At 47.3% G+C, this 121,896-nt stretch overlaps 3 protein-coding genes and 1 long non-coding RNA gene across 4 annotated transcripts; 2 read left to right on the forward strand and 2 right to left on the reverse strand.

The window, feature by feature from the left end:
* Window positions 1-25,164: 25,164 nt before the first annotated feature.
* NT5M (5',3'-nucleotidase, mitochondrial) lies at window positions 25,165-42,190 on the reverse strand. The gene is made up of 5 exons (XM_029054757.2): window positions 41,915-42,190; window positions 36,754-36,854; window positions 30,503-30,563; window positions 28,910-29,024; window positions 25,165-28,382 (listed from the first exon to the last, which is right to left on the reverse strand). The coding sequence occupies exons 1-5, from the start codon at window positions 42,137-42,139 to the stop codon at window positions 28,213-28,215; spliced, it is 672 nt and encodes a 223-aa protein (XP_028910590.1). The 5' UTR covers window positions 42,140-42,190; the 3' UTR covers window positions 25,165-28,212.
* A 6,226-nt stretch (window positions 42,191-48,416) lies between these two features.
* LOC114807918 lies at window positions 48,417-55,150 on the reverse strand. The gene is made up of 2 exons (XR_003755922.1): window positions 54,993-55,150; window positions 48,417-50,083 (listed from the first exon to the last, which is right to left on the reverse strand). It is a non-coding gene; the product is annotated as an uncharacterized LOC114807918 (long non-coding RNA).
* A 180-nt stretch (window positions 55,151-55,330) lies between these two features.
* Window positions 55,331-84,296, forward strand: COPS3 (COP9 signalosome subunit 3). The gene is made up of 12 exons (XM_029058201.2): window positions 55,331-55,478; window positions 63,288-63,417; window positions 65,196-65,308; window positions 65,403-65,452; window positions 67,194-67,286; window positions 68,375-68,554; window positions 74,250-74,390; window positions 77,871-78,044; window positions 78,622-78,708; window positions 81,215-81,328; window positions 83,280-83,360; window positions 83,940-84,296. The coding sequence occupies exons 1-12, from the start codon at window positions 55,424-55,426 to the stop codon at window positions 83,991-83,993; spliced, it is 1,272 nt and encodes a 423-aa protein (XP_028914034.1). The 5' UTR covers window positions 55,331-55,423; the 3' UTR covers window positions 83,994-84,296.
* An 8,004-nt stretch (window positions 84,297-92,300) lies between these two features.
* FLCN (folliculin) lies at window positions 92,301-118,548 on the forward strand. Its single transcript, XM_001510716.5, has 13 exons — window positions 92,301-92,530; window positions 99,222-99,338; window positions 99,449-99,722; window positions 102,695-102,841; window positions 105,280-105,501; window positions 106,729-106,889; window positions 108,461-108,552; window positions 110,498-110,688; window positions 112,769-112,882; window positions 113,449-113,572; window positions 114,985-115,116; window positions 115,213-115,318; window positions 117,067-118,548. Exons 3-13 carry the CDS (start codon window positions 99,474-99,476, stop codon window positions 117,266-117,268), a joined length of 1,740 nt encoding a protein of 579 aa, XP_001510766.1. The 5' UTR covers window positions 92,301-92,530; window positions 99,222-99,338; window positions 99,449-99,473; the 3' UTR covers window positions 117,269-118,548.
* Window positions 118,549-121,896: the final 3,348 nt, after the last annotated feature.

The raw sequence follows: 121,896 nt of genomic DNA on the forward strand, positions 1-121,896 counted from the left end.
GTGCCTTCTGATGTGCATCCTCTGAACTGTAAGCTTTCTGTTAAGGTACTTGTTAAGAACTTATTCTTTGCAAGGCCCTGTACTAAATTCAGTGGTAGAAACAAGATGATCAGGTTGGACACAGTCCCCTTCCCCTATGGGGTTTACAGTCTAAGTCAGAGGGAGGAAGATTTAAACCCCATTTTACAGATGAGATAACAGGCACCGAGAAATTAAGCGACTCGTCCTGGGTTACGCTGATAGAGTCAGGATTAGAATCCAGGTCCTTTGATTCCCAGGCCCATGCTCTCTCTTTTAAGTCGCACATCTTCTGTCTTGGCAGGGATGGTGTCTGCTGATTCTACTGTAGTGTACTCTCCCAAGCATTTAGCACAGAGCTCTGCACACAGTAAGCACTCAATAAATACCACTGACTGATTGATTGTGTTTTCCCAATTGCTCCTGAGGGCATGGTCTTGAGATGAAGAGAGAAGAGAAGAGGTAGGGAATTACAACAGAGGTAAAAATGGAGATGAAGAGATGAAGAGGAACCAGGAGGGAGAACCGACATCTCCTCCACTGCTACCGACATCCCCCACCATCACCCCCTCGCCATCCTCCTCTCTCCATCCTCCTCTCCCCCATCTCCCAACCCCTGGTGGTTCTAGCTGCTCAATCAGACCCCTTTGCCCACCCTAATCCTAATAAAGATAAAGTTGGTGACGTTGGAGAGAGGGGCCTAGGGGAGTGAAGAGGGCAAAAACTGGATTCCAAAAGTTTGAGAAGAAAATTGGGGAGAAGTGGAGACAGTGGATGTATGCCATCTACTTGAGGAGTTTCGACAGGAATGAGAAGAGGGAAGTGGGGCGATAGCTGAATGGATCAGTGTGGACCAGAGGGGTTTTTTTTAGGACAGGGGAGGAACGGACAGGTCTGAAGGCAGACAAGAAAGTGCGGTCAGAGAGTCAGTTAATAATGTTGGTATTTGTTAAGCGCTTACTATGTGCAGAGCACTGTTCTAAGCGCTGGGGTAGACAAAGGGGAGTATAATTGTGGGGGAGGGAAGAAACGTGAGCAAAAGTGTTATTCGAAGGTGAGAAGGGATGGGGTCAGAGGCACAGGTGGAGGGGTTGAAATTTTGAAAGCAGACAAGAGGTCTCCTTTAGAAAGGAGGTCGAGAAGGATGAGAGTGTGGGTGTGGCTGTGGAAGACCGTCAGGGAGGAGAAGGGGAGAGACCCGCCGCCACTTCAACACTCTCATCCACTTTGGCTGCCTCTCAATAGGAGATCTCCTGCCTGCTTTCAAAATGGAGATTTAGAAGGGAGAGGGGAGCGACCTCGGGGAATTCACGTCTAACGGTTTCCATTTTGTCAATAAATTGTCAACGAGGTCACGTTGGATGAGAGAAGGCGGAGGGAGGGGGCCCTCCAGGAAGAAGAGGCCCGTTTCCCCATTTGCCGGGAAAGCGGGGAAGTGAGTGGCTTGTCCCGGGTCACTGAAGCATTCCAGGTCAGGATGAGATCGGAGAACCGGGCTGCCAGACTCCCAGGAGCAGCTGTCAGCTGTATGGATTAGCAGCGTCTGGGGATTCATTCCTTCACAGGTCACTGCCCGGAAACCAGTCACATTAGCAAAAGGACTGAGTTGCCTGCACACCCGAGAATGCACCTTTAAAAGTTTGTTGAGGTGGTTTTCTCCCATAAAAAGGGAACATCTAGGTTGTTGCCTTGGTAACCGAGATCCGGGCCAACGGGCAGCCCGTAACTTTGTGATGCGGGAGACATTTATTATAGTGTTTAGCACATGGGCTGTCAGTGCGCTCTGCCAGCGGGGGCTCTTAAGAGGCTGTGGTTCATAAGCGTGGGGTGTGACTCCAAGGGCTTGCCGCTTATTACTTGAGGAATTGGGGCCTAGGCTATGTATGGATAAATGGGAGCCAAGACCCACTAACACCCCTTCCCACCCCCACGCCTCCCGCAGTTCTTTTGGCAGGGTGGGGGCTCTGTTTTTCCTCCCCCTGTATGTAGGGAGAAGGGTGGTGGACCGTCACCCCTATTCAGGGGCACTGTCTCTACTATCTGGCTGCTGAAGAGCCAGAGAGGGGAGGGGCCGACATTAATAAACAAAGTATTAATATCAGTCATTCGTATTTATTGAGCATTTACGGTGTGCAGAGCACTGTACTAAGCGCTCGGGAGAGTATAATACAACAATAGAACAGACACATCCCCTGCCCACCACGAGTCTGTCTCCCAGTCTAGATTGTAAGCTCGTGGCGAGGAGGGAATGCATCTAACAAGTCTGTTGTATTACACTCTCCCAAGTGCTTAGTAGAGTGCTTTACACATGATAAGGGCTCAGCGAAAACCACTGAGGATGATGAGCAAAGATCACCCCCCCAACAGTTATTGGGGTGGGCACCTCCTATGGGTTGAGCCGGGTCCCCCACTTCTCTAATAATAATAATAATAATATTCATTCATTCAATAGAATTTATTGAGCGCTTATGATGTGCCGAGCACTGTACTAAGCACTTGGAATGTACAAATCGGTAGCAGATAGAGACAGTCCCTGCCCTTCGACGGGCTTACAGTCTAATCGGGGGAGACGGACAGACAAGAACAATGGCAATAAATAGAATCGAGGGGAAGAACATCTCGTTAAAACAATAGCAAATAAATAGAAACAGGGTGATGTACATCTCATTAACAAAATAAATAGGGTAATGAAGATACATACAGTTGAGTGGACAAGTACAGTGCTGAGGAGATGGGACGGGAGGGGGGAGGAGCAGAGGGAAAGTGGGGAGAAGAGGGTTTAGCTGCGGAGAGGTGAAGGGGGGGTAGAGGGAGCAGAGGGAAAAGGGGAGCTCAGTCTGGGAAGGCCTCTTGGAGGAGGTGAGCTTTAAGTAGGGTTTTGAAGAGGGGAAGAGAATGAGTTTGGCGGAGGTGAGGAGGGAGGGCGCTCCAGGACCGCAGGAGGACATGGCCCCGGGGTCATCGGTGGGATAGGCGAGAACGGGGGACGGTGAGGAGGTGGGCGGCAGAGGAGCGGAGTTTGCGGGGTGGGCAGTGGAAAGAGATAAGGGAGGAGAGGTAGGAAGGAGCAAGGTGATGGAGAGTCTTGAAGCCTAGAGTGAGAAGTTTAATAATTATGGTATTTTTAAAGTTCTTACTATGCACTGGATACAAGCAAATCAGGTTGGACAGTCCCTTGTCCCACGTGGGGGTCATGGTCTCAATCCCCATTTTACAGATGAGATAACTGAGGCACAGAGAAGTGAAGTGACTTACCCAAGGTCACAGAGCAGACAAATGGCAGAGCCGACATTAGAACCCATGGCCTTCTGACTCCCAGGCCCATAATAATAATAATAATGTTGGTATTTGTTAAGCGCTTACTATGTGCAGAGCACTGTTCTAAGCGCTGGGGGAGACACAGGGGAATCAGGTTGTCCCACATGGGGCTCACAGTCCGTACTCTATCCACTACACCACACTGCCTCTCGTGCTCTGCCCCTAGACCCCTACAGTGACTTAAGAAAACCTCTCTAGAGCAAAGAACAAGCCCATCTGGAGGGAGAGGGGATATTGTTAGGATTTCTTTATACAGAGATCTTTTAAGCGGGGATTAAATTACCCGCGTTGGAAAAGCTCTGCTACCTGGAGCTTTTTATTTACCAAGGAATGCAGGTTTTTATGGAATATCCTTTCACCATCTCTCTAGATTTAAACAACACTTAATTATTTGGAAAGTGCTTTACGATCTTTCGCTAAATACTCATGTTAGGCTCTCTCCCCTTTCTTTTGCTCCTTTACGAGTTCCATTTATGTTAAGTATGAGCTCAGTGGGCCCATTTAATACAGGACCCAGTTAAAGCTTCCTGCATTTATGGGAGCCCTGTTTTAAATGGGGCCACCCTTTAGGCTAATTGCCTATTAACTCCACCTCATTATTTCTGCTGCAACTGCTGCTGTTGCTGTGAGCTGGTTTCCCCTGGGTCTGGCTGGCTCTTCTTGACCGACCTCTAATGCTGCCTGTTCATTCTGGATCCTCTGCCCTGCCTTTTGCTCAAGTTCTCCCAGGTCCTTGGTCAATCCTGCCCCGGCTGGTTTGCACAACCGAGTTGGGCTTCTCGGCCCGGCGGGTTGAATGTCGAGCAAAGAGGAGGAGTTAGGTCCTTCAGAGGAGAGCGGTCGGCCTCCACGGAAGGCGGGAGGGGTCGGAGGAGACTGAAAGGATTCAGTCCTGAACTCTGAGAGCGTGGTAAGGAGAGGGTCCCCGGAACAGACGGGATGAATCCGGTTTCTATCTGATCTGCCCTGCTCAGCACTGGTACATGTCACACCATTCAACTGTCCCCGGGGGGGATGTGCTGGCAGCCTGCAGGGTCCCCAGACTCTTGGCCAGACGGCCTAGTTGGCCGAGTGGCAAGAAGAGGATCTGATTTCACTTCCAGCGGCCTTGGAGTCTGGAGGTAAATAATAATGATGATGATGGTATCTGCTAAGCGCTTACTATGCGCCGGGCACTGTTCTAAGCATTGGGGTAGATACAGTAATAATAATGTTGGTATTTGTTAAGCGCTATGTGCAGAGCACTGATGTAAGCGCTGGGGGTGATCAGGTTGTCCCACGTGAGGCTCACAGTTAATCCCCATTTTACAGATGAGGGAATTGAGGCACAGAGAAGTAAAGTGACTTGCCCATAGTCACACAGCTGACAAGTGGCAGAGCAGGGATTCAAACCCATGACCTCTGACTCCCGAGCCCGGGCTCTTTCCACTGAGCCACTCTGCTTCCAAGGTAATCAGATTGTCCCATGTGGCGCTCACCGTCTTAATGACCATTTTACAGATGAGGTCACTGAGGAACAGAGAAGTGAAGTGTCTTGCCTAAAGTCACACAGCTGATAAGTGGCAGAGCTGGGATTAGAATCCACGACCTCTGACCCAAGCCCGGGCTCTTGCCTCTAGGCCATACTTAATTAATAATAATTGTGGTATTTGTTAAGCGTTTACTGTGTGACAGGCACTGAACTAAGTGCTGGGGTGGATACAAGCAAATCGGATTGGACGCAGTCACTGTCCCAGGTAGAGCTCACAGTCTCAATCTCCATTTTACAGATGAGGAAACTGAGGCCCAGAGAAGTGAAGTGACTTGCCCAAGGTCACACAGCAGACAAATGGCAGATCAGGATTAGAACCCAGGTCCTTCTGTCTCCCAGGCCTGTGTTCTTACCCACTAGGCCATGTTTATGACCTACATGATGTCCTACCCACTTAGTGCCCATCATAGAGCACCATGATGCCGTCACATGACATTTTGAGGAGCTCCACCCTGAACCCCTTAATCTGGAGCATTTCTCCATGGCCGCCTCCCCCCCCCCCACTAAACTTGCTCCAGAGCCTTTGCATTCTCCTCCTCCGTTCTCTCTGACCTCAGGTCCCGCCTCTTTAGCCAAGGAATTTATCATCAGGAGGAAGGTGGAGGGAAACTGGGTGCTGAAAATTAAAATACCAGGTATAAAGGCATCCGGTGCCATGTCTGTCTTGGGCAACTGGCCAACTTTGTTGAAGGCTGGAAATCAAGCAGAATGACAGTAATAACAATAATCATTGAGGTATTTGTTAAGGACTTACTACATGCCAAACAATGTGGTGAAGACAAGATTATATAGGCCTTCCCGGACTAACCCCCCTTTTCTTCTGCTCCCCCTCCCCTCCCCATCATCCCCACTCGCTCCCTCTCCTCTACCCCCCTCCCTGCTCCACAGCTCTTATGTGTAAATATGTACATATTTATAATTCTATTCCTTTTATTAATGATGTGTATAGATCTAGAATTCTATTTATTTTTATTAGTGCTATTGATGCCTGTTTACTTGTTTTGACGTCTGCCTCCCCGCTTCTAGACTGTGAACCCGTTGTGGGCAGAGATTGTCTCTATTTGTTGCTCAATTGTACTTTCCAAGCGCTTAGTACAGTGCTCGGCACACAGTAAGTGCTCAATAAGTACAATTGAATGAATGAATAAGGTGGGACATAGTCCCTTGCCCAAATGGGGCTCAGTCTAAGGGGGAGGCAGGATGGGTACTGAAGTCCCGTTTTTACTGATGAGGAAACCGGGGCACAGAGAAGTTAAGTGAGTTGCCCAGCCCAAGGTCACCCAGCAAGGAAGTGCCACAGCTGGGATTATAACCCAGGACTCTCGGCTCCCAAATCTGTAATCATTCCACTAGGCTATGCTGCAGAATAAGGGCATAAAAATGACAAGCCCCCCCCCCCCCCCGCCCCATAACTTTTTTCTCCACCCTCTCTCCCCAGGGAAGTAACTGTGGGGTCAAATGAATGACGACAGACGGCTTTCCTAATCGCCCTGGGTGAGCCGGTAAGTGGCAGTTTCCCAACTGCGGTTAGCAGATATTCCCCCTGAGTCCGCAGCCTGCAACACTTGCCATTCCCTAGACCAAGTTCCAGCCCCTTTCGGGGAAGAAACGAGCAACTCTTGAGAAGCATTCTGGTCAGGTGGAGAGATCACAAGCCTGAGAGTCAGGGCACCTGAGTTCTTATCCCTGCTCCATCGGTTGCCTGCTTCGTGAGCTTAGACAAGTCACAACCTCTGTGCCTCGGTTCCCTCATCTGTAAAAATGGGGATTAAGACTGTGAACCCCGTGTGGGATAGAATCCGTGTCCAACCTGATTAGCTAATATCTAACCCGGAGCTTAGTACACTATCAGGCACATAGGAAGTGCTAAGCAAATGCCATTAAAAACAAACAAAAACCTCCCTGGTGCTCTAGGGACCCACTGGGGGCTGTTGTTGATTGGAAGCTGGGGGAGGATGTGGTCGGGGGTACGGCCATACTGGCCAACAAAGCGAGTGTGAATCAACACTGGGGAAACAATGTGTCTTACAAAGGGCATCCCGAGGATGAGAAGACCGAGAGGTCTTTGCCTTTCAATCTGTCCTTGCTCTGCCTGCTTTTTCAAAGGAGATTCTATCAGCAAGTCAGGCAAAAATAAAATCGGGAGTTGGTGAGAGGGAAAGCGCGCGCGCGAGAGAGAAAGAGATCTGTGTCTTAGTTCTCACTCTGCCATTGACTCGCTTTGTAACTTCAGATAGGTTTTCTCACCGGCCTTCAGCACCCCCATCTGTAAAATGGGGTGGGCAAGGGGAGGGAATCAGGCTACCTCCTCTAGGGTGCCATTCCTCTAATGGTACAGTGCCCTGCCTTGGTTTTCAGCTGACCTGTCCCCTTCCCACTACTGATCTGGTACTTCTTGTCCCATCTGCCTACTTTCAGCACCTCTCTTCGCCAGACCTGCCTCCGAGCCCCATGGCTCAGACTTGGTAACCGACTTTACCCCAAGTTGGAATGGGAAACACAGGGTCTGTGGACAGAGTACCCCAGAAGAGAGCTCTAGTTTTAAGTCACTTCTGGCCAATTCTGTGGACTTCTACAATATTGGTAGCTGACAGCAAATGACATCCTCAAGACGTCATTCGAAGCAGTGGGCTAGTGGAAAGAGCACGAGCCTAGGAGTCAGGGAACCTGGGTTCTAATCCCGGCTCTGTCACTTGACTGTTGGGTGACCTTGGGCAAGACACTTGATTACTCTGTACCTCAGTTACCTCACCTGTAAAATGATAAAGACTGTGAGCCCTACATAGCACGGGGACTCTGCCCATACTGATTATCTTATATCTACCTCAGCGCTCAGCACAGTGTCTAGCACATAGTAAGCCCTTAAAAATACCATAAAAAAGATACACTAAGGGATGGGATCAGCTGTATTGCCAGCGGGATGTCACATTTGTCTCTGGGTCCAGTTTTTTGAAGTATCATCGCAGTCTCCCCTAAGTAATAATAATAATAATAATGGAATTTGTCGAGCGCTTACTATGTGCCAAGCACTGTTCTAAGTACTGGAATATAGTAATATATGTATTAAGCACTTACTGTGTGCAGAGCACTGTAGTAAGCCCTGGGGAAGAGTATACAAACAGGAATTAGAATGGACCCTGTCCCTCAAGGGGGTTCACAATCTATGAATAAAGGTGGGTGAGAGGAATGGAGACAAACGTACATCTCGAGCGCAGTGAAACAGGACCTTGGGTCCATCAGAATCTGCACAAAAGTGGTGGTGACCCACCCCCAGCTGGGCTCTCTCAGTTCTCTGGTGCCCCCCGCATCCTTACGACCCCCATGGGCATGAGGGGAAGATGAAGAATTGTGGAAAATGTCAGGGAGATAAAGGATTTCTGGCTGTCTCTGCCAGGCCGCTCTGAAGCTGAGGAAAGCATTGCCTCCAGGTGAAGACGGAGCCCTGGGAGATGACAAATCCAAGAGAGAACTCTGGCAGGGAGTAGGATGCAGAGGACACAGCGGGTTCTGGCACGGAGCTCTCGGAGGAACACTTCTCAAACTTTTCTGTCGGGCATCAACAGCTCTTGAAAAATACAGCTGTAAATATGCAATCGAGAGCCATCTGAGGGTGAATCGGCTGAATGTGCACAACGTGAGCTCAGAGAGTCAGGAAATGGGGAGCTGGAGAAGAGCGCTTGCTGGATAATCCCTGCCTGGAGATTCTGGAAAGAACTGGAGGAGACTTCCTGTCTGCTTCCTCATTTCCTGCCTCTCATCCCCACCGGACTGGATCGTTCAAACTGCCAGGCGTGCCTATTGTCTTCCCCACCGTAAGCATCAGCCTTGTCTTATGCCGTCGAGTAGTCTCCGACCCATGGCAACTTCAAGGACATCTCTCCCAGAACGCTCCACCTCCATCTGCCATCGTTCTGGTAGTGGATCCATAGAGTTCGCTTAGTAAAAATCCAGAAGTGGTTTACCATTGCCCCCTTCCGCGCAGTAAACTTGAGTCTCCGCCTTCGACTCTCTCCCTTGCCGCTGCTGCCCAACAGAGGTGGGTTTTGACTTACAGCAGATGGCCTTCCACTCGCTAGCCACTGGCCACGCTAGGAATGGAATGGATATACCTCTGCCTCTCTTCCTCCCGTAGCTGAGACTGATAGAGAACTGGAAACTCTCCAGGTGCCATCCTGAGAGGGGACCAGTCTTGTATTAGGAGGGAACGGAAAGGGGACTGGACACATTCATTTTTCTTGAATTTTGCTACCCACAGGAAGGATGAAGCGGGCTAGTCTCCCCATCTCCCTCAAGTCCAAGCCTGGCCGTGCCCCTTGCAACGCTGGGAGTAATAATTATGGCGTTTGTTAAGCGCTTACTATGTACCAAGCACTGTATTAAGCACCGGGGGTAGATACAAGATAATCAGGTTCCAGTAAATAAGATTGAATGAATGAATTGAATGAACAAACATGGGGCTCACGGTCTAAATGGGAGGGAGAACAGGTATTGAATCGCCATTTGGCAGATGACAGAACTGAGGCAAAGAACAGTTAAGTACTTACCCAAGGTCACATAGCAGATAAATGGTGGAGCTGGAATTAGAACTCAGGGCTTCAGACTCCCAGGCCTCTGCTCTTTCCACTAGGCCATGCTACTTCTTCTAAGAGCTTAGTACAGTGCTCGCAGTAAATACCACTGATTGCTTGATTGACTGTGCCTGGGTTGGCAGGGAGGGAGAGAGAAGAGGAGAAGAGACGAGAGTTGCTGACAGGATCAGAGCACCGACAGAGCAAGAATAGAGCACGGGCCTGGGAATCAGAAGGTCATGGGTTCTAATCCTGGCTCTGCTACTTGTCTGCTGTGTGACCTTGGGCAAGACACTTTACTTCTCTGTGCCTCAGCTCCCTCATCTGTAAAATGGGGATTGAGACTATGAGTCCTATGTAGGACAGGAACTGGATCAACTCGATTTTCTTGTATCAACCCTCTTAGTACAGTGCCTGGCACATAGTGAGTGCTTAACAAATGCCATTATTATTATTACTATTAAAGAGGCTCCAGGCCTCCATCTCCAAAGAATTCTGGGAACATCAGGTCGGAACTAGACAAATCGTTGACCTGCCATCCTCAGAGGTGGTGGGATGGGAACAGGAGGACAGAGGGAGGATCCATCTACACCTTCAGACTGGAGATGGCCCAGAACTCAGCCACGTCTTCTGGAGTCTCCCCAAACCAGATCCAGCCATTCCGTACCTGCGTTCCTAATTAGAGAAGCAGCGTGGCTCAGTGGAAAGATCCCGGGCTTGGGACTCAGGGGTCATGGGTTCGAATCCCGCTCTGCCACTTGTCAGCTGGGTGACTTTGGGCAAGTCACTTTACTTCTCTGGGCCTCAGTTACCTCATCTGTAAAATGGGGATGAAGACTTTGAGCCCCACGTGGGACAGCTTGATCACCTTGTAGCCCCCCAGCGCTTTGAACAGTGCTTTGCACACAGTAAGCGCTTAACAAATACCACCATTATTATTATTAATCAGAACTCTGAGAGAAGTGTCTGGTGCCCCAAGCAAACGGTCTGTCAAATGTCTCAAGCACACCCCAGTGACCATCAGCTCCGGCCTTTGACCCTCTCTGTCTCGTGGTCAGACTACCCCCATTTTTCAGATCTGTCCCCCAAGGACTGAGGGGGGCCTGTGAACCAGCCATGTCTTTCTTTTGTTTCTCCATCGCTGTCTCTCACCACAGAGATCACCACTGAGGGTCTTCCCGTCTCCAGCGCTGAGGCTCAGCGGCACTCGGAACGCCCATTGCTGTGACGGCCCACATTCTGACTCAAAATGACTCATTCTTCACTAAATCCACTGTGTTTCCCTAGCAGTTCTTCTCAAAGGATGTCAGAGCTCTTCATGGGCGTTCTGCCATTTGTCCTTTCTGGCCTTTTTAAAGCCCAGGGAAAATTCACCTCCTCCGGGATTCTTCATTGACAAAGCAAGAGTTGGTCCCATGTAACGTTAACCTCAAATGTGTTACAAAAAACCATAAAAAACAAATACTTCCCACATCTATTGCCCCCAAAGTAAAAGAAATCAGCAGCCTGTTCCGCTTGGTAGGGGAAAGTTAAAGCTTGCCCTGCTGGCCGGATCTGTGGTAATCCTACCGAGGGCTTCAGGGCACAGGAAGCAGCATCCCTCCTAGAGCTCAAATGTTTCTGTCAACTGAGAGAAGCAGCATGGCCTTGTGGAAAGAGAAAGAGGCCTGGGAGTCACAGGACCTGGTTTCTAATCCTGGCTCTGCCAATTCCTTGCTGTGTGCTTTGGACAAGTCATTTAACTTCCCTGGGCCTCAGTTCTCCTGTTCTACTTACTTGACTGTAAGCTCCACGTGGGACAGGAACTGTGTCCAACCTAATTCATTTGAACCTTCCCCAAGACTAAGAGCAGTGCTGGACACACTGCTTAACAAATACCATAAAAAAAAAGGTGGGGATCAGATTTGATGGACTATGATAATAATAATAATAATCTGTCCGTCTCCCCCGATTAGACTGTAAGCCCGTCAAACGGCAGGGACTGTCTCTATCTGTTGCCGACTTGTTCATTCCAAGCGCTTAGTACAGTGCTCTGCACATAGTAAGCGCTCAATAAGTACTATTGAATGAATGAATAATAATAATGTTGGTATTTGTTAAGCGCTTACTATGTGCCGAGCACTGTTCTAAGCGCTGGGGTAGATACAGGGTAATCAGGTTGTCCCACGTGAGGCTCACAGTTAATCCCCATTTTACAGTTGAGGTAACTGAGGCACAGAGAAGTGAAGTGACTCGCTCACAGTCACACAGCTGACAAGTGGCAGAGCCGGGAGTCGAACTCATGACCTCTGACTCCGAAGCGCAGGCTCTTTTCCACTGAGCCGTGCTGCTTCCCCTATGATGGTCTAGGACAGTCAGGCCTGACGAGGGGCTTGGGGTTTGGTGACTAAACCAACAGGAACAGCGTTTGACTTTGCCAGAGTTTCAGAGCCAAATGTCACTGGCCTCTAGACTCTAAGCTCATATGGGCAGGGACCATGTCTGGTAATTCTGTTGTACTCTCCCAACCGCTTAGTATAGTCTCTGCATAAAACTATGAGCCCTATCTGGGATCGCGACTGTGTCCACCCCGATAATCTTGTATCTACCCCAGAGCTTAAAACAGTGCCTGTCACATAGTAAGCACTTATAAAATACCTTATTATTATTATCATCCTTATTATTATAGTAAGCGTTCAATAACTACCATTGATTGATCGATTGATTGCCTCTCCTGTTGGCCCAGTGCGTCCTCAGCATGGTCAGAGCCAAGGCTGGATTAGTGCTTTGGGGAACCTGCGGAGTATAAGAGAAACATCGTGGCTTAGCGGATATAGCAGGGCCCTGGGAGTCAGAAGGACCTGTGTTCTAATCTTGACTGTGCCTCTTGTCTGTTGGGTGACCTTGGGGAAGTCACTTAACTTTTCTGTGCCTCATTTACCTCATCTCTCAAATGGGAGATTAAGACTGTGAGTCCTGTATGGGATATAGACTGGAACCTACCTGATTTAACTTGTATCTACCCCACTGCTCAGTACAGTGCCTGGCACCTAGTAAGTACTTAACAAATACCATAAAAGAAAATCGGGGAGAAGGGTGACTTGTCGATATGACACCACCATCACCTCCCGCTCCGCCGGCCACTCCGCAGAGGCTCTGGTGCCAACCCAGGACAGTCCAGCTGGGTTGGGGCCCCCGCTTCTTGGGGCAGTGACAGAACAGCAGCAGCGAAGCAGCAGCAGAAGAGAAGCAGCGTGGCTCAGTGGAAAGAGCACAGGCTTTGGAGTCAGGGCTCATGAGTTCGAATCCCAGCTCTGCCACTTGTCGGCTGTGTGACTGTGGGCAAGTCACTTAACTTCTCTGTGCCTCAGTTCCCTCATCTGTAAAATGGGGATTAAGACTGTGAGCCCCACGTGGGACAACCTGATTCCCCTATGTCTACCCCAGCGCTTAGAACAGTGCTTGGCACATAGTAAGCGCTTAACAAATACCAACATTATTATTATTATTAACAGGAGAATGAGGCATGGGCTAAATGGCTTATCGGGGCCGAAGGGCAGTGGATATTCATTCATTCATTCATTCATTTGTATTTATTAAGCACTAACTAATAATAATAATCATAATAATTCTAGTATTTGTTAAGCACTTCTTATGTGCCAGGCACTGTACTAAGCGCTGGGGTAGATACAAGCAAATTGAGTTGGATAAAGTCCCTGTCCCACTTGGGGCTCACCGTCTCAATCCCCATTTTACAGATGAGGTAACTGAGGCCCAGAGAAGTAAAGTGACTTGCCCAAGGTCACAGAGCAGACAAGGGGCAGAGCCGGGATTAGAACCCACGACCTTCTTACTCCCGGGCCCGGGCTCTATCCACTATGCCATGCTGCTTCTATACTAAGGGCTTGGGAAAGTATAATACAACAGTAAACAGTGACATTCCCCTTGCCCCCGTGGATTCAATGCCCCTGATCCATGACCCAAAGGGAAGGGAGGTCAGGACACGTGGCCCTCTTGCCTCCCCCCAAATTCTGCCTTCGTCAAGACTCTGCACCCTCAGGGAGAGTGAAGCTGTTGCAAAGGGAGAAAGAAGTCAGCAGGAGGTAGAGGGTCTGAGGAGACTGAAGCAGAAAGCTGGGTGGGTCTGGCATCTGGGCAATAGGTTGGAGTGTGAGGAAAAAAATCCAAGTCCAAGGCTGCCTTTCCCGGAGAACCGATTAATTTTTCTTATGGTCCTGTGGCGTCTTCTAGTGGCCACTTCAGTGAACCGAGCCATTGGAGGGTGGAGGACGAGTGGATTTCCTTAATCCTTTCCCTCTATAATAATGCTAATAATAATGTTGGTATTTGTTAAGCGCTTACTATGTGCAGAGCACTGTTCTAACCGCTGAGGTAGATACAGGATAATCAGGTTGTCCCACGTGAGGCTCACAGTTAATCCCCATTTTACAGATGAGGTAACGGAGGCACAGAAAAGTTAAGGACTTGCCCACAGTCACACAGTTGACAAGTGGCAGAGCCGGGATTCGAACCCATGACCTCTGAGCCCGGACTCTTTCCATTGAGCCACACTGCTTCTCTATCTGCACCAACGTGTGTCTCTTTGTACCCAGTCAGGAATATCTTAGGCATCCCTAGAGGAAGAGCAGCAGGTGAGAATCTGGGATTTGCTTCCAAATGTTTTCATCCTCTCTACAAGAGGAATTGCTGGGGGCTCCTAGCTGGGGTTTATAAGGAGGAATGGGGTGGGAGTGAGAAAGAGGGGCAGGAAGGGAAGGGGGGAAAGGTGGAGAAATAAAGGGAAAGTAGGAAAGTGGTGGAGGTGAAAAGGGAAAGGAAAGAGGGAGGGGAAGTGTGGAGGAGAAGAGAAATAGAGGCATAAGAGGGAAGGGGGAGAGAAAAAGGGAGAGAAGAGGATGGGGGAGGAGAAGGGACTGTTGCAGCTGTCCATTCATTCATTCAATCGTATTTATTGAGTGCCTGCTGTGTGCAGAGCACTGTACTAAGCACTTAGAAAGTGCAATACAGCAATAAAGAGAGACCATCTCTGCCCACAGTGGGCTTATCATCTAGAGGGAGGAGACAGACATCAAAACAAGTAAACGTATCAATATAAATAAATAGAATTACAGATATATATAGTATTAATAATAATGGTATTTGTTAAGCACTTACTATTTGCCAAGCACTGTTGTAAGCACTGGGGTAGATACAAGGTATTCAGGTTGTCCTACATGGGCTCACAGGCTTAATCCCCATTTTACAGATGAGATAGGCAAAGAGAAGTGAAGTGACTTGCCCGAAGTCACACAGCTGACAAGTAGCAGAGCCAGGATTAGAACCCACGACATCTGGCTCCCAAGCCGGTGCTCTTTCCTCGGATCCATGCTTTTTCTCTACTAAGCCACAGATATACATAAGTGCTGTGGGATGGGGGTGGAGAGAGAGAGCAAAGGGAATGAGTCGAGGTGACACAGAAGGGAGGGAGAGCTGAGGAAAAGGGGGCTTAGTCTTGGAGGAGGTGCATCTCCAGTAGGGTTTTGAAGTGGGGGGAAAGAGTGATTGTTCGGCGGATTTGAGGAGGGAGGGCATTCCAGGCCAGAAGTAGGATGTGGGCCAGTGGTCGGCAGCGAGACAGGAGAGATCGAGGCACAGTGAGAAGGTTAGCACCAGAGGAGCGGAGCGTGCGGGCTGGGACGTAGAAAGAGAGAAGGGAGGTGAGGTAAGAGGGGGCAAGGTGATGGAGAGCTTTGAAGCCAAGAGTGAGGAGTTTTTGCTTCATGTGAAGGTTGACAGGCAACCACTGGAGGTTTTTGAGGAGGGCGGTGATATGGCCCAGAACGTTTCTGTAGAAAGATAGTCCGGGCAGCAGAGTGAAGTTCGGACTGAAGTGGGGAGATGCAGGAGGTTGGGAGGTCAGAGAGGAGGCTGATGCAGTAATCCAGTCGGGATAGGATGGGGGATGGTACTAAAGTGATAGCAGTTTGGATCTTGGCGATGTCGTGAAGGTGAGACAGGCAGGATTTGGTGACGGATTGGATATGTGGGGTGAATGAGAGAGAGGAGTCAAGGATGACACCGAGTTTGCGGGCTTGTGAGACGGAAAGGATGGTTGTGCAGTCTACAGTGATGGGAAAGTTCGGGAGAGGACAGGGCTTGGGAGGGAAAATAAGGAGGTCAGTCTTGGACATGTTGAGTTTGAGGTGGCGGGAGGACATCCAGGTGGAGATGTCCTGAAGGCAGGAGGAGATGTGAGCCTGGAGGGAGGGAAAGAGATATAGATTTGGGTGTCATCTGCCGCTGACCCCTGTCAGGGGCCACTACCTAGGCCCTGACAGCGGAAGTCCTTCCCTGACATTCGGCAGGTGGGCTTTGCCGGTACCAACCAGCAGGAAGCAGGTGGAGGAGGCCACTGGGCCACGAGGCTTCCGTTAGTGTGGTTGCCACTGGTGGACGTGGTCCCGATGGATCCTGGCACAACAGTGGCCATATAGTAGTGGCTACGCTTAGTACGGTGCCTTGCACACAGTAAGCCTGCGATAAATACCTCAGTAAATATGATGGATTGATTGATTGTGTTCAAAACCTCCTCCCACCAGCCACAGAAACCACCACAGTGGCTTCTGAGAGGAAAGTAGAAGAGAAAGCTGAACAGTAGCCATTTGGAACCTTCCTCAATTCCTCTACTTCTTTGTCCACACTGCCTCATCCTCCTACTTACCCAGGCTGAAAGCGCGAGCCTTAATCCTTGGGTGGTAGGAATCCAAAATGGTGACCTTCCCATCTCAAGGGCTATAGGGCAGCATTTGTTTCCGGGGAGCTCTGGTGGGAGGGAGGAGGGACTTGAATTGTTTTTCTGGGTTTGCTGGAAGATGATGGGGTCTGACACACCAGAAGCTTCCAAGGTAAAAATCTGAGTTGCTCTCCAAGGAGGCTGAGGTCCAGATACTCTCAGCTCAGGCGGCTACGCCGGGGAAGGTGTGAAGCAGCGTGGCCTAGTGGATAGAGCACAGGCCTGGGAGTCAGAAGGACCTGGGTTCTAATCCCAACTCTGCCACTTGTCTGCTGTGACCTTGGGCAAGTCAATTCTTTTTTCTGTGCCTCAATTACCTCATCTGTAAAATGGGGATTTAGACTGTGAGCCCCATGTGGGACCGGGACTATGTTCAACCTGATCAGCTAGCATTTATCCCAGCGTTTAGTATAGTGTGGGACACACAGTAAGCGCTCAATGAATACTATTTAAAAAAAAAGAAGACACCCAAGCACCAAGGTTGCCTGGTTGTGCCACATCTCCTTGGGAGGGACCTTAGATCAGTTCAGTCCTTGGGCACTTCCTTAAGATGGAAGCAAACTGTAGTTCCACCCTTGCTCTCCCTGCTCTAGACTTTCACCAGTCAACTCATACTTCCTCCTTGGAAGTTGGGAAGGGCCCCAGGAGCACAATCAAGGAAGCGGGGAGGGGAGTCAAGCAGGGAGCTGAGTGACCACACAAAACCAAGAGGCTCCCTTACCAAGCACCCCGCCTTCCTCCCGGTCCCCCCAACCAACAGCAGATCTTGCTTACATTTTGGACAGGGAACGTGTCTACTTATTCTCCTGTATTATAATAATAATAATTTTGGTATTTGTTAAGTGCTTATTATGTGCCAGGCGCTGTACTAAGCGCTGGGATGGATACAAGCAAATCAGCATGGGCACCGTTCCTGGTCCACATGGGGCTCACGGTCTTAATTCACATTTTACAGATGAGGTGACTGAGGCCCAGACAAGTGAAGCGACTTGCCCAAGGTCACACAGCGGACAAGTGGTGGAGCCGGGATTAGAACCCAGGTCCTACTGATTCCCAGGCCCGAGCTCTATCTACTAGGCCATGCTGCTCTCCCAAGTGCTTAGAAAAATGCTCTACACATAATAAGGGCTCAATAAATACCACTGATTGATTGACTGAGAGCTCTGTCAGTCCTGCCGATTGCCCTCTAAACAAAAACCCGAGTTCTTGTTTCACAGCAGAGATGGGGCAGATGAAAGAAAAGGAGAAGAGCCCAGAAGCCTGAACAGTGGGGGAAATTACTGATTTATAATGTGTGCGAGTGTGAAAACTTGATTCATTTGAATGCTTACTACAGTCAAAAGTGCTGTTAACAGTGATAAATAGGAAGAATCTCAGGAAAAAAGAGCAATCCAAAAGGCAGGATGCTGAGACTGAGAAATGGAGTCGAGGGAAAAGCCCTATCGACTACAACCATCGCTTCAGAAGGGTCGTCAGGGATGGACAGGAGACGTAATGGGGACGTGAGTCGAGCATCTCAGCGGGAACTCGGGGGTCCCGACTGGCTCCCTAGGGGGTACAGCCGGCCCTGGGTCCCCTAAAAGGAAAGTTGTGTGTAAGAGTACGTAGCTTGGGCGTCAGCCTCGACCTCTGCCATGCGATGGGACAGGGAGATGAGTCACCCAAGAAACCGCTGGCCTGATCCCCAGAGTTTTATGATAACGCTGCCTCTGACAGGGCCTCCCAGCCCCTCTTCTTTGGGAGGAGCCACTTAGACCAAGGTACAGAGGAAGGAGAGAAGAAAAACAGAAAGAAGAGGAAGAAGAGGAGGAAGAGAAAGGAAACTGCATGTTCCTTGCCAGAAGCTCTCGGCTTCTCTGACTGGAATTCAGTCGACTACTTTGGTTTTGGGGTTTGCTTGTCTTTTGATTTTTATTTAAATGGTATCTGTTAAGTGCTTACTATGTGTCAAGTCCTGTCCTAGGCGGTGGGGTAGATGCAAGATAATCAGATAGCATATGGTTCCCCATTTTACAGATGAGGTAATAAAACAATAATAATTGTGCTATTTGTTAAATGCTTATTATGTACCAGGCACTGTACTAAGCACTGGGGTGGATACAAGCAAATCGGGTTGGACACAGTCCCCGTTCCACATGGGGCTCACAATCTCAAACCTCATTTTAGAGATGAGGTAACTGAAGCAAAGAAAAATTAAGTGACTTGCCCGCGGTCATGCAGCAGACAAGCAGCAAGGCTGGGATTAGAACCCAGGTCCTCTGCCTCCCAGGCCCGGGTTCTTTCCCCTAGGCCATGCTGTTTCTCCAATCACTGCAGCTGGGCTGTGCGCACTCCGAGAGGGGAAAGAGGAAGGTGAGAAGAGATGGGGAAGGGGAAAGCAGACTGCAGCTGGTGTCCTCTCTTTCGGCCCACAGTTCTGACTCCCTTGGCTTAGTTCAAAATTAAATGCTGCACAAAGTCCCTTCAATCTGTGTTTTTAAAAAAAAGGCCGCACCGGACTCCCACTGGCACTCATCTCTTTAGGCAGAATCTTGGATCTGGCTCAAAGCGTCAGGATACTAGTTCTCTGGGGTGAGGTAGAACACCATCGCAGGTACTTTTCCAAACTCACTCGGCTGTAAACATCCCTATTCGTCCGCAAAACCGACACTGGTCCCATCCACGTTCCCCACTGTCACCTTGCGCTCCGAGCCTTCCCCTGCATCTTCTAAGACCTGCCGTCTGCCCCGTCAAACCTCACTGCCCCGGACTGCCTGATGCCAGCGAATGCCCGGGGCTGAGCTGGTGGGTCTCTAGGAGGTGGTGATGGAAGGCGGGCAGCATGTCTGTTAACTCTCTCAAGCTCTTCGTAAAGTGCTCTGCACATAGTAAGCACTCAAAAAATACCATTGACATTGATTGATTGAAGGGATTCGTTTTTCTATTCCCTGGGTTGCCCTCACTGCAGCGAATAACACTAGGATGGAGGTTCATCGAGCTAGGCAGAGTAGCTCTGGAGGGTTTTCGGGTCTTGGGTCAGGAAGCAGCATGGGGTTGGGCATGTTGCTTAACTTTGCGGCGCCTCAGTCATCGTGGAGTGGCTAGACCACCGACCTGGGAGTCGGAAGGTCACGGGTTCTAATTTTAGCACCACTATTTGTCTGCTGTGGGACCTCGGGCAAGTCACTTTACTTCTCTGTGCCTCAGTTCCCTCATCTGTAAAATGGGGATTGAGACTGCGAGCCCCATGTGGGACAGGGACTGTGTCCAACCCGCGTTTAGATTGTGAGCCCGTCGGGCAGGGATTGTCTCTATCTGTTGCCGAGTTGTCCATTCCAAGCGCTCAGTACAGTGCCCTGCACATAGTAAGCGCTCAATAAATACGACTGAATGATTTGCCTGTAGCCATCCCAGCCCTTAGAACAGTGCCTGGCACGTAGTAAACACTTAACAAATTCGATCATTTATTATTATTTGTAAAATGGCGATTAAAATGGAGACTGTGTCCAACCTGATTTTCTACCCCGGTGCTGAGTACAGTGAGCTCATTAGGGGCAGGGAATGTGTCTGTTTTATGGTAAGCGCTCAATAAATGATTGATTGATGGATTGATTACAAGACCTGGCACGCAATAAGTGCATAACAAATACCATTAAAAAACATAAAAAAGGAAGAGCCTGGGGGCTGGATCTGGATTCCAGGCAGATCGCACCCCACCTCCCACAGAGGCCACAGCTGGAGATCCTCAGCCTTCTCAGGCTCCCCGGTTTCTCAACTTGACATCCGCTGAGGGCTCTCACCGGAGCCTAGCTCTGGAGTCTGCAGCCTGCTACCAAGAGCTCTAATTTAGCATGTGTCAGAACCAGCCGGCGGGGAAGAGAAGGGGCCCGGACGTGACCTGAGAGCGCAGTGAGGCAATTGAAGCAAAGGCTGAAAATGATTCAAGGACACCGCACCGCCTGATTAGGGAATTCACTTTCGATTCATCTTTACTTTTTTTTTTCTTTTTTCCAGCAGCTGTGCTGGCCACGCTCGCTCTCCTTCCCCGCCCCGCTCCTTGCTCCAGCTTTGATTTGAGTTGGGTGGTGCTGCCCCTTCCTGGCAGTTTTTTAGGAGAAGGATTTGGCAGTTGTGTGGTTGAACAATCCCACCTGGGGCAAAGGGAGCCTTTTATTCATTCATTTGTATTTACTGAGTGCTTACTGTGTGCAGGGCACTACACTAAGCTCTTGGGAGAGTACAAGCTCTCATAATATCCCGACTGGATTATTGCATCAGCCTCCTCTCTGATTTCCCATCCTCTTGTCTCTCCCCACTCCAGTCTATATTTCATTCCGCTACCCGGATCATCCTTCTACAGAAACGCTCTGGGCACGTCACTCCCCTCCTCAAAAACCTCCAGCGGTTGCCTATCAACCTTCACATGAAACAAAAACTCCTCACTCTTGGCTTCCAAGCTCTCCATCCTCTAGCTCCCTCCTCCCTCACCTCCCTTCTTTCCTTCACCAGCCCAGGCCGTACATTCTGCTCCTCTGCCACTCACCTCCTCACTGGGCCTCGTTTTTGCCCGTCCCGCCGTCGACCCCTGGCCCACGTCCTACATCTGGCCCGGAATGCCCTCCCTCCTCACATCCGCCGAACTACCTCTCGTCCCCTCTTCAAAGCCCTACTGAGAGCTCACCTCCTCCAGGAGGCCTTCCCAGACTGAGTCCTCCCTTTCCCTCTGCCCCTCCTCCCCTCCCCCTTCCCCCTACTCCCGCCCTCTGCTCTACCCCATCCTCTCCCCACAGCACTTGTGCATATTTGTATATATTATTTATTACTCTATTTCATTAATGATGTGTATATATCTATGATTCTATTTATCTTGATGGTATTGATGCCTGGCAACTTGTTTTGTTGCCTGTTACCCCCTTTCAGACTGTGAGCCTGTTGGGCAGGGATTGTCTCTATCTGTTGCCGAATTGTACATTCCAAGCGCTTAGTACAGTGCTCTGCAAATTGTAAGCGCTCAATAAATATGAATGGATGGATGAATGAATGAATGAATATAAACATAAACTGACACATTCCCTGCCCACAACAAGCTTACTGCTTACACTTCCAGAAGCTCAGTGATCCAGCGAGGCTACTGCTCTTTACGGGTTTAGATCCTATCACCATTTCGCCTGAGAATTTTCTTCTCAATGTGAACAGCTGATGAAGGGTGTGTGTATATGTGTGCACTTTCATTTTAGTTAAAAATACCAGCCTGGGAATGGCGAAGGATAAAACTTTCTAGGTGCAGGACTAGTCATGGCAGAGACTCCTTACCTTCTCCCTCTCTGTTCCCAGGGGCCTCTGCCATCGGCCGAAGTCGACATCAGAGGGGCTTCTGAGCCTCAGCAGAGCAGAGGTAGAGGGTGGGTTAGGTGAAATGAATCAATCAATGGAACTTATTGAGCGCTTACTGTGTGGAGAGCACTGTGATGATTGCACCAAGAGACTGATTTACTATCAGTTTATTAGTAATAATTATAAAAATATGTTAAATGCTTACTATGTGCCAGACTGTACTAAGCACTGGGGTAGAGACAAGATAATCACCTCTGTATTGTCCTCTCCCATGTACTTAGTAGAGTGCTCTGCTCATCGTAAGTGCTCAATAAATACCATTAATGATCAGTTTGGGCGTAGTCCCTGACCCACGTGGGACTGACCCACCCAACCTAGTGAGGCAAGAGAACAGGTATTGAATTCACAATTTTACAGATGAGAAAATGGAGGCCCAGAGAAGTTAAGTGACTTGCCTAAGGTCATACAGCAGCTCATTTTACAGATGAGAAAATGGAGGCCCAGAGAAGTTAAGTGACTCGCCTAATGTCATACAGCAGGCAAGTAGTAGAGCTGGGATTAGAGCCCAGATACTCTGACTTCCAGGCCCATGATCTTTCCACTAGGCCAAGCTGCTTTCCACTTTGTCACGTCACCTTAGGTCTCCTGCACAAGTCATTAGGCCAGGCATTTGGGCTAAGAGAGCCAAGCTGCTCAGGGCCCCCTCTAACCACGTGCAGCACCTGAGCTGTTTTCTCCTCTATGCCCATGCCAGCCTCTCGGGGGAGTGAAGTGGTGATCCACGAAAAGGGAGGGGTGGAGGCTGAGAGACAGGCATGGGCGAGGGAAAGCGCAGCAAAGGGGAAGAAATGGAATGGGCCGTTCCCATGGGGTGAAACAGACAGCAGTCAAGTTGGGCTGACTCGCTGCTCTTGATTTTCCTCCAAAGGCCTAATCCATTCTCCTGGAAAGGTAAGAACTGTGCTCCAGCAGACCGGATTGCCACAGGGACCGGTAACAGAAAACTTATACCGGGGTAACTCGAACCGTGACCAGCTGAGTTTGGCATCAGGGTCCAGGGAGATTGGCTCAGCTGGGTGGGAAGAAGGGAGGGGGTCACGAGCAGTCCCGCCCAAGTCGACGCCTCTCCCTTTGGGCCACCCCAAATCCCCAAACGCTAGCCACATCGCAAGGTCCACGTAATGCACAAATGAGTTTATTGTTAACTTTTTCTGGATATTATACTCAGATCCATGCACACATTCATAAATAACAACGGCAGAGCCTTCACCACAAGAGACATGATCATCTCTTCTCCCCCTTTTTCAATACAGCGTGGTGACAGTCTTCCCACCCGCTCCATTCGAGGGAGAAGGTAAATAACCTCTCTTTGGTTAACCAGGTCAGTGCTGTAAGGCAGAGCAGGGCACTACAGTATCCATCCTAGGGATCTCCATCCTGGCAGGGTTCTGGGGCGACCTTTGAAGGCATCCCAGACAAAAAAACCCCAGCCCCACATTTCTTCACATTTTGGGGAGCAGGTAATTAGTGGAAACTAGAGCCCACAAAGTGCTTAGTAATGCCCGTAATGTGTCTCTTGTAAACCAAAGCTTCTGTCCAACTCCAACTGGATGGAGTTTAGTGAATCCAGGAAAGCTCCTTTTGTCCATCCTGACTAGGACCCCGAAATTGACCGGGAATGAACAGTCAGCCCCCATTCCCCTCTCTCTTGATGATTTCACTGCCGACATCAAGGGCAGGCCTGGTGGTGGGTAATCCTCCCATACAGCTGATACCCCCGCCAAGAGCCCAAAGCCTCGGCCTAGAATCCGGGATCCAGGCTAGGGTGGGATATCTCAGGGATGACTGTCCGACTCATCTCTGTTGTCTTCCAGAGGATCCTGCGGGCTGGGCCACCCACAAGGGGACTTGTCTTTCGGGAAGGAATTTCTGCCCTGGTCGGCCACCTGGCCATCGGCAGAGGAGGAACAACCAGCAGTCCCAGACTGAGCCATAAGCCCCAACCAAAGCACACCTAAATCTTCCCCCCTAAATCGGCCCCCTTGGTGTGACAGGAATAAACACCATTAAGCCTCACCCCAGCCAGCATTTAGCAATCAGTACTAAAGTAGGGCCGGAGGACACTGTTGTAAAATGCTATCAATCGGCTCGTTCAAGTCCCCTTCCCCCTTTCCTTTTACCAGTGCTCACTTTCTCTCCTGATGCCAAGGCCTCTGCTCGGTGGTGAGGCCTCCTCTGGGCGGCAAAAGGAAAACCAGGTCCAGGAGCTAGGGGAAACCAAGAGCAGAGTTCCCTCTGCTCGTTCTGCTCTCACCCAGGTTTTCTTGTGTGTTTGAAGCAGCCCAAGATCAAGATTAGGTCTGCCCCAGGCAGGAAAAGCCTGTCTAGCAGATCTACGGCAAATCCAGGCCACCACCCATCCCCTGGGCCTGAAAAGGGCAAAATTGGACCTGGCGTCATCAGTAATTCCAAATTCACTCTGCCCTCCCCAATATTTCACTCATTACAACTGCCATCGGCAGGCCCACCAGTCTCTCTCCACTCGAACGTCTGAAACAGCGAGGCCTAGGGGATAGAGCGCAGACCTGGGAGTCAGAGGACCTGGATTCTAATGCTGGCCCAGCCACTTGGGCAAACCACTTAGCTTCTCTATCCCTTAGTTTCATCATCTTCGAAATGGTGCTAAAATACTTGGGTGTCCCTCCTTCTTAGACTGTGAGCCCCTCGTGGACAGGGACTGTGTCCGATCTGCTCATATTGTACCTACCCCAGGGCTTAGTACAGTGGTTGGCACAAGTAAGCATTTAACAAGTATCGCAATTATTATAGTTGATCTCACAGAACCGTTCTGACTGCAAATTCCTGAATCGATGCTTTTCATTCAGTGGTTTTGAAAGTTCTCTCCTTTTGCTTTTTTTTGTTATAAATGACAGAAAAACCTGGGTCTTTTAGAGATACAAGAGTGGCTTCTTCTCCGAGAGAACGGATGCTCAGGGGAGTCGGAGGATAACGGTGGCACCCCAAGGGCAGCAGAAGTGGCATGGCTTAGTGGCTAGAGCATAGGCCTGGGAATCGAAAGGTCCTGGGTTCCAATCCTGACTCCTCCCCATCTGCTGCTTGACCTTGGGGAAGTCATTTACCTTCTCTGTGCCTTCGTTACCTCATCTGTAAAATGGGGATTAAGACTGTGAGTCCCATGTGGCTCAGGGACTATCTAACCTGATTTAACTTGTATCTACCCCAGTGTTTAGAACAGTGCTTGGCACATAGTAAGTGCTTAACAAGTACTGTAATTATTATTATTATTATTAGCAGAAGGGGGAGGGTTGGTTCTGGAGCCGAGAAGCAAAAGGCCAGCACCTGATAGAGTGTCCTGGCTTTTCTTCCGTCCTTTCAGATCAGGAGAGTAAGGTGGAGACAGGCAGCCTTGAACCATCCCCACTCCTGACAGGCTCTGTTCTAAGCCAGGAAGCTCTCCTTATTCGCCTTTCTCAGGGGTGAAACAGGTGTCCTCGCCTTCATCATGGGCTACTGCCTTTTTTTAGTGTAATTCCTTTTGAATGTTGAACATAGCCTATTACCTGTTCTGGTTGCCTTTTCCCAAAGAGCCTGTCCTCCCCGACTTTAGACCGTGAGCCCCTTGCAGGTCATCATGATCATCAACAGTGTTTATTGAGCACCTACTGTATTCAGAGCATTGCACTAATGCCTGAGAGAGTACAGAAGAATTAAAACACACCATCGCTGCCGTTGCAGGGCTCAGAGGCTAGTGGAGGAGACGGATAAATTCAGGATCCTGTCTTCATTAATGTTCCCGTGTCCCTCCAAGGGCAATGTTTGATAGATGTGTTTAAGGAGTCCAACCCAGCAGCCAGCAGTGGGTGGACACAGGTCAGAGAGTCCAGCAGGCCACTGAGGCCAGGTAATTGAGGGAAGTGCTCTGGAAGATGTTTTCATGCTCAGGACTGAGTGACATTACTGGGGAGGATGAGGTTAAGGGTAGAGGGGCTCGTCTCCCCCATTGGGAAGGTGAGGGCCACCCCAGAGGCCATTCTGGGGTGGCCCGCATATGCTCACCCTGACCCGGAGCATAAACCTCCCCACAGATGGCTCTGAGACCCTGTTAGCTTTTCCAGAGGCTTCCCTCCACTGTTTCGCCCAAGGTGGATGATATCCAGAATAAAGCTTGGGACCCTTTAAACTCTGGATGAATGATTTGGTCCCGAGACCGCCCAAGGCCCAGAAAGGAGTCAGTCCCCTCTGACAGTTCACCCCACCCAGGCCTTGGGCTCTTCCATCTCCAGAGTCCTCTCTGTCGATGTCCTTGGGCCACGGGGCTCCCGAACACACTGCTACGACCCAGAGGTTTCCCTTGCCTTTTCCCCGCCTGTCCTTTCCCTGGAAGGATGGGGCAAGTGGGATGGGAAGCCTCGCAACCAGTTATCACCATAGTCCTGGGGGACACCAGAGCTGTTAGCAGTGCCACAGTGGTGACTCTGGGTTTGAGGGAAGAGAGAGAGGGAGAGGGGAGAGGTCACTTTGGCTCGCTCTGGGGCCAAAGGTTTTTAGAAAGGCATCCTCTCACCCTTCTGTTGCCAGCAGAAGGGCTTTGGAGAGAACCACCCCCAGGTAGGGAGGATGGGAGAAAAGGGGAGAGGAAACCAACTTGACACTTCTGAATCTCAGAGAAGTTTTGGTGAGAGGAGCAGCTTGGTTCTTAAACTCATTCAAGTAACAATCCATTCAGCAGCCACCCCCCTGACGAGGGTAGGAGTGAAACCACAAACGATCCTTCCTGTCTTTCACAAGAGCCTCTGGGGATTCCTCAGGGCGGTACGGCTTTTCCCAAACTTTGGTTGAGTAAGGAGTGTGGCTTCCTGGCTTTTTGAGGCCGGAGCTGACCCTGGGGCTTTGAACAGGATTCTGAGAAGGGATATCAGATGGGGTTGCCAGGGTGGGCTGGGGGAGGGAGCTGGGAGAACTGGAGGCACTTGTGTAGGAGGAGCAGCTGGGCAAAGAAAGGAGTCTTGTCCTCGGGCCTGGGCTCCAGGGAGTGAGGGCAAAGGTCAGGCCACTTGGCCTGGTTAGGGAGTTAGGCCCTAGAATTTACCTGTCCAAGGGCTGGGATTGAGAGCGGAAGGGCTCCTTGTAGCTGCCTCCCTCTGGAGCGTGGGATTCAAGGACATTCCAAAAGGGGATCATTCGGTACAGGAAAAGAGGGAGCCAGGAGCTTGGCCACCCTCTAGCTCAGCCATCTGAAAGGCTTCCTGGAGGCCCAGTGCTCTACTAATACAAAGCAGGTGCTTAGTAAATACTGTTGAGGAGAACTCCAGGATGGTGGAAAGCTCATCCTCTGAGGTCAATGGAACCGGTGTAGGGAACAGAGGGACAGGCGGACAAGGAGGACTGCACAGGGACAACTAAACCCTCACTGGATACTTTGATGAGTCCGGGGCTGACTTGGGCCTTGCAGGGTCCCTAAGAGCCACGCCAGACCACCCTCGGGAAATCGAAGGGCCCAGGTTGAGAGAGCCTCGCAAGCAGTTATCACCATGCTCCTGGGGGGACACCAGAGCTGTTAGTGGTGCCTCAGTGGTGACTCGGGGTTTGAGGGAAGAGAGAGAGGGAGAGGGGAGAGAAGAGGTCACTTACGAGTGAGGGAATGATGAACCTGGATGGACAGGAAGCCCTAGGCTTATTGGGACTTGAGTGGTTTAGCTCCTGCTGGGCCGGCTCAAGGCCCTCTGTACCCCTCCTATGCCATGGGGCCCCCTGCCACTTTCACCTTTCCAACTTTTGGTTGCCACGGTGGAGGGATGGAAGGGAAAGCAGGAAATTCTTGGGGTACTAAGGCTGGAGATCCTCCCGGGGCTCCCAGTGGGGACGTATCTTTTGGAGAAACCCCGAGGAGGGGACGTAGCTTGCTGCCCTAGCACCCCTGATCTGGGGAGGTATCACCATGCCGGCGTCGGGGGCGGTCCCAAAGTCCCCTGAACTTCTGACTGGTCTCCAGCCCCAGTACTTACCAGTCAAAATCTCAAGGAGAATGAGGAAATGGGAATCCCCAGAAAGGGCTGGCAGGTGCTTTCAGTCTTTTTCAGTCCAAGAGGCAGCCAACATTGACATTTCCCAACACCCACCCTGTGAGCAAACCCTGCCCCGGGGGGAGAGGATGAGGCTGCCCTGAGCCCCTGCTACCCCCGACGGGCCGTGGTGGACAGTGCCCAGTGGAGAAGCGAGACAGTGGGGCACAAACTGGATGTTTCAGTGGGACAACAGGTTCACGAGGGGTTGCGATCAATGTGCAGACGAATGGTCCATAACAGGTAAAGGACGGGCGCGATTAGAGATGCTAGGTGGTTCATCACCAACCACGGGACGGCTGTCAAGGAAGGCCCGCCTCCCAAGGTCCCTCCGAGCATCCCGTTGCCGCCGTAGGAGCCGGAATCCTCGGCTGGGCTACGGGTCGGATCCAGTGATAGCGTTGAGTATGTTCTGATGAGGAGATGACGTGCTTGAAGAGGACTGATCCAAGCAGCAGACGCAAAGGAGGGGGTGGTAGCCGGCTACTTACTGAGTATGAGTTCCTTTTCCTCCTAAGGTCCGGGAGAGGCAGAACAGGAGGAGGCAGAAGCGGAGAGGCAGAACGGGGGCACCGCCTCCTCCGTCCGGGGCCACCGGCTGCTGCCCGGTTAGAGAGAATGAGGGAGGGCCCAGCCCCACGAGGCCCGCTTGCTGTCCAGGATGGCCTTCCAGTTGTCTGTCCACGAGCGGAGCCTGCGGACCGGGGGCTGCGGCTGCAGGTGCTTGTTGTGACAGGCGGTGAAGAGAATGTGCTCCCAGATGGGGTTCGGCTCGGCTCCTGGGAGAGGAAGAAAGCAGCCCGGCTTTGGACGGGGTCCCGGGGTTGGGTTTGGGTCTGACGGGGTGGTCCCCGGAAGGCTTTTCTTCCAGGAAGAGTGAGCAGATCTTTCTCCACTCCCCTCAATCACTCAAACCTGGCTCCCCAAACTTCCTGGCCGTTCGCCGGCAGGCTCTCGGGCCCAGAAGGGAATGGCAGAGAGCCACCAACTTCCGGTCCTTGTGACCCCCCCAGTGAGCACTTCTTAAAAGAGTCTCTACATTTTTATTTTGCCTCAGCTCAGGTCCCGCAAGCAGTGAAGTAGGGACACCTCTGATGCGGTCGGCTGGAAGGATATCTGGGATATTGAGCAGGATGGGCGCTGAGGTCTCCTGAAATGCCCAGTCAGATTCAGAGAAAATGGACCAAATGAACATGGTACGGGCCACGCCCACTCGGCTCTCCACGTCAAGCCCTGCCCTCCCCAACCCGGCCACCTCCCGTGCCTCTCTCTCTCTCTCTCTCTCTCTCTAACCGATGCCCTTCACCTGTAATATCTGGCCGATCGTCTATGAGTAGGTCAGCGGAGATCACCGTCTTATCCTGGGTTAGCACGATCTGCTCCAGAAATTCATGGCCAAAATGCTTCTCCACCCAGGCATACTGGAAAATGAGACGGGAGAGAAGAGAGGTGAGCTGGAGAGAGGCTGGGGATGCGATGGGTCAGTCTGAGGGCTGTGCGATTGGCGGAAACGTGGGGGGGGGGGGGGGGGGGGGGGGATGGGGGAGCACCCAAGGAAGCCCAGCTGCTCTACCGACTGCACACCTGGAGTCAGTGGTGCCAGGAGTCCTTGGCCGCGGGAGGGGTTGGGAAACCAGCTTCTCCTGACCCTGGCTCCAACTTCCAAGCCTTAATCCCACCTCTGTCACTTAACTTTTCTGTGCCCCAGTTAACTCGTTTGTAAAATGGGGATTAAGACTGTGAGCCCATTTGGGACATGGACCGTGTCCAACCTGATAATCTTGTATCTACCCCAGTGCTTAGTACAGTGTCTAGCACATAGTAAGCACTTAGTAAATCACACACACACACACAAAGAAAACAAAACAAAAACTTTCTTGCGGTTCCCCAAAAACTAGGGTCAGAGGGAAGCTATCCCAGAGACAGCTGGGCCCCTTGTGAGGGTGACAGAGGCCACAGGAGCAGAAGGGAGGATTAGTACCGATTTCCAAAACCGGCTGGGCGGGATCTCCCAAGATATCAGACCACATTCCTTCAGTAAACACGGAGCACGACGGAAGTGAGCCATCAGCCAGGATATGGTGCTCTTTGGTCTTCCTATGAAAGCCTGGCAAGACCTTCCTGCTGACTGCACCTTCCTTGCCGTGACGCCACCTGACTGCAGATCTCCTTTCGGTCTCCCCTGACTAGAGCACAACACAATCGCGCCGGTATGGAGCGCGGACAGGGCACGCTAACATCTGCGGAGTGCTATGCCATGGCAGCGGAACGACGACTCGAAAGTTGCCTTCGCTGATTAAACAGCTGCCGGGACTTGCCCTAGGGGTGGCTGCATCCCGGGGGTGGGGGAAGGGGGGGTGTCGCACCAGCTGTCTGCCCGGGATACGTGCACATCCCTCGCTGTATGGAAAGCTGAAGTCAGGAGGATAAGCTTTAACCGGAAAGACGTGCGGTCGGAGAAGGGAGCTAATGTATGATACAGGGTGGAGGTAGAAAAATGCACTGGCCAGGAGCAAAGCTTAGACCCTTGAGAAGGGTATCAGGCCTCAAGGACCCACCCCTTAGCCTCTCCCTGCGCTACTTACACTGGCCCCCGCCCAAAGTCTTGCCATGTCTACCTGAGGCTCTCTAAGGATGATGCAGAAATTATGGCTATGCTAGGCTCAACTCTCCTGATTTCTCCAATTTTTTGGGGGGGGGGGGGGAGGAAGGGGGACCAGTGCCTGACATTCCCCAGCACGGTTCCCAGAGTCCCAGGTGGCTCCCATTCACCCCGTTTGGCACAATGTCAGGTACGAATCCCTCCAGTCACTACGGAGCCATGGACCCGATGCAGCCCAGCCCACAAGCCTCAAGCCCCTAGATCCAGTTTCCCCTAGGGTAAGCGTCCCACTTTTACCTTCTCGTACGGGCAGTACTGATACTTTTTGATGGGGCTTGTGCAGATGAACACATCTGTGCTGCGGAAGGGAGAGAAGAAAAGACGTTAATGAGTAATCCTAAGGTCCATGGCGAAGCTCTCCGCTGGACACTTGCTTTCGCCTCGGCCCGGCTTGGACGCGAACCCAAGATACGGAGTAGTATCTTACAGTAGTAATAATATTAATGGTATTTAGTAAGCGCTGAGGTAAATACGCTCCTCAGCGTGATAATAATAATAATGATGGTATTTGTTAAGTGCTTACTATGTGCAAAGCACTGTTCTAAGCGCTGGGGGGATACAAGATGATCAGGTTGTCCCACGTGGGGCGGGCAGTCTTAATCCCTATTTTACAGAGTAGGGAACTGAGGCACGGAGAAGTGAAGTGACTTGTCCAGAGTCACACAGCTGACAAGTGGTGGAGTGGGGATTAGAACCCTCGACCCCTGACTCCCAAGCCCGGGCTCTTTCCACCGAGCCACGCTGCTGTGTCTGCTATAATAATAATGTTGGTATTTGTTACGTGCTTACTATGTGCAGAGCACCGTTCTAAGTGCTGGGGTAGATACAGGGTCATCAGGTTGTCCCACGTGAGGCTTCCAGTCTTCATCCCCATTTTCCAGATGAGGTCACTGAGGCACAGAGAAGTGAAGTGACTTGCCCAGAGTCACCCAGCTGATGAGTGGCGGAGCGGGGATTCGAACCCATGACCTCTGATTCCCAAGCCCGGGCTCTTTCCACTGAGCCACGCTGCTGCGTCTGATATAATAATCATAACAATAATGTTGGTATTTGTTAAGCGCTTACTATGGGCAGAGCACTGTTCTAAGCACTGGGGTAGATACAGGGTAATCAGGTTGTCCCACGTGAGGCTCCCAGTCTTCATCCCCATTTTCCAGATGAGGTCACTGAGGCCCAGAGAAGTGAGTGAAGTGACTTGCCCACAGTCACCCAGCTGACAAGTGGCAGAGCGGGGATTCGAACCCATGACCTCTGACTCCCAAGCCCAGGCTCTTTCCACTGAGCCATGGTGCTTCACGATCTCTCTGCTATGGTCAGAGAGAGCCCCCAGGTCCTCTCTGTGTCCTTTTAGAGCGAGTGGGATTTGACATTTAGCTTCACTCACCCCCTGAATTTGGACCGCAAATCTTATTAAAAATGAATTTCCATTTTACCTTCTCCGGTGGTACAACAGCGCCACCGTGTGGCCCCAGGCGAACATTACACACATCCGCCCCACGTTCGAGTCCTACCATCTTTTTCTATATTTGCCCTGCATGAGAAGCAGTGGGGCTCAGTGGCAAGAGCCCGGGCTTGGGAGTCACAGGTCATGGGTTCGAATCCCCGCTCTGCCTCTTTTGTGACTGTGGGCAAGTCACTTCACTTCTCTGGGCCTCAGTGACCTCATCTGGAAAATGGAGATGAAGACTGGGAGCCTCATGTGGGACAACCTGATGACCCTGTATCTACCCCAGCGCTTAGAACAGTGCTCTGCACATAGTAAGCGCTTAACAAATACCAACATTACTATTATTAACATTACCTTCATCCGCAACCAAGGACCCATTTACAGGGTGACTGCATCCCTCAGGCAGACCCAGGCCACTTGTTCTTCTTTTCCATCTGTCTCGGAAAAGTTCACCCTATTGTATGTGCAGAAATTCATTCATTCAATAGTATTTATTGAGCGCTTACTATGTGCAGAGCACTGTACTAAGCGCTTGGAATGGACAAATCGGTAACAGAGATAGTCCCTGCCCTTTGACGGGCTTACAGTCTAGTTGGGGGAGATAATAATGATAATAATAATGATGGTATTTGTTAAGCACTTACCATGTGCCAGGAAATGTTCTAAGCGATGGGGGAGATACAAGGTAATCAGCCTGTCCCACGCGGGGCTCACAGTCTTAATCCCCATTTTGCACAAATCGCTTCATTATTATTATCATTATTAGAAGCAAGGAGATCCAGTGAGGAGGCTGATGCAGTAGTTGAAATGGGACATGACAGCTTAGTAGCAGTTTAGATGGAGAGGAAGGAGTGGATTCCAGAGATATTGAGATAGGACTAGCAGGAGGGAGAGAGATGTTTAAACACCTTAAAACCAATGGTCAGGAATTTCACCTTAAAACCAATGGTCAGGAATTTCTGTTTTATGTGGAGAGGAATGGGTAGCTAATTTGAGTGTTTTGAAGAGTGGAGAGAGGTGTGCAGAAAGACATTTCAGAAAAACGATGCAGGCGGCGGAGACTAGGGTGTGGACTGGACAGGCTAGAGGCAGGGAGGTCAGTGAGGAGGCTGGGGCAGTAGTCAAGCCCATATAGGTCAAGTTCCTGGACCCTCCTGGTGGTCGTTGGGATGGAGAGGAAGGGAAGCAGCCTGGAAACGTGGAGGAAGAAACAACGGATTAAGCGACAGGCCAAATATGGGACGTGAAAGTGAGGGAAGAGTGGAGGATAATGCTACGGTTGTGGCAGAAACAGGAAGGATGGTGGTGGTGTCAACCGTGCTGGGAAGGTTAAGCGAAAAAGGATTTGGGAAGGAAGATGAGGAATTCACTTCTGGACATGTCGAGCCGCAGAGTAACCCCAGGGTTGAAACCTGCAAATCATTTCCTGCTCTCAGATCTCTCTTCCTCCTCTCTCTCCCCCCCGCTCCAGTCTATTCTTCACTCCACTGCCCGGCTCATCTTCCTGCAGAAACGCTGTGGACATGTCACTCCCCTTCTTAAAAACCTCCAGTGGTTGCCTGTCGACCTCCGAGCAAAACAAAAATTCTCACTCTAGGCTTCAAGGCTCTCCATCACCTCGCCCCCTCCTACCTCTCCTCCCTTCTCTCTTTCCACTGCCCACCCCGCAAGCTCCGCTCCTCTGCCGCCCACCTCCTCACCGTCCCTCGTCCTTGCCTATCCCGCCGTTGACCCCCCAGGCCACGCCCTCCCACGGTCCCGGAACGCCCTCCAAACTAATTCTCTTCCCCTCTTCAAAACCCTACTTAAAGCTCACCTCCTCCAAGAGGCCTTCCCAGGTTGAGCTCCCCTTCTCCCTCTACTCCCTCCACCCCCTCCTTCACCTCTGCAGCTAAACCCTCTTTCCCCCCCATTTCTCTCTGCTCCTCCCCCTCTCCCTTCCCCTCCCCTCAGCACTGTACTCATCCGCTCAACTGTATATATCTTCATTACCCTATTTATTTTGTTAATGAGATGTACATCGCCTTGATTCTATTTATTTGCTATTGTTTTAATGAGATGTTCATTTCCTCGATTCTATTTATTGCTATTGTTCTTGTCTGTCCGTCTCCCCCGACTAGACTGTAAGCCCGTCAAAGGGCAGGGACTATCTCTATCTGTTACCGATTTGTCCATTCCAAGCGCTTAGTACAGTGCTCTGCACATAGTAAGCGCTCAATAAATACTATTGAATGAATGAATACAAGGTAATCAGCCTGTCCCACGCGGGGCTCACAGTCTTAATCCCCATTTTGCACATGAGGGAACTGAGGCACAGAGAAGTGAAGTGACTTGCCCAAAGTCACACAGCTGCTAAGTGGGATTATAACCCACATCCTCTGACTCTCGAACCCGAGCTCTTTCCACTAAACCACGCCCTTCTCGCCTCTTCTAGCCTCTCCCCTCTCCAGTCCACACTTCACTCTGGTGCCCAGATCATTTCTCTTAAAAGATAAAATAAAATAAAAAATAAAATATTTCTCTGCACTTGTCCCCATTCCTCAAAGCCTCCACCAAACAGCAACACCAGGTCAAACAGAAACTCCTCCCCATCAACTTTAAGGCCCTCAATCATCTCTCTCCCTCCCCCCCGCCATCCTTCCTCTTCTTCTACTATAGCCCGGCCCTCACACTCTGCTCCTCTAATACCAACCTACTCATGCTGCTTCGCTCTCATCTCTCTAGTCCACTGACCCCTTGCTCGTGCACACCCTCCCCCTTCATCTCTTCACCTCCCCATTTTCAAAGCCCAAGTAAAAATCACACCTCCTCCATGAAGCCTTCCCTGACTAGTGCCTCACTTCCCCACCCCATTTTTCCCTCCCATCTGCATCACCTATGCACCTGAATCCCTTTAAGTACTTATCCCCCTCCTACAACATTTATGTACACAGCTTCAACCCCAAGCACATATGTACCTAGCTATAAAATTATATATTGTCCATTATTTATTTATAGTAATGCCTGCCTCTCCCTATAGACTGAAAGATCCTGTGGGCAGGGAATCCGTTTGCCAACTCTGTTGCCGTGTGCTCTCCCAAGCGCTAAGTACAGTGTTCTGCACATAGTAAGCACTCAATAAATACTACTGATGATGAACCTTATCAGAGAAGAAGCGTGGCCAGAGAAGCAGCGTGGCTCAGTGGAAAGAGCTCGGACTTGGGAGCTGTGTGACTGTGGGCAAGTCACTTCACTTCTCTGTGCCTCAGTGACCTCATCTGTAAAATGGGGATGAAGACTGTGAGCCTCATGTGGGACAACCTGATGACCCTGTATCTACCCCGGCGCTTAGAACAGTGCTCTGCACATAGTAAGCGCTTAACAAATACCAACATTATTATTTTCCTGCTCAGTCTGGGGACCACCCCTGGAATGGGACTTACTCCACCCAGTCAGGCTGAATTTCCATGAAGTGCGAATGCAGCGTTTGGATCAGGAGGTAAAGCCTCTTATCATCCAGGCCTGGATGGTTTCAGAAGTGAAAGCTTCTACTCCGCACCAGGGGTTCCCGCTACCTACTCCTAGCAACCCCCCTAGGTCAGCACGGTACGGGACACGGTGATGTGGAATCACGTGACAAGGCGACTTGGGGAAGGCCACGGAAAGCAGGGTCCTTTAGAGCAACGGCTCAGTGGTGGCCATACTCACTACTCCAGGAACTAAGATCGCCTTCGGAGGTTCCAGAGTCCCAAAGACCGAGTGATCAGGAGGCTGAAGGTGCAGCTTCTCGAAACTGGGCTATTTCCTATCCCCAACTGGCCCCTTCACCCCACCCCCACCCTATTTTCTCTCCACCCCACAGAAGCCCCTCATTCCAGTCTGCTCCTGCCACAATTCAGTCCTTTTACCGCTAACAGTCCATCTCATAATTGATGGCATGGTGTGCATGTATTTGGGGGCGGCCAGTTAGTTTCACAATCGTGGGTCAATCGATGGTATTTATTGAGTGCTTACTGTGTGCAGAGCACTGTACTGAGTGCTTTGGTCTTCCCTCATCCCGGCCCCACAGCACTTGTGTACATATCTGTAATTTATTTATTTGTATTGATGGGTCTGTCCCCACTCTAGACTGTAAATTCACTGTGGACATGGAATGTGTCTGCTTATTGTTGCATTGTACTTTCCCAAGTGCTTAGCACAGTTCTCTGCACACAGTAAGGGCTCAATAAATACGATCGAATGCATGAATACAGTACCATGCTTGAGAGAAGCAGCATGGTGTAATGGGTAGAGCACGGGCCTGGGAGTCAGGAGGTCATGGGTTCTAATCCACCCCTTGCCTGGTATGTGACCTTAGGCAAGTCACTTCACATCTCTGTGCCTCAGTTCCCTCATCTGTAAAGTGAGGATGAAGACTGTGAGCCCCAAATGGGACAGAGACTGTGTCCAACCTGATTTATTTGTATTTACTCCAGTGCTTATACAGTGCCTGGCACATAGTAAGCGCTTAACCAATACCACGATTATTATTATTACCATAGAGGTGATAGAAATGATCCCTGAGGGTCAGTGCAGGGCAAACCTATTGGGAGGACCAGTCAGGAGGTGAAGTTCAGCTAGCAACCATTGGCTGGCAGGGGCAGAGACGCAGCGTGTTCTCCGAGCGCCCTCCAGGACCCAGCCGCCTGTAGCCCAACAGCCCGGGCTGCCAGGTCACCCGGCAAAGGGGCATCTTTTACACGAGTCACTTAATGAGATCTAGAGAATCAGGCGCATACGCACAAGTTGGACCTAGGAAGCAAAGGACATTGGTACGGAGGAAGCACTGAGAGGGAATTTCCTAGAAGAAATGACTATTAAGGGGAGTTTTAAAGAAGGCAGGTTTGGTGCTAGAAGCAGAGGAGGGATTGTTCCCTAGGGGAGCAGGAAAGGGAACAGGGAGGGAAGGCAGATGGCAGGGCACCCAGAGGGCCCTGACGAGCAAGGTGGGAGAACAGGGCCACGGAACAACAAAGGGAACCAGGAGACAGGCAGCTGCCACAGGCTACGACGGCAAACTTACTTTTCCAAGTTGGCCATTTCCTTCACGGCTTCCACGGCCCCTGGAAGTGGGTCGAGGTCCATGAAGAAATTCTTTGATTCCCATATGCTGATGGCTTTCTCCTGGTAGGGAGAGACGAGCAGGTTACTTAACAGGGTCCAGAGTCCCTCTCGTCCTTTTCCCGTCCTGCCGCCTCTGTGAAAAAGAGCCTAGGCTTCAGCTGGCATTTGGCAAGAAGCTCTAAGAATAGCTCCGGGGCACAACAGGTGGGCAGCCTCCCCTGGCGTTTCTAGCCTTGGTGTCTGGCCGACTTTTAAACTGATTTCCGGGCCCCTGCTCCGGAATGGGATTTCACTCTCGCAAGCATCCAAAAATTTACTGGCCCAAGGAAGTGGAATGTGGGCAGAGTGATGAGCACCAGATCAGGAGTCTCGTGACTCCTCGAGGCTGTCCTGACCCCAATCCTCAGGCGCTGAGGCTTGGCTCAGTTTCCCAGTCAGCAAAATGGAACGCTATGAGGACAGATTAACAGTCTGAAGGTGCGACACAGCAGTCAAGCACTGTAACGTTATGCTCAGTTCTGCCACGTCACATGATTTCACTCCACGTTCTGGCTTGAATGCCACTGGGGAATTTGAGAACGTTCTTCTGACAAGACAAGCCCATTTGGATGGACCGTGCTGCAGCATTGGAAGGAAGAGTTGTGCATTTGTACGTGGCATCGGACGACCAGCAGCACAGTGGGAGTGGGATTCTGTGAGACCTTGTTGCAGGGGAACTGAGTGCATCATTCTTAGGAAAGAGAATATTCCTTTTTGGGACTTAGCTAAACACCAGCTTCATGACTTCTCGTGCGTTTCGGAGTTCAGGTGAGCCCAGGAAGGTAGCACAACACACCCACGTCTCTCAGGGGCAGCCAGAGAAAAGGGAACAGGCTGGGAAAAATACTCCAGCTCAACAGGCACCGCCAAGCCCCGGGCTGGCCAAAGATACCAGCAGGACATGACTGGCCCATGGCAGTGCTGCTGCCAGTCCTCTTGAGGGTAGGGCGTAGAGTCTCCAAGGGAAAACCCCCCCAGTCTAGACCAGAGCTTCCTGCAGAAGCAGCAGGGGCCCTAGGTTGGCACTGCCTCTGGAGCCACTGCAGAACTTTACCAAGGCGGGGGGGAGGCGAAGATCTGAACTTGCTGGGCAGACCACTCTGGCCCAGAGCGGCAGCTCCCGGGTCTCAAGGTAGGTTTCATCTGGGCTAGAGTAGGTTCGAGGGGTGGGAGGTGTCATCGGCAAAGAGCTACGGGCCCAACTCACCCTACTTCAGTGGGTGTGGTTTGTCACCTGCAGCAACATTGACACTCCAGGGATTGCTTTACGTGAGAGCTCCAGGGAACTAATGCTGACACCATGTCCCCGCTCCGAATAAGCTTCGATGAGGATTGCCAGTTTGTTTATTATCAGAGTTAATGTTTTAGTCGGGAGGGCGGGCAGTTCAGTCACTGGGAAGAATTGCCTGACTCTCTGAGGTTAGATGGATAGCATTTCTAAGATAGGCTAGCACAAAGCTCCTCTGAGTTTAATTCCCTAGCTCCCCAATCAAGGCAGAGCCATGAGCTTGGCTCTTCCATCCCAAGACTTCAGTAGAGCGCTCTGCTGTGGTGACAAGCCTGCATCTCACACTTCAGGAGGCAGGTGGGGAGTTGGCGGGGTAGGTGGAGGGATGAGGGAGTGAGAGGGAGAGAGAGAACCCATCACTCACTTTACGAACAGCTGCCTGGGTAGCGTGGAATCCCTGAGGTCAGAGATTGCTCTGAGGGTCCTCAAAGGCAGAGCTTCTCATTTTCAGAAGCACCTAAACCCACTCTGCTTTGGGAAGATAACAGGCCCTTCCTTATCCTGTCAGAGAGGAATAGAAACTCTGCTCGCTGGGGGCTGGGTTGCACAAACTTGGGGACCGAGGACCTCAAAGTAACTGAAGTCAGAAAGGAGGAAGAAGGCTGACCAGAGGCAAAGCCTAGCATTTCCTTGGGATGGAGACCGATTAGCAACAAAAGAACCCACTAGTGTCCATAATTTAGCTCTCTTCACATCAAGATATAGTCTTCTTGTTTAAAAAGGCCGCCCTAGTGGTGTGGAGATGCCCGGTGATGAAGTGGAGGGAACCTGCCCTTAATCCAGACACGGCAGTCACCGTCTGAGGACAGAGGTCCACTGTTCAGATTAAGTATCTGGCAGCTGCTGCAAGAACATGGGTATCGGATTTTATTTCCCAGATATACAATAGAATCATCTTGAGATTTAACATATCTCATTACAGCTCCCGGTGCTAAGTTCTCCTCCAAGTTCTAATCCAGGGCTGTGCGACTTTGGTTTAAGTCTCTTTATCTGTCCCTACCTTCGTGTTCCTAACTATAAAAGGAACCATTCTATAACCTCTCAATGAGATGGTGGTAGACATCACGATATCACCCTTGCGGGGAACTTGAGGAATGTAAAGTTTTCTAAATAAGAATTACACTGGATGGTATACAGGTGATGGCATTCACACACTAAAACAACAATGCGTAATACATTTTCATTCAGAATCGGTAACACGAATGGTTGACAACTATAAATGTTTGGGTTTTTCGTTAGTTTTAATAACAGTAAGAGGCCAGGACGGGGGCTTTTAGGAGAGGTTCCAATATCAATCTTCAGGTGTCCCCTAGAATAGCTCTGGATTAAAATAATATTCCTGGGAGCCCTTTAACCCCTCTGACAACAACAATCATGTCAGTATTCAAAGCGGTCAGTAATTAATGATAAAATATGGAAACATCCTTTGAGGAGACAATAGGGTCCAAACAGCTGAGTTGAAAGAAGGGGCCATATCTTCAGGATAATAAATCAAGAATATTCTCAGCAAGTCCCCCAAATCTTTTACACCCCAGTGCTTCAAGCCTATAAATTCACCACTTCGTAAGAGATGCTTTTCTTAACTTAAAAGCGGGGGAAGGGGGATCTTAGAGTTAGTGTTTAAAATTAGAATCCGGTTTTTCCATCACATTTTTGTGTTTATTCTTGTGTTGCCCCTTGCATGGCCCACGAGACTGTATCATAATCTCTACCCACCCCTGACTCCACGGGGAGACTGAGGCACAGTGAGAAACGTTGTGGGGAAGGAAGAGGTGCAGAGGCGAGCCCTCAGAGAACTTACTGGTAACTGTAATTGAGTAGAAAGACTACTACATAGACAAACTGGATCCAAAGTTAGTTTAAATAAAAGTTCTTTTTTACTTAACATATTTGATTTGGTTATTTCAAACAGTTGTGCACCCAATTGTATTCTCTTCTCTTTTTTCCCCCATTCAAAGTTGCCTTGGTACCAATTACGATAGGTCCCACAGTTAGCCTTCCACTCTGTATCTCTTACTTTTATGCTGCTCACCCCCATGGCTTAACCACAAACCCCTTTCCCCCACACCCCGGTTTCCTCTTCCCCTTCTACATTTCACCCTAGCAGAAGCAGCGTGGCCAAGTGGCCTGAGCAGAGGCCTGGGAGTTGGAAGGACCTCACTGTGGGCAGGGAATATGTCAGTTTGTTGTTGTAATAATAACAATAATCACCGTGGTACTTGGTAAGCCTTTACTATGCCCCAGGGACTGTACTAAGCGCTGGGATGGATACAAGCAAATCGGGTTGGACGTAGTCCCTGCCCCATGTAGGGCTCACAGTTTCGATCCCCTTTACAGAAGAGGTAACTGAAGCACAAAAAAAGTGAAGTAATAATAATGTTGGTATTTGTTAAGCGCTTACTATGTGCCGAACACTGTTCTAAGCGCTGGGGTAGACATAGGGGAATCAGGTTGTCCCACGTGGGGCTCACAGTCTTAATCCCCGTTTTACAGATGAGGGAACTGAGGCACAGAGAAGTTAAGTGACTTGCCCACAGTCACACAGCCGACAAGTGGCAGAGCTGGGATTCGAACTCATGAGCCCTGACTCCAAAGCCCATGCTCTTTCCACTGAGCCACGTGAAGTATCTTGCCCAAGGTCACACAGCACACAAATGGCAGAGCTAGGATGAAAATCCAAGACCTCTCAGACCTGTGCTCTATTGTAATAATAATAATGATGATGAAGATATCTGTTAAGCGCTTACTAGGTGCCAAGCACTGTTTTAAGCGCTGGGGCAGATACAAAGTCATCAGACTGTCCCCTGTGGGGCTCACAGACTTAATCTCCACTTTCCAGATGAGGTAACTGAGGCCCAGAGAAGTCAGAAGCAGCGTGGCTCAGTGGAAAGAGCCCAGGCTTGGGAGTTAGAGGTCATAGGTTCTAATTCCGGCTCCACCACCTGTCAGCTGTGTGACTGTGGGCAAGTCACTTAACTTCTCTGTGCCTCGGTTACCTCATCTGTAAAATGGGGATTAAGACTGTAAGCCTCACGTGGGACAACCTGATTAGCCTGTATCTACCCCAGTGCTTAGAACTGTGCTCAACACATAGTAAGCACTTAAATACCAACATCATTATTATTACTTGCCCAAAGTCACACAGCTGACAAGCGGCTCAGCCGGCATTTAATAATAATAATGTTGATATTTGCTAAACGCTTACTATGTGCCAAGCACTTTTCTAAGCGCTGGGGGTAGATAGATGGTAATGAAGTTGTCCCATGTGCGGCTCACACTCTTGATCCCCATTTGACAGATGAGGTCACTGAGGCACAGAGAAGAATAATAATGGTGGTATTTGTTAAGCGCTTACTATGTGCCCAGCACTGTTCTAAGCGCTGGGGGGATACAAGGTGCTCAGGTTGGCCCACTTGGGGCTCACAGTTCATCCCCATTTTACAGAGGAGGGAACTGAGGCCCAGTGAAGTGACTTGCCCACAGTCCCCCAGCTGCCCAGCGGCTGCGTGGGGATTGGAACCCATGACCTCTGACTCCCAAGCCCGGGCTCTTGCCACTGAGCCACGCTGCCTCTCTAAGTAAGGCCTCACCGAGCCCATCGTCGGGCAGGGACGGTCCCTACGGGTTGCCCAACTGTCCCAGCGGCGGGTCCGGCGGCCAGCGCCTAGTGAGCGCTCAACAGAGACGGTTGGGTGGATAAACGGCCGAACGCCATTCAAAATAGAAAGGCAAAGCGGAGCCCAAACCCCGGGCCGAGAGGGGGGGGGAGGAGGGAGGGCGGGCGGGGACTCACGCTAAGGTCGGGCCTGAGGCGCCCATACTGCTCCGACACCCAGAAGCCTCTGCGGTCTTCGAGGGGGACGAAGGGGTTGTCGGGATAGCGGGCCCTGAACTTCCTCAGGAAGCCCCCCTCGAAGTCGGCCAGCACGCCGTCCATGTCGAGCAGCACCCGCAGGGGCCGGGGCCCGGACGGCCGCAGCCTCCGCGGCAGGCCCGCCAACCTGCTCGACGGGATCATGGCCGCCCCGGGAAAGCGGCCCGCTCCCCCTCCCTTCGCCGGCCCAAGGACGGGCCGGGCCGGGCCGGGCCCGGCTCCGCCGCGGCGGCCTTAAAGCGGTACGAGCCCCCGCTTCAGGCTGGACGGGGCTCGGGGAGGAGCGGGGTGCTGCCGCTTTAAGAAGGCGCCGCCTCCTCCCCGCGCGAGCGCGCGCCCCCGCCAGAAGTGGGCGCGAGCCCTCCGGCCGCGGACAGGGACGGCTTTAGTCATTCATTCATCCGGCCTTTCTATATGTGCATCTTTCTTTATTTCACTGCAGATACTCGCTTGGCGTTTTACCTCTAGGCCGTAAGCTCCTTGTCTCTAGACTGTCATTCATCCTTTATTTATTTTTTTTACTGCAGGTACTCTTTTGCGTTTTACCTCTAGGCTGTAAGCTCCTTGCCTCTAGACCGGCATTCATCCTGTATTTATTTCTTTATTTTACTGCAGGCACTCTTTTGCCTTTCACCTCTAGGCCTTAAGCTCCCTGTCTCTAGACTGTCATTCATCCTTTATTTATTTCTTTATTTTACTGCAGGTACCCTTTTGCGTTTTACCTCTAGGCTAGAAGCTCCTTGTCTCTAGACCGTCATTCATTCATTCATTCATTTATTTCACTGCAGATACTCTCTTGGCGTTTTACCTCTAGGCCGTAAGCTCCTTGTCTCTAGACTGTCATTCATCCTTTATTTATTTTTTTTACTGCAGGTACTCTTTTGCGTTTTACCTCTAGGCTGTAAGCTCCTTGCCTCTAGACCGGCATTCATCCTGTATTTATTTCTTTATTTTACTGCAGGCACTCTTTTGCCTTTCACCTCTAGGCCTTAAGCTCCCTGTCTCTAGACTGTCATTCATCCTTTATTTATTTCTTTATTTTACTGCAGGTACCCTTTTGCGTTTTACCTCTAGGCTAGAAGCTCCTTGTCTCTAGACCGTCATTCATTCATTCATTCATTCATTTATTTCACTGCAGATACTCTCTTGGCGTTTTACCTCTAGGCCGTAAGCTCCTTGTCTCTAGACTGTCATTCATCCTTTATTTATTTTTTTTACTGCAGGTACTCTTTTGCGTTTTACCTCTAGGCTGTAAGCTCCTTGCCTCTAGACCGGCATTCATCCTGTATTTATTTCTTTATTTTACTGCAGGCACTCTTTTGCCTTTCACCTCTAGGCCTTAAGCTCCCTGTCTCTAGACTGTCATTCATCCTTTATTTATTTCTTTATTTTACTGCAGGTACCCTTTTGCGTTTTACCTCTAGGCTAGAAGCTCCTTGTCTCTAGACCGTCATTCATTCATTCATTCATTTATTTCACTGCAGATACTCTCTTGGCGTTTTACCTCTAGGCCGTAAGCTCCTTGTCTCTAGACTGTCATTCATCCTGTATTTATTTATTTTACTGCAGGAACTCTTTTGCCTTTCACCTCTAGGCCATAAGCTCCTTGTCTCTAGACTGTCATTCATCCTTTATTTATTTATTTTACTGCAGGTACTCTTTTGTGTTTTACCTCTAGGCCATAAGCTCCTTGTCTCTGGACCGTCATTCATTCTTTATTTTACTGTAGGTACTCTTTTGGCGTTTCACCTCTAGACTGTCATTCATTTATTCATTCATTTATTTATTTATTTCACTGCAGATACTCTCTTGGTGTTTTACCTCTAGGCCATAAGCTCCTTGTCTCTAGACTGTCATTCATCCTTTATTTATATTACTGCAGGTACTCTTTTGTGTTTTACCTCTAGGCCGTAAGCTCCTTGTCTCTAGACCGTCATTCTTTATTTTACTCTAGGTACTCTTTTGGCGTTTCACCTCTAGACTGTCATTCATTTATTCATTCATTTATTTATTTCACTGCAGATACTCTCTTGGCGTTTTACCTCTAGGCCATAAGCTCCTTGTCTCTAGACTGTCATTCATCCTTTATTTCTTTATTTTCTGCAGGTACTCTTTTGCGTTTTACCTCTAGGCCGTAAGCTCCTTGTCTCTAGACTGTCATTCATTTATTCATTCATTATTCATTTATTTATTTAACTGCAGATACCCTCTTGGCGTTTTACCTCTAGGTTGTAAGCTCCTTGTCTCTAGACTGTCATTCATCCTTTGCTTATTTCTTTATTTTACTGCAGGTACTCTTTTGCGTTTTACCTCTAGGCCATAAGATCCTTGTCTCTAGACTGTCATTCATTTATTCATTCTTCATTTATTTAGCTGCAGATACCCTCTTGGCGTTTTACCTCTAGACCGTAAGCTCCTTGTCTCCAGATTGTTATTCATTATTTTACCGCAGATACTCTTTTGCGTTTCACCTCTAGGCTATCAGCTCCTTGTCTCTGGACTGTCATTTATTCATTCATTCATTCATTCATTCATCGCAGATACTCTCTTGGCGTTTTACCTCTAGGCCGTAAGCTCCTTGTCTCTAGATTGTCATTCATCTTTTTTTTTTTTTACTGCAGGTACTCTTTTGCATTTTACCTCTAGGCCATAAGCTCCTTGTCTCTAGACCGTCATTCATCCTGTATTTATTTCTTTATTTTACTGAAGGCACTCTTTTGCCTTTCACCTCTAGGCCGTAAGCTCCCAGTCTCTAGACTGTCGTTAATCCCTTATTTCTTTATTTTACTGCAGGTACTCTTTTGTGTTTTACCTCTAGGCCATGAGCTCCTTGTCTCTAGACCGTCATTCATTTATTCATTCTTCATTTATTTCACTGCAGATACTCTCTTGGCATTTTACCTCTAGGCCGTAAGCTCCTTGTCTCTAGACTGTCATTCATTATTTTACTGCAGGCACTCTTTTGCGTTTCACCTCTAGGCTATAAGCTCCTTGTCTCTAGACTGTCATTCACCCTTTATTTCTTTCTTTATTTTACTGCAGGTACTCTTTTGCGTTTTACCTCTAGGCTATAAGCTCCTTGTCTCTAGACCGTCATTCATTTATTCATTCATTTATTTCACTGCAGATACTCTCTTGGCGTTTTACCTCTAGGCCGTAAACTCCTTGTCTCTAGCCTGTCATTCATTCTTCATTTATTTAACTGCAGGTACTTTCTTGGCGTTTTACCTCTAGGCTGTCATTGTTTCTTTTTTTTTACTGCAGGTACTCACTTTTTACCTCTGCCGTAAGCTCCTTGTCTCTAGACTGTCATTCATTATTTATCTATTTCACTGCAAATACTCTCTCGGCGTTCTGCCTCTAGGTTGTAAGCCCCTAGTCTCTAGACTGTCATTCATTATTTTACTGCAGGTACTCTCTTGCATTTTACCTCTAGGCTGTAAGCTCCTTCTCTCTACACTGTCTTCATTTATTCTTATTTTCTCTGCAGGTACTCTTTTGCGTTTTACCTCTAGGCTGTAAGCTTGTCTCTAGACATTCATTCATCCATGCATTACTTATTTTGCTGCAGTCTCTTGGCCTTTTACCTTTAGGCTGTCAGCTCCTTTCTCTAGACTGTCATTCATTCTTTGTTTATTTTACGGCAGGTACTCTTTTGCAATTTACCTCTAGGCCCTAAGCTCCTTGTCTTTAGACTGTCATTCATTCATTCTTCATTTATTTTACTGCAGGTACTCTCTTGGCATTTTACCTCTAGATTGTAAGCTTCTCTCTGCAGTGTAAGCTCGTTGTGGGCAGGAAATCCATTTTTTGTTGTACTCTCCCAAGTGCTTAGTTCAATCGTATTTATTTATTAAGCGCTTACTGTGTGCAGAGCCCTGTACTGAGCACTTGGGAGAGTACAATGAACAGTGACATTCCCTGCCCACAATGAGCTCACAGTTTGGTGGGGGAGGACATCAATACAAATAAATAAAATTACAGATATGTACACAGGTGCTGTGGGACTGGTGGGGGGGGGAGTGCAAAGGGAGCAAGTCAGGGCAACGCAGAAGGGAGTGGGAGATGAGGAAAAGTGGGGGTTAGTCTGCAAAGGCCTCTTGGAGGAGATGGGCCTTCAACAAGGCTCTGAAGGTGGGGGAGAGTGGTTATCTGTCGGATTAGAGGAGGGAGGGCATTCCAGGCCAGAAGCAGGACATGGGCCAGGAGTCGGCGGCCAGTCAGGCCAGATAGAGGCTCAGTGAGAAGGTCAGCACCAGAGGAGCTAAGTGTGCGGGCTGGATTGTAGAAGAAAGGTGAGGTAGGAAGGGGCAAAGTGATGGACTGCTTTAAAGCCAGTGGTGAGTCTTTGTTTCGTACAGAGGTGGATAGGTAACCACTGACCTATCCACAGTGCCCTGCACACAGTAAGCACTCAGTAAATGACAATGAATGAGATAAAGGTTTTGGCATCGCACTTCTGTGGCGGACAGGAGTTTGGGAATTAAGGCATTTATAAACCATCCCTCCTGCAGGACCAGGAACTAAACCACAGTCTGTCTCCCCCTCTAGACTGTAAATTCGTTGAGGGCACGGAATGTGTCTACCAAGTCTGCTGTAGTGTACTCTCCCAAGCTCTTGCAACAGTCCTCTGCATACAGTAAGTGCTCAATAAATGCAATTGTCAGTTTGGGGAGGACCTCTGTAAGCACCACAGCCCAGACTTCAGAAAATTGTTTATTTAGTAGACTATTCTCTTTCCTATGAGGCTGGGCCCCAGATAGGAATCAAACACTGGTATTTACTAAGCACTTACTGTGTGTTGAACACTGCACGAAGTGCTTGGGCAAATACAAAAGAGTTGGTAGACGTGATCCCTGCCCACAAGGAGTTTTCAGTCTAGGGATTTTTTTTGTGTGTGTGTGTGGTATTTATTAAGCGGTATGTGCTGTTCTAAACACTGGGGTAGGTACAAGCTAATCAGGATGGACACAGTCCACGTCTCACAGGGAACTCAGACTTCATCCCCATTTTACAGATGAGGTAACTGAGATACAGAGAAGAGAAGTGACTTGCTTAAGGTCACAGAGCAGGAAAATGGGGGAGCTGGGATTAGAATCCAGGTCCTTCTGACTCCCAGGCCCATACTCTATCCACTAGGCCATGTTGCTCCTTTGGGTGTAATGGAATAATATCCCAAACTTTTAGTTCTGCCCTTACCTTCCTTTCCTTCTTTTAGGAAGAGAGTGTGCCTTCCCCCTTACCCCACTGGGCTCCTTTCCTTCCACCTGCCAAGATTGGTGTCCAAATGTGCATATCTATAAATATAGACACACACACACAGGCATAACATGTTGGACCATATTTATTGAGTGCATACTGTATGCAGAGCACTATACTAAGTGCTTTGGACAGTACATTACCATAAACAAACACATCCCCTGCTCACAAAGAGCTTACAGACTTGGGGGCGGGGAGACGGATATAAATAAATTACAGACATGGCCATAAGTGCCTTGGGGCTGCAAGGGGGAATGAATAAAGGGAGCAAGTCAGGGTGATGCACAAGGGAGTGGGAGAAGAGGAAAGGAGGGTTTAATCAGGCAAGACTTCTTGGAGATGTGCCTTCAATAAGAGGGTGAAGGGGGCCATCCTCTGCAGAGAGAGAGAAGGACCGAGGTGGGGGGCACAAGGCGGTAGGCAGAGGGATGGTGGGCTAGGGCTAGGGCCGGGGCAGCACTGAAAGACTCACCTGGAACCAGGATGGGGCTGCAGGCACCTGCAGAGGGCAAAGGAATGGTGTGGCTCTCCCTTCCCTCTTCTCAGCCCCCTGGCTCTTCCAGCTCCTTGTCCCTCTGGGTCCCAGGATCCGAGGGGTGGGTGGTGGGAGTTAACTGGGAGGGGCCTCAGCATCTTTGCCCATCCCCGCCCACCTTGGCCCCATTCCTGCTGAGGGAGGGTCAAGTGGTCCGGGTATGTGCCCCCATGCCGACTTTAGGCTCACCTGACTCCCAGCCCAGTGCCCATAGGCTGGACCAGTAGACTCCAGGCAAGAGTGCATGACAGGGTCTCAATGCTGGCTCCTCCCAAACCTGCATGGACGAGGCACGGAGTAGGGAGACAACCCTCTCCAGCTCCCAGAGGAGGTGGGCATGGCGCTGGGTCTCCCTGGGGGCCGGGGAGGGAGGCTGGGCCTCCCTGCGGTGCCCAGGCCACTCTCCACCCCAAGAGTACCGACTGACAGCTGTGTCCACCCCCACCCCCCGGGCACGAGGCCCCCAGGGGGCTCAGCCTCCAATGGCGGGGAGAGGGCATGAGATGTCGCTACACTTTCTGGGCCAGGACAGTCGAGCAGGCTACTTGAATGACCAGATCCAAGAGCTACGGTATTTAAAATGGATCGTCTTAACTGTGATTCCCAATAAATAAATACTGATAAGGCTAATAATCATGCAACTGTTGTCTCAAGTCAAGAATTGTTAGCATTTGACCAGAACTGACGGTACAACAGGAACCAGAGCCTAGAATCAGCAGGCTGGATGGGGAAGGGGCTGACATTTTCTGATAACGTTTCAAACCAAGAAATGAAATCTTTAAATATCAGACACGTATGCATCTTGATATTCCCACAAGTCACGATATCCACATCCATGATGATGAAACCTTGAACCAACATAGCTCTCCAGGGAGTTCAACTAGTTTGCAGGTTTAACTTCTCTATATTGCATTCATATGGAGAAATAAACATATTCAGATCATGTAATTTGGAGCTCAGCACTGTGGTGCATGCATTCAAAGTCTCAGCTGTGGGTCAAAAAGTTGCATAGTGGTAAAAGTAGATCCTTTTCCTTCCGGAAAGCAGCTAAAGTTCTGTAGGTGTCCCATGTCCCAGAGTGATCTAGTGACTGAACTGGGAAAGGTGAAGCACCATAATCTCTTTCTAAAGCTGGAATAAACTAGTTCTGAAATCATATGACCTTGGATAAGCCCATCTGATCTCTAAGTCTCAAGGAGTCTGTGTCTCTCCAAAATAACAGTCGAAAGGCGATAATCCCAATCCTCGCCTCTCTCTTTCTCCTGATATCATGGACTCCAGAATCAGTCTCTCATGCCTTAAAATGCTTTGAGATGCTAAAAATACTTTTTTTGTGAGAGACTCTAAAAACAAGAACTGTGTATCAATATTAAAAAGCCCCATTTTGGTAAGAGGCAAGAGATTGGTTTAGGGCTTTGCTCGTAAATTACTTTTTTTGCCAAAATCTGTGGTCAGTCTACTTGTTTCCTCATACCCCCAAACTGAAGCCATTTTGGGGGCACTGTATAAATACAGGGTAGTTTGTTATTCATTCGTTCAATGGTATTGAGCGTTTACTATGTGCAGAGCACTGTACGAAGCGCTTGGAAGAGTACAATACAGCAATAAATGGACACATTCCCTCCCCACAAAGAGCTTACAGTCTAGCTATGTGCTTTGAATTGAGTAGAGTGGAAAAGACGTCAGACACTGGGTGATTAGTACAAGGAGTCTTTAAATAAACTGCCTTGTAAAATATTAACCTTTTGTATTTAGAAATTTAATAGGAAGTGTATTGAGAGAGATTTGTCCTAGGGGTTATCCCTCAAAATAAACTTGTTAGGTGGTGAGCTTTACTGTAAGCTCACTGTGGACAGGGATCGTGTATTCCTGCTCTTTGGATTGTTCTCTCCCAAGCATTTAGTACAGTGCTCTGACCACAGCAAGCGCTCAGTAAATAAGATTGGAGGACTGTGTGGTGGAATGAGGTCAGCAGGTCATAAACAATTCTTAATTTTTAAAACTGGAACACTTTGGAAAGATTTGCTCAGTTCCCCTCCACAATCCTCCCACTCCATTTCCCCCCACCTGCAGTCAGCCTCCAGCCACAGCGAGTTAGAAGAGAGCTGTTGGGGTGAGCATATTTTCTTCAGTCATCAACACTCCTGTGACTGGTATTGGATTTTTTTTTCCTCAAACTCTTGCTCATCTAATTTATCCTGAGATGCAAGTATGTAATAGCTCTAGATTTAAGTTGGATGAAATGACTCTTCTGCCTTCTAGAATACAGAAACCACAGTCTAGTCCCAGTTCATCTGAAAAGAAGGAAATGAAAGTCAGTGTCCCGAATACAGCCCCTCTGATCTAGGGAGGCTTCCTGCTGCTGGCTGAACAGTCATGGAGCAGCCCAACAGCCCCCGTGTTAATAATAATAATGATGGTATTTGTTAAACACTTACTCACTTATGCGCCGGACACCGTACTAATAATAATGTTGGTATTTGTTAAGCGCTTACTATGTGCCGAGCACTGTTCTAAGCGCTGGGGTAGACATAGGGGAATCAGGTTGTCCCACGTGGGGCTCACAGTCTTAATCCCCATTTTACAGATGAGGGAACTGAGGCACAGAGAAGTTAAGTGACTTGCCCACAGTCACACAGCTGACAAGTGGCAGAGCTGGGATTCGAACTCATGAACCCTGACTCCAAAGCCCACGCTCTTTCCACTGAGCCACGCTGCTTCTCCAAGTGCTGAGGTGGATACAAATTGGGTTGGACACAGTCCCTGTCCCTCGAGGGGCTCACTGTCTCAATCCCCATTTTCCAGCTGAGGTAAGTGAGGCTCAGAGAAGTGAAGTGACTTGCCCATGGGCACAGAGCAGACAAGTGGCAGAGTTGGGATTAGGACCCAGGTCTGCTTCTCTGCCACTGGGCAGTGGGAGACAGGGCAAAAATGTGTAGATGGCTCTATGTAAACCATCACTACTATAAAAGCAACTGAAAACAGTTTCCTGCTGATGACGGATCAGACCTTCCCAGTCTTCATCACTGGTGCCTGAGCGGTATTCATCCAAATGGCCGATTGATGGTATTTATTGAGTACTGTTTGGTAGAGCACTGTATTAAGTGCTTGGGAGAGCATAATACAATAGAGTTGGTAGACACAGTCCCTGCCCATAAGGATCTTACACTCTAGAGGGGAAACAAACATGAAAACTGCAGAGAGGGGAAATGGCACAGTATAAGGAGATATGCATACGTGCTATGGGGCTGAGGGTGGGGTGAATATCAAGTACTTTAAGGGTATCAATTACTTAAGAGGCTACAAAAACAAGTGGTTAAGTGACGCAGAGTTAGGGAAGGCCTTTTGGAGGAGATGCGATTTTTTAGGAGGGCTTTGAGGATGGTGAGAGTGGGAGAGGGAGGGAATTCCAGGAGAGCGGGAGAAGGTAGGCAAGGGGGTGGTGGTGAGTCAGATAACACTGAGATACAGAGAATAGGTGGGCTTCAGAGGAGTGAAGCGTGCAGGCTGGGTTGTAGTAGGAGATCAATGAGGTGAGGTAGGAGAGTTGGCCAAGACCAATGGCAAAGAGTTTCTGTTTGATGTGGAGGTGGATAGATGGGCAACCATTGGAGGTTTTTGAGGAGTTACAAGATATATGCAATTTTTGGGGGGCAGGGAAATTATCCATGAAGCAAAGAGAAATGTGGACTAGCGTGGGGAGAGACTGAGGGAGTAGCCTAAGCCAGATATGAGGGCTTGGATCGGTGTAGCAGCAGTTTGATGGGGAGGAAGCGATGAACTGCAGAGAGACGGAATTTCTGGGATGAATGTCAGAGATTAAAATCTGAGGTGTCGGCAGGACGAAATAATAATTACAGTATTTGTTAAACCCTTACTGGGTGCCAGACACTGAACTAAGCGCTGGGGTAGATACAAGTTTATCAGGTTGGACACAGTCCCTGTCCCATGTGGGACTCACAATGTCGAACCTCATTTTACAGATGAGGTAACTGAGGCTCAGAGAAGTGAAGGGACTCGCCCGAGGCCACACAGCAGACAAGTGGCGGATGAGGGATTAGAACCCATGACTTTCTGACTCCGAGGCCCGGGGTCTATCCACTACGCCGTCCTGCTTCACTAGCCAAGTACAGGTATCCTGAAGGCAGAAGGAAATACGAGACCTCAAAGGAGGAAAATTGAGGTCTGGAGAGTTTGGGAATCATCGACGTAGAGGTGATAGTCGCTGTGGGAACAAATAATAATTATGGTATATATTAACTGCTTATTATGTGCCAGGCGCTGTACTAAACGCTGGGGTGGATAGAAGCAAGCTGAGTTGGACACAATCCCTGCCCCACGTGGGGCTATCAGTCTCAATCCCCATTTTCCAGCTTGGGGTAACTGTGGCTCTGAGAAGTGAAGTGACTTGCCCAAGTCCACACAGCAGACAAATGGCGGAGGAGGGATTAGAACCCACGACCTTCTGACTCCCGGGCCCGGGCTCTATCCACTGCACCATCCTGCTTCGCTAGCCAAGTAGAGGTATCCTGAAGGCAGAAGGAAACAGAAGGCACAAGGAAACAGGAGACCTCAAAGGAGAAAATTGAGGGCCGGAGAGTTTGGGATTCATCTACACAGAGGTGGTAATAATAATAATAATAATGATGGTATTTGTTAAGCGGTTACTCTGTGCAAAGCACTGTTCTAAGCACCGGGGAGGATAGAAGGTGATCAGGTCGTCCCACATGGGGGTCACAGTCTTAATGCCCATTTTACAGGTGGGGCAACTGAGGCACAGAGACGTGACTTGCCCAAAATCACACAGCTGACATGGGGTGTGACCGGCATTTGAGCCCATGACCTCTGACTCCCCAGCCGGTGCTCTTTCCACTGACCCAGGCTGCTTCTCTGGTAACAGCTGAGGGAGCAAATAATAATTGTGGCATAATAATAATTAGCTGCTTACTCCGTGCCAGGCACTGTACTAAGCGCTGTACTGAGAAGCAAGTTGAGTTGGACACAAACCCCGCCCCACGTGGGGCTCACACTCTCAATCTGCGTTTTCCAGTTTGGGGTAACTATGGCTCAGAGAAGTGAAGCACCTTGCCCAAGGCCACCCAGCCACCAAGCGACAGATAAGTGGTGGAGGAGGGATTAGAACCCAGGACCTTCTGACTCCCAGGCCCGGGCTCTAGCCACTAGGCTTCCCCCAACAAAGTACGCAAGCAGTGTCACTTAATGGAAAGAGCTCGAGGTTGAGAGTCAGAGGTCGTGGGTTCAAATCCTGGCTCCGCCACTTGTCACCTGTGTGTGTGACTTTGGGCAAGTCGCTTCTCTGGGCCTCAGTTCCCCCACCTGTAAACTGGGCATTAAGACTGTGAGCCCCATGTGGGGCTACCTGATCACCTTCTCTCCTCCCCAGCGCTTAGTATTGCCGACTTGTACATTCCAAGCGCTTAGTACAGTGCTCTGCACATAGTAAACGCTCAATAAATACTACTGAATGAATGACTGAACAGCGCTCTGCACAAAGTAAGCGCTTAACAAATACCATCATTATTATTACCACCTCTATGTAGATGTGGGCTTCACGTGGGACAACCTGATGACCTTGTATCTCCCCCAGCGCTTAGAGCAGTGCTCAGCACATTGTAAGCGCTTAACAAATGCCATCCGTGGCGTGGCTCAGTGGGAAGAGCCCGGGCTTGGGAGTCGGGGGTCATGGGTTTGAATCCCGGCTCTGCCACTTGTCAGCTGTGGGACTGTGGGCAAATCACTTCACTTCTCTGGGCCTCAGTTACCTCATCTGGAAAATGGGGATGAAGACTGAGAGCCTCATGTGGGACAACCACATTCCCCTGTATCTACCCCAGTGCTTAGAACAGTGCTCTGCACATAGCGCTTAACAAATACCAACATTATTATTAACAAATATCATTATTATCATCACCACCTTTATGTAGATGTGGGCCTCACGTGGGACAACCTGATGACCTTGTATCAACCCCAGTGCTTAGAACAGTGCTCGGCACAGAGTAAGCGCTTAACAAATGCCATCATTATTATCCCCCCTCTGCCACTTGTCAGCTGTGTGACCGTGGGCAAGTCACTTCACTTCTCTGGGCCTCAGTTCCCTCATCTGGAAAATGGGGATTAAGACTGGGTGCCTCACGTGGGACAACCTGATGACCCTGTATCTCCCCCAGCGCTTAGAACAGTGCACAGAGTAAGCGCTTAACAAATACCAACATTATTAACAAATATTATTATTACCACCTCTATGTAGATGTGAGCCTCCCGTGGGACAACCTGATGACCCTGGATCTCCCCCAGCGCTTAGAGCAGTGCTCTGCACAGAATAAGTGCTTAAATACCAACATTATTATTAACAAATATAATTATTACCACCTCTATATAGATGTGAGCCTCCCGTGGGACACCTGATGATCCTGGATCTCCCCCAGCGCTTAGAACAGTGCTCTGCACAGAGTAAGCGCTTAACAAATACCAACATTATTAACAAATATTATTATTACCACCTCTATGTAGATGTGAGCCTCCCGTGGGACAACCTGATGACCCTGGATCTCCCCCAGCGCTTAGAGCAGTGCTCTGCACAGAGTAAGCGCTTAACAAATACCAACATTATTATTAACAAATATAATTACCACCACCTCTATATAGATGGGAGCCTCCCGTGGGTCACCTGATGATCCTGGATCTCCCCCAGCGCTTAGAGCAGTGCTGTGCACAGAGTAAGCGCTTAACAAATACCAACATTATTATTAACAAATATAATTATTACCACCTCTATGTAGATGTGAGCCTCACGGGGGACCACCTGATGACCCTGGATCTCCCCCAGCGCTTAGAACAGTGCTCTGCACAGAGTAAGCGCTTAACAAATACCAACATTATTATGAACAAATACAATTATTATTATCACCTCTATGTAGATGGGGGCCTCACGTGGGACCACCTGATGACCCTGGATCAACCCCAGCGCTTAGAACAGTGCTCGGCACAAAGTAAGCGCTGAACAAATACCAACATAAATATTATTATCACCCCCTCTATGTAGAGGGGAGCCTCCCGTGGGACAACCTGATGACCTTGGATCAACCCCAGCGCTTAGAGCAGGGCTCGGCACATCGTAAGCGCTTAACCGAAGCCATCGTCGTCATGAAGCGGGAGAGGGAAGCCTCCCTCCAAGACACTCACGGGTGCAGGCTCGTCCCCGACAGGGTTTATCTTCGAACCGCAGGCCAACCATTATCACCTCGTTCAAGGGGATGAGCGGGGGAGGACGAAAAAAAATCTCGTCAGGAGGGCGGTTTTTCGGGCGCCGTCCTCGACGAGGACCGACCCAAGATGGCGGGGCGGGGGGGGGGGGGCCCAGCGAAGCCCGTCCGCGGCGCGCGCGGGGGGCGGAAGAGAAGGCCCCTCACTTCCGGGGGCCGCGCGCCCCCTCCCGCCGGTTTCTATGGAAACCGCCCGCCGGGCCCCGCCGCCGCAGTCTCGCGAAACCCGGGCGGCCGGAAGTGACGCCCGGCGGGAGTTCTTGCGGCCCTGCGGTCGGTCACCGTCGCCCCCGCGCCGTGCCCGCTCTCCCCGCTCGAGGAGCCGCCGCCGCCGCCGCCCTCGGGGACGCCATGGCTTCGGCCCTGGAGCAGTTCGTCAACAGCGTCCGGCAGCTCTCCGCTCAAGGTGAGGTCCCGGGGCCGCCCCTCGCGGCGAGGACCGGCGGGAGCCCGCCTCGGGGGTCCCCGGCCGACGGTCCCGGCGGCCGGGCTGAGGGCAGGAGGCCGGCCCCTCGCGCCTTCCCGCCCCGCTGCCCGCGCCCCGCCCGCCGGCTCCCTTTGAGGGGAGCCGCTCGCTTGACAGGTTGCGGGGCCGTGTCTTCCGCTCTTCCTTCGCCCTGCGCTCCTATTGGCCGAGCCCTCCGCCATGCCCCTCGCTGATTGGCCGGTCCCCCCGTCCATCACTCCGGCCGCCCGGCCCCGTCGTTCTTTTCCAACCCCCCCCCCACCCCGTGGTCCGTCGTTCATTCATTCATTCATTCAGTCCTATTCATTCATTCAGTCCTATTCATTCATTCAGTCCTATTTATTCATTCAGTCCTATTCGTTCATTCATTCGTTCAATACCATTCATTCATTCAGTTGTATTCATTCAGTTGTATTGATTCATTCAGTCGGTCCTATTCATTCATTCATTCAGTCAGTCAGTCGTGTTCATTCATTCAATCATATTCATTCATTCATTCAATTGTATTCATTCAGTTGTATTGATTTATTCACTCAGTCCTATTCGTTCATTCATTCATTCAATCGTGTTCATTCGTTCATCCAATCATATTCATTCATTCAATTGTATTCATTCACTTGTATTGATTCAGTCAGTCCTGTTCGCTCATTCATTCATTCAATCCTGTTCATTCATTCATCCAATCATATTCATTCATTCAATTGTATTCATTCAGTTGTATTGATTCAGTCAGTCCTATTCGTTCATTCATTCATTCGACCGTGTTCATTCATTCATTCAATTGTATTCATTCAATCGTATTTATTCAGTTGTATTGATTCATTTATTCATTCAATCCTTTTCGTTCATTCAGTCAGTCAGTCCTGTTCTTTCATTCATTCAGTCAGTCGTATTCATTCACTCATTCAGTGGTGTGCATTCCGTTGTATAATAATAATAATGTTGGTATTTGTTAAGCACTTACTGTGTGCAGAGCACTGTTCTAAGCACTGGGGGAGAAACAGGGTAATCAGGTTGTCCCGCGTGAGGCTCACAGTTAATCCCCATTTTTACAGATGAGGTAACTGAGGCCCAGAGAAGTGAAGTGACTTGCGCACAGTCACACAGCTGACAAGTGGCAGAGCCGGGATTCGAACCTGTGACCTCTGACTCCCAAGCCCGGGCTCTTGCCACTGAGCCACGCTGCTTCTCCAATGTATCGGTTCATTCATTCATTCAGTCCTATTCAGTTGTATTGATTCATTCAGTCAATCCTATTCATTCAGTTGTAATTTTTTTTTAAAATGGCACTTGTTAAGCGCTGACTATGTGCCAACCACTCTTCTAAGCACTGGGGAAGATACAAGGTGATGAGATTATCCCCCGTGGGCCTCCCAGTTTTAATCCCTATTTGACAGGTGAGGGAACTGAGGCACAGAGAAGTGAAGTGACTTGCCTAAAGTCACAGAGCTGACTAGTAGCTGAGCTGGGATTAGAACCCATGATCTCTGACTCCCAAGCCCGCACTCTTTCCACTGAGCCACGCTGCTTCTGGTATTTATTCATTCAACCATATTTATTGAGCGCTTACTGTGTGCAGGGCACTGTACTGAGCACTTGGAATGTACAGTTCGAGATAGAGATAGACAATCCCTGCCCAGCAAGGGGCTCAACGTCTAAAAGGTATAATAATGATGGTATTTGTTAAGCGCTCTCTACATGCCAAGCACTGTTCTAAGCGCTGGGGGAGATACAGAGTAATCAGGTTGTCCCACGGGGGGCTCCCAGTCTTCCTCCCCGTTTTACAGATGAGGTAACTGAGGCACAGAGAAGTTAAGTGACTTGCCCAGAGTCACATAGCTGATTCATTCATTCAGTTGTATTTATTGAGCACTGACTGTGTGCAGAGCACTGTACTAAGCGCTTGGAATGTACAATTTGGCAACAGATAGAGACAATCCCTGCCAAACAACGGGCTCACAGTCGTTGCTGAGAATGATGTTGATGGTGGCCTCAGTGGTGCCCAGCTTTTCACCCAGACACTGCTGCTGATCAGAGCCCCTGGACCCTGCTGCCGTAATCGCAAGGAGATTAAAAAAGAAGTTGGTATTTGTTAAGCGTTTACTATGTGCCAAGCACTGTTCTAAGCGCTGGGCTAGATACAAGGTAATCAGGTTGTCCCACATGGAGCTCACAGTCTTAATCCCCATTTTGCACATGAGGGAACTGAGGCCCAGAGAAGTGAAGTGACTTGCCCAAAGTCACACAGCAGACAAGTGACAGAGTCGAGATTAGAACCCACGCCCTCTGACTCCCAAGCCTGTGCTCTTTCCACTAAGCCACGCTGTGAGTGGCTCCGCCACTTACCAGCAGTGTGACTTCGGGCAAGTCGCTTCTCTGCGTCTCAGTTCCCTCATCTGTAAAATGGGGGTCAAGACTGTGAACCCAGGTGGGACAACCTGCTTACCTTGTATCTACCCCAGTGCTTAGAACAGTGCTTGGCACATAGAAAGCGCTTAACAAATACCACCATCATCATCATTGAGGAATGCACTAACTGCCGTTAGGTGGAGAAGCAGCCTGCGATAGTGGATAGAGCACGGCCCTGGGAGGTCATGGGTTCTGATCCCGGCTCCGCCACCCGTCTGCTGGGTGACCTTAGGCAAGCCACTTCACCTCTCTGGTCTTCAATTACCTCATCTGTAAAATGGGGATTGAGACCGTGAGCCCCATGTGGGACAGGGACTGTGTCCAACCTGGTTTGCTTGTATCCACCCCAGCGCTTAGTACAGCTCCTGGCACATAGTAAGCGTATAACAAATACCATATTCGTCATTATTGTTATTACCATTTCTGAAAGCTACTGTATTGTACCTTTCTACTGTATTGTTCTCTCCCAAGCACTCGGTATTCATTCATTTATTCAATTGTATTTATTCAGCGCTTACTGTGTGCAGAGCACTGTACCAAGCGCTTGGAGAGTACAATTTGGCAGCAAATAGAGACAATCCCTTCCCAACAACGGGCTCACGGTCTAGAAGCGAGGAGGCACAAAACCAAACAAAACTCAGCACAGTGCTCTGCATACAGTAAGCACCCAATAGATACGACTGAATGAACGAATCCCGTTTTTCCCCATTGTTATCTCATGTCCATGATCCCGGCAAGGTGTACGGGACAAATCAATCATCTTGAAGTGTGTTTTTCAAGCTCACAGGCTCACTTACTTCTCCTTGGATTGGATCCTGCACCTATATAATAATAATAAATAATGATTATGGTATTTAAGTGCTTTCTAGGTGCTAAGCGCTGGGATGGGTACGACCAAATCGTGTTGGATACAGTCCCTGTCCCACATGGGGCTCCCAGTCTTAATTCCCATTTTCCAGTTGAGGCGCAGAGAAGTAAAGTGACTTGCCCAAGGTCACAGAGCAGACAGGTGGCGGAGCCAGGATTAGAACTCACATCCTCTGACTCCCAAGCCCATGCTCTTTCCACTAGGCCATGCTGCTTCCCCAGCATTTATCCCATCCATCCCCTCCTCCAGCTAAATTCCCCATCAGAAGTGACCCCACCACCCTTCTCTTGGTGCCATAACCAAGAAGCAGCGGGGCTCAGTGGCAAGAGCCCGGGCTTGGGAGTCAGAGGTCATGGGTTTGAATCCCGGCTCTGCCAATTGTCAGCTGTGTGACTGTGGGCAAGTCACTTCACTTCTCTGGGCCTCAGTTCTGTCATCTGGAAAATGGGGATTAAGACTGTGAGCCTCACGTGGGACAACCTGATGACCCTGTATCTCCCCCAGCGCTTAGAACAGTGCTCTGCACATAGCGCTTAACAAATACCAACATTATTATTATTGTTATTATTATAACCGTGATATTATCCTTGACTCCTTCTCATTTGTTTCTGGCAAATCCTGTTTGTTTTTCCATCCCAACATTTCCAGGATATCTTTCTCTCCATCTAAACGACCGCCCTGCTCGTGTTCCAGGAGCAGAGCTTAGCCCAGATTTGGTCTTTAGTCAGCCTTTAATAATAATGATGGCATTTGTGATGCCACTTGCCCGAAGTCACACAGCTGACAAGTGGCGGAGTCGAGATTAGAACTCATGACCTCGGACTCCCAAGCCCCTGCTCTTTCCACGGAGCCACGCTGCTCCTCCTTATAGTCTGTACTTCCCAATGCTGTACAGATCATTTTTTCTCAATCGGCATTCCGCACACATCTCCCCATACCTGCAAACCAACCATGGTCACCCATCCCCGGGAAGCAGCATGGCGTAGAGGATAGAGCCAAGGCCTAGGAGTCAGAGATTCATGGGTTCTAATCCTAGCACCTCCACACTTGTCTGCCGTATGACCTTGGGCAAATCACTTCACTTCTCTGGGCCTCAGTTCCCTCGTCTGTAAAATGGGGATTTAGACCGTGAGCCCCATGTGGGACAGGGGCTGTGGCCAACCCTCTTTGCTTGTATCCTGTGTGACTTTGGGCAAGTCACTTAACTTCTCGGTGCCTCAGTTACCTCATCTGTAAAATGGGGATTAAGACTGTGAGCCCCACGTGGGACAACCTGATTCCCTTGTGTCTACCCTAGTGCTTAGAACAGTGCTCGGCACATAGTAAGTGCTTAACAAATACCAACATTATTATTATCCACCCCAGCGTTTAGTACAGTGCCTGGCACATAGTAAGCACATAACAAATGCCATGATCATTATCCCTCCACACATCACACAGCTCCTTCTGATCGTTGTGAATGAGACATTCATTTAATTCTCTCCCTCGTAATTACCCGCTCTAATCCCACTACACCCCAGCTCACACTCTTCATTCCCCTCAGACTGACCTCCTCACTGTGCCTCCTTTCCGTTTCTCCTATCCCCAACCTCTTGCTCATGCAGGACCCCGATCCCGCAACAGCCTCCAGCCCTCCCCATCTTCACATTCCAGTTCATCTGATAAAATGGAGATGATGCCTCAGGGATAGTCTGAGGATTAACATGTATGGTTTATAAAAAAAAAATCACGATCTTCTGATGACAGATCCCTGATGAGCTCAGAATGCCATTTTGGCACTAGCCTCTGCTTCCATCAGCAGAGTGCTTATGTAAATACTTTGCTTTAATCAGTATACTTAGCACAACGCCTTCCCCCCCCCCCCCCCCATAAGTGTCCCACCGCCTTCTACTCTTCTGAAGTAGGTGTTCCTTTCTGCAAATATGCTTATTATCACCCGTGCCGTGTTCTCCTTTCCTTCACATTCCCTACAGTGAACCGTGAGAATTTAGTTCTGTGCCCAGATTCACTCAGTTTTTCTTCCACATAGTGTTATATGTCCTCAGTCTAGCATTTGCTGACTATTTTCAGTAAGGCTGCTTAGAATACTCCTTATTCAACTCGAGCCCGTAATCTTAGCATTATTCTCGACTCATCTCTCTCGTTCAACCCACATATTCAGACGGTCACCAAATCCAGTCCTTCACGTCTTCCCATCCTCTCTCCAACCAAACTGACACCATGCTGGTCCAAGCACGTGTTATTTCCCTCCTCAGCTACTGCCTCAGTCTCCCCGCCGACGTCCTTGCCTCCAGCCTCTCCCAACTCTAGTCCATACTTTGCTGACCAGATTAATTTCCAAAGAATTGTTCTATACACACCTCTCTCAAAAGGCTCCACTGGTTACTCATCCATTTCTGCCTCACATAGAAACTCCTTACCCTTGGCAGTAAGCACGTTATGGGCAGGGAATGTGTCTGCTAATTCTTTTGTATTCTCCCAAGTGCTTAGAACGGTGCTCTGAACTTAATAAGGGCTCGATAAATACCATTGATTTGGTTTTAAAGTTCCTCTCCATTATAACCCGACCCGCCCAGTTCCGCTTCTCCATTACTGTACCTCAGCCTCGTTTCTCTCACCGTCGAACCCTTGCCCACATATGCCCTTTCCCTTCATATGTCTTAGACCACCGCTCTCCCCATCTTCAAAGCCGCAATAAAATCCCGACTCCTCCATGAAGCCTTCCTCGGCTGACCTCTCCTTTCCCCTTCTGTTTCATCCTCCCTTCCGCATCACCTATGTACTTGGGTCTCTACCCCTAAGCACGTTGTTACTCATCCAACCCCCAGCCCCACCACACTTTTGTACCTGAGAAGCAGCACGGGCTAGTGGATGGAGATGAGGCCTGGGAATCAGATGAACTGGGTTCTAATCCCGACTCTGCCACTTGTGATCTTGCATGAGTCGCTTCACTTCTCGGTGCCTCAGTTTCCGTGTGTATAAAGGGGGGGGTGTTCAGTACCTATTTTTCCTCCTACTTAGACTGTGAGCCCCATGTGGGACAGGGACTGTGCCCAACTTGATTATTTTGCAGCGGTTGGCACATATTGAGCACTTAAATACTGCAGTTATCACATAATTTTATACTCTGCTGCTTCTGCCGCCTGTGATTTATTTTAATGTCTGTCTTCCCCACTAGATTCATTCATTCAATAGTATTGAGAGCTTACTGTGTGCAGAGCACTGTACTAAGCGCTTGGAATGTATAATTCGGCAACAGATACAGTCCCTGCCCAGTGACGGGTCATTCATTCAATAACATTTATTGAGCGCTTACTATGTGCAGAGCACTGTACTAAGCCTTGGAATGTATAATTCGGCAACAGATAGAGACCATCCCTGCCCAATGACAGGCTCACAGTCTAATCAGGGGAGAGAGACGGACAAAAACAAGACAACATAATCACGATAAATTGATCGTAATAGATTGTTAGCTCCTAGAGGATAGGGGTTATAGTAAGCGCTCAATAAATACCATTGATCGATAACTCACATTTGCATTGACTGATGGTTGGAAAGCCGCTTAAAGGCTTGGGCTCCTTTCTTTCCCGCTTATAGAGTAATATTTCTTTTCTTTGCTCCCAGTGTTCAAAAGGGGAAGAAGTTAGCAATGTAAGAAGAAATTAGCTAGAAATCCAATCAAAATTTATTAGTTAAGCGTAGAAGAACTTTTTTTTCTGTATTTCTCAGTTCAACTGTTTGAAAACATGGAACTCTAAAGTCTGGTATATGCTGATGTGGAGAGCACAGAGGTTTTCCCCTGGAGGTGCAAATTATCCGTTATGGGATATTTTATCTATATCCTGTTACTGGTAAAGTAAGATCAGTCATTCAATCAGTGGTATTTATTGAGCGCTCACTCGGTACAGAGCACTGTCCTAAGCACTAGGGAGAGTACAGTAAAATAGAGCTTATAGTCTGTGGCGGGGGGAGGAGATATTAAAATAAATTACAGATATAATTTATGATCAGTTCTGGTAAAACACTTCGTTGCAACCACAGGGAGCCATTACTAAGGGCAGCGTCACATAAAATCTATTAAAGCAGATAATTATGACTAAGTAATTTTGAGGCTTAAATAAGCAGCATAAAGGAGCAAGTCATTGGAGCAGATTTAATACTACCAAAAATTAATGTCAAAAAGTTGGACTAGTTTCAACACTTTTTTTTCCCCTCCAGAATAAGGGTAATTCTAAAGTGTGCTACACTTCCACCTAGTAGGCAGACAGATATAACCTAACAGTCTTGATCTAGTTTCTTACGTTTTAAGAAAGTGTTGGAAATTAAAGAACCTTTGTGTCTTTTTTTTTTTTTGGTCAGAAGTCTATGGGCACTTGCTAATTCATTCCACTTCAGAGTTCTCTTTTTATGATATACTCTTTTCAGGTAGAGTAACGGGCTAATTGAATGCACTGGCATTTCATATTTTCCAGGGCAAATGACCCAGTTATGTGAATTAATCAACAAGAGCGGGGAGCTACTAGCGAAAAACCTCTCCCATCTGGATACGGTGCTTGGTGCTCTGGATGTTCAAGAACACTCCCTGGGGGTCCTTGCCGTTCTGTAAGTGACACGTCATTTCTTCCCGAGAGAACTGTGATGTTAATGTTCACCATCGGTTAATGTGTTTAAATGCCAAAGAACATCAAGGGAAAACTGAAGGGCGCAAAGTCCAGGGAAAATACCTGCACCTGATGAAAGTACTTTGTGTTCAGAATGTTCTTGATGAGGGGCAGGGGAGAATGTCCGGGTACTTTTCTTGCCAGTCGTTTTCTCACTGGGGCATGGAGACCATCGAGTAGGTGGGCTGGCAGTGATGCAGCACACTGGGTGGTGGGCACGAAGATTTTTGCATTACAGGACCCATCTACAGCCATAGCAACGTGGCCTGGTGGATAGAGCATGGGCCTGGAAGTCAGGAGAGCCGGGTTCTAATCTCAGCTCTGCCACGTGTCTGCCGTGAGACAAGTCGCTTCACTTTTCTGTGCCTCAGTTCCCTCATCTTAAAGTGGGGATTAGGACCGTGAGTCCCATGTGGTGCAGGGACTGTGTCTAACCTGGTTAACTTGTATCTTCCCCAGCTCTTAGTACAGTGCTGGGTACATAGTAAGCACTTAAATACTGTTTTAAAAAAAAGGAGGGGGGAACGCAACACGGGGCACATGTTTTGGCCTAGACCCGTAACGCAGCAGACATTTGCCGTGGTAGCCACTGGGATCTTTACCCACAGCGGCCAGCTGTTTTTCAAGATTTGTGCTGGGTCACAGGTCCCCTTGGCCAAATATCCTGGAGAATTCTTTGGTCAGAATCCTTCCCCGATGGTAGTATAGCCCCTGCAGGTATTCCCTTTCTTTCAGAGCCAGCATCCGTGCTCTTTCCATAAAGCCATGCTGAGCAAAGCAGCGTGGCTTAGTGGATAGAGCAAGGGCCTGGGAGTCAGAAGGATCTAGGTTCTAATCCCGGCTCTGCCACCTGTCTGCCGTGTGACCTTGGGCAAGTCACACTTCTCTGTGCTTGTTATCTCATCTGTAAAATGGGGATTAAGAGTGTGAGCCCCATGTGGGATGGGGACTGTATCTAACCTGATTAACGTGTATCTATCCCATTACCTATTGTGGGACAGGGACTGTTGTCTGACCTGATGAACTTGTATCTACCCCAGTGCTTAGAACGGGGCTCGGCACATAGTAAGCGCTTAATAAGTACCATAATTATTATTATATTACCATATTTTCCTTCCTGCTCCTACTGAGTATGTACTGCTTATGTCTTCCGGTCACCCCCATTAGGTAGGTAGAATCCTCAAGGCCAGCATCAGAGCTTTTTACTTTTGTTATATTCTCCTAAGTGCCTAGTACACAGTAGGTGCTCAGTAAATAACTCCGAATAAATTTAATGATGTAGGTTTTAGGGTGCTAGTGTCTTCAGAAGTAAGTTTTACCAACTCAGTTTTTAAAATATGTCCCCAAAACCGTGTTGAGTACCTAAAAACCTTTCCTCGGACCGAGTGGCAAAATCCCATGTCGACCATGAGTAGATGGCTTCGATAGGTGGTTGTTTTTAATGGATGTATTGTTTAAAATTTTGTTATTTAAAGCAGTCATGGTGCTGTACAGTTAGCTCAACTTATTTTTCTACATGATTTGTTCATGCGTATCTGGTACCTTACGGAGCCAGGAATGTGTCTTAATGTATAGGACTTTTGAAAGCTCAAAGTAGTTTTAAAATGTGTTTTAGGGGCTTACTTCTAGTATAGATTGCCCTTGCAAATGCTTCTTTTCTAGGTTTCTATATAGTAGTAGTAAAAAATCATTGTTATTGCTTTTGTGTCTTTCCTCTAGGTTCGTGAAGTTTTCTATGCCCAGCGTCCCTGACTTTGAAACATTATTCTCACAGGTTCAGCTTTTTATCAGCACTTGTAATGGGGAGCACATTAGATATGCAACAGACACCTGTAAGCTAAATATTAATTTGGTATCTTATGTGGGGGTTTTATTACATTTACTGTGTTCTTTTGGGATGTTTACATTTTTATTGTTATTATCTAGTTGCTGGCCTTTGTCACCAGTTAACAAACGCTCTTGTGGAAAGAAAACAGGTAAGAGATTATTATTTAATTTGAAGTTTCATGTTAGATTATTTTAAAAAAACCCAAAACCCACAACTAACGATTAAATTCTAGAGTAGAAGTAATAATACCATCTTCTTATATTTGCGTTGTACTTTCTCCTGGACAACTTTACTTCATAGAGCATTTCCCCTAGCCCCACATATCCTGTGAGAATAGGAAAGTTACTATTTTTGGAAATAGAGCAGAGAGGTTGACTGATTTACCCAGTGTTTCATAGGTAGTAAGTGGCCGAGTCTGGAACAGGACTTGTTTCTCCTGATTTTTCTCCCTTGCCCTTTCCACTGGCTGCCTGTCTAGCTGCTCTTGCTTACTTTAAAAGTTAACAGAATTGGAGATTTAAAAAGTGATCGAGCAAGCTTGAGAATAAAACGTACCAAGCCGTGCATGATTGATTAGAAAAGTATTCCCCAAATCCGTCTTGCTAGGGGAATGTGTGTCATTGAAATGTATGATATGTAGAAGAACAGTTTATGTTAATGACAATCATGTCTTGTTGGTTGTACTATCATCCCATGAGATCTGAAATACTGGAAAATAATTTAGATGGGCTATTGATTCTAATTAGACTAACCAAAGAAAAAGTCACCTCATCTTTGGGTAATTTTATCTTCTTAGCAATTCAATTTCCTCTTAGTTGTGAGCCCCACTTGGGCCAGGGTGTCCAATTCCCATTCTTTCCCAATGCTTGATATAGTGCTCAGCACCCGCTAAGCTCTTAAACAGCATTCCACTACTACTTTAACTGAATTAGTCTTTATGTGAAAATGGCTTGAGGTGCAAGTTGGGTTTTTTTTAAGAAATAATTGCCAGTATAAATCTTTGCAGATTAGGAAGAGAGAGAAAAAGGAGACAGAAAGTGACAGCTGTTTTGGAAGCATGTTTGTCTCTGTATATGTATTTTTATTTGAGTGTGTGTTGGTGTGTGTTCTTCCTAGAAGTGTGTATGTGAGAGAGAGAGACACACACACACTTGAGTGGGAAGATGAATTTGTGTGTGGGAGGGAGTAATCTGTATATTGATAGTTTGTAAATTTGTGTCCATGTGTATACACTCATGTGAGTGTTGAATTGGAATAGGGAAAGAGTGGGTGTTGATTTGGGAGTGGCTAATGGGGAGGGGACTGGGATTTTCCTCCTACCTAATGAGTAGGAGAGATTGGTGAAATAATCTTTTCTCTGCCTGTCGGGAGGTCAAGCCCTGGCCAGAAATCCGATTTCCCCATAGTTCCAAAAAAATGGTCTTCCAAGGCAGTATGTTCTTCTGCCTGGTCTGTGTGCCCCCTCTCCCAAGAACTTCCTCTCTGGGCAAGTGGAGAGACTCCAAACTCCCTCCTAGTCCCTGTCTGCCCTCGATATTGTGCGCCGCCTCCATTCTATTTTTATAAATATAAATAGTAGGCTTTTGAAGAATTCATACTGCTTTTGAAATCTGGAACTACTCTGCAACTTTGTAGAAGTGATTTCAGTTGTTCAAAACCAAGAGCGAAAGGGGTGAAAAGGGTCGGCTTGAGTTATTGTAAAATTGAGGCAGAGAGTCTTCTGGTTGGGAGAGACAGCAGTTTTCCCGAAAGGGTGTGGAAACCTCAGATTCATTGTTATTTAAAGGAACCTATCAATTAGTGTTATTTTTTATTTGTAAGTGACAACATAAGATCCAATATGCTGCCATCTATGAGAACTTATCTGAAAGAGATGTCATTTCTGACAGCCCCTGCGAGGAATTGGCATTCTCAGACAAGCCATAGACAAGATGCAGATGAACACAAACCAGCTGACCTCAATACATGCAGATCTCTGCCAGGTAAGAGGCAATCGGGCTGTGATTTGTGAAACCAGTTTAAAGCCTGCCATTTGTGGGCATTTTACTTGCATCTGGTTGTGTGTCGGGTAGAAGGGTTGGGTACTGTCGTGGCAGATAGTGAAACTTTTTTCATTAGGGAGGTGTTTTTACTGAGTACTAAAAAAAATACTAATGATAGAATATTATCATTAGTATGTAGATAGGTAGAAAATGTACACTACACGTAGGACCGAGAGAAGGGCTTAGACACATGGAGTAAATCCCACACACGGCACCTGTTGCTTTATAGAAATTGTACAGTTGGGTAAATGTGCTAGGTTTGAATAACTCTGATTCTCCGTATTTTAACAGTAGGACCAGAGAACCCTTCCCAATCATTTCTTGCTACTTACTAAGATTCTAATTTACAGTGATGCTCTGCCTTTAGAAGGAAAGCATTGACTCTTTCAGATGTGAACCAAATGGGTTTTCAAAGTAGAAAATCACAAGTTTTAACAAATGATCGTCTGTTTAACCTTAAAATCCAATTAAGATGACAGTTGCCTTCTTTTCTGAGTTTTTTGTTTTTTAAAGGTATTAAGCGCTTACTGTGTGCCAAGCCGTGTACTCTAAGTGCTGGGGTAGGTACAATCTAATCAGGTTGAACATAATTCCTGTCCCACACGAGAGGCTCACAGTCTTAATCCCCTTTTTACAGATGACATAACTGAGACACAGCGAAGTTACATGAGTTGCCCAAGGTCTCACAGCAGACAAGCAGCAGAGCTGGGATTAGAACCTAGATCCTCTGGCTACCAGGCCCACGCTCTATCCACTAGATCTTAATACTTCTGAGCTGTAACAGCTCGACTGGCTAGCCTCCTTACCCCCCCATCTTTAAAGGGAAAACTCAAACATTTTTCTTTAGTAGCTAATCACATACTATTTAATGTCTTTTCTTTTTGGACAAAGCTATGCATTATGTTTAGTTTCTTAAATCAGTGTACATTCGAATGTTCATTTTTTTAATGTCTACACTGTGAATTTGCTGCTGTAACCCAGTGATTTAAACCATGTCTATATAATGCTTTGGTTTGATTTGCTTGTAGCTCTGTTTGCTGGCCAAATGCTTTAAGCCTGCTCTCCCATATCTGGATGTGGATATGATGGATATTTGTAAGGAAAACGGGGCCTATGATGCAAAGCACTTTTTATGTTATTACTACTATGGTGGGATGATCTACACTGGGCTAAAGAACTTTGAAAGAGCACTCTACTTTTATGAGCAGGTAATTATTTTCTCCACGTTAACAGTAGCAGTGAAGGTCACTTTTTACCTCCCTAGTAAAAGAACACAACTTCTTAATAATTACGGTATTTAAGCGCTTACTCTGTTCCAGGCACTGTACTAAACGCCGGATGAATGGGACCATGTGCTAGTGTTCCCAGAACTCTGATTTTTGGCAGATTGACTTTTAGAATTGTATTGTCGAAGCCTGTTTGAGAAGAAACCAAATTTTTCATTACTGAAAAAGTGAATCATTGGATTCATTATATTTTGGTGTCCTTTCCAGTTTGTTAGGTTTTCATTCCGATGTTAGGCATCGGAGCGCCACGGCTATAAACCGTTTGGCAAACTGGAGTTTCTCTGGCCTCGGTCCAGACTTTATAGGTCTTGTTATTTAAATGCATCTAATGTGTTGTGGGATTTCCTGAACAAGTTGCGTTGTGGAAGTTTTACTAAGGGCGCCCAAGTGCAAGAAGAAGTTTTAGCTGTGTAAATCCATTTTGGTGGAAAGTTAGGACGGCTTTGGTGGTATCTGTCTTTTGACAATCTTAGGTAAGTGTACTATTCAAGATGACTTTGTGGTAATGGTTATTATTCTTCATGTTCAAGTTCATTTCGACACATCCTGGTTTACTTTCAGCTAGTCAGATTTAGGCATTTGATCCTCCTCAGTTTCAATGTGCCTTTATATTTTTGTGGATGAATGAGTAAGTTTACACTCTCCCTGTAAATGCATAGGTGATATTAATCAATCGATGGTATTGAGTGCTTACTATGTGCAGGGCACTATACTAAACCTTGGCAAAGTATGATACAACAGTTGGCAGATACGGTCCCTGCCCACAGCAAGCTTTCAGTTTACTGATATGAACAGTGATTATTGGAATATAAATGTATCCTCTCATGTAGCTATCCGTGCTTTTTCTCAGTGTGGCTAACTGACTGGTTAAGCTAATGTCTGACGAGTATGCCTCTATTCACCAGGTGTCCATAAATTGCCCCTCCCATCCCTACTGTCTTTGCAACCTCAGCAACTGGCCCTCTTTAATAATAATAGTAATAATAATAATAATAATAGGGTATTTGTTAAGCGCTTACTATTTGCCAAGCACTATACTAAGCACTGGGGTGGATACAAGCAAATTGGATCGGACACATTCCCTGTCCCAATTGGGACTAGTAGTTTCAATGCCCGTTTTAGGATAAGGTAACTGAGGCACAAAGAAGTGAAGTGACTTGCCCAAGGTCACACAGCCGACATGGCAGAACTGGGATTAGAACCCATGACCTTCTAACTCCCAGGCCTGTGCTTTATCCACTGTGCCATGCTGCTTCCTTAGATTTTTTTCCTTCCTTATATCGTGATCTTAATAATAATAGTAATTATGATTATGGTATTTGTTAAGCGCTTACTATGTGCAGAGCACTGTTCTAAGTGCTGGGGTAGATAGAGGGTAATCAGGTTGTCCCACGTGGAGCGTGACTTGCCCAAGACCACACAGCAGACAAGTGGCAGAGTCGGAATTAGAACCCACGACCTCTGACTCCCAAACCCGGGGTCTTTCCACTCAGCCACACTGCTTCTCTAAGCATTTCTTCCAAGGGAGTAACCCCTGTTTCATATTGGGGTACTCCCTTGTGCCGTCTTCCTTCACTCTCTTTCCCCAATCCGCCATTTCATCTCACCTGAAAGTGACAGAAAAGGTATTTGATTCCCATCCATTCTCCTTGTGTGTCCCACCCAGTAAAAGCGGGCTGCAGAACGCATTCCCTTGACGCCGTCAGACTGATGTTATCGATGTTTGATGGCACGTGGGTGGCCTTCAAATCAGATGTTGACCCTATGGTAGAATTGGATATCAACAGAAGGTTGGATGCTAAAGTTGGGGCTTCACAGTATTGTAGCCCTTTGTGAGCCTCCTAAATGGCACGCTGATATTCATCATTAGATAATCTCTGCTAGTGTAGTAAATAGGGCACGGGCCTGGGAGTCAGAAAGTCGTGGGTTTTAATCCCAGCTCCTGCAGTGTGACTTTGGACAAGTCATTTCACTTCCTCTCTGCCTCAGTTACCTCATCTGTAAAATGGGGATTGAGACTGTGAGCTCCACACGGGACAGGGATTATGTCCAACCTGATTTGCTCATATCTAGCCCTTGCTTAGAACAGTGCCCGGCCAATAGTAAGTGCTTAATAAGCACCATAATTATCATTATTATTATTATTACATGGGACTCACAGTCTTAATCCCCATTTTACAGATGAGGTACCTGAGGCCCAGAGAAGTTAAATGACTTGCCCAGAAATCCATCAGCAGGAAAAAGGCAGAGCTGGGATCAGAATCCAGATCCTCCTGCCTCTCTGGCCTGAGCTCTTTCCATTAGGACTAAAATTCAAGAACTTTCACTGATGCTCTTAGCCACTCTCAGTTTCCCAGAATATGGGAATCGTATTCTCCGACCGGCTTTCTTGTTGCGTGCTCTCAAGCAAGGCTAGAGAGAATAGGTTAAACGTGACTGGACCTAGTATATAGCCCTGCCTTACTGGGTAAAGGAACCCTTCAGTTGTGATGGTGGCACCTATATCGTTGCGGAATAATCGTAGAATCTTGATAAATTTGTCAGGGCAGTCAAACTTCTAGTAGTTGCCAAAGCCCAGGTTCCCTCCCTCCCTACCCACCATCCCTAGTGAAAGGACTCCTCCAAAGAACCAGAGGGTGGGCCCGAGCCTATCAGTCAGTCAGTGGCATTTATTTAGCGCTTGCAGTTTGCAGAGCACTGTACTAAGCGCATGGGAGAGTACAATACAAGAGAGATGGTAAACACAGTCCCTGCCCACAGCTCACAGTCTAGAGCGGGAGACGGACATTAAAATGAATTCCAGATAAGGGAATTAAGAATGTAAGGATATGGGCCTAAGTGCTGAGGAGTTGGGGTGACTATCAGGGAGTGGGGTGAATCTGTTTCTAACAGGATGACAGGGATAACAGAATAACAGAGTTGGTAGTCGCGTTCCCTGCCATTAGCGTGGCTCAGTGGAAAGAGCACGGGCTTGGGGGTCAGAGGTCATGGGTTCGAATTCCGGCTCTGCCACTTGTCAGGTGAGGAGCCATGGTGAAGAGACCTAGGGTAATTCCTCCTTAATCGGTCCTGCTTTTGTTTTACTGTTTTTATTGATGTGTTCTTATCGCCCTCTTAGTCTCTCCCTGTGCATTTGCTCTGCCTTCTGCTCCTTTCGACTGTGAGCACTTTGTAGACTGGTGGTGGTGTGGGAATCAGTCTTTTTGTACCTCTCCTCAGCATTCAGTTCCCTGTTTAGTGAATAGCTTTGCTACTATGAGAACTCTGTTTTGGATCTCGTTGGCAATGATGAGCAGAGCGAGCCTGCAAAAGTTATCAATGTAATAATATTCATTCATTCAGTAGTATTTATTGAGCGCTTACTATGTGCAGAGCACTGTACTAAGCGCTAGGAATGTTCAGTTCGGCAACAGATAGAGACAATCCCTGTCTAGACAATCACAGTCTAACTGGGGGAGACAGACGGCAGAGCAAAACAGAACGAAACAAAAACAAGACAACATTATCATGATAAATAGAATCAAAATAAATAGGGTAATAAATAAAATATTCAAATGAGCACAGTGCTGAGGGGAGAGGAAGGGGGGAGGGGGAGGAATGTTGGTATTTGTTAAGCGCTTACTGTGTGCAGAGCACTGTTCTAAGTGCTGGGGTAGATACAGGGTAATCAGGTTGTCCCACATGAGGCTCACAGTCATAATCCCCATTTTACAGATGAGGGAACTGAGTCACAGAGAAATTAAATGACTTGCCCACAGTCACGCAGCTGACAAGTGGCAGAGCTGGGATTCGAACCCATGACCTCTGACTCCCAAGCCCGGGCTCTTTCCACTGAGCCACATTAATGGCAGGGAACGTGACTACCAACTCTGTTACTTTGTCCTCTCCCAGGCACTTAATATAGTGGTCTGAACACAGTAAGCACTCAGTAAATGTGATTGATCATTATTATTATTAGCAGTAATAACAACAATAGTACTTGTTAAACACTTTCTATATGTCAAACAATGTTCTAAGCACTGGGGTAGATATAAGTTAATCAGGTTGGACCCAATCCCTGTCCCAGGTGGGGTTCACAGTCTAAGTAGGAGGGAGTAAGATTTCATCCCCATTTTACAGTTGAGGGAACTGAGACATGGAGAAGGGAAGCGACTTGCCCAAGGTCACGCCGCTGACACGTGTCAGAGCCAGGAGTAGAACCTGTGCTCTCTGACTCCCAGGTCCGGGCTCTTTCCACTAGCCCACTCTGCTTCTCTAGGCCTCCTGCCTTTCGTTTTGAAGATGCTGTGTCGATCGTAGCTTTTTGGGAAACGTGGCATTTTCTTGGCAGGCCGTAAGATGAGCTAGAGGATTTGCAGGGGCCTGAGCAGGACATCTCGCCCTGCTTGGACACATCAGCCAGGATGCCATCAGATCGGTTAGTTTTTACCACTTTTCTTGGCTCAGACTGCGGCGGTGACATCATAAAATGTCGGTGGGAAAGCTATGTTTTCACACACTGGCCAATTAACCATTCTTGGAATGGTGGAATGTGGGGCGAGGAGATCCTGAAGTGTTGTTTACATCTCTTTATGGTTCCCCTCTTGTCTTGGTTGGCAGGCGTTTATTTTTGCTCCTCAGCGGTGGGGCGAGTACGTACATAGCTCAGGATTGCTTAGAAACCCTTGATAGGGTTTCTGTCTGCCTCACCTTGGAGCTCTTTAATAATAATAACAATAATGTTGGTATTTGTTAAGCGCTTACTGCATGCAGAGCACTATTCTAAGCGCTGGGGTAGATACAGGGGAATGAGGTTGTCCCACGTGAGGCTCACAGTCTTCACCTTCATTTTACAGATGAGGGAACTGAGGCACAGAGAAGTGAAGTGACTTGCCCACAGTCACACAACTGACAAGGGGCAGAGTTGGGATTCAAACCCATGACCTCTGACTCCCAAGCCCGGGCTCTTTCCACTCAGCCACGCTGCTTAATTTGTTCCTTAGCTAGTTTGGAACTCGGATCTCTGGTTGTTAGGGTCTTGTCTCTGCAGGGTGGTGTTGACGTGATGCTCTTGGAGAGCATCACATTAAACCAGGTCTAATGACGACTGCTAGCAGGACCCAGAGCCTCAACGTTTGCTTGGTTGACAGTGCTCTCTCTGCTAATAGGAAGCGCTCAATAAATGCCATTGATGATGAGGGTGATGATGACAGCCATTCATAGGTCTCATTGGTAGAGTCATTTATGGTTTCTTACCCTGAGGCTACTTGGGGGTGTCACGTAAGCTCATTGTGGGCAGGGAATGTGTCTGTTTATTGTGTCTGCCTATGGTACTCTCCCAGGCACTTAGGACAGTGCCCTGCACACAGTAAGCGCTCAATAAATACGAATGTATGCGCACACATCTGTATTGACATACATGCTTATCCATCTTCAGTAAAATGAATTGTGCACTCATCAAAATCCACATCAAATATAATTTAGAAGTATTTGATTTTTGTGGCGTTCAGTTCCTTTAGTTATGGATTTCACATTCTCAAACTGAGTTTTATATTGCGATTAAGATGATTTTGATGTTTCTGGTTATTTCTAATAGCAAGCCCATGTTTGTTCTCATAACATTTTTTGTTTTATTCAGGCTATTACGACTCCAGCCATGGCAGTCAGTCATATTATGTTGGAATCATATAAAAAATATATCCTAGTTTCTTTGATATTACTTGGCAAAGTTCAACAGCTACCGAAATACACTTCACAAATTGTGGGTAGATTCATTAAGGTGAGTCTTTATTTAGGTATTTTCTCATTAAGAAGTTGCATGTCTCCTCATCTATCAAAATATAGCACTCGATATCAAAGAAATTACAGGAATAGGTTTCTGGGCAATTCAGTGGCAGGTTAACTCATAATTAAAATTCACCCTGCAATGTTCATATATTGGCCCTGTCTCTGAGGAACAAATCTTAACAGCGGGTTATAAAATTTGCGTGAATTTCATGTTTTTCTCAGGAACCCTAATGATATTTTACAGGTTAGCCATCATAAGTTACGAGGATTTGATGTTTTCCATTAGTCAGTAATATTCAGGGAGAGTGGCTACCTACTCTGCTATATTGTTCTGCCCCAAGCACTTAGTACAGTTATCTGCACTGTCAGCGCTCTGTAAATAAGAGTGATTGATTTATTGAGTGCTTACTGTGTGCAGAGCCCTGTACTAAGCACTTGGGAGAGTACAGACAAGAGGGGAGACAGTGAAATCAATCACAGATGGAGATATAATAATAATAATGTTGGTATTTGTTAAGCGCTTACTATGTGCCGAGCACTGTTCTAAGCGCTGGGGTAGACATAGGGGAATCAGGTTGTCCCACGTGGGGCTCACAGTCTTAATCCCCATTTTACAGATGAGGGAACTGAGGCACAGAGAAGTTAAGTGACTTGCCCACAGTCACACAGCTGACAAGTGGCAGAGCTGGGATTCGAACTCATGAGCCCTGACTCCAAAGCCCATGCTCTTTCCACTGAGCCACGCTGCTTCTCCATTGTATCCCACTCTCCCAAACACTTAGCCAAGTGCTCTTCATACAGTAAGTGCCCAAATTCCATTGATTGATTGAAATTTTACTGACTGATACGTACCTAAGTGCTGTGAGGTCGGGGAGGAAATCAAAGTGTGTAAGAGCCACAGACCCAGGCTCAAAGATGACACAGAAAGGAGGGCAAACATGGGAACTGTGGGCTTCACTGGGCAAGGCCTCTTGGAGAACAACCAATCAATGGTTATTTATTGAGCACTTACTGTGTGCAGAGCACTGTACTTAAGCCCTTGGGGGAGTACAGTCCATCAGAGTTGGTAGACATGTTCCCGGCTCATAACGAGTTTACAGGCTAGAGGGCATATGATTTTAACAGCCCTAATGTCACTAGCGTTTCTCGTCGCAACTCAACCCGCCGGTTCTCAAAAGCACCGGCATAAGCCACTGTAAATAAGATATCTGTGTTGGGGGATTGCATCCTTGTGCATGCTGCCTGCTTGGCCGCTCTTCTGCACATGGGTCTACCAAGGGGTCCCCTCTTACCCACTTCCCAGCTGGACTGCTGATGAGACTCACAGGGTGGCAGGGAGGTGAAGATAATGGCCCAGCCCTGGAAAAGCCCTTCTGGCCGATAAGCGGAGGCTACCTCAGCTGCAGAAGGGGTCACGGTCTCTGTCGGCCTCTATCATGCGCGATCCCAATTTTTTCACCCTAAAATCGAGGTTTAGTCCTCAGCTCTCTTCCCTGTTCTGCCTTCTGTGGTGGGCTGCGTGATCCAGTTGAAAATGGCCAGTCAGCCGTATTTATTGAGCCCTTACCAGGTACAGAGTACTGTACTGAGCGCTTGAAGAGAATACAACATAGTATAACAGGCACTTTCCCTGCCCACAATGAGCTTAAAGTCTAGAGGAGAGACAGACATTAATATAAATAAAGTACAGATATTTACATAAGTGCTGTGGGGCTGGGAGCGGGGACGAATAAAGGGAATACGTCAGGGCAGTGCGCAAGGGAGTTGAAGAAAGGTAAAAGAGGGCTTAGGGAAGGCCTCTTGGAGGAGATGTGCCTTCAATAAGGCTATGACAATGGAGAGAGTAATTTCTGTCGGCTATGAGGAGGGAGGGTGTACTAGGCCAGAGGCAGGACATGGGCAAGAAGTCGGCAGTGAGACAGATGAGATGGAGGTACAGTGTGAAGGTTAGCTTTAGAGGGGCCAAGTGTGTGGTCTGGGTTGTAGGAGGAGAGTAGCGAGGTGAGGTACAAGGAGGCAAGGTGAATGAGTGCTTTCAAGCCAGCCGTCTGACCCTAGGAATCATTGAGACCTGATTTCTTGTCCCAGTTCTGCCCCTGGTCTGCTGTGATACTGGGAGTGGTCACTTAATTTCTCTGGGCCTCAGTTTCTTTATCTGTAAAAAAAAAAAAAAGAATCAATCTGTATTTCTGCCTACCTCAGAGGAGGGTTGCGAGACTAAAATGAGAAATCATCATGAAAGTGCTTTGGAAATATAAAGACGCCTGACTTGTTCCCTTTATTCATCTCCTCCTCCTAGCCCCACAGCACTTAGGTGCATAGATTTAATTTATTTATATCAATGTCTGTCTCCCCTTCTAGACCATAAGCTCGCTGCGGGCAGGAATTGTGTCCGTTTATTGTTACTTTGTACTCTTCCAAGCGCTTAGTACGGTGCTCGGCACTCATTAAGCACTCACAAAATACGTCTGAATGGAGACACCGTACAAAAAAAGCCAGAGATTAGAGTTGCTTTATTACTTGCTGGCCACTGCTCCCACACAGATTTGGGGTCCCTGCTGCAGGGACCAGAGGAGGTGGGCAGGCACCGGGGACGGCGGGGAGGGATGAATTCCAGGCTATAGAGGTCTTGGGAAGCACTGTTGTTCCCTCAGCCTCCCACCATCACACTTTCTACTCAGCCTTTAAATTCATCTCAGTTGGGGGAAGGCCTGGAGAGGTTTTAAAAAGTTGTCTTTTACATTTATTTTTACCGTGAAATCTTTCTTAATTTTAGCCTGATACCTAATATCCAGGTGGCTTCAGGCAGATGGGGGACAAAATAATCTTCCACTAGGAATTCCTTTTAGAAAATATGCCGCTCATTCAATCACTGGTGTTCATTGTGGCCATGACTACTAAAATACCTCGATTCTGCTAAGGACCTCAGCATTGGGTGGGGTAAAGGGGGACCCATTTCTGTATTTCTCCCCCCACCCCAGATGTCGTGAACAACTTTCAGAATTCCCAAGTACCAGTTCATTGCAGGCCACAGGAAATGTGGGTCTGGCTAGTAGGAAACAACTAGGGCCAAGCTCTTGGGTAAGGAGTCAGCCCTCTGATTGTGCGATAAGGAGGAAACTACTATGTGCAGAGCACTGGACTAAGCATTTAAGATTGTACAGTTATAACAGAGTTGATAAGCATGTTGCCTGCCCAAAAGGAGCTCAGAGTTTAGAGGAGACTAGGTTTTGCTACCACTCCAAAGAAAATTTGAACATTTGGACTGCTGGTAATCTTTTAGGTGCCGCTGATAATTTATAGTAGGCTGGTAGTAATATTGAGGTTTTGAGACCACTCATGGCAAATTAAAATGTAATTAAATGTGTATGTAGACACATATGTGATACAGTATCAGATTCCTTTTTAAACTGTCTTTTACACATTCAGTATGCTTTGTTTTGTTCTTTCTTTTTTTCCTTTCTAATTGTAGCCTCTTAGCAATGCTTACCATGAATTAGCACAAGTTTATTCAACTAATAACCCCTCAGAACTCCGAAATCTGGTGAATAAACATAATGAAACATTCACCAGAGATAATAATATGGGTCTGGTTAAGCAGTGTTTGTCATCTCTGTATAAAAAGAATATCCAAAGGCTAACAAAGGTAAGATTTTTTTTTCCCCCCTTTCTAATTATTATCTAGACCAGGGTTGTCTAAAGAAGTATAGTTGCAAGCCAAACTGTAATGAGTGAATGAGTTTCTACCTTTTAAAAAACTACATTTTTGACATAGAATTGTAATTTTAATTGTTTTATATTTTTCTACAAGCTACTTCAAAGTATCACTCTTTTCACACTTGGCTCCATATTAACATGTTTAATTAAGAAGGACAGTTATAGCCCACAGAATAGATGTGGGCCATATAAGCTGTAATATGCTAAGATCTAAATGTGCACATTTTTTTAAAAAGTTGTGATTCGGAGTACCGATTGAATTAAAGCAGTATGTTAATCTTCGCTCCTTGGAAGAGAGCCATGGAATTCAAAATACGAAACTTCTCGAGTTTACGTTTGTTTTTCACCCTGCTCAAAAGAAAAGTCTATTGTGGCATTTTTTATTCAAGAAACAAGATACACCTTTTAATGATACATCTTAAATAATTGAGTTCGCATTACCAGCGATGCAGAGGAAAGCATGAGAAGTTTTTGATTTTTGCCCACGTGCTCTTTCTGAATTTCAGACTTTTTTAACCCTGTCATTACAAGATATGGCAAGTCGTGTGCAGTTATCGGGACCTCAGGAGGCAGAAAAATACGTCCTTCACATGGTAAGCAGGGACTTGTCATCCCTCAATCACTGAGACACGTTCAGTGGAATAAAGATTAGCTCCTTATGGGGTCCCCAATAATCTTTAGCTTTTCTTTAGATTGTTAGAGAAGCAGCGTGGCTCAGTGAAAAGAGCCCAGGCTTGAGAGTCAGAGGTCATGGGTTCGAATCCCAGCTCTGCCACTTGTCAGCTGTGTGACTGTGGGCAAGTCACTTCACTTCTCTGGGCCTCAGTTACCTCATCTGTAAAATGAGGATTAACTGTGAGCCTCACGTGGGCCAACCTGATTACCCTGTATCTGCCCCAGTGCTTAGTTCAGTGCTCTGCACATAGTAAGCGCTTAACAAATACCAACATTATTATTATTATTATAGTGGTGAAACTATAGTGATCGTGAAAGCAGTGAACCAAACCTTGTTCAACCTCTTATGACACAAGGAAAGTCTGGGTTCCCCCAAACTAATTGGGTCATAAACAACATGTACTGAGCACCTAATTGTGCATGGGGCCGTGTTCTAGGCAGTGGAGAACATGCAGCAGAAATTACAGATACTTGTCGACATCCTTAAGGCACACAACAATCCAATGGGTCAAGACAGCCATGTGGCAGCCATGACTGGCCTCTGGGTGTCTTGACTCGCCCTTGATTAGCCCATGTCCCAGGGATTAGGGGAGACTGTGTTGGTTTTAGCCTCTGACTGGAGCGTTCAGGGTCCCTGGACCCTGGAGGTATTGCAGGGTCCCTTTCACCCCCACCCCACCCCCTGCCTTTTTATGGTATTTGCTAAATGCTTACTAAGTGCCAGGCACTGTACTAAGCACTGGGGTAGAGAAGCTAATCAGGTTGAACACAGCCCGTGTCCCATGTGGGACTCGCAGCCATAATCCCCGCTTTACAGATGAGGTAGCTGAGGCACAGAGAAGTTAAGTGACTTGCCAGAGGTCACGGAGCAGACAAGTGGCAGAGCTGGGACTAGAACCCAGGTCCTGAGTACTGACCTGAGTCATTCAGCAGCAGAACTGGAACCAACAACTCTCCCCGGTGTGCTTGGAAACTTATAGAATGAAAACTGAATCACTAAATGTTTTCCCAATGGGAATAGACCCTAGTCTCTCCCCCCCAACCCCTTCAAGGAAGAACCCAGAAGATCAGTCCTGAGCTAATTCTCAGGAATCCAGACAGAACGGGATCAGCTCCGAGGCTGTTGTGAGCCTCCCTAATAGAGCGTAAGCAAGCGTTCAGTTTCCTGATTATGAAGTCTTTCGGTCGGAAAGGGGTACAGACTAAAGCTTGTTTCATGCATTTTGCAGTGTCCGACCCTTTTGCCGACTGTCACCAGTGGTCATTAGCACCTCAGGGGAACCAATTTTTAAATAGTTATAATTGGTACCTTTTGCAGTGCTGGTGAACTTCGGAAAAGGTGTTGCTTGGCAATCCTGTCATGTAGCTTGAAGTAAGTTCTGGAAGGCATTCCTGGCCGAGCCATTACAGCTGTGAAATTATATCCCCTATTCTTCCATCGTGTTTTATCCAAATCACCATATAAGACATCATATTCTGGCAGGAATACCTGTTTTGACTCTGCATTTAGTGGGTGCCAAAATCACAAGGGTTATTCTGCTAAAATGAATCCGACAGGGAACACCAGTTCATTTCACAAAGCTCCCAAATGAGATTGAAATTTAAATACAATAGCTTTCAATATCTCACTTCCAGCTTTCCTTCTAGAAAGGCTTCTACTTTGCCCCCCATATCCACAGTATATCATCGTGAAACAGTTTACCTCAATAGCACCTTCGGAGAAATACTGCGGGATTTAAATTTTTCCGAGAAGAAAATCAAAATTTACCGTCAAGGTCTTGGTTAGCGTGATTGGCCGAAAAGACAAGGCGACCCGGGGCAAAGCCAGTATTCATTTGGAATGAAAAAAAAAAAATCCACATCAGCTCTTAGCTGCACGAACAAAAGCTGCCTTATTTTCAATCCACCCAAAGAGGAATTTACAGCTAATGGATAAGGCTGTTTGAGTTCAGGCAGGGATGCATTTGGCCATGTCATTTCGTGCTCAGATGCCTTTCTGATTCAGTGAGACCCACTCGGTTGTCAGCTACTCCAGGGGATTCTTCAGGGGTTATTCTGCTGCTCTCTCTCTCTCCCCCCCTCCACCCCTCACCACCTCGAGACTCCCCCAGACGGTAAAAGGCTGGCGCCTGTAGGAGCTTGAAATGCTTTCCAGCAAGCAGATGCATTGATGGCAAAACTCCTAGGGCCGATTCTAAAGGAGGTACAGGGGCCTTTGGCTGCACAAATGTCACCCTGAACTGCCTGGAGCTCCCCGCAGTCACTGCTTTAGTGTGTAGTGTTAATTCACCCTGTGGAGATTTTGAATCAAACCGAAAAATCCTCTCCAAAAACTCTTGCCTCCTGTAGAAGTTGCGTCAGCGACTGTCGGGCCCCACGTTCCAGAATTAGGCTTTCTCAGATACGCTGTGATTCCTCTTCCAGATAGAAGATGGTGAAATCTTTGCAAGTATTAATCAGAAGGATGGTATGGTCAGTTTCCACGATAACCCTGAAAAATATAACAACCCGGCTATGCTTCATAACATTGATCAGGAGGTAAGAGTGTGTGCCCTGGATTTGAGACTGTGAACTTGCCGTGGGCAGGCAGCGTTTGCCAACTCTGTTGAAATGGACTCTCCCAAGAACTTATTTCAGTGCTCTGCGCATAGTAAATGCTCAGTAAATATCACTGATGGTCAATGGTGGTTGCACTGTTGGAGCATGGCCTAGTGGCAAAAGCACGGGCTTGGGAGTCAGAGGTCGTGGGTTCTAATGTCGACTCCACCACTCCTCTGCTGTGTGACTTTGGGCAAGCCACTTAACTTCTCTGGACCTCAGTTACCTCATATGTAAAATGGCGATTAAGACTGTGAGCCCCTCGTGGGACAACCTGATTACCCTGTGTTTACCCAGCACTTAGAACAGATGTTCATCCCCTTGATCCTATTTATTGCTATTGTTTTTGTCTGTCTCCGCCATTAGACTGTAAGCCGGTCAAAGGGCAGGGACTGTCTCTGTTACCGAGTTATACATTCCAAGTGCTTAGTACAGGGCTCTGCACATACTAAGTGCTCAATAAATACTATTGAATGAATAGTAAGCGCTCAATAAATACTATTGAATGAATGAACAGTGCTTGACCCATAGTAAGCACTTAACAAACACCATTATTATTATTATTGCGATGTTTTTAAATCGGTAACTAAATATCTGAAGTCTGCCCTGACTCCAGGTTCCTCTCCGCCGCCTTTTTCTCTGCTTGCTTCGGCCCCAGTTATGCTAATGTGGTCAGGGTTTCTTGTCTTAATGAACGGATTAACCACGCGTTAATTTAGCTCTTTGAATTGGTACAGCACCTGTGGTTGCCGTCAGTTTCAAACTGGGTGGTGGTTGCTTTCTGAAAGACATTGGAAGGAAGCAATCCCCAATGACAAAGTGTCTGTCCATGTGCAAATAAAATCATCATATACACATGTGACCTCAGGGGAAGGAGTTTAGGTCTCATGTATCTTTGAGAGGGAACCCTCCTTGCAATGTAACCTTGTTAATAATGCAAATTTTAATCACCACTGTTTGTTACCGGGTGTTCCCAAGGGTGCTACAAAACACCTTTGAGACTGATGTCCTCTCCTCTTCCATCAAAGAGGCTACAAGTTAATTAGGTCGGGCGCAATCCCTGTCCCACACCGGGCTCACAGTCTACATAGGAGGGAGAGCTAGTATTGAATCCCTATTTTACAGTTGAGGAACCTGAGGCACAGAGAAGTTGAAGTGATTTGTCCACGGTCACTCAACAAGCAGTTGCAAAGCCAGAATTAGAACCCAGGTCCGTCTGGTTCCCAGACCTGTGCTCTTTCCACTAGGCCATGCTGCGTCTCATTATGAGCATTTGCAATGTATAGCAGTGTGCTCTGATGCCTTGGTGCCCCTCCCCAACGTGTCTCTCAAGTTATTGGGGTGCCCACCCTTCTCTTCTCTCCTTTCCTGGCGAGGCCTTCAAACATTACGTTGGCCATCTGTAGGCACACCCTGCTTAATCAGAAGCAGAGTGGCCTAATGGGTAGGGCCTGGGCCTGAAAGAAGGAACACACTTTTAATCCTGGCTCTGCCATTTGTCTGCTGTGTAACTTGGGCAAGTCACTTCTTTGTGACTTAGTTTCCTCAGTTAAGACTGGAATCCCCACAGGGGACAGGGACTGCATCCAACCTGATTATCTTGTATTTACCCCAGCGCTTAGTACAGTGCCTGGTACATAGTAAGTGCTTAACAAATACCATTTTAAAAATATGCTTGAATTTTGTGGAGGGGGAGGAGGGAATGGAGGGACACGCATCTCCTTTCTGCTTAAATTCAAATAAGAAGCTGTGGGCCTTTAAATCTATTTCTCTCCCTCCACCTACAAACCTAGGGCCAGGATCAGATCCATTGCCTTTTAGGTAGTATGCAAAATTTGATTGACTTAAGATGTTTTTCTTTTCATCAAGTTAAAATATTCATGTATTTTAGATGCTGAAATGTATAGAGCTTGATGAACGGCTGAAAGCCATGGATCAAGAAATCACAGTGAATCCTCAGTTTGTGCAGAAGGTACTTGCTTTGTATTTTGATTTATTGGCTAGGAGGGCATTGTGTTTTTCTGCTGCAAGAGGAACTGTATTGCTTTCTCTGCAAATTGCTGCAATGAAGAATAAGAATGTTGACTTGGAATATCAGCGCCCTTCTGTGCTGTCATGTCCAATGAGAAATGAAATAATTCAAGCTTTGGAAACTGTTTCAGTTCTTTAGATGTTAATATTTGGCAGGGGACTGGAGCCTTTCACTTCTGGAGTGTACAAAACGAATCTGTGAAATATTCCCAGTTCTAAAGAAAGTGACACTTATGTAAATGCTTTGGACCAGAAAAGAAATAATCCAAGAAAGGGGCGTGTGTTTTGTGTGTGTGTTCGGGTGAGGAAACAAGAGATATGGGGGGAAAGTTAAAGGATGTTCCCTGTAACATGAGGATTGATGTTGAGGCCACATGGGGCAAATCTTCCAGCGTCTTATTGCCATTGTCAGAGAGAGAATGCCAGGCTGGACGGATCATTGGTCTGATTTAGTAAACGCTATTTCTTATATTCCTTCAGGTGGGAGAAAAGAAATAACTCTTCCTTTTCCCTTTTACAGAGTATGGGGTCACAAGAAGATGATTCAGGAAGCAAACCATCCAGTTATTCTTGAAACTAACATTATTGGTTATTTTGTGCTTTAAAACAAAAGCTAAAAAGAACCACCGCTTTCTGGATTGGCCGTTGGAAAGTTTTAGGAAAGCAGAGAGGACTGTGACTGTTTCACCTGGACATTAAGAAATTAAAATTTTGTTTTGACATCGTCAGACCCATATGCTTTCAAAAATATTCCCTCTGCAAAGAAAGGAAAAAAAATTCTAAAATTTTAAAGTCTGTTGTGGATTTATTTATCTTCAGATTAACATCAATAAGGCATTAAATAATCTACCTTTTGTTTTAAATGGCTTGAATGTCACTGTGTTCCTGCAGCATTTCTTTTTCTTTCTGCAAAGACTTTCAAAGATGCGTTTTTGTTGAGAACAAAGGGAGAGTACAGGTTATTATTTGAAAGCTCTTTGTCTCCTTAAAGCTGGTGTTTGATTTATTTAAAAAAAAAATGGGTTTGCCTGGAGGGAAATGTTATTTAAGGATTTAACTTTCTTTGTAGACTTAGAAATGTATCCCCAGGGGAATTGACAGAATTTACTTTCAGTTCTAGAGCGTTCTCTTAATGTTTATACAATAATTTCAGTGCTGGTGAGGAGTTGGAAAGCACAGGGACACTCTCATACAGTTTAAGCACTTTTTAAAAATGTCATTGCTTTCAATACCCTATTGTAGTCTTAGAAATAACATTTTCCACTCACAATTTTATTGTCTTCATTTGGCAGACGACAGGGATTTCTGCTCCTGATTCCACTGTTGTGTGTTTTCAGTCACTCTGTTGTTAGTTTGGTTATTTGTTTTTAAACGCATCTATTAGATTCATCCTAATATGACTTGACTTGCCCTGCAGTATAGCTTGAAACATTGGAGGACTGTTTTAAATCATGGGTATTTTGAATTTTGTTAACCCAGGAAAGTAAAGTTCAGCATTAAAACATTTAAAGATTTTGTGGGCTGCTGGGGGGGGGGGGTGGGGAGGATCCTAATCTAACAGACTCTGAAAGTGGAGTTATATTTTTTGTGAACCTTGTTTAGAAAGGGTTGTGGGAAAATCAAGCTTGCAATGCCAAAAAACAATTACAATGAGCATCCTAATCGCAATGCAGTATTATTTGCTTGGAGGAATTTTTAATAGCAACTTGGACATTTTCAGGATTTCCCAATTGCAGTTTTACCCAACTGTCATTAACCAGGATATGCTTTCACTTTCCTTCAGCCTTTTTTTAAAAAAAATCTGTATTTATTGTTCTAAAGTAAGCTTAAATGACTGGAAAATTTTTGTTGGAGTGCAGTGACTTTATTATTAATGAGAAGGCCATAACTCACTGGGCCCTGGAACTGATAAGCGTTAGTGAGCTGATCGTTATCAGTGGTAACAGAATACTGCAGTATATGAGGTCTTCCTCCCCAGTTTAACTTGTCATTCTTATGACAGATTTTGGAATTAGAAGTAAATGATCCATTTCTGTAGAACAGTTTTGCTCATCTGTGGTTTCCACTGCTTTTACTCCTGCGGAGAGGAATGCTTGATGCCTTAGCTTAGCAAAGCCTTTTAGGGTGATTATGTGCTTTTTCCAGTGAAGAAGGAAATGTTTGATTGAAATGATATCCATACGATAGTAATGAGAATGGATGACACTTGATACTGTCCTTTTCTGAAATCCAGCTTGGACTCCACTCCAGTTTCCAGGGATCTGAATAGAAGGCGATAAGAAACTTGGAGACTTAGTGCCACTGTCATGGCACCAGATAGGTTAGAAAGTGCTAGAGGATTAGAAAGTTCTCCTCCTGCTGTTATCGATGTGGAAGAAATTCATCCTTTCCCAGGGTGGGTGCAACAAAATACCATTTACTGTCCATTGTCACATAAAACAGGGGTTACATTCTAGCAGAACCCCACATTTAAGATAACTCGCATACTAGTATTCATCTTGGGTCTGCCGGGCCCAGATACACGATAATAGTAATTATCATCATCAGTGGTATTTACTGAGCCCTTACTGTGTGCAGAGCACTAAGCGCTTGGGAAAGTACAGTACAACAGGGTTGGTAGACACGTTCCCTGCCCGCAGTGAGCGAAGAGTCTAGAGATGGCAATTATTAAGGGCTTATTATGGGCTAGAGCCTGGGGTAGACACAAGATTTTTGTGATTGGACACAGTCCCTATCCCATATGGGCCTCATCCACGTGGCACAGATATGGAAACTGAAGCTCAAGGAGGTCATGTGGCTTGCCCAAGAGCATACAGTAGGCCCGTGGCAGAGCTGGGATGCAAACCTAGGTCACCTGACCCCTAATTCTGTGAGCTTTCCATTAGGCCACGCTGCCTTTCTTCCTCTACCACGTCGCGCTGTCTCCAAACACACAGTGTTGAAAAAATATTCCCTAATTCTGCCATCATGTTCTGTCCAAAACGTGTGGTGAAAGCACATTTTGGAAAAGCCAAGCACACCAACTTCCATTCTGTAGTCTCAAGCATCATCCACCTTTACCTTTTCAATCAACAACCTTGTCAAGAATCCTGCCATCTCTAGACTAGGTTAACGGACTGAATGTTATTTAGGGTTGCCTTAAAAGCTGATTTGGAGGTTTTAAGAGTAAAAACAGCAGCATTTGCCCCTAAGGGAGAATATTGAGCATAATACATTTCTGTTTCATGACTTTACTTCAAGGAGTACATTTGACTAGGTGGGCTAACAGACTTGCCTCAAAACACATACATACACACCAGTTTATCTCATTATTATTATTAGGATATGGTGCTTCGACTGTTTCACTGGGATGCAGTTAGCCAGCAAGAATCATCATTGTGATGATTCTGTCCTGTATTCACCTGAAGTAGGAGTTTTTAAGATAGAAGATGGAAAGTTTCTGGATAGAGTCTAAGTTATTTTCTAATTTGATCAAGGTGGTGATACAGTGGTGAGTCACTGTGACATTATTGGGCAGTTTAATGGGATTTGTCTGCTCCATGAAGGTGGCATTTCTAAAATGAAAGTATTTTTATTTCATTAAGTATACCCTGATATTGGGCATCCCAATAAAGGACATGCAGAAGTAGCTTCAAAAAAACAGCATTTGTTAAACCATCTAAAACAACCATGAATTTGCCTTCAGAGGATTTTGGAGAGTTCTTTAGCCTTAGCTTTTGAAATAAGCTCTTTCGCTTACTAATAGTTTCACCAAAATGCTAACTAAACTATGTATTTGTGTCTGTCCATGCAGACCTCCTGCAGACCAGTTTGCCTTTCCATTAAAGCTTGTGGTGAAGTTGTAACTCCGGATTTGTTAAATTTGCTCTTAGTAATGGTAGTAAGGTATGTAAATCCAATATTATATATTACCGGCAATCCAAATCATGAACGTGTGTGAGGAAAGGAGCTTCTACACACACATAAAACCGAGTTATTGGAATGGCCAGTTAGAAAATGATTGGCAATGAGGTATTCCTGAAAGTTTTCTGTTGAATATTTCAATATTTATGATCAAATTAGGAGGCCAATCTGCAGCCAGTATCTAAAATCAGGGCAGACATTCGCTAATTGGCCTTACTGGAACCCCGAAACAACCAACTTAATTCTATTAGAATAAGTGAACAACTGATTATATTTACTAAACATTTATTATGGGCCAAGGAAAGCAGATCAGGTACAGTCCCCATCCCACAGAGCCCACCGCCTAAGCAGGAGGCAGAACAGGTATTTTATTCCCATTTTACAGATTAGGAAACCAGCGCCCAGAGAAGTTGTTACTTGCCAAAACTCATGCAGGAGGTACAGACGTAGCTGGGACTAGAAACTAGGTCTCCTGACTCAGTTCCATGCTCTTTTCACTAGGAAGAAGCAGCCTCCCTATCATTGAAATGGGTGCTCGCCAAATCTGTTGAGGTACAAACGCTAAAATAGCACTCTCGCAGTAAAAAAGTAAGTGACAAATGTCTAATTTCTGTTTCAGCATTTGTCATAACTCTTTTGTGCAACTCCTGAAGCAGACTGGACATGTTCAACTTGAGCGTGTGGTAGATATTCCTTGCCTATCAATGGTCAGTCATATTTATTGAGCACTTACTGTGTGCAGAGCACTGTACTGATGCTTGGGAGAGTACAGCACAACAATTGCATAGTTTACAACACAATTGCCTAGTAGATAGAACACAAACCTGGGATTACAAAGGACCTGGATTCTAATCCCAGCTCTATCACTTGTCAAGTGACTTAATTTCTCTGGACCTCAGTTACCTCATCTGTAAAATGGGGATTAAGATTGTAAACTCAATGTGGGAGATGGACTGTGTCCAACGTGATTAGTTTGAATCTACCCCAGTGCTTAGTGAAGGGCCGGCACGTAGTGCTTAACAAATACCTTTTAAAAAAACTCAGTCATTTTTAAGAAATTTTAAATCTGCTGATTTACCAACTCATATGTCAGCTTTACTAGTCAGTAAAACTAGTAAAAACTAGTAAGACTTACTAGTAAAACTAAAAATCACACAAAAAAATCTTTTCTAAAAGAGTCTTGATCGGAAAGATGAAAGCTTAGTCTCAGGTTGGTCTTGGAAAGAGGAATATTATGGTAAGAAAGGGAGTGGAATATCCTGATGGTCAACTTGGAAATTAATAAATTATCTTCATTTTTAGTTGTTTATTGAGTTAATTATAATGGAATATTCCCTTTCTCTGTGAGTGGCTGTTGTGATGGTTTGGGGGATCAGGCACCTTTGAGGTTTTCTGGAATAGAACTGCATAAATGAATAAAGAATGAATGGTATGTATTAACACCTCTCCAACTGAACTTTGAAATATGTCCCTCCCTTTGTCACTTTCCTCAGCAGTCTAAGCAGGCATTAGTAGTCCGTGTTTAAGCAGGCATTAAGTAACTGGATTTGCGATGAACATGAAGCTATAGCAGATGAAATATGAAAGGCTTTACTTCCTTAAACCCCTTCAGCCTAGTTATGAAAAACAAGTTATCCCAGTAAAATAAAGCATCAAGAAATGCCAATTCCAATCTAACATACTTATTCCTGACTGCAGGTTTATGCATTTCCAAGAATTTTGAATTCTTCACAATTTAAATGATGTATACATGCTAGGATTAGTCATAGTGTTTTATTTCAGGTACCATTTGTGTTCTTACTAATCAATCAGATTTATAAAAATTCCCTAGAGGAATTAAGTCTCAGAAGTCACATCAACTGCTCCTGTTTTAAGTACAATAAATTCTCACATATGAGATAAACGTATTTGTTTAAGAGAAGTATTCTCATCACTGCGTATGGCTGTTTGACGGCTTTTTTCTGCACTTTTGAAGTTACAACATGAGCCTAAATGCGCTAATCAATCAATCATCTATATTTATTGAGCACTTATTGTGTGCAGAGCACTGCAGTAAAATTTAGGATTTCCATTTTTAGTTAGAGGGTGTGAGGGCTGCTCTAAAACTGTTTCTCCTATAGGTTGGTTTGAGAAACCTTGCCCAGGAAGGTAAGTGCCACAGGAGGGAAATACAAAAAATAGTTGATTTCTGGAAGCTAAGTGTGCCAATTTGAGAAGTCGGAAAGCATAATTTAGGCCGTCCATAGCTGGTGCTGTTAGTTTTTAGCCTGGCAGTTACAGAAAGTCCTCAGGCTTAGGACACAATTGAGTCCTTAAAACTGCATCGTCAAAATGTTGTAATTCGCCGCCAATTTTTCCTAGGAATAATGTTAAAAATGGTGGGTGGGTTCCTGAGCAAGGCCAGGTACCCCCTCTGCCCACCTTGCTCAGCCCCAACCCTATCCTGTCCCCTTTGTCTCCTCAATCCTTCCCCTAAGTAGTTTGTGCTCTTCTAAGTCTCCTGTATTTGGCTGTGGCCACTCGTCCACTGGGACAGTGAAACCAAAGGCCCCGGGGCAGGTAATGACAGTGGAGGAGGTAAGCAGAAAAGTAGCAGCACACTCTTTCAATCAATCAGTTGTATTTATTGAGCGCTTATGGTGTGCCGAGCACTGTACTAAGTGCTTGGAAGAGAAGCAGCATGGCCTAAGGGATAAAGCGTGGGCCTGGGAGTCAGAAGGACCTGAGTTCCACTCCTGACTCTGCCACTTGTCTGTTACCCTAAATTATGGCCTAAATTGTGCTTTCCAACTTGCCAAATTGGCACACTTAGCTTCCAGAAATCAACTGTTTTTTGTATTTCCCTCCTGTGGCACTTACCTTCCCGGGTAAGGTTTGTCTTGACCTTGGACAAATCACTTCACTCTCTGTGCCTGTTACCTCATCTGTAAAATGGGGATTAAGATTGTGAGCCCCATGTGGGACATCGGCTATGTCCAACCTGATTACTTTGTATCTACCACAGTGCTTAGAACAGTGCTGGGAACATAGTAAGCATGTAAATACCATAAAAAACAAACTGAAAAAACCTCTCCATCAACTGGTTCTTTTCTCCAAGGCCTTTGCGTACCATTGCCTTTTAATCCCAGCTTTAGTCTTCCAGGGCAAACTGAAGCAACAGGTGATAAGTGTACCCCCTTGCCCATTTTTCCTGGGAAAAGGAAAAAAGCATTAAAGCTCTTGGTATATATTTTTTAAAAAACTGGCATGTGTGTCTGGAACTGGACCTAGGCAGGAGATGTTACCAGAAATGGCTGGGGAGTTGTGGACCGCCACATAAATTTAAAGAGCTCTTTTAACCTATATTGGTTTAGTTCCTATGTGCCTTTATGTGCTGTTCAGAGACTTACTCATCAGGACAGATCAGCAATCTTGTAGATGGCAAAATTAATCAGTCAATAATATTTAAGCAAGCACCCGTTGTAAGAAGAGCCCCGAACTAAATGCTTGCAATTGCCCCCAAGGAATTTACAATCTGGTGGTTATTTTCTGTTTTGTCTCTTCAGTGCAGTCCATGTTCTTAGAACATCTTTTGGGTCTCCCTTCAAAATAGAAAATAGTACGAAGTTAAGAATAAGGCCAATTCTGTACAGTATTTTGCACTTTCCCCCTAGTTTATCAAACCACTTACCCATCTAAAAATATAAAATTCAGGAGCCTAATAAATGTTTTAAAGAGGCCTCTGTGGTTAAAAAAAACCTCAGCTTTCTCTCTTCTTACCTCTAAATGATTTTTCCATTGATTCATATCTATGCCATATGCATTCATGCTTTTGTTTTGCTGGAGTCAATGCTCAGAGATGTTCAGCTATCTCTCATGTGTGATACTGGGGAAACAGCGTGGCTCAGTGGAAAGAGCCCGGGCTTGGGAGTCAGAGGTCATGGGTTCAAATTCTAACCACTTATTAGTGTGACTGTGGGCAAGTCATTTCACTTCTCTGTGCCTCAGTTCCCTCATCTGTAAAATAGGGATTAAGACTGTGAGCCTCACGTGGGACAACCTGATTACCTTGTATCTACCCCAGCGCTTAGAACAGTGATCTGCACATAGTAAGCGCTTAACAAATACCAACATTATTATTATTATACTGAGAGAAACTGCTTGGGTGCCTGAAATCCAGCCCACTCAAAAAAACTCATCTTCTCCAATAGTTCCAGCTTCCTTTCCCATTACATTTTTTTTTTATTATTACAGACTTGCTCTCAAGACCCAAAACAGGTTGCCTTTCAGCTTCTTCCTGCCTTTTTGCGGAGTACTGAATGAAGAGAACAAGAGTCATGCCTCAGGAGAAGCAAAGGGAAAAAACTCAAACACCGTATTGATGGAGTCTCCCGTCTAGAAAAACGGTCGGTATTGGAAAACTGCGAGAAGGAATTGATTAAAAAGAAAAAAAAAAAGTGAGAGTGGTTTTCGCATAGTAGAGGACACTACTACTACGCGCCGACAGGGGCGCCCTGTCCATTTAGAGGGGGGCGAAGGTACTATGCGCATGCGCGCGGGGATAGGCGCTATACCCAACCACGGGTTAAGGAAGCGCCTGACCAGCGAACTCAGCAGCGTCACGTGACGGGGCCTCTCCCCTCCTCCCCCCTCAGCAGTGTCACGTGACGGGGGCGTCCCCCCCCTTACCCTCTTTCCCCACCCGCTGGCTCATACCACCTCTCTAATAAGGCAGGAGGAGCCCTCTTATCTTCGATTCCGAACAATAAACCCCAGGAGCCAAAGACATCCGAGTCGCCCATCCAAGTCTCAAATCTCTCACTCCTCCTTTTCCTTCAAATTAAGCGCGATCCGGTATTTTTCCGGCCTTTTTTTTAAAAAAAGTGTGATTTCCCCCTATGGCGTGACATGGTTTCTTCTTCTCGCCAGTATCCTCAACCAGGGGTGGCCGCAACCACTCTCGTTTAGGGGGGAGGAAAGGGAAGAAAGAAAGAGAGGTCACCATTTTATCCCTGAGAAGGACGGCGTTTCTTCCTGGGAAGTAGATAGGTGATTAAAGGGAGAGCAGAGGCGAGTTGAAATGGTCGCCGGGACGAGGAGAAGGGGCTCGGGAAGCGTGCTCTGAGTACAAGCACCCCCCGGGCCTGCGGGGATGGTTGGTCCCGAGCCGTGTCAGGCGCCTCTGGCTCATGGCTGGGGTTACCCCAGCTGCTGCCCAAGGGACCTGAGGTGAGGCCTGCTACCCCAACGGGGAGTACGGGGGGGTGAGGGGTCGGGAATGCGATCTGGAAAGGTGGGAAACGTGGGAAACGTGGGAAAAGGGACTGGCCAGCCCTGCTGGAGCGGGAGAGGGGTCGGGTGAAGGGGGGGAAGCCCAGGCCCAGGGGCTGAGCTTCAAGACATTGGCCAGAAGGGCAGAGCAGGGCACGAGGGGGACGGGATATAATAATAACGTTGGTATTTGTTAAGCCCTTACAATGTGCCAAGCACTGCTCTAAGCCCTGGAGTAGATAGAGGATAATCAGGTTGTCCCACGTAATAATAATGTTGGTGTTTGTTAAGCGCTTACTATGTGCAGAGCACTGTTCTAAGCGCTGGGGGAGATCCAGGGTCATCAGGGTGTCCCACGGGAGACTCCCAGTTGATCCCCATTTGACAGATGAGGGAACTGAGGCCCAGAGAAGTGAAGTGACTACTGTTGGTATTTGTTAATAATAATAATAATGTTGGTATTTGTTAAGCGCTTACTATGTGCCGAGCACTGTTCTAAGCGCTGGGGAGACACAGGGGAATCAGGTTGTCCCACGTGGGGCTCACAGTCTTCATCCCCATTTTCCAGATGAGGTAACTGAGGCACCGAGAAGTTAAGTGACTTGCCCAAAGTCACACAGCTGACAAGTGCCTGCTTAGCTTGGCCGGAAGTGCTTAGTACAGTGCTCTGCACATAGTAAGCACTCAGTAAATACTGTTGAATGAATGAATGAATCTGGAAGCAGCAGCAAAGAGCACGAGGCTGGGAGTCTGAAGGTCATGGGCTCTGAGCCCAACCCCACCACTTGTCTGCTGGGTGACTTTGGACAAGTCACTTCACTTCTCTGGGCCTCAGTTCTCCCCTCTGTACCACCTGTCAGCTATGTGACTGTGGGCAAGTCACTTAACTTCTCTGAGCCTCAGTTCCCTCATCTGTAAAATGGGGATTAAGACTGTGAGCCTCATGTGGGACAACCTGATTACCCTGTATCTACCCCAGTGCTTAGAACAGTGCTCTGCACATAGTAAGCACTTAACAAATACCAACATTATTATTATTACAAGAGGGACTGACCCCGTGAGCCCCATGTGGGCAGGGATTGCTTATATCCACCCCCAGCGGTTAGTAGAGTGCCTGGCACAGAGTAAGCGCTTAAATGCCACAATTATTAAGAAGGAGAGGATGGAAGGAAGACAGCTGATTAAGGACCAGAGGCATTGAAGGTGAAAGACGGTGAGGGGGGCAGGAAGAAGAGTGTGGGTAGCCAGGGTGCACCCTTTTAGGTGGGTTCTTTTCCTTCTCTTCTGCCCATCTTCTACTTCTGCCAACTCTGTGATATTGTAGTCTCCCAAGCGCTTAGTACAGCACAGTGCACACAGGAAGCACTCAATAAATACCATTGATTGATTGATGTCCGACGTGATTTCCCTGGGCACTCTCCCCATCTTCAAAGCCCTGCTAAAATCGTAACTCCTCCAACAATAATAATTGTATTTGTTAAGCGCTGACTAGGTACCAAGCACTGTTCTAACTGCTGGGGTAGATACGAGGTAGTCAGGTTGCACACAGTCCCTGTCTCACATAGGGCTCACACTCTTAATCCCCATTTTACAGCTGAGGTAACTAAGGCAAAGAGAAGTGAAGTGACTTGCCCAAGGTCACACAACAGACAGGTGGCAGATACGGGATTAGAACCCATGACCCCCTGACTCCCAGGCCCATGCTTAAGCCACGAAGCCTTCCCAGTTTAACCTGTCATCTCCCCACCCCATTCACCCTGCCTTCTACATCACCTATGTGCTTGGGTCTTAAGGACCTTGATAGTCACCCCAGCCCCACAGCTCTTAGGTTCCTATCCTTATACTCTGCTCCTTCCTCGATCTGTCATTTATTTTAACATCTGTTTCCCCCACTAGACTGTAAGCTCCTTGAGGGCATAGATTGTGTCTGCCAGCTTTTCTTCAAAACACAGTGCTCTGTCCACAGTGAATGCTTAATAAATACCTTTAATTGATTTAACAGCCTGATGTTGCTGAAACCCACTGCTGCTGTGGTGTCCTCTGCCACCTTCATCCTCGTGGGCTTCTTCGTGTCACCAGGAGCTTGGGGCGACGGTGTCTTTATTTGAATTCCTGGGAGGGAAGTCCGGGCTGAAGTGTCTGGAAGTTCCCTAAAACCAAAATTTTCTGGGGATCTGGACAGGTCTGGAGTTTGAGGGCTTCAGGAAAAGATATATGTATATTTTGACTTAGACTATCCGCTATCTACCCCAGCACTTAAAAGCGCATCACAAAATGCCATTTAAAAGAAAAAAAAAAAAGAGCTAGACTCTTCCACTTGGTAGTGTGAGGCATTTCCCCATTAGTGAGCAATTGCGCCCGGAGGATTTTCCCTGTTGTCCGGAGAATCCTCTCTAATTGAGAGATGTTTCGGGACCTCATCTGAAAATAATGGCATGGTTTTCTCCCAGAGGATTGCAGAGGCAAAGTGACTCATTTGCCTGTAGCACTAGGTGAGACTTGAACCCATCAATCAATTCTATTTATTGAATACTTACTCTATGCAGGGCACTGTACTAAGGTCTTGGGAGAGTACTGTCCGACAATATAAAAGACACATTCATTCAGTTGTATTTATTGAGCACTTACTGTGTGCTAAGCACTTGAAAAGTACAGTTCGGCAACAAGTGGAGACAATCCCTACCCAACAACGGACTCACAGTCTAGAAGGGGGGAGACAGACAACAAAATAAGTAGACAGGTATCAATAAACATCAATATAAATGAATAGAATTATATATACACATCATTAATAAAGTAAATAGAATATTATGTACATATATACACCAGTGCTACAATGAGCTTATAGTCTAGAGGGTGAGACAGACGTCACTAGAAGTAAATTGTGGATATATTCATAAATGCAGTGGGCGACGCAGAAGGGAGTGGGAAAAGAGGAAAGTAGGGCTTAGGGAAGACCTTTTGGAGATCATGTGCCGTCAGTAAGGCTTTGAAGGTGGGGAAGACATGAAAAGGGAGGGCGTTCAAGGCATGAGGCAAGATGTGGGCGAGAGGTCAGGCTGTGGAAAACTCTGGCATCTGAGTATTCAGACTGCCAGGGTTACTGGGGAATTGGCACGCCCCGTTAAATGGTACAGTTATTTGCAACAGAGGTTCAGTGTTTCAGCAGAAGAGGGCTAAGACCTAAAGAGGGAGGCCTGTGAAAGAGGAAGTCGAGAACTCCTCATAAAATCTGCATGAATCGTTTGCTTACTTTGGGTGTGAACTTTTATGCACAATACACACCAAACGATCATATAAGCCACCTTTGGGTGCTGCATTTTACTTGTCAGGCAGGACGAAACTGCTTTCTCCCCATTTCCTTCTAAGAATTTATGTTCTGTATTTGATCTAATAAAACTTCATTTTAAGTCAACTGGAATGTAATCAGGATGACTAAATCAGGCCCTCTAAGCATAATGTATTCATCATTTGACCTTACTATTGAAAAAAAAATATCAGAACAATCATGGTGAAGTAAACCTAATGAAGGGGTGTTTCCTGACCACTCCATGCATACACACAAACTGACCTTGTTGTGATAACATGTTTGTTTTGCTGTTCTTGGCACCGCTTTCACTTTTGTCTTCATGGTTCCTGCTCCTCTTGAAACTTTTCAAAAGGAGTCGGTCCTTCCTTGAATGTCATGTTCTATGCTGACCTGTGTGGTGCAGTTTTCTTGCAGTTTTCAGTTTATATGTCAGACTGTCTGCGCCTTTACTTTTTTGCACACTTCCCTCTACCCCTTTGATTTCAGTTACCTAATCTCAGTTTACTTCGGGTCTCCTTCATTCTCTTCACTTCCCCTTCCCAAATGAAGTTGTATGGAGGGGAACAAAACTTCAGTGGTAGGAGACAGACTTCATTATTTGTGATTCTGTCTTTCCCCTTGATATTCGTTTTGGCCTTTAAGTGGTGCTGGTGGAATTGTTCACAGAGTCAAGCTGTGTCTTCTCTATGGGCTTCCGGTCTCACAACCACAGAGATTATTATTATGGTATTTGTATAGCATTTATTATGTTCCAGGCACTGAACTAAGCACTGGGGTGGATACAAGCAAATTGAGTAGGACACAGTCCCTGTCCCACGTGGGGCCCACAGTTTCACTCCCCGTCTTACAGAAGAGGTAACCGAGGCACAGGGAAAGTGAAGTGATTTGCCCAAGGACACAAAGCAGAGAAGTGGCGGAGCTGGGATTAGAACCTACGACCCTCTGACTCCCGGGTCCGTGCTCAATCCACTACACCTTGCTGCTTCTCCTGGACCATCACTTAGGACTGATGGTGGGATAATAATGTAAAATAATTATTGTATGTATTGCCCATTTTGGGGCCTGGTTGCTTGGATAGCCATTGAGAAGGGCAGTAGGATGAACACTTGGCCGCTAACTGCCTCTGAATATTTGGCTGCATTGTCAGTGGTGCCTGAACCTCTTAATCCAAGATGTCAATCAGTCAATCAATCAATGGTATCTATCGAGCACTTATGTGCTGAGCACTGTACTGAGAGCTTGGGAGAGTACAGAATCACAGAACTAGCAGACCCATAATGCCCATAATGAGTTTACAGGTCTATAGTCTCTAAGACTTCTGTCTCTTCCAGTGGTAGCACAAGCGTATTGAAGTGAATTGCAGAATTGCTGTGTAGACACAATGATTGCTTTTTTTCCCCCTTGGGAACCTTCAGATGGAAGTGTGAAAAAAGTGCTGGCTCTTGACACCCTTGCCCGTCACCTTCATTTTAACTCCTTCCTCAAACTCCTTGGCCACCCGCCTCCCCTCCCCTTTCCCCTAATGACCTGGCTACCTCAATTTTGAGAGAATTGAGTCTATCAATCGTGATCTCCCTAAAAGCTTCCCTGCTCCTCTCCAGTTGTTCCCTCCGCCTGCCCCTCCTTCAACTCACCCATCCTTCTCAGCGGTATCTCTAGAGGCGATCTCCTGCCTTCTCTCAAAATCCACCCCCTCCACCTGTGGATCCGACCCCATCTCATATCAAAACACGTGGCCCTTCCTTCCCTCCCTGACTGTCATCTTCAACTGTTTGCTCTCCAATGGCTTTCCAGTGCTTCCCCACTGCTTTCAAACATGCTCATGCCTCCCCTAGCCTAAAATAAACCTCCCACGATCCCATGGGTCCTTCCAGTTATTGTCCCATTTTCCTCCTACCATTCCTCCCTGAGTGAGTTGTCTAAACTTGCTGCCTCAAGGGTCTCCCCTTAACCTCTTCCATTCTGGCTTCCATCCCCTTCACTCCACAGAAACCGCCCTCTCACAGGTCACAGATGTTTTCCTTCTTGCCGTATCCAACAGTCTCTACTTCATCCTAATCCTCCTCGACCGCTCAGCTGTCCTTGACACTGTCAACCACCTCCTTTTCCTGGAAACATTATCCTACCTCAGCTTCACTGACACTGTCCTCTCCTGGTTCGCCTCCTATCTTTCTGATCACTCATTCTGGGGTCCTCTTTTGGGATCCTCCTCTGCCTCCCACCTCTTGACTGTGGGAGTCCCTCATGGTTCAGTTCTGGGTCCCCTTCTATTCTCCGTCTACACCCACTCCCTTGGAGAACTCATTTGCTCCCATGGCTTCAACTTCCACCTCTATGCAGATGATTCCCAAATCTACATCTCCTGCCCTGATCTCTCTCCCTCTCTGCAGTCTTGCATTTCCTCCTGCCTTCAAGATATCTCTGTTTGGGCCTCCTGCCATCACCTCAAACTTAACATGTCCTAAACAGAACTTGTCATCTTTCCACCCAAAACCTGTCCTCCCTCCAACTTTCCCTTCACTGTATGCAGCAGCACCAACCTTACTGTTTCCCAAGCCCATAACCTTGGCGTTATCCTTGACTCTTCTCTTTTATTCAACCTATCACTAAATCCTGTCAGTTCAACCTTCACAGCATCGCTAAGATCTGCCCTTTTCTCTCCATCCAATCTAAAATACTGTGTTAATCCAAGCCCTTCTCGCCAAGCACTGGTTGCAAGAACTTCTACTTTGCTTTTTGCAAGTAAAAGTTCTTGACTTTGAGTCAAAAGGGCAACACCAAGAGATCCCAATTTTCTTCCATTTGCTCCTCTTAAACATGAAGAAGAACCTGCCTTCTGAAGTGGTCGTGGTCTCCCTGGGATTCGGCTGGGAGAAGCGATACTTCAGAAGCAGTTTCTCATCAGGCATGTACTTGATCACCTGGTGAAGGTAATAATACTAATAATAAGCGTGGTATTTGGTAGGCGCTTACTGGGTGCTAGTGTAGGTACAAGATAAGTTGGACACAGTCCCTGTCCCACATAGGGCTCACACTGTCTAAGTCAGAAGGAGAACAGGTATTTTATCTCCATTTTACAGATGAAGAAACTGAAGCAGAGAGAAGTTAAGTGACTTGCCCATGGTCACAACAGCAGGGAAGTGGTAGAGCCGACATTAGAACCCAAGTTCTCTGACTCCGAGGCACCTGGCTCTTTCCACCAGGCCACACCGAATCAGTGCAACCCTGAGCAGTACCAATTTTTCCCATCTGCTCGGTTTCCTCCTCCGCCGTCTGCTTCTCTTTGTCCCACTGTCTGTAGGATTGCCTCCGAATTGTCTTGGTTTTTATCTTATCCAGAGATGGCGTGTCTGAAAGCCAGAGAATATCTGTGTTTGACCCAGAGGACTTGGAAATGAACTGGATGTAAAAACCTTCGCCCGGGGAGAGTTGGAAACGAGATTCTGCTGGAGAGAGGTTGGTTTTGACACTTAAGAAATGGAATAAAAATATTACGCCACATATGTTGTGTTTGAGTTCCATATTTGTGATGTTGACGGCATGTTTTCTTTCTCTCTGCCCTGCAGGACTCTTGCCAATTACACTGGCACCATGAATGCCATTGTTGCTCTCTGTCATTTCTGCGAGCTCCACGGCCCCCGCACCCTCTTCTGCACAGAGGTTCTACATTCACCCCTTCCTCAGGGGGCGGGAAGCGGAGACAGCCCAGGGCAAGGTGAACAGGCGGAGGAGGAGGAGGGTGGCATTCAGATGAGCAGTAGGATTCGTTCTCACAGCCCAGCGGAAGGAGCCAGTGCCGAATCCAGCAGCCCCGGGCCCAAGAAGTCCGACATGTGTGAGGCAAGTGTCCTTACGTCAGGGGGAAAAGTCTACGTAAGCGTGCAGCGATCTGCTGAGTATACTGCCTCGGGTTTCTGTGGCGTGGCTCAGTGGAAAGAGCACGGGCTTTGGAGTCAGAGGTCATGAGTTCAAATCCCGGCTCCGCCACTTGTCAGCTGTGTGACTGTGGGCAAGTCACTTAACTTCTCTGTGCCTCAGTTACCTCATCTGTAAAATGGGGATTAAGACTGTGAGCCCCACATGGGACAACCTGATTCCCTTGTGTCTACCCCAGCGCTTAGAACAGTGCTCGGCACATAGTAAGCGCATAACAAATACCAACATTATTATTATATGGGTGACATCAAAGTTAGTAATGTTTCAGGAGGGGTAGCCCGGACAGTAATAATAATAATAACGGTATTTGTTAAGCCCTTACTGCGTGCCAAGCACCGTTCTAAGCACTGGGGTAGATATAGGGTAATCAGGCTGTCGACATGGGGCTCACAGTCTTAATCCCCATTTTACTGATGAGGCACAGAGAAGGTAAGTGACTTGCCCAAGATCACACAGCAGACAAGTGGCGGAGCGGGACTAGAATCCACGTCCTCTGACTCCCAAACCCATGTTCTTGCCACTAGGCCATGCCGCTTCTCTTGACAGTACTCAAGGAAATGAGACATTTCTAGGTGGCCGTCGACAGCCTTTGTGAATACCACAGAGATGCATTTATTATTGCCATCATTATTATTATCGTTTTAAGCACTGATTATGTGTCAAGCACCGTTTTAAGAGCTGGGTTAGATACCAGATTAAGTCCGACACAGTCACTGTCCCACATGTGGCTACAGTTTACAGATGAGAAACTGAGGCACAGAGAAGTTAAGTAACTTGCCCAAGGTCACACAGCAAGGAATTGGCAGATTGGAGCCAGGATTACAACCCAGGTCCCCTGATTCCCAGGCCCGTGCTCTTTCCACTAAACCGTGCTGCTTCTCATGGGTGTGGCGCATATGACATCCCACCCATTTCACCTGTACGCTTATGTAACGTGATGTCTCGGCCCATTTTCAGAAACCACACTGATCCTGCACAGTCCTACGGCGTTCCTCCAGGGGACCCCTAAACTCCCGCCCTTTGCCCCAGGACCATTGCGTTCCCTCCCTGAGTCTGTGTGAACTCAGGCGCCACGTTCGAACCGGGGAACTCAGCGGCAGGAGGCAGAAAGGAAACTAGATGTTGGAAAATTAAAATACCACACTTAAAAACACTAGATTCCATCTCCTTCCCTCACAAGGGAAAGACCAGCTGGGTAACCGGCCACCATGATGCCTAAGACGCTTTCAGTAGAACGTACCAAATCATCACCTTATATTAAACGTATTGAGTTAGCCACTAGAAGTGATGTGACTTCCAGGGTGGTTCACAGAATGGGTGTTGGACAACTCTCCTGGAGAAGTTTCTAGAGCAGCAAGCCTCCCCCCTCCTCCTTTTTTTTTTGGCCAAGAAACTTAGCTCTGAGGTAGAAAAATTTGAGTCCCTTCATCTTCCACCGTGTTTCCTGCCCGCCAGGCTAAAATTGTGGGACTGAAGAATCTTGGGGCCCAAACTAGCCCCCAAGAGCGGAGGGGTTGTGCGTATCCAGCGTGTCAGGCCGTGTGTCAGTCCCTCTGGGCTGGCTCCAGGAGCTTGTCTACATCCCAGCAGCTGTGCTTCCTGTCAGTCGCGTTTAGGGAGTGCTTCTGTGTGCGGAGCGTTGTACTAAGCGCTTAGGAGAGTACGGTATAACAATCAACAGACGCATTCCCTGCCCACCACGAGCTTAGAGCACTTCCACCACATCCTTTCCCTGAGGAAGGCATAAACCATCAAGGTCATCCTGTTTGTTCCCCAGCTTGGCCCGGATCCTTGCGGCGCGTTACCTCCAAGCCCTTCCCGCCTATTCTTTTCACCCGTGGGCCCTGTGGTTACATGCTCACCTTTGCCTCAGGTGACGTAGGGTCTACATAGAGAAGCAACGTGGCTCAGTGGAAAGAGCACAGGCTTGGGAGTCAGAGGTCATGGGTTTGAATCCCGGCTCTGCCACTCGTCAGTTGTGTGACTGTGGGCAAGTCACTTCACTTCTCTAGGCCTAAATTACCTCATCTGTAAAATGGGGATTAAGATTGTGAGCCTCACGTGGGACAACCTGATGACCCTGTATCTACCCCAGCGCTTAGAACAGTGCTCTGCACATAGTAAGCGCTTAACAAATACCAACGTTATTATCACACTTTGACGCTCATCACGGGCGGGGAACGCGACTGCTAATTCTCTTGTATCGTACTCTCCCAAGCGCTTAGCACCGTGAGCACTGCACAAGGTAAGTGCTCAATAAATACTCTCGACTGATTGAATGATTCTGATACATTTGCTGAAGGCGAAAATTAACCAGTAAACACTTGGCGGCCACATTTTCTTGTCGAGCGAGTACCGATGCCTTGGGTTCTTCGCTCAACTCCTGCTCACCACTTTATGATCTTGGGGAAAATCAGTCCATCACCGTGCCCCTGTGTTTTTCGCCACAAAATGAAAACTATTCTGTATAGAACTTTCCAATCACTTTGAGATGTTTAGGTAAAGATTCTTTCAAAAATAGAAATCATTCTCGGGGAAATAGCTAACCTCTCGGCAAGTTATTAAATGGAATTAAAGCTTAAGGGACCCATTATATTATTGTTGTATCCTCCCGAGGGCCTTAATATAGTGCTCTGTACTCAGTTGGCACTCAATAAATGCTATTGATTGATTGATCGATTGAAAAGAGGCAAGGCCTTCTCCATCTAGGCTAGCATCGTAGAATTGAGGCCCGGAGGGACAGAGACGCTGACTGACCTGATTATCATGTTGCTACCTGAGTGCTTCAAACAGTACTTGACACATAGTAAGCGCTTAACAACAACTGTCATTATTATTATTCCTAGTAATTGCAGCTTTTCTCTTCTTTGGGTTAGGGCTGCCGGTCTCTTGCAGCTGGACACCCAGGGTATATCAGCCACGACAAAGAAACGTCCATTAAATACGTTAGCCACCAGCATCCAAACCATCCCCAGCTCTTCAGCATTGTCCGTCAGGCCTGCGTTCGAAGCTTAAGTTGTGAGGTAAAGTGTCTTTGAATTAAATTAAAACTTGGTTCAGGGACTTGTGTAAGTGAGGTTTGGTGGGACAGCGGGCCGGACTGCAGTTTGAGGCCTGAAGGGTATTGATTGATCAGGAAAGAGAGGCAGGACCCCTCTGTTGACCTGATTATTTTGTATCTAACCTAATGCTCAGGGCGTTGTTTGGCACAGAGCAAGACTGTAAGCCCATCGAAGGGCAGGGACTGTCTCTATCTGTTACCGATTTGTACATTCCAAGCGCTTGTCACAGTGCTTTGCACATAGTAAGCGCTCAATAAATACTATTGAATGAATGAACTTAACTAATACAATTGAGAAGCATCATGGCCTAGTGAAGGAGCACCAGCTTGGGAGTCAGAGGACCTGGGTTTTAATCCACCTCCACCATGGGCCTGCTGTGTGACCTTGGACAAGTCACTTAACTTCTCTGTCCCTCAGTTACCTCATCTGTTAAAACGGAGGTGCCATACCTGCTAATTATCATTAATAATAATAACTGTGGTGTTTAAGCACTCACTGTGTGCCAGTCACCATACTAAGCCCTGGGTTGGATACAAAGAAATCAGGTTGGACACTATCCTCAACCAAACCGCCACCTGGGAAGGGTCACCCCAACTCTGGAATAATTCTCCCTCTCTCCTTCTCCCAACTCCTAGCCTTCCAGGAATGGAATCCAGTCAAGGCCAAAATCACGAGCATCTTAAATCACGAAAGAATAAAAACTATGGAATCACTTACCCGGAAGACTAACCTCAAGGGATCTGGCCCGGCACCCTGTTTTCCAGAAGGTGAATGGCTTAAATAATAATAATGGCATTTGTTAAGCGCTTACTATGTGCTTAGTGCCCTATCCCGCATGGGGCTCACAGTATTAATCCCCATTGTACAGATGAGGTAACTGAGGCCCAGAGAAGTAAAAGGACTTGCCCGAGGCCTCCCAGGAGATTAGCTGGGATTAGAACCCATGACCTGCTGACTCCCAGGCCCGTGCTCTATCCACTACACCAAGCTGCTTCCCATACTGGGCCATGCTTCTAAGTAGATAGCGCTCTGTCTGACCTGATTATCTGGTGTCTCCTCCAGCACTTAGAACAGTGCTTGACACCTAGTAAGTGTGTTAAGGAGACCAAATAAATGTAAGAGAAGCAGCGTGGCTCAGTAGAAAGAGCCCGGGCTTGGGAGTCAGAGGTCGGGGGTTCTAATCCTGGCTCCGCCGCTTGCCAGCTTTGTGACTTTGGGCAAGTCACTTAACTTCTCTGTGCCTCAGATACCTCATTTGTAAAATGGGGGTTAAAACTGTGAGCCCCACGTGGGATAACCTGATCACCTTGTATCCCCCAGCGCTTAGAACAGTGCTTTGCACATAGTAAGCGCTTAACAAATACCATTTTATTCTCTTGGAAATGGGTTAAAATTAAAGCAGGAGAGCTGGAAGTTGCCCCAAGAAAGAACTTCATGACTCTTGAGTGACTTAACACTGGGATGGGCTACTGAAAGTGATGGTGGAGAACTTTAAGAAAAGATCCATCTTGTACGGTCCAGCGCTTAGTACAGTGCCTGGCACATAGTAAGCACTTACCAAATACCATCATCATCATTATTATTATTATTATTATGAAGCAGCATGGCTTAGTGGAAAGAGCCCGGGCTTAGGAGTCAGAGGTCGTGGGTTCTAAACCCGACTCTGCCACTGATCAGCTTTGTGATTTAGGGCAAGTCACTTCACTTCTCTGTGCCTCAGTTCCCTCATCTGTAAAATGGGGATTAAGACTGTGATCCCCACGTGGGACAACCTGATTACCCCGTATCTACCCCGGCGCTTAGAGCAGTGCTTGGCACATAGTAAGCGCTTAGCAAATGCCATCATCATTATTATTATTATTTAAGCCATTCACCTTCTGGAAAACAGGGTGCCGGGCCAGATCCCTTGAGGTTAGTCTTCCGGGTAAGCGATTCCATAGTTTTTATTCTTTCGTGATTTAAGATGCTCGTGATTTTGGCCCTGACTGGATTCCATTCCTGGAAGGGTAGGAGTTGGGAGAAGGAGAGAGGGAGAATTATTCCAGAGTTGGGGGGACCCTCCCCAGTTGGCGGTTTGGCTGAGGGGAAAGTCTGTGTAGATTATATTTCGACCCAGAACCGAGAAACTACGCCCCAACCGCACTGAGCAGGAGTAAATTATAATTGGGCAGCCTCACTTGCTTCTCATAATCCACCCGTCCCAACACGTGCCTGAGAAGCGATCAGAGAAAATAGAACATCAGACCTCAACCGATTTAAAGCAAATGTATGACACTCCCCATCGCCTCCCGTGGCACGTAGGGAGAGGAAAGCTTTTCAAGAAAAGTTCAATCTCATGCGTCTTTGACCTTGGTTCTGCGATGCAGAGACCGCCTCCAACCCGAGTCTGTCTTGCCCAGGTCTGTCCCGGACGGGAAGGCCCGATCTTCTTCGGGGATGAGCAGCATGGCTTTGTGTTCAGCCATACCTTCTTCATCAAAGACAGTCTGGCTCGAGGCTTCCAGCGCTGGTACAGCATTATCGCTATCATGATGGACCGGATTTATCTCATTAACTCGTGGCCATTCTTGCTGGGGAAAATTCGAGGAATTATCGACGAACTTCAGGGCAAAGCCCTCAAGGTGGGTCGAGGTGACACATTCGGCTGGGGTTGAAGAGAAGTTTTCCCCAGATTTGCCCCAGTCCGAGGGATGGCCCGTATTTGTGTGTCGTATTAAAATGTTGAATCTTATGTTCCTTTTCTTTCTTTTACGTATCCAAGCAGAGTACAAGAATGGTCAGATCCGGGGGTACATTTTCAGTTTTTCCCAATTTGTTTTTCTCTGATTTCCATGTAACATTACCACCTGGAGTCGCTATTTTGCTGCAACGCATGGGACTGGGAGTCAGAGGGCCTGGGTTCTAATCCTGGCTCCACTGCTTGCCTGCTCTATCACCTAGGGCAAGTCACAAATTCTCTGTGCCTCAGTTTCCTCAACTGTAAAATGGGATTTCAGTATCTGTTCTCCCTCCTACTGAGAGTTTGAGTCCCATGTGGGAAAGGGGCTGTGTCCAATCTGATTAACTTGTATCTTCCCCAGTGCATAGATCAATACTTGACACACAGTAAGTTCTTAACAGGTACCCTAAGCTCTCTCCTTCAGAGCCTTATTGAAGGCATATCTCCTCCAAGAAGCCTTCTCTGACTAATAATAATAATAATGTTGGTATTTGTTACTATGTGCAGAGCGCTGTTCTAAGCGCTGGGGTAGATACAGGGTAATCAGGTTGCCCCACGTGAGGCTCACAGTTAATCCCCATTTTACAGATGAGGTCACTGAGGCACAGAGAAGTGAAGTGACTTGCCCACAGTCACACAGCTGACAAGTGGCAGAGCCGGGAGTCGGACTCATGACCTCTGACTCCGAAGCCCGGGCTCTTTCCACTGAGCCACGCTGCCTCTCTAAGGACTAAGCTCTCCTCTTCTCCCATCTCCCGCTGCTTTACCCTGACTTGCTCCCTTCATTCATTCCCCCCTCCTTGCCCCATGACACTTCTGTATATATCTGTAATTTATTTATTTACTTATTTTAATGTCTCTCTCCCACCTCTAGACTGTGAACTCGTTGTGGGCAGTGAATGTGTCTGTTATAGCGTCCTCTCCCAAGCGCTTAATATATTGCCTTCCACTCACTAGCCACTGGCCAAGCTAGGAATGGAATGGGTAGGCCTCTGCTTGTCTCTCCCTCCTATAGTCCCGACTGGTAGAGTACCGGAAACTCTCCGATCCTTAGAGGGGGGGCTCAGTAAATCCAACCGAATAAATGAATATTAAGAGGGTTTTTCTTCCCTTTTCAATCTGCGTTCAGGTTTTTGAAGCGGAGCAGTATGGTTGTCCACAGCGTGCCCAGCGGATGAACACAGCGTTCACGCCATTCCTCCACCAGAGGAACGGCAACGCCGCCCGGTCCTTGACGTCTTTGACCAGTGATGAAAATTTGTGGGCGTGCCTACACACCTCCTTCGCTTGGTAATGAGTTGTTTTTTCCCCCAGGGCCTCAGGGTTCCCATCCGGCTCCATTGTGAAATGTTGTGGTGGTGATGTGGTGCGATCACCTGACTGCTTGTCGGTTGAACTGCTTTTTGGATGCACCTTCGGAGTCAGGTGGCTCTTAGAAATGGAGGTGGTATTTGGTCACTACTCCAGATGCAGCCTGAAAATGTTTCCTGTCCGGGAGGAATATGCTCTCACTGCTCCGGGCTGGAACTCTGGGGTGTCCTGGGCTGGAGGTGTTGGGAAGACACAGTGTCCCCTTTCTCCAGGCAACTGGAAGGGTGCCTAATAATAATAATAATAATAGTGTTAGTATTTTTTAAACGCTTACTGTGTGCAAAGCACTGTTCTAAGCCCTGGGGGACACACAAAGTGATCAGGTTGTCCCACGCGGGGCTCATAGTCTTAATCCCCATTTTCCAGCTGAGGTAACTGAGGCCCAGAGAAGCGAAGTGACTTGCCCAAAGTCACACAGCTGACAAGTGGCGGAGCTGGGATTCGAACCCATGACCTCTGACTCCCAAGCCCGAGCGCTTTCCATTGAGCCACGCTGCTTCTCTGATGTCTTTGACATCATTTGCCTCAGCACCTCACTTTCTCTTCCTCCCCTCTAGGGATGTGATGGACTCACATTAATCAATCACTGTTATTTATTGAGCGCTTACTGTGCTCTGCACTTGGGAGGATACAATACAGCAGAGTATTGAGAAGGAGCGTAACCTAGTGGATAGAGCACGGGCCTGGGAGCCAGGGGGACCTGGGTTCTGATCCCGGCTCTGCCACTTGTCTGCTGTGTGACTCTGGACAAGTCACTCAGCTTCTCTGTGCCTCAGTTACCTCATCTGCAAAATGGGGATTAAGGTTGTGAGACCCACGTGAGACATGGACTGTGTCCAACCGGATTAGCTTGCATCTGCCCCAGTGCTTAATACTGTCCCTGGTACATAGTAAGCACTTAACAAATATCATTTTAAAAGGAACCAAAAAACCCAACAAACCAGAGTTGGTCATCACATTCCTTGCCCACAAGGAGCTCACAGTCTAGAGAAGCAGCATGGCGATGTGAGAAGCTGCGTGGTTTAGTGGATAGAGCATGGGCCTGGAGTCAGAAGGTCATGGGTTCTAATCCCCACTTCACCACATGTCTGCTGTGTGACCTTAGGCAAGTCACTTCACTTCCCTGTGCTCAGTTGCCTCATCTGTAAAACGGGTTTGAGACTGTGAGCCCCACGAGGGGCAGGGACTGTGTCCAACCCAATTTGTTCATACCCACCTCAGCGCTTAGTACAGTGCCCATCTCATAGTAAGGGCTCAACAAATATTATTATTAGAGGTGAAGACAGACTTTAAAATAAATTATGGATATGTACATAAGTGCTCTGGGGCTGAGGGTGGGGTGAATATCAAATGCACGTGGCCCTAAACACAGACATACTTAGGTAGCCCGCTGCTTACGACGTTTACTTGGCCGAATTCGGCCCTGAAATTGAGCCAACCAGATAGAAGAAGCGGCGGAAACTGACCTCTTCCTGTATCGTTTCTGCAAGGCTCCTGAAGGCTTGTGGCAGTCGACTGACGGAGAAGCTCCTAGAGGGTGCACCCACTGAAGACACCCTCGTTCAGATGGAAAAACTGGCAGGTAAAGTCGAAAGCTTCCTAGGGAGAGTAGGGGCAGGGAGCTTTCTTTCCAGTCCCGGACAGTTGCCACAGCTTGAGCAGAGGTTGAAATGCGCTCAGTAAATGCAACTGATTGGCAATGGAAGTCCTGGGACTGAACGTACCCCGTACCAGAGGGGCTGGTCCTTCACGTTGCCACACGTCTGTGGTATGTGGAAAAGCAGCGTGGCCTAGTGGATAGAGCACGGGCCTGGGAGTCGGAAGGATGTGGGTTTTAATCCCAGTTCTGCCGCTTGCCTGCTGTGGGGCCTTGGGCGAGGCGCTGCACTTCCCTGGGCCTCGGTTACCCTGTCTGTAAAGTGGGGCTTGGGACTGTGAGCCCCACGTGGGACATGGATTGCGACCAAACTGGTTACCTTGAATCTTCCCCAGCACTTAGTACACTGCCTGGCACATGGTAAGTTCTTAAGTGCCTTAAAAGAAAGGTTTCTCCAGCCGCGATAGTGATCAGTTGCTTTGTCTGTGTGGGAAGTAGTAAATGATATGAGGCTTTCCGCGTTCCCTTCGGATTTAGGTTTATGTTCTTTCTGGCCTTTTGCAGAAGGCGATTCCTCTGTCGATTCGTGCTTATTCCCTGTTTAGACTGTGAGCACTGGGCAGGGATTGTCTCTATCTGTTGCCGAATTGTACATTCCAAGTGCTTAGTACAGTGCTCTGCACTTAGTAAGCGCTCAATAAATACTATTGAATGAATTAGGGAAACGAAAAGAATTGAGACCTGGACCTGTGTTTTCCATTTTATAGTTTCTGGTGTTGTGTCTCAACGATGCCTGCTATTTGTAATGATTTTGTTCCTTGTGGATGGTATATTATGCTTGAAATGAACTAATGGGATTTATTTGAACCAGCATGGAAGTTCAGGAATGACTGGAATACTTCCTTGGTGAGAACCATTTGAGCAACAAGGGGAAATTACCAGAGGCTTTAGAAGAGAACTTGGATTGAATTGAATGAGGTCCCACAGAGAGAGAACTACTCAATCTTTGGTTTGCTTAGTTGGTTATTCTACTTTCTGCAGTGGGGGACGCTTGATCTCTCCTCTCCTCTTGATCTCTCCACTGCCGCCCACCTCTCACCGTCCCACGTCCTCGCCTATCCCGCCGTCGACCCGCGGTCCCGGAACGCCCTCCCTCTCACCTCCGCCAAACTGATTCTCTTCCCCTCTTCAAAACCCTACTTAAAGCTCACCTCCTCCAAGAGGCCTTCCCAGACTGAGCTCCCCTTTTCCCTCTGCTCCCTCTACCCCCCCTTCACGTCTCTGCAGCTAAACCCTCCTTTCCCCCCTTTCCCTCTTCTCCTCCCCCCTCCCTTCCCATCCCCTCAGCACTGTACTCGTCCGCTCAACTGTATATATTTTCATTACCCTATTTATTTTGTTAATGAGCTGTACATCGCCTTGATTCTATTTATTTGCTATTGTTTTAATGAGATGTTCATCCCCTCGAATCTATTTATTGCTATTGCTCTTGTCTGTCCGTCTCCCCCGATTAGACTGTAAGCCCGTCAAAGGGTAGGGACTGTCTATCTGTTACCGATTTGTACATTCCAAGCGCTTGGTACAGTGCTCTGCACATAGTAAGCGCTCAATAAATAGTATTGAATGAATGAATGCATGAATCTCTCTCTGGGAGAAGCTTAAAACTGTTGTTAGGCACCTAGAGCTGAATGTACAAAACAATTTGTTGAAGGGGAAACTCCTTCCTAATGCGCCCAAAGGTATTAGCTGATATTCCGAGGCCTGAACTTGAACCTGTAGTTGGCTTAAGTAAAACTCTCATGTCCCTCTGAACCAACCAGCCCCCAAAGAGGCAGGAAAACAACACGAAGCAGTCCCCCGAAAGCCGGTTTCCGGAGTTAATCAAAAGAAATGAGCCGATCCTGTTTTGTTTGCTTTTTCTTTCTCGTAGACTTGGAAGAAGAGTCAGAAAGCTGGGACAACTCTGAGGGTGAGGAAGAAGAGAAAGCCCCTACCCTGCCAGAAGTCCCGGAAGGGCGGGAATTGTCCAAATGCCCAAATGAATCGTCCCTGCTCTCAGATTGTGGTGCCTGGCAACCCCGCAAACTGAGTGTCTTCAAGTCCCTCAGGCATATGAGACAGGTGAGACACCCAGGAAGGGGGAGGCCATTGCTCGAAAACTTAGAGATGTTCTAAAGGCCACTTTGATTTTCACTTTTCTCTTTACTTATGTGCTACTTTCTTCTGTGGACTTCAGATACTGTTTTGTCCACGTGGCTTCTCGTCTCCGTCGCCAGCTTGTTTTGGGCAGGGAACGTGTCCGCCAGTTTTCTTGTGCTCTTCCAAGCTCTTAGTACAGCGCTCTGCACCTAGTTAGCACTTAGTAAATACCATTGATGGATTGCAGTGTGGTTAGACAGACAGCAGCAGAAAGGATTGGACTTGGCTAGGAGAAAGAAGCTCTTGGCATTGAGAGATGTGAAACACTTTAGTGTACTAATAATAATAATAATAATGTTGGCATTTGTTAAGCGCTTACTATGTGCAGAGCACTGTTCTAAGCGCTGGGGGAGATACAGGGTAATCGGGTTGTCCCTCATGAGGCTCACAGTCTTCATCCCCATGGCCTAGTGGATAGAGCCCGGGCCTGGGAGTCAGAAGGACCTGGGTTCTAATCCTGCCTTGCCACTTGTTTGGTCTGTGATCTTGGGCAAGTCACTTAACTTGCCTCATCTGTAAAGGGGCTTAAGACTATTCTAAGCTCTACTAAGCACTGAGAGTAGACTGCAAGCTCACTGTGGGCAGGGAATGTATCTCTTATTTTGTTTTGTCATACTCTCCCAAGCACGTAGTTAAGTGCTCAACAAAGACGATTGAGTGATTACCATACAACAGAGTTAGCAGACTCATTCTCTACCCACATTCCTTGTATACCAAGAAACTGTAAAGTTTAAGACTTAGTGTGGAAAGACAGGCGTTGAGGTGGGGCATGAGTAAAAGTTTACAAATTCATGCAGGTGTGGACTGAATGAACACCGGATTGTTCACCAAATACATTCAGTCGTATTTACTGAGCGCTTACTGTGTGCAGAGCCCTATACTAAGCATTTGGAAAGTACAGTTTGGCAACAGAGACAATCCCTACCCAACAACGAGCTCACAGTACCAGGCAAGGGGAGCAATTGGTTCACCCGTTCAGCTGGTAACCAAAAAAGTCTTGGTGGTTCAGGCTTACCTAGGACTGTATTTAATTATGATATTTATTAAGCACTTACTCTGTGCCAAGCACTGTATTAAGCGCTGGGGTAGAGACAAGATAATCAGGTTGGATGCAGTTCCTGTCCCCCATGGGACTCACAGTCCTTCTATTATCACCCTACTATATTCACCCTAGCCCCACAGCACTTAGGTAAATATCCTTACAATCTACTATTCCCCCATCTGTTATCATTTTAATATCTGTCTCCCTTTGGAGACCGTAAGCTCCTTGTGGGCGGGGTTCATGCCTACCAGCTTTGACGTACTGCCAAGCGCTTAGTAGAGTGCTCTGCCCACAGCAAGCGCAGAATAAATACCATTGATTGATTGAAGAGGGTGCCCATTGAAGCTTGAAGATGGTAGGTTCGGAACAAACGAAAGGAAACATTTCTTTACACAGTGAGGGATAAGCCTATACAATTAGTAATCACAGGACCTCGCTTAGGCAGAAAATATCAGTAGGTTCAAGAGGACGTGACGTAAATTCAAGGACCAGGGATCAGTGAAGGGAAAGATAGGAGCTAGAAGTAAGCAGGAAGTACATCCTTAACCATTAGGGTGGATGTCCAGGAGAACCTATCACTTGGTTCTTCTAAACATCCAGATGCTAATGACAGAGGTAGAATACTAGTCTGACCCAGTAGTGGCATTTCTTATGTTCTTATTTAGTGGCTAAACATAGTATACAGGTTTCTTGAATGACGTCGCGCAGTCCCTGAAGCAGACTTCAGTTGCACAGCATAGTGCTGCGAAGAGGTTTTTAGTAGTATATCAGTTGCATCAGGTAGCTGACAAAAGACCTCAATCGATTAGACTGTAAGCCCGTCAGTGGGCAGGGATGGTCTCTATCTGTTGCCGAATTGTACATTCCAAGCGCTTAGTACAGTGCACATAGTATAAGCGCTCAATAAATACTGTTGAATGAATTCGGTAAGAGCAATTCAGAAGTGATTTTCTTTTTCAGGTCCTAGGAGCTTCTTCCTTCCGAATGTTGGCATGGCATGTTCTTATGGGGAACCAGGTCATCTGGAAAGGTCGAGACATGGATCTTGTCCAATCAGCGTTTGATGTTCTACGGGTAGGAATGTGTTTTCCCCTCCATCTGAAGTCCCTCATGCCTTTTTCAGGAGGGTTTGTAAATTGGGGAGGAAAAAAAAAAATCAAGCATCCGTGTTGAAATCTAATTCAGGCAGAAATCAAACCTATCCAGCCCATCAAGGAAGATTTAGAAAGAGCTCAGCTATTAAATCCAAAATAGATCTTTTTCATTTCTTCCCGGCTGAAGGCAAATGATGTTCAAAAGGAACTGTGGTGGGTGTAATTTTTAAAAATCCAGATTTTTCTAAGAAACAGGAGGGCCCACTCACCTCCTCCTACAAAGAGCACCGACGTCCTGCAACCGTCCCTCGGTCTCAGACGGATGAAGTCTCCACCCATCCCTTTGGAGTGGTACCTCAGCCACCGGGCATTGCCAGGGGAAGAGACGTGATGAGGGTTGCCTTCTTGAAAGATAAGGTGACCCATTCCCCCACCCCCAGACCTCATGGGGCAAGGGAAACCTAAGGCCTGAGCCTACCCATTTCCCTGTTCCCGTTCAGCTTCGGTGTTGGTTCTGAATGGCTGCTTCTGTCTCATCTTCTCTAGACCATGCTGCCGGTGGGGTGTGTTCGGATTATCCCGTACAGCAACCAGTATGAGGAGGCCTACCGATGCAACTTCCTTGGGCTCAGTCCCCAGGTCCAGATCCCACCGCACATACAGTCATCAGGTAATGATTTGGATCACCCTGAGCCAAAGAGGCGTGTTCACTTTTGATCTTCTCCTACCCTGCCTCGTTGGAAAAAAGTTCCAGGCGGATTGCAGGGAGCTAGAGGTTGCTTTGGAATCTAGCGATAATGAGTAACAATAATATTGATGGTATTTGTTAAACGTTGACTATGTGACAAGCGCTCTATCTGTTCCCGAATTGTACATTCCAAGCGCTTGGTACAGTGCTCTGCACATAGTAAGCGCTCAGTAAATACTATTGATTGAATGCACAAAGCATTGGAGTAGAGACAAGGTCATCGGGGTGTCCACAGTCATTCATTCATTCAGTTGCATTTATTGAGCGCATACTGTGTGCAGAGCACTGTACTAAGCACTTGGAAAATACATTTTGGCAACAGATAGAATCCCTACCCTACAAATGGGCTCCCAGTCTAGTCCCTGCCCCACACAGGGCTCGCAGTCTAAGTAGGAGGGAGTAGGATTCAATCCCCATTTTGCAGATGAGAAAACTAAGGTACAGAGAAGTCGGGACTTGCCCAAGGTCACAAAGCAGTCAAGTGACGGAGCCAGGATTAATCATCGTGGTATTTCTTAAGCGCTTACTAGGTGCCAGGCATTGTACTAAAGGCAGGGACGATACAAGCAGATAGTATTGGATGCAGTCCCCGTCCCGCATGGGGCTCGCAGTCTTAATGCCCATTGTACAGAGCAGGTAACTAAGGCACAGAGAAGTTAAGTGACTTGCCCAAGGTCACCCAGCAGACAAGTGGTGGAGAAGGGATTAGAACCCATGACCTTTTGAGTTCCAGGCCCATGCTCTAGCTACTACGCCATGCTGTTTCCTAGGTCCTCTCAATTCCATGTAAAAAAAATGTGCTCTTTCCATGTGTTCCTTCAACTAAGCGCACAACTTCTCTCGGTGTGGAATGATTAAACCAACTTTCTGCATCTGCGTAGAGCACAGCAAATGGTTCACTGGGTCTTCTTGGAAATAGGGGGTACTGTGGAAATCGGGGTTTGGAGGTTCAGGAAAAGACTTTATCTGAGCTGTTTGGTGACATGAACTAGCATCTTTTACCCGAGTTATTTCTCATTCTTCTATCACCTGAAGTTCTAGCTAGGAAGGGTTCACTCTCCAGTTGAATTTGCACAAAAACGAAGGGTTTAATTCTACTCACGTAGTCCCTCCGTAAGGAATTAAACCCTCAGACATTCTGAGGTAACGTATTTCTCCCCAGCAAGTTTTTCAGTTGGATCGGAGACCATGATTTCAGACCCAGAGTGGTAGTTCTAAGGAACGGGGCACTTGGTGAAGGTTGAAAGGACATAGAAGAACCAAATCACCGAGGATTGGTTAGGCTGGGCCTGGTTGCTATGTATAATTTTGGGCGGGGCTGTTTCGTGTTGCAGAATTCGCCGTCATCGTGGAGGTCTGCGTGGCCACCCGTTCGAGCCTCTACCCCATTGTATTTGATGAAGATCAGTCGCTCAGTAAATATGAGTTTGTGGTCACCAGTGGGAGCCCTGTAGCTGCTGATCGAGGTGGGTACCTTAGGTATATTGATCCTCACCTTTCCCTTGTTGCCTAATTCTTATCATGGTCTTGTTACACTTTTTCGTCTCTGTTCACGCCACCAGTCGGTCCGACTATCTTGAATAAGATCGAAGCTGCTCTGACCAACCAGAACCTCTCCGTGGATGTGGTGGATCAGTGCCTGGTGTGTCTCAAGGAAGAGTGGATGAAGTAAGGCTTCTTGGCTTTCCCCGACGGCCCCCTCCACGTCTCATTTTCTAGATCTGTGGTAGGACCCGGTTGTTCAAACAAGAGGAAATGTTATGGAGACCTACCAGAAGTTTTGGTTTGTTCAGCCCAGTCTCACCTCCTGTCCCAGAGGCAGAGTTTCTCAAACGGGGGCGGGGGGGTCTAAAGCCGGCCTATTGCTCCTGCTCATGGTCTCTTCCCTGGGTGCTCCTGGGGATATTTTTAGATGGGGCTGCCGGGAGGGACTGTTGATGTAAAAACGGTGGATTGGAGAAAGCATCTAAGACTCTCCTGCAATGGCCTGCTCCAGTCTCTATAAGCTGGGCCAGGAGGAGCTTGTGGGACCAAAGTCATCCTTGGACTTGTGGGTTTGAGGGTCACTGCTGCAGGTTTACTAGAGACCCGCACAGACCAGAACTCTGAAGCCGTGCCCTGCCCAGTCTTGGCCCTGTTATAGATTAGTCTGACCCAAGATGAGCTTTGGGGCCATGGCAAACAGATCCAATCTGGACCAGAAGGGTGGCCGGACCTCCTTCTAGGGGATGGCCCAGATGATGCTCACCTTGCCCACAGTAAAAGGACTCAAGAGCACCAGGTGAGGAATTCTGGGTTCAACTCAAATCTTGCAGACTTTTTAATAATGTTGGTATTTGTTAAGCACTTACTATGTGCCGAGCACTGTTCTAAGCACTGGGGTAGGTACAGGGTAATGAGGTTGTCCCAGGTGAGGCTCACAGTTAATCCCCATTTTACAGATGAGGTAACTGAGGCACAGAGAAGTTAAGTGACTTGCCCACAGTCACACAGCTGACAAGTGGCAGAGCTGGGATTCGAACTCATGACCTTTGACACCCAAGCCCGTGCTCTTTCCACTGAGCCACGCTGCTACTTTTTCTAGCCTGGTGCAACCTGGCCCGTTAGAGAAGCAGCGCAGCTCAGTGGAAAGAGCCCGGACTTGGGAGTCAGAGGTCATGGGTTCGAATGCCGCCTCTGCCACTTGTCAGCTGGGTGACTGTGGGCAAGTCACTTCACTTCTCTGTGCCTCAGGTACCTCATCTGTAAAATGGGGATTAAGACTGTGAGCCTCACGTGGGACAACCTGATTACCCTGTACCTACCCCAGCGCTTAGAACAGTGCTCTGCACATAGTAAGCACTTAACAAATACCAACGTTATTATTTTAGCTCAGGACCCGTAGTCTGACCCAAGGCTTTCCACTGTGTTTAGTGAGTAGGGTGTGGCCTTAGTTTCTGTTTCCTTGACTTCTCTGTCACTGTTTTTCTTATGCAGCTATTTGTACACTGACACTTAATTTAGTGGGTGTCAAGACTATTTAATTTGGAATCCATTCTTAATTATGAAGGAATATCTGGAATAAAGGTCAGCCCCTGATTTCACTTACCCTATACATTCATTTAAAATAATAGTGGCTTATGTTCCAGTTTTGACACCCCTCAGTTGGTTTGGGCTAGCAAGAAAATGACAGCTGGAGTTGTGTCCGAAATGCTTCAGTTTTGGGGGGTTTTTTTTATGATTTTGTGAATATTACTTCTTCAGAGTCCTTCGGGGACAGTGAATTGTCCCGAAAAGAGAATTTCTCCTGAGCAGACACATAGGCCAGAGAGCCATTTGGCCAGCCAGGCTTTCAGCTACAGCATTTGGGGGCTCAAATTGAGATTCGGAAATTATTGCCCTGCGGCATTTGAATTTTGTGTTTGATTTTTGTGCAGCAAAGTGAAGGTCCTCTTCAAGTTCACCAAGGTGGACAGCCGACCCAAAGAGGACACCCAAAAACTGTTGAGCATCCTGGGAGCAGCCGAGGAGGACAACGTCAAACTCCTGAAGTTCTGGATGACCGGCTTGAGCAAGACGTACAAATCTCATCTTATGTCCACTGTCCGCAGCCCCACATCCTCAGAGTCTCGCAATTGATTGTGAGAGGATTTAGCCGACTAGGGAAAATAGCTTCCACTTGCGTTTACCATTGAGCGCGCCGATGGTCATTCGTGTGAAACCCCAAACATACCTGCCCCCAGACTCAATCTGGATCATTTTTAAAATAGTTGAATTGTTGGAAAACCTGACTGTTTCTGTAGGACTGCACTCTTCAAGCCGATCTGTTCTCTAAAAGCTAAAGTGTTTTTTCAATAGAGGTCTACAGACTATCTTCGTCCCTGCAGAATTTAAAGTAGAATACTCTGAGTGCATCCCTTGCGGTCGCCACAGGAAAGTGTAAACAGCTGGTCACTAATATAAATATCGTTTCAATTCCTTATCTGGAAACTGAGAGAAAATCGGATCTAATGCCTCAGTAGATTCTAGATCTCCTTAATAGAGGAGAAGGGAGCAGGTCAGAGCTAGGATTAGGCATTAGGGTTTAGATTTGCTTGGAATTTTAAACAAAAATGAAAGTACAGGTAATAGTACCTGAAGCTAATTTTCTAAAGCTTCTGCTATTTGGCCAGTTACGAAGAGTTGTCTAATTTTCAGCTCAGTAGAGAATATCCCATTCAGCTCCCATTTGTATTTTTGTAATCTAATCTTGCATATTTCCTCCTTGGTCACTCTGGAAAAGTTCCTAGAAGTCTTATTACAAGAAAAACCCAGAACTTGAGTGTTTGTCTCCCTCACAAATGTTTGAATTTTGCCTGAAGATGCAGAAGTAATGCCTCATACTCCTTACACATGAATCAGAACCAAGTGCGGAATAGTAACTTGTATTTGCTAAAGGCGGGCCTTCTCTGGGTTGTATGTAAAATCAAGCTGTTTCTTCAAGTAGGAGTTCTGGTTGGGTTCATTTAATGATGGTGCTTTTTTACCTAAACGTCAAATCCAGGCATGTAACATCACAATTCTTGATGCAGCTGTTAAACCTCCAGGCATGAAATCTGCCACAATCCCATCTGCTATTATTTATAGCCTGAAATACAGGTTGAAAAGTTGACATTTTGCTATAGAACACTTTCCAGAATATGCTTTTTTTTTTTTTTTTTAACTCAACCCAATTGCATTTTACAGGAGTCCGTTGTTCAGAGGGGGTATTGTAGCAAAATCTTTTTTGCAGATTTGTCCATAGTTGGTTTTTTTGGGGGGGGGCAGTTATTTAAATTATATTTAACTTGCAGACTAGGTTTTTATGACTAGGTATCTGTATAATACAAGAGAGCATTAATTAAATGTAATAAAGATGTATTTTTGTAAAATGGAGAAAATCTGGTGGTGTCTAGTATACGACAGCACTGAGCGAGGCTGTAGGGCATATCGAAAGATGGCTCTTTGATGGAGACAGGTGTCGTAGGTACTTTGCTTTGGAAAAGATTTTTTTCTTATTGAAAGCCCTGGCTGCGGAAGGGGAGTTTCACAGTCAGACCATTAATGGCTGCAAACAGTCCATCCAGATCCACCTATAAGAAGCAGTGTGACCTCTGATGGAAAGAATACGGGCCTGGGAATCAGAGGATCTGGGTTCTAATTCCGGCTCTGCCACTTGTCTGCTGCGTGACCTTGTGCAAGTCACTTCTCTGTGCTGTGCCTCAGTTACCTCATCTGTAAAATGGGGATTAAGACTCTGAGCCCTTTGTGGGAGAAGGACTGTGTCTAACCCGACTATCTTGTATCTACCCTAGTGCTTAGTAAAGTTCCTAGCCAATAATAAGCGCTTAGCAAATATATAAAAAAGTGACTATCTGTTGATGTGCCACCGTCCCTTGAAACGATGGCCTTTTCCTCTGTATGGCCTCCTCGGATGCTCCTGGCATTTTCCAACTCTGCCTAGTTGTATAGAAGACAACTCTCTGTTTTCTTTTTCTCACTTCTGTTTTCCTGCTGGCTTTCACAAGGAAGAGGAAAAGATCCCTGTAGCCATTTCGAGTAGGATTCCCAGTGATGCCTTACAAAAGGGGTTGAAGGCTCAATGGGGTCTGCTGCTGCCGCCAAAGTCTTAAGTTCCAACTTTTCATTTTGAGAGGAGGAGCCAAGAGGGGCTAAGAATTTTACAGGCCATATCTGGCCGGGCGGGTAGGCTTGCAAGAGCTAGCAGGCCACAAAGCCACCGTTTTATTCCATTTTGTTGATGTTTTTGGCTCCGGTGGGAAACATTCATTCAATAGTATTTATTGAGTGCTTATGTGCAGAGCACTGTACTAAATGCTTGGAATGTACAATTCGGCAACAGATAGAGACAATCCCTGCCCATTGACGGGCTTACAGTCTAATCGGGGGAGACAGACAAAAACAATAGCAATAAATAGAATCAAGGGGATGTACATCTCTTTAACAAAATAAATAAGGTCAGAGACCTGGAAGCCCAGCTCAAAACTCTGTAGGGGTCTTTGCCCCCAATACCCCAAGAGAGATGGCCCCTCTGGTTGAGGCCTGAGATATTCTCTTTTGCCATCACTGACGGCGTCCTTTCTGCCTACCAGTCGTCTTCCGACGATGGCTGCTGGGTGCACGGAGGTCAGGTGAGAGAAATGTGGATGGTTCAGTGCAAACCAACCACAGGACGTCTCTATTACTGCAAAAACACCTTGGACAGATGTCCTACTGACAATGACACAGACCTTTCTCCTGTTACCGATTCATGTCTGTCTAGCGGTCACCCCAGATGGCAACCAGAAAAGGTGCATTGTTGTACAGGGTGCAAGTTTTTAAGAGACTTTGGCTCAGCGACCTTTTTCAGCCATGGATACAGTCTTGCTGTTAAAAGCATCATCTTCGACTGAAGGAAGTGGATGACTGAACGCTTTAAACTAATAGTGGACCCAAGGAAGGACATATCTGATTACCCTGTATCTACCCCAGCGCTTAGAACAGTGCTCTGCACAGAGTAAGTGCTTAACAAATACCAACGTTATTATATCATGGAAAGGTAAAACCTAGACTTAAGGTGTGGCCCAATCACATTCTCTTCATCCAATTGCTCTAATTTGCCATCAAAACGAGAAATGTTTCCAGTTCATTTTTTCTTTTGAAGACTTTGAACGACCTCCCCCAAAGAGCCTCTCGAAAATAAGGGAAGAGAAATTTGGAAGTGAAAAGATAACTCAGGGGTGAGCTTTCCTCTTCTGAAAGTACAAAATGAGCATTCAATCTGCAGTGGGCTATCTCCAAAAAGATACTACTAGCTCTTCTCTAAGCAGGTTGAGGCCACTCTGGAAATTCAGCCAGAAAGTGTGGCCTAAGTGAAAAGAACAGGGACCTAGGAGTTAGAGGACCCGAGTTCTAGTTTCGACTCCGCCACTTGTCTGCTGTGTGACCTTGGGCAAATCACTTAACTTTCCCAAGCACTTAGTGCTTAGTACTTAGCGAATGAATAATCAATGATATTTATTGAGTGCTTACTATGTACAGAACACTGTACCAGGTGCTTGTAGTAGGATAGTACAAGACAGTATTGTTGGACGATGCAATCCCTGACTTCAAGGAGCTCACAGTCTAGTCGGGGAGACGGACGATAAAATAAACGACAGATCGAGGAACGGGGAGAATATAAGGACAGGGACCTAAGAGCTGTGGCGCTGGGGTGACTGTCGAGGTCCTTAAGACCCAAGCGCACAGATGATGCAGAAGGCAGGGCGAATGGGGTGGGGAGATGACAGGTTAATCTGGGAAGGCTTCTTGGAGGAGATAGGATTTGGGTAGGGCTTTGAAGATGGGGAGAGTGACGAGGGTAATCATCAGATATCACTCATCAATCAATCATATTTACTGAGTGCTTACTGTGGGCACTGCACTGTACTAAACACTTGGGAGAGTACTATATGACTTTAGTGGCAATGCCAACTGAAGAGGACCTAATGTTCATTCAAATGGAGGTTGAAAGTTGCTATATAACAAAGGTTGGTAAAATTCCATCACAGTAGCTTTTAAGACATTCTTTAAATTTTGGTAGGATGTAATTACTGCAAGATGATGTGGAATCTACATAAGCAACTCTTCAGACTGTTCTTTATTTGAGATATCTTTGGTAATGTGGACTGTTAATGGAAAGTACTTCCCCCTCACAAGACATTTTCTTAGGAGTGGGGTGGGAGGGGAAGAGAATCCAGCAGAGACAGTGTCAAGTTCCCACCCGTCTATTTTCTCCCACCTCTTAATGCAGTGCTCTGCACACACTAAGCACTTTATAAGTGCTATTATCGCTACTGAAATTGATAGGTTTGAGTCTCACTTTTCCCTTCTTCCCCTGCCCATAATACGGTAATGGCTAAGAATTCAGGCACCAGAAGGAGCAAAGGATCTGGACAGTTCACACACTACAGAACTTCCACCTTCCCCCCGCACAGATGTGTAGGTGATGCATGCAATTCTGCCTAACTGCAATTTCTTTGGCATGCCTTTCTTGCAGAAGCTCCATTTAATGATCGCATCTTCATCTGCTAGACGAATAGAATTCACCTGATCTATCTTTACGGTGCTTATTGAAAAGACGGGTTAATAAATAGCATCAGGTCAGCAGTGCATGTTTGAGGTCCTATACAGTGACCAGAAAAAAAATCTGGTTTATAAAAGTGACAGTTTGGTGTTCAAATGAGCGGCTGGGTGTTATTTTGAGGAGG

The sequence above is a fragment of the Ornithorhynchus anatinus genome, chromosome 2 (assembly GCF_004115215.2).
Source record: "Ornithorhynchus anatinus isolate Pmale09 chromosome 2, mOrnAna1.pri.v4, whole genome shotgun sequence".
Lineage (NCBI taxonomy): Eukaryota > Metazoa > Chordata > Mammalia > Monotremata > Ornithorhynchidae > Ornithorhynchus > Ornithorhynchus anatinus.

Coding starts and splice junctions, on each gene's coding strand:
- NT5M (XM_029054757.2), bottom strand. CDS start 42,139: ATGATCCCGTCGAGCAGGTTGGCGGGCCTGCCGCGGAGGCTGCGGCCG. Junction 36,855..41,914: donor GCCTCAGGCCCGACCTTAGC/GTGAGTCCCCGC, acceptor TCTCCCTACCAG/GAGAAAGCCATCAGCATATG. Junction 30,564..36,753: donor GAAATGGCCAACTTGGAAAA/GTAAGTTTGCCG, acceptor TCCCTTCCGCAG/CACAGATGTGTTCATCTGCA.
- COPS3 (XM_029058201.2), top strand. CDS start 55,424: ATGGCTTCGGCCCTGGAGCAGTTCGTCAACAGCGTCCGGCAGCTCTCC. Junction 55,479..63,287: donor CCGGCAGCTCTCCGCTCAAG/GTGAGGTCCCGG, acceptor CATATTTTCCAG/GGCAAATGACCCAGTTATGT. Junction 67,287..68,374: donor TACATGCAGATCTCTGCCAG/GTAAGAGGCAAT, acceptor ATTTGCTTGTAG/CTCTGTTTGCTGGCCAAATG.
- FLCN (XM_001510716.5), top strand. CDS start 99,474: ATGAATGCCATTGTTGCTCTCTGTCATTTCTGCGAGCTCCACGGCCCC. Junction 108,553..110,497: donor TCAGATGGAAAAACTGGCAG/GTAAAGTCGAAA, acceptor TCTTTCTCGTAG/ACTTGGAAGAAGAGTCAGAA. Junction 115,319..117,066: donor CTCAAGGAAGAGTGGATGAA/GTAAGGCTTCTT, acceptor ATTTTTGTGCAG/CAAAGTGAAGGTCCTCTTCA.